Genomic DNA, 107,558 nt, shown 5'->3' with positions numbered 1-107,558 from the left:
TACAGACCAATCTGTCTGATCGACACGACTGGCAAACTGCTTGAGAGGATCATCCTCAACAGGCTAACCCCGTACGCGGAAGGTACGGACGGTCTGTCAAGCAACCAGTTTGGCTTTCGGAAGTGTAAGTCCACAGTGGACGCTCTCAACTCAGTGATAAATACTGCCGAGATAGCGATCCAACGGAAAAGGCGAGGTATTCGATACTGTGCGTTAGTGACACTTGACGTGAAGAACGCATTCAACAGCGCAAGCTGGGATGCAATCGCGCTCTCGTTACACCGGCTTAGCCTACCGGTGGGTCTGTACCGGATCCTGGAAAGTTACTTCCAGAACCGCGTACTGCTATACGAGACCGATGCCGGTCAGAAAAGGGTTCCGATTACCGCCGGAGTCCCGCAGGGCTCGATCCTAGGCCCGGTGCTATGGAACCTCATGTATGACGGGGTTCTGAGACTGAAGTTCCCTCCTGGGGTCAAGATCGTCGGCTTTGCTGACGACGTAACCTTGGAGGTCTACGGGGAGTCAATTCCTGAGGTAGAACTAACCGCAGAACACGCGATCAGCACGGTGGAGGAATGGATGAGCGCGAGCGGACTGGAGCTCGCTCATCATAAGACGGAGGTAGTTATCGTCAACAACCGCAAGTCGGCACAACATGCAGTTATTCATGTGGGAGAAGTCGCGATCACTTCACAGCGAAGTCTGAAGTCTCTCGGAGTCATTATAGACGACAAGCCGACCTTCGGCAGCCATGTCGAATATACATGCAAGAGAGCGTCGACTGCTGTTGCAGCTCTATAGAGAATGATGTCCAACAGCTCAAAGGTGTGCGCCAGTAGACGTAGGTTACTGGCAGGCGTTGCCGTATCTATCCTCAGGTATGGAGGCCCGTCATGGTCAAGAGCACTGAGGGTAACCAGTTACCTACAAAAACTGGAGAGCACCTACCGCGTGATGTGCCTCAGAGTGATATCTGCCTACCACACGTTATCACACGATGCATGCTGCGTGGTAGCGAGCATGATGCCAGTCGGGCTGGTCATTCGGGAAGATGAAGAGTGCTTCGAGCTACGTGGAAATAGGGGAGCCCGCGAGCGCACCAGAGTGACCTCGGTCGCCAGATGGCAGCGTGAGTGGGACAACTCCTCGAAAGGTAGGCGGACCCACCGGCTGATACCTAGCATATCGAGCTGGGTGGGAAGACCCCATGGGGAAGTTCACAATTCCTGTCAGGCCATGGCTGTTTCCGACAGTACCTCCACAGGTTCGGGCACGCGGAGGTCCCAGTCTGCCCGGACTGCCCAGATGTAGACGAAACTGCCGAACACATACTGTTCGTATGTCATCGGTTCGACATCGAAAGAAGAGCAATGCTTGACGTCTGTGGCTGGGACACAACCCCTGATACCCTAATTCAGCGGATGTGTCAATCGGTGGAGAAGTGGAACGCAGTCTCGGCTCCTACCATCCAGATTGCCAGTAGGCTACAGGTAATCTGGCGAACCGAGCAATAGACGACGGGCACGGCTAACTAGTGATTGGTTAGCTGGAGCGAAAAAGGCCAAGCGCAAAAAAGAGAGTGAATGGTCTGTTCATGCCGAGGCAGGTTGGCGCAGCGAATGGCAACCGCGTAAGGGGTAAACCCAGCCACCCCGAAGCAAGACAGAAGAGTGAGTGTATAGGCATATAAGTGAACTGCCTCATGCCAAGACGGGAGGGTCGTTGCGTAGTATGTTGGGACTATAGCTATCGATGCCTCATGGCGTGGCAGAGGAGTGAAAGGGTGAGCATCCAAGTCAGCCTCACATGGTATGAGTGGGGCGAGCACAAAAGTAAGCCTAGCAAGGAATGAGTAAGGTGAGCACACAAGTCACCTCGCAAGGATCGAAAAAGGTGAGTACAAAAGTCAGCCTCATGTGGGAGTGTTTGAGAGTGAATCAAGGTGCGATAGATAGAGCACCCAAGTAAGCCTCATACAGGACGTATGAACGCGTGAATGAGAGTGAATGAGTACACTAAGTACAGCCATCCCTCCAGAAGTAATACCGAGAGGTAGTTCCTGGGAGGAACGATGGCGGAGCCCAATGGAGTTTAGTCGGTATTAATGGCAGCGTAACCATTCGAGCCCGACACGCCCCCAGTGCACCCGGTGCGGTAGATTGGACCCTACCAATAGCACGTGTACTGGGCTAGGACGTAAAGGTCTTCTCCATTGTAAAAAAGGGGGCAAAACTAAACCGATTTTGAATATCGGGGTATGAAAACACATCTACTTGATTCAAGAAATTCGATATTGAAAAAAAATTGTGAATTACCTCTATAATAAATCAATTATTTCTCAAAAATTAATATGTAAGTTTATTTCAAAAACAAAATAATGCGTTCATAGTGAAATTTTTCTAGAGTTCATGTAATTATCCCTTGGATTAGGCGTTGCATTCAATCGTGTGGTAAATGTTGATGATATATTAATACATAAAACATCAAGTAATTCACCTAGTAGTGAGATAAAAGATTTCTCATTTAATTATACTCGCGGCATCACCAAAAGCAATCGTATTTTTGAATCCCAAAGCTCTAGCGAAATTTTAGCTCTTTTGCAAGATTTAAGTTGTTTATACTGGTCCTGGCGTAAAAATTACTACTTACATTATTTATAATAAGGATGTAAGGATTCAATATATCGCATAATATACCTTTAAATATAAGGTCACGGCACTAAACATAATTTTCCAATTCTCACGCGCGTCTCTCCCTTTCTCACTCTCACTCATTCTCTCACTCTCTCTCTCCCTTCATTCGTGTTCCTGGTAACTGTCACGACTCACATATTTCTTGCTGTTTCTCAATCCATTTCTAAGTTGTGTGATAAGATCTTCTGCTAGTCTACTTTCTACTTCTGCCCAAGTCAGACGTACAATAGAACCAAGTGAACAACAACTAGCAACCTCTCGATCTAGTGTGCATTGTCTCGAGAACAAAGAAAACATTTAATTTATTCTTGCCGTCATGAGTAAAATTGACGAAAAAACTCTGCTCCGACCCAACACAGCGGTCGTTGACTTTAAATTCTGTTCAATAAGATTGAGTTTTCGTGAAATGGAATACCTGCTGAAGGTGAAGATGCAGCTTAAGCTCAAGGAGGTTATGTATCTCCAGTATCATCATCTTCGCAATGTAGTACTGATATCATTCAACACGTTAGCCAAAGCTGAACGTTTCGTTTCGCAGAACAACTTGAAGCACGTGGCTGAAAGTGATAAAGTTGGAATTAAGATTCCCGTGTATATAGAAAAAGACTATGTAGATGTAAAGCTACATGACCTATCACCATGTACCCCTCCTGATCTAGTTGCAGAATACATGTCGCAATACGGAGAAGTAGAATTTGTTACACCTGATACGTGGAGAAATTTCTTCCCTGGTACACTTAACGGTGTTCTTGTGGTGAGGATGCGGATTGAAAGACCTATCCCCTCCCACTTGACTATAAAACTTAAAACCCGCGAAGCTACTATTAATTAAACTACGTTATGCACCCATGAGGGGCAAACTCCTACGTGCAAGTATTATAATCAGACAGCACACCACGGACAACCTTGCGCGGAAGATACAGAGGAGAATGCATCTCAACCGATTGCCAACGAATCCACGGAAAACCAACCCAAAAAAGAGTTTTCAATACCAATACCCGAACCACAAACGGTTGCAAAATTTGTGGCAACTGTTCAGTCCATACTGACAACTGCAAAAGCAGCATCCAGCACCCCAAAAACCACTGTAAGCAATATCGGCGAAGAAGATAAAAACAATGCTGACGGATTTACACTGGTCACCCGTAGGGGTAATAAGCAGGAAAGAACATCTGATCGCGAGCACCAAGACACCTTTAACGATAGAAGAGAATTAAATGATCACCATGACGCAGCAGGCGAGCCGCGAAAGAAGGTCTCCGCTCGCAATAAAAAGTTGCGCGCACGAGATCCAACGGGTAATCAATAATATTTGCTCTTTTATTTTTATTTTTCACATATTGTAAACACATGAAAGATCCACGGCTCCGTTAAGCTACCGCAATAAGCCGTGTCAAATAAACGAAATAAAAAAAAAGATCTTCTGATAACCTGAAACATTTATTAATGCCCAATCATGTGTGCGATGTAATTGTGGAGGTTTGAGAAGACAATACTATTTTTTGTCTGCCGTTACTCTGTAAATAGATTTGTGCATTTTAGTGTATGAAAAAAAGCTTAATATTGCATCCTACTTGGTAAGTAAATTACCTTATAGTCCTGAGAAAATTTGCAAAATGGTTGTATTATGAGAAAACTATAACTATTTACAAATGTTCACACCCTCAAGATGAAAGGTGTATCCCTCCGAAACGTTGAACTATGAGTTGGTAGGCGACCAAAATTCATAAACTACATCAACTCCAATTTAATTCAGTTCTATTCAGAGCTTTTATATACACTATAATTAAGGAAATTCATGGTTCTCTACAAAAATATTTAATTTAACTGGGTAATATGGATGTTTGAAGATGAAAATTTTAATAAGAGACATTCCACATGCGTTATGTAATCTTTTCGTATCTGAATTGAATTTTAAATGAATCATATGCTCAAATATGTCATGTGAAAAGTAAGAACATCTTTTTTGTAAAGCTATTATTGAAAATATATATTCATTGTATTGGTATGAACTATTATGAAGAATAACGGATCAAAGCCCAAAAATATCCACGAATTAGATCCGGGAAAATAAGTCTCCTAAAGACCCCATTCTCGATGGAGGATACAAGTAGAATGTTTCTTCTAACTTATCGTTGTCCATTTTTGCTCTATACTAAGTAAATCAATTGATGTTTCAGTCGCAATTATTAGAGAGGCGTTGGATATACTGTGTACTGAAACATTTGATTTACATTTTTGTCATACACATTACTGTGTAACAACAAATGAACACTGAAAATTAGAACTATTTCTTTTTCGTAGTATTGGCTTGTATAGGACTCATTTATCCATATTTCCGGAACGAGAATTCCGAACGAAACAATATACACGCTATAAGGATGACTTCAAAGAGAGTACATTATTATCTACTGAATGCACGGCTTTTGTGCTATCGACATAGCCTAGAAACTTCACACTATTTACATCAATATAAATGAAAATTTTGAAAATTCTACCTGTCTCGTTCACGAATTGCATTCTTTCCCTGTCGCTCTCAGTTTAAGAGGTTTGAAAGCTTACCTTGTCTTACTTTACTATTTCCAATTGCGGATATTTACGTATTCTGCAGAAAAATCTTTTTTTTGGGAATATGTAACCAAAATGACAACTTTGAATTCCAAAACAAATTGAACGTTTTAGGTTCCTGAAAACTAATTAAGGTTCATCGATAAAGTAGAAACACCAGATAATCGTAAACGACGCCGCCAAGAAAAGAACAACAAAAACAAAAAGGTTAAAACAAAAAAGAATGAATTTTTAGAAAGTTGATTGCATATTAATTTGCCATTTTTCAGATGATGGGATTATCAAAAACAATTTATAACTTTCTGATACAATAGTTCTGAAATTCTTACAATCCGGTTTATTCATTTACTTTATTCAAAAATGGTTTTTAATTTCATTTTAAATAGTCAATTTTTCAGTTTCTTCATTTCATGGATTTTATTCGTCTTGTTTATTTTATTCATTTTTAATATTTGACTAGTTTTAAGTATATGATTTTTGCATTTTAATTATTTATTTCATTCAGCATTCTTTTTATTCATTTTGTTTATTTATTCATTACATTCTTTGGATTTACTCTGATCAGTTTATTTTTTTTGTACATTTTATTCATATCATTCATTTAACTTATTTTATTCATTGTTTTTCTTCTATGCATTCTCTTTGCTTTTTTCAGTTCATTCATGTTTTTAGTTTCTCCATTTTAATAATTTGACTATTTTTCAGATTTATTCATTTCATTCAAATTATGTATTTGACACAATTTATTTTTTTCAATTTATTTAGAACTTTTTAACATCGCCTTATTTTTCATTTTAATCAATTCATTTTCTTCTTCTTTTTATTCATTTAATCAATTCTATTCGTTTCGGTTGTTCGATTCGTTTGTTTTTTTTTTCATTTTATTCAATTCATTTACTCTTTTATTAGTTTTATTTTTTCATTCATTCCAAATATTTTATTCATTTTATACATTTCATTCATTTGATTCATTGTTTTCACTGGATTCATTAAATTCGTTCTATCCATTTGATTTGTTTCATAGGATTCATTTGATTTAACTGATTCGTTTGATTCATTTTGTTCATTTCTTTAATTTTAATATTTCATAATCAGTCATTCCACCTTTTTATTTTATTCAATTTGTAAGTTTGAGTCAATTTAATTTATTTAATTAATTTTATAAATATTTTTATATAATGACTAATTTTTCATTGAATGAGCTAATCCAATTTGATTTATGTATTTTATTAATTTGATTTATGCAAATCAAATGATATGATTTATACAAATGTACTCATTTTATGAATTTGAAAACATATTGTTTTGCATTTTTTGCTTTTTTTATTTGGTTCGTTTTATTGATTTTCTATATTCTATTCAGTTTATTTGAGGTTTTATTTGTGCAGGACCAGAAACTGCAAACTAATAAAAGAGTTCTGCATGTGTAAGAAATGTCTCATCTCACTGCTAGGTGGATTAGGTTGGTTTTTTTTAGTGAATTCTGCCTAAATCAAAAGTTTTAGCAGTTTAAAAACGTTGTTGATTATAATTATGGGCATGTAGGGCAACCCCTACATGCCCATAATTATAATCAACATGTGCGCTACTCATGCCTTAATAAAAATAGACCGATTTTAAACAAGCCTATTTTGGAGATGTGCAATTTGTTTATTCGTTCATTCGATGTGCATTCGTTCTGCATCTTTTATTTGAGATAAGTTTTTTTTAGGTATTTACAATAGACTAAAATGTTGATCGAGTTCTATCAGCTTCCAGAGTAATTCTACAACATCAAAAAATTCAAACATTTGCTCTCTTACCACCTGAGGCTGTCACCACCAAAAAGTTATTTTCGTAAAGGATACTTTAGCATGATAATTTATGCCCAACGTTCATTATGCCAAACGAATATTATGCCTAACGTTCATTATGCCAAGCGTCTTTATGCCTAACGTCTATTATGCCTAACGTACGTATGCCAAACGTCCGTATGCCTGACGTATTTATGCCTATTGAGATACACCCCTGCTCGCTGTATAATTTCATCCCTGAACAGGAAGTTACTAAATTTTTAAAAGTAGGTAATTCAAAACCCTCAAGGCTTTGAACCCCTAAAACCATCCCTTGCGCACGGGTCTGGTTCGGTTTATGAATCTGTATGATTTTCTCTGGCTATCGCAATATTTTAATACATCGTCGCTGTTGTGCTATCTTATGACAAGCGCCATTTTGCACATTTCGAGAAAAACGATTTTTAAAGTTTGAGATTGAATATCTTGAAACTTATAAATGGTATAAACAATTCAAAGAAAACAAATGATGCTTCTATCTATTCTGCATTAATCTCTCAAATATTACGAAAATCGGTTAACTAAATTGCGAATTTTCTTTAAAAATGTAAACAAAAGTCGGTCTCACACGTATCATAGGTGTGTATTGATGACAAAATTTGTATGGCGTGTCATAATCGTGCATGGAAAATTTTCCATAGGAAAAAATCATCAATTTTTAACTTTTATTCATATCTTTGGCTTCATTTGGTCTATAAACAATCGGTGAGATGCATTTTGAAGGAAATGAGTCAGGGAATCTAGAAAAAATAGTTATTTTTGGTTACAGTGATGCCAAATATGCTATATTTCCAGTTTAAAACTTAAATTGCATTTTTCTCACAGTTCGTGCATTTTTGTTTCGAAAATGATTATGCCATTGTGTTTATCAGATAGTTTTACATATAAAAACATCTCATACATAAAGATAATTTGAGCGAATCCCCAGACACAGTCATTTGAAGCAAAAAATTAAAAATTTCTCATCACGTTTCTCGCTATATCTCAGTAACCAAGCAGAATATCAAAATTCTGTAAACGCCACTTTGTAGAGATTTTTTGGACAAGTAATGTGGCATATCTAACTCAGTTTACCCCAAAATGGCGTTTGTCATAAGATAGCACAACAGCGACGACATGTGCTATTTTTTTTGTTTGGTTACTGTATTTTAAACAGCAAAAATATCTGAGAACATTCTATACGAAAAGTACATACACTGAAAAAAATGTTGTGTCATTTTTCACAGATACAAAAATTTTTGTTAAAAATTTTAATTGCGAAAACCCATTTTTTTAGTTTATTGGTTTATTATATATTGTTAACAGAAACCTAAAGGGAAAAGAAACATTTAAATGTTGTTGCATAATGGAGAACTTATCGGTAAAAAGTTTTTCTAAAATTAACTATACATGTTATAAATTTCATACTAATTGACATGCAAAAGTGTAATTTTACTATTATGATTCTAAGTATCATTTAAAATTAAAATGCATTTAACAAAAATCTTTCAAAATGCTATAGTTTTCGAGATATTTGAAATTTTGCTACAACAAAAATTATTAATTCATGTTATAATATCCTTTTTAAAAGTTAGTCGCCTTTCCCTGTCATAAAATGTCAAAAATCTAATGTTTGTCATTTAAAAGATGTAAAAGAAACTTTTTCAGTGTAATTGGATCATCGAGCAGCTTCCAATGAAAAAGTTTTCCTAACAACAAATTTTGATATATTTTATAATTCATGCTATTCGCAGCCAACAATACAGCTTTCTTTTTGAATATGATTCAAATCACAATGCTCATAACAAAAATTTTCTGGAATGTGGTAGTTCTCGAGATATTTTAAATTTTGTTTTAACAACACAATTATTTTGTTTTAGTACGACCTTTTCATGAGCTATTCGAATTTTCCATCAACAAAAATTGGGTTTTCAAAAGACCCATAAAATATCCTGTAACTTACCTTGTGATATCATGGCGATATTGTAAACCTACACTACGCATTGCAGGTTTACATCTCGAAAACAATCGCATTTTGGAAGATTTTTATTTAATTTATTTTGATTTGAAATGATACATAGAATCGATTAGGCGGAGCAAAATTTTTCGCTAGGGTAATCGAGTCTGGCATCTATATTTGTTATTTTTTTGGAGATCATAAAAACCTAATTTGACATTTTTTAGTATTTTAGTCTCAAAGAGCTTTGCTGCAAAATAAAGAGTGTCAAATTATAAACACAATAATTGTTTTAAAAAATGTCGATACCATGTTTCTGGCGCTTTTTGGAACACGCATACTTAAGGGGGGCGTCTGGTGTAGAGGACAAAATAATCTCGACTTCGTTTTTATCCTCTTAATTGTTAGTATTGAACCTCTAGAAAGGTCTCCCGCGATCTCGGTGGCCACGCTGAACTTCTTTTGTTTTAAATAGCCATGCATTCCACGAGCGTATTTACTACAACACACGCAGATTTCAATCTATCGGCAACAATTTTCGAACAACTGACAGCTATAAAAATACAGTGTAAACATTACACTCTAAACTACTTCTACCCAAATTTTCAAGATACCCAAAGGGTCATTTTCTACAGCATTTTTTCTGTGATACAATTTGATGTGGGACACCATTAGTAGTGTTTTTTCTCGAAACCTCGTTTTTCAAATTGGCGATCACGATAACTCAAAAACTAATAAAGGAATTGACTTGATTTTTTTATGAACATGCCCAATATATGTAGCTTGTCGATGAACCACAGAAAATTGAATTTTTTTTTCTCCCTATTATTTTGAAGAAAAATGAGCGAGTTTTACAGTAAAATATAAGATTTTCGGTTTTCATGAAGCCATTTTCCGAAACTCGAAACTCTAAATAATTCGAAATAATTTAGTTATATTCCGTCTGTGGAACAAATAAATTTCAGCATCATTCTGATTAGTTGGCTGAAGAAATATCTGGAAATTCGATCTATTTTTGTTGAACAGTTTAGATAACTCACTATTCCTAACGATTGATTAGAACAAATTCTATCATTTCACCAGCACCAATCGAGATGTCCAAAGCGCATAAGCAAAAACAGCCGAATTACGTATTCGGTACGCTAATGGTTGCAAAACTCTCCAAACAAGCTACAAATTATCCAACCACAAAACTTCCACCATCCCATCACTTACCTTTCGACCAGCCCGCTCGACCAGTATCGTGGAAAAATAGGACCCAAACATCTGTATCGTGCCGATCACAATGGCAGACATATTGGCCGACAGCGACGATCCGGACTCGGCGAATACGGTCGCAGTGTAGTTCAGCATGGCGAAGCAACCGCAAAACTGATTGAATGCCATCAGGCAAATACCAATCAGAAGCGCTTTCCTAGCGTGAGGCGTCACTGAAAACAGAGCCCACGGAATACAGAATCGATTTGTACAGCTTGGTAAGTCAGTGCCACTTACCAAAGTCATCCCATGTAACGACGTCCTGCTTAATGGTTTGTTTTTCATCATTGAATGTGTCCTTTAGTTTGACCAATTCGAGTTTAAACTCGTTGGACACCTGCTGCGTTCCGGTTTGGTATCCGCGAAAAAAGCGGAGAGCCTTTTCTGATTGCTGAAATTATTGTCACGCTGGATGAAAAGCGCCACTCTACGATTACACGTCTCACCACATAGTCATTTTTCCTCATCAGATAGAACGGCGTATCCGGAATGAAAGCAAAGCTTGCCAGAAAAGCGATTGGGAACAGCATAACCACCCACGGAATGGTTGCGTAGGGAAGATAGTTACCCAGAATGTACATTATTAGAATGCCTAGATTACACGATAGAACCAGGGTGGAAGCCAACATGCCACGAATGCTGAAAACAACGCGTGTTATCCATAGGACTTATTAGTTTTCAGTAATAGTAACCTGTCCTCAGATATTTCTGCTATGAACATGGGAATAACTATGAAACAAACCCCGCCAGAAAATCCTCCAAAAAATCGCATCGCCATCAGATAGTAAGCATTATCCGCCACAATGACCATAGTCCAGCAAATCTGAAAATATGAAAATGTTTTCTATCTACAAACAAGTGTTTCATTCTAAAATTAGTAACAATTTGCGGAATTGATGCCAAACAGGCGGTTATCTTTCGACCACAACGATCTGCCATCCAGCCCGACACGAGCGTCCCAAGAAGCCCTCCAACGCACATTGCAGATCCGATCCATGATCCTTCTTCGGTTGTGATTGGTCCACTGGCAAGTGGCGTATCCTGAGACTGTAGGATAGGGAAGAAAGGCGATGTCCAGCCACATACAAATCCATAGTTAACCGACAACAGATTTACTAGCAGAAGAAAAAACTTCGTTGGTAATGATTCTGGTATAAGCTTCAGCTATACCTACAGCAAAATGTCGCCAAATACTGGTTTTGAGCACTGCTTACACTTTTCATTCTTCGTTCGTTTGTTAAAAAACTATTAAAACTGGACCCTAGCGTACTTGTTCCGATCACTGCGAACGTCAACTGCGGTTTCTCTCTAGTGGTCTACAAGCATTATCTTAAGTTAGCGGCACGAGTAAACAGGATTTAAAATGCACAAAAGCTTCGCAGGCAAACTTTAATGATTTATTCCCTTTAATCCGAGTAGGATGGATACTGAAAGCGACGCTAACATGACGGTCCCACCTTATCAGTTAAGTCGTCAACTTGCTACCGACTATTACACTTGAACCAGGGAGCAGGAGAACGTTTGAAATGGACACCATGTGGGTGATGGAAGATGACGGGGTATATTTAGAAAATTTAGCGGGTGTGAAATATTGCTGGAAATTTTCTGTCTGGCAAAAATAAACTTATTTGGAAAGTGAAGCGTTTACAAAGAGCACAATAATCTGTAGCGACAGTACACTGATAATATAAATTCGTAAATATAATTAAATCGATCATGCGATGTACGAATTCATTCGTTGTTTTCTGCAACGAAGTATTTTCGTGCATTGCAAATAATAGGTTTCGTTCATTTCATGAATAAGAATAGCCGCTTGCTGAACGAAAGCTTTCGTAAATTTTACACATTTAATGTATACTGCAGGAATGTTATCGTTGGTAACGACATTATTTTTCATGAATGAAACGAAATGTTTTGTTTATTTTTATAAACATTTGTGTATATTACGAACAATCTCGTTGGTCGCACGAATTCATTTCGATCATCTAAGAGAATTTTTCGTATTTAATAGCATATTATTTTGACATTGCTCCGGCAGAGAAAATATCAAACTTATTCATACAAAACCAACGAGCAGTTCGCGACGGCTCAACTGAATCCGTACTGCTTCGGATTCTGGATCAAATGGAAGCGAAAGAGGTTTAGGAAATCTTCCTGAAACCGGTGGACATGGATACGGCTACTAAATAGTCAGACCGAGACCGTCGTGAAGATCAACAATTATCTGACGTATATCAACAATGACTCCATATTCTACCTCTATTGAAACTCCTTTGACGTTGACGGTTTGACGAATGGTGTTCGTAAATATAATAAAGACTTTCGTATATAGCAGCGAACAATTCGTTTGCCGAATGAAGCCATTTCGTAATAAGCCAACGAAAGTCGTTTCGAGGATTTCACTAAAAACTCGTAATGAAAAATAAAAGTATTTCAATAGAACTACGAACGATTAATTATATGTACGAAAAATTCGTATATTTTATGAAAATTAATTAGTCACGATGTCACACTATTTCGCTGATAACTCGCCTTACACCGATTGGATTGTAGGTATCAACATCTTTGCTTCGTTCTTAAAAAGCAGATCAGTAAAATATCTGACTTGGAAAATGTAAAATACTCGCGTTAGAGCGAAGCGAAAAGTCGAATACAACGCACCCTTATTCACCCAACCATTTGAGCTAATGCGTTGAATAGAGATAGCAGACACTGCTCTAACTAATCTCGACAAACATATCAAATGATGCTTAGTGCAAATGAGAGCCTCTATTTGTTTACTTTCTCTTTCGATTATTGCAGCGACATCCTAAAACTTTTCTATATTGTTTCAGGATATCGGAAAATTTTGATTTCGGTTATATTAGCATAGCATATTATGCTAAGAGTTAAAGAACAAACTTATAAACGGTCGAGTTATTAGCGAAAGAGAAAGTAAACAAAGATAAACTGTCATTGGCGCTTAGGACCATTCGACATGTTTGGCTAGGAATGTGTTCAAATGGGTGGGATGCATAGAGGTGCTAAGATGAACTGGGCACAGTAACTCTACATTTTATTCAAACTGATTGTAGCAGGCTATAGAAAATTCAACTTTTTAACATAGTTGTAGAAGAGAGTATTTTTATAAATTTTGTAAAAGACATGTTGTCTCTATTACTCACAGAAGTTAAGTTATGAGATGTTTTCTATGATGAAGTCATTAAATTCTTATTTTTACTTATAAGATTTTTGTTCCTAATTTTTGCTTTCACAATTGGCGAAGGTATTTTCCGAAGGGACTATATTGCTGTGAATAGGGGAGCCCGGGATTAGTTGGCGGTTGGGGTAAGTTGGCGGAATCCCTTTTTCTCTGTTTCTATTAGACATATAGCGCTGCCTCTTCTTGTGTACCTCAAGTTATGTGAAACCCGTTATCCAATGTGTTTTTGTTGCAAAACGATTTGTTTGGTGGAAGTTGTGGGTGATATTGTGTTTTCGACCATACCAAGTAAATTTTCTAAATTTTAAATACTTTGCGTTATTTAGCGTGATTTTCAATCTATTTCCTGAATGATTATATTTTTCGATACCGCGTGAAACGAGCTTTCAGTATCCGTATAGATATTACAACTATTCACAAACAAAAGTTATTTTTTAAAAAGTTTTAAAATATGCGGTTGGGGTAAGTTGGCGGTGCTGTACGTGGGGCAAGTTGGCGGCACTATTTACAGTGCAAAAAAGTCATCAAAAAATTTTATTTCTAAAAAAAAAAATTAAAAAAAAATCTTTTTCTTGTGTATCTCGCCAATGTAGGAGACATTTATTCCGGCCAATTGCATGAAGAATTTCGAAAATTTGCTTTTGAATAGGGAGTATGCGTCAAAGTCAAAATGCCGGGGTATTGAAACTGAAATATAATAGCAAATGTCGGTTAATATACAGTTTTCTCGAAAAGACATTCAACATGTTCCAAAAGGACCCTTGAAGTAATTGAATCTCCATTTGATTGCTTAGTTTTTGGCGTATCATCACATACCGCCAACTTACCCCGGGGCCGAGGTAAATTGGCGAGTTTCCCGCGTCACATATTTTTGTCTATAAAATTGGAGTCAATACATCAAACACTTTAAAAAAATCAGCGATGTTGCCAAAAGTCTGCTCTTTCAAGCCCCGTGTTCTATTTTGCAAGATCTACTTAGTAAAGAGTGTTATGGCTAATTTTGATTTGATTTTAGCCTGTTTTTGAACCCGTAAAACTGCACTATGGGCAAAACATAATAATTATGTTATGAATTATTATGACAGGACTGTGTTTTACGTATAAAACGAAGGTAAAACCGTTTCTCTGTAATTACCCCTTCAAAAGCTATACAATGTTGAAATTTGTTTGGCTGGCCCTCCTGAAGTCGCGTGAATGGCTTACTGAACGAGTAGGCGCTTGTGTTCACAGACGCTTTCGCTCGATTTTCTAAGTGGCGCGCACTCTGTGAAGTAGCTCGGCTGCCGGAAGGTTCACACTAGGGTTTCTAGTACCAACCCTTTCTGACAAAAGCCGGTTCCACGGTACTGACGCCCTCAGATTAGTAGTACTGGTGAAATACCTATACTCGAATATTTTCTTCAAAAACAGCGACAAATACTCCAGTGTGAAATTAAACGTTCAAAATCTTGATTTTATTGATGCACTTCTATGTGCTTAACAAATACTCTGATCAACAATAGGACTAACAAGTATTCTAATCAAGAAAGCACTCTCACTTACTTTGGAATAGTATCTCGCCAATTGGTAGAAGATTTTTACATTTCTTACAAAAGAAATGTATAGAATTCGCTCCAGCTTTGAAAAGTTTTTCCGAGGCTCGGAGATCCGAGTATCATATACCACTCGACTCAGCTCGACAAATCGAGAAGAATGTTAGCACTCAGCATCATTTTCTCAGACCCTCTCTCTCCATTCATGTTCGTGGCCACTGTCACGACTCACATCTACCCTACTTTTTCTCTAGTCATTTCTAAGTTGTGTCACAAGATCCTCAACTAATCTGAAATAATTGGAAATGCCTAAGCAAATTTGATACTTGAGATATAATTGTGTAGGTTTAGGAACAATTTTTATCGGCTGTTTTCCTATAAATAGTTTGGTTTTCATTTTAGTGTAGAGCAGAACCACCCGCGGTAACAAACTTAATATTACATTCCACTTAAGGGATTATATACAAAGTTGGAACGAAAAAAATCGAAAAATTTTTTATTCAATATTCTGAAAGTACAAAACATACTTTTGAAAATATCTGTTTTTTTTTGTAAATTTTGAACACCATAAAACTAATTTTTTTGGTGAACATGTTTTTTTTTGCAGGAAATAAAATTATTGGGAAACCAATCTGTTCAAGTACACCGCAATACATTTTTCTTCAATAATCATTTTATTTTTTTGATTTCTGTTGAGTGGTTCGGCTTGGAGAGCGTTCACCGCAAAACTCTGCCAAAAAACACGCTTGGGGGGATAGGCCATAACTCCACCAAACTTGAATATTTTTTTCAATTCAACCTGTTTTTTATAACTTCGATTGTACTACTAACGAACTGTCTTTCGCTTTTTCAAATAAAATGTGCATAAGACATTTTTAAAAAATCTCGCGCATAGCTCACTTTTTCGCCACAACTTAAAAAAGACAATCTCTCTAGTTCTGACAACATCTGAAAATATTTGTTTTATATGAAAACTATAACTTATATGAAAACTATAACTTATTTATGGAGAGTACAAAAATCGAAAACTACATTAACGCCAATTTAATTAAATTCTATACTGAGTGTTTATATATATAGGGGAGACTGAGAATACTTGATCCTCTTTCTCTTTTTTAATCTAACTCCGTGAAATGGCAAAAAATAAAGTATTGTTTGAACTTTTATGTTATTTCTAGGGAGGACTAATAATCATAAAAAATACATGGAAATCTTAGTTCTTTAATTTGAGGACACTCAATTACTCGTTGAAAACATGTTTAAACGAGCATGTAGGGTAATGAGCCTATTTTTGCCTTGTTTCTATTATCACCTGAAGCTTTTCGTTAGACTAGCGTCATCTTCGCTCAACGCATTGGCTCAAATGATAGCGCGATGATTTAGGCACCCGATTCGAGTTTTCGCTGTGATCAAACAGAAGAATTTCGCTGTTATCATACCACTTTTGTTATTATTTTGGAACATAACAAAAGCTCTGAATTAATGATGTGAATTTTGTTCTGTTCATTGGTGTATGTATATGTGTATGGGGAAGGGGATAAAATGCCAGCGAATTTGTGGGATCAAATGAACCCATCCCGGATCAGAAGAGCGTGACAAAACAATAACACTATTATAACTATGGTTGATATATATAACAACTGGAGTTATATTCAGATAACGGATTTGAAGGTGGATTGCGGACAGTTTACTATACTATCAATATTATAACATAATCTATTATGAGACCATCAATTTATGAATTGATCGTTTGTTACTAGGTCACTGTCATTAGATGGTTATATCTAATACAGTTGTCTCACAGAATACCTATATACTTTTGGAAAAACTTATATCTCATTTAATTTTAACTTTGATAAAATCATATCAAATTTTGTTACAATTTTGTTATAATAAGCCCGGTGTTTGTTTTATTTTTTGTTATTTTAACAACTAACCAGCCGGCTTTATAACAGGTTCTGTTCCAAAATATTATTGAAATAAATAACTCCAGGTGTTATAAATCAGTTATGTCCTTCTGATCGGGTCCCATCTACTTCATCAAACTTAAATAAAAATATAGTTGAACAATAGATCAGCTCAATCATAACGTGTTCATATACTTGACCTTCTCCTGGAATGCTCTGTGTAAAAGTATAGCATGTAGTGGGTAATTTTAACAATTCTGTAAAAGTTTGAAAATTTATGATTAGATAGATCTATTCTTCTTTCTAGTGTATGCGATTAAAGTTTTCTGATCCGCTTTTGAGTTACGATGAGGGGGTTAAGTCTTCTCGGAGATCAACTCTTCTCAGTCGCTCCTACAATAAGCAAGGAAACTGGGTCATATGGATGTTTAAAGGTGAAAATTTTTGAAAAGTGACATTTCACGATCGTTTTTTCAACTTTTCGTATCTCTACTGAATTTTGAATGAAAAATATGTTTAAATGTATCATTTGGAAATTCAGAACCTTTTTTGGAATGCAATTATTGAAAAAGCATATTCTATTGGAGTAATGAAATATTGGAGCGAACTTTTATGAAAAATTACGGATCTTTGTCCAAAAACTATCCATAAATTAGATCCGAGAAAAAAGCCACACAAAGATGTCTTGAGCTCTCGATGGGAGATGCAATGAGGGATTCCATGAGAAACTGGCCGACCACAAAATATGACCATATTCGATACGAACGCAACTTTGAAATTGTGTTCGGTTTATGAATTATTTTTCCTGACAATTGCAATATTTTGATACAAGAACAATTTTTAAGAAGTTAAATTCAAATTTTATTTGTTCGATTACTGTAGGGAATGAATATTTATGTACGAAAAATATATACACTGAAAAAAATGTTGTGTCATTTTTCACAAAAACAAAAGTTTGTGTTAAAAATTTTAATTGCAAAAAGACCAATTTTTCCTATTTTTTATATCTTTGAAACAAAAAGCTAAAGAGAAAAGAAATATTTTGTATGTGATTGTATAATGGAGAACTTGTCGGTAAAAAAGTTTTTCGAACAATAACTTCATACATGTTTTAAATTTCATACTAATTGACATACAAAACTGCAATTTTATTACAGAAAATAATTTCTAGTATTATTCTAAATCTAAATAGGTTTAACAAAAATCTTCCAAAATGCGATATGCCCTTTTTAAAAGTCATTCGCGTTACCCCATCATAAAATGTCAAAAATCTAATGTTTATCATTTCAAAGACGCAAAAGAAACTTTTTCAGTGTATTTGGATCATGGAGAAGCTTTCAATAAACAAGTTTTCCTAACAACAACTTTTGACATATTTTTATAATTCATACTATTTGCAGTCAAAAATAAAATTTTCTTTTTGAATGTCGCTAAAATTTCTAAATGCTATTTCAAATCAAAATGCTAATAATAAAAATTGTCTGAAATGTAGTAGTTCTCGATATATTTCAAATTTCGTTTTAACAACACAATTCCGTTTTCTTACGACCTTTCCAGAAGTTATTCGCGTTTCTCCATCAACAATAATAAGTTTTTTCGAAAGGCACATAACATTTTCTGTAACTTTCTCTTTGACATCAAGGTGATATTGTAAACCATTTGAAAGCTATACGAAAACAACTCAAATATGATCGAACTATTTAGTTCAATCATAAGACCCTATGGTTGAATAGCACATTTTGATTTAAAATTAGACTTAGAATTATATTCTGTAATAAAATTAGAGTTTTATATTAGTATGAAATTTAAAAACATGTATAAAGTTATTGTTAGAAAAACTTTTTTATCGATAAGTTCTCCTTCATACAACCACATTCAAAACATTTATTTTCTCTTGAGGTTTTTAGTGACAAAATATAAAAAATTATAAAAATGGGGTTTTTACAATTTAAATTTTAAACAAAAAATTTTGTTTTTGTGAAAATTGACACAACATTTTTTTCAGTGTATATTTTTTCGTACATATACATTCTATGAAACTCGTTCTCAGAAAGTTTTGCTGTATAAAATACAGTAATCGAGCAAAAAAAAATGAAATTAATGCACGTGGAAATGTTTGCGCCCTTTTAAAAAATTACTCTTGAGTCAAAATAATCTTACTGATTGTGGAAAATGTTTAGTCTTCCATGCCGATGAAATGTGTAAAATTTCATAGGAATCTGAGATGGTCGGTTAGTATTTTAATTATTTTCGGACGGATCTTCGTGGAATTCCTCAACTATATTTATTTCATCCAGAATAATAATTTTTTAATATCGTTTACGTTTCATTTTGATAATTTCATTTAATTTATTTTTCCTATTATTCACTTGATAATTTTTTTCATTTTGTTTATTTTAAAAATTCTATTCGTTTAATTGATTTTAATAACCCCTGCATGTCCATGTTCTTTATAAAAAAAACAACGTTTTCACATAGCTACAACTTTGGCGTTAGGCAAGATTTCCTAACAAAAACAAGTAATACTAATTACTGTCATTAATACCTTTTTATTGAGCATTAACATCTGAAAGAATCATCCGTGGAACTGATGTTATTCCACTGGAGCAGTGTTGCCAGAGCCATTTGAAGTTATCATTGAAAACATAATTTTTGATATATATTCGTTGTCTAAAAATATTTATGAAAACTGATAAGTCTCATCAATTTAGACTGTCTTTGACTACCTTTGAACTATTGAAGACTTTGCAGGAGATGTGTACTGATGATCAGAAGGTAAAAATTGAGCAGCTCATGGCACTGCCAGAGAAGCACTTATTATTTCGCGTTTCCTTACTCCAACACTTTTAAGGAGCTGTATATGAGCTATAAAAAAGTTGGGCATGAAAGAGTAGATTTCCTTCATATTATTTGTTTTGTTTGCTTTGATGATTTTATTATTTTAAATTTTGTTAATTGTTTTGTTTTATTCATATTATTTATTTTGTTGATTTTGTTAGTTTTGTTTATTTTACTTATTTTTTTTATTTTTTCAGTTCGTAAGTTTTCTTCAGTTTTTTTCATTTTATTAATTCTCTTCAGTCATTCTTTTTATTCATTTCATCCAATTTGTTAGCTTGAAACAATTTAATTTATTTTAGTGATTTTATAACTTTTAGTATTGCCCAATTTTCATTTCAGTTGAACTAATTTCATTAATTTATTTTATGAATTTGATTTATATTAATCATTTTACCCATTTCATGAATTTGATAACTTTTTTACTAGAACTTACTGTTTTCTAGAATTTAACAGCGGCGTAGCTAGGGGTATAAGGCCAGGAGTCATTCATACCCCCTCAGCTCACAAAAATTGCTGGTGGTTCTGATTTTACCAGAAAGTGAAAGTAACGTTTCATTAGTAATAAATAGAAAGTTACTATCTTCAACAAAGTTGTAAAGTATTAGGCATTTGATTAAGGCACTTCAATGTAAAATTCGTTTCAATCACATGTAAAATGGTAACTTTAAGGCAGGAATCGGAATATATTGGCTTTAATGGCACGTTCCCCGTATGTAGTCGGGGATTTGTGCCTTGATTCCTGAACTTCAAGGCAACTTTCGACAAACCAAACTGACAGAGGCGATATTTTACTAAATCTTGCAATATTGATTATTTCGTTTAACATTGTTATTTAATACCGGAACTGTATCTGTTTTATTTTCCTAAAACAAAAAATAATAATTTTTGCAGGTTTTGATTTTTGTCAATTTAAATGTCCGAATAATTGGTCAAAAGTACTAAACATCTAACATCATATCCTGCTGAAGTGCATTTAACCCTGTTGAAGCAACACAGTGCGCGTCGTGCAAAACGTTTTCAAATTCAGATGAAATTGTCTTAGAGCTTCAGGCGGTTTCTTATATGTAGTTAAAATGGTCATCAGTTTAATTGACTCCAAAAATAGATAATGATATATGAAAACGACATATTTTAGAATTAAAAATACATTACTTATAAAAGAAAAATACTAAAGACTCTGTACCTGCAAGTAATGTTGGTTTTCGAACTCGTTAAAGATCTGGCATGCTGCCTTACCGGGGTTCTGTCGCCTAGGTCCATTACATTTTTTTCTTTCGTAAAATCATGTTACGTAACCCTAGCTTACTTCCCTTCCTCTACATGTTAAAACATGTACCGGTCATGAAGATAACGAAATTCTGTGCATCTTATACCTAAAATTAGCATAAACAATTATTTATTTATAAATACGTTTTACGTCGTTGAAATGACAAAAGGTACTTCATTACTTTCAAAAGTTTATAATAATTTTTTATTTCAGTTCACAACAAAGGGCTGTATGGTCGTAATTATTAGAAAAACTCTAGTAAGAGAACTGCGGAGAGAAAAACAGCATTTTTGGCAAGGTATGCCCCGGCATTGTATGGCAACACGTCCAATGTTATAAGGATAGGCAATGTTCGATTGGATTCGTTTTTTGACAGCTAAACGCGAATCCAATCGATCCAAAATGGAGTCTCCGCAGTTCTCTTTCTAGAGTTTTTCTAGTAATTATGAACTATGTTTCGCACACACAAAATTAACAAAGTTTGTCTTATTCTCATCCACAAGAAATAGAACGTCCCCTTAAAGCCGGACTGACACCTCTTTCTCTTCGTTTTATTATTTCAAATCATTTTCCAAAATGGGTTAGTAGCCAGTAGTCACCTCGTATACGAATTCGATTGACTGCACTTCAAAATCCGACATGGTGGTTCCCTCTGGAGATCACTAGCAACTATCGCCGAGCGTCAAACGCACAAGCGTATGCTTCAGTATAGTTTCACTTTGCTCCACACGCTTAGAAATTGCACGAAAGATAAATACTATGAACGATCCTCTCATCATAGTGGATATTCAACTTCACATCCAATAAGTATGTAGGGTGATCGTACCAATTTGTGGTTATACGCATGTTACATCGGACTAAAGACTCAAACGTTTCCATTATTTCTTAGGATCGATGCCATTTAGACTTGTTTTGAGCAATGTCGAATTGAAGCAAAATTAGAATATAAGTTGTAACGGATCCGACTATCTGCAAATATACAAACCAGTTGGAAAGTTTGTTCATCCTTACCCGTTTGTAACTTACATTGAACATCAATCCATGATCGATGCTGAATAATCCACACGCAGTAAAATCCACCTGTTGCTGTAATAGTTGCAACGAGAATATCTTAACCTGAAACAACATTCAAAATACCCACGTTTTGATTACAGCTTTTATCGGTGCCAATTTTGTTGAAATCGACCAAACCAGTCAAGGAAGATACTTACAATTGTTTTGGTTGTAGTGCAATTTGTGTTCATTCCTAGGCCATGTATTAAGGAACCAATGCGTGAGGCCTTTGATTAAAGATATATGTATGATAAGATACAATAGATAAAAAGTTAGAAATCTTTCATTACAATCTAGAAGCTGAATTTAGAATTTTTTTATTGTATAAAAAAGTGTCGAACGAGTTGTGGGAGTACACTATGTAGGTAAAAGAGCCCGGCTGTGAAGTACGGTAAATGATATTAAGTGGGACTATTGAGAAACTGATTCAGATCGGGGGACTATTTGAAAAATATGCAATAAGACATATTATTAAGAAGTGTCATTTACTGCACAATTTAACATATTTCAATCAATCTTCCATGGTTACAGATAACTAGAAATTTTTCTAAAACTCCAAATTTTACGAAACCCAATTTTTTTTCTTGTACATTATGACGTCTTGAGTTAGCTTTATTGAACAACCGTAATCCAATAGCTACTCCGTTATCGACCTGGACTAGCTGAAGTTGCAGCGAAACATCTTTCAATGTGCAGCTCCTGGCAATTCTAAAGTGTTATTGATCAATACCGGTGCTGGCCAGGCCCGAACGTAGATCGCGGAAGGAAAGGAATGTTAGTCCGATACTTGCTTTTACCGGAGGCTGTATATACTACTGCGCACTCCACAAGCATCACGGGAGAAGGATATTTGTTAGAAAGTATAGAAGTTGGATTCTACTTCTTCATTATCGATGCCAGAGAGGTGAGACTCCACTATCTGGACTGTAGATATCGATCCATCAACTCATGGACCAGGGACGAACGGCTTTACTTCCCTTCCGAAGGAAGACGTGACCACAGATTTTTTCACTTCAGAAAAATCTCAACGATCTCGGCTGGGATTGAGCCCAGACCAACTGTAATGAGTGGCGGTCACGCTTACCACTCAACCACCGACGCCATCATGACGACTTACATGACGTCGCACAGTGGGACGGAATAAAAAAAAATCGGACATTGATATTTGCGACGAAACTATTGGTTATGGCACTTAGATGTCTTCGGAAAGGTATCTTTATTTTTTAAGTAGTTTTATATAATGTTGGAAAATTTTGATTTAAGGGGCATATACGCAGATAAAAAAAACTTTGCAAGTCGTTGCCAAAGTTGATTGTCATGTATGGAAAGTTTGTAGACGAAATGATTTTATGAAACATTGTTGAAGTAGCAAAATCGCTATCTGTTAAGCGAAAAAAGTTATTGGGTGAAATTGAAGTACATGTCGGAATATCCCCTTAAAAAGTGTTTATTACTGTAACTTTTTTATTTGAATTTTTTACAGTTTTTCAATGTTCTAGAAAGTTGTAGATGCTTTTAAAACACACCTTTTTGCGGAATGGACCAATTCGCTAGCTCTTCGTTTTTAGGATGCATACCTGTTTTTTTGTTGTTTTGGGATAACTTTAAGGGGTTATGGTTTGTAGAGTAGCTGGTAGTAGCAGCTAAATTTATTTATTTGTTGTTCAGCAAGAAATGCCCTATTGATAGGGGGATTTAAACGGATCCTTGGAATAATGTGGGGTGAAATTGACTAGTTTTTCAATAAATTATTTGTATTTTGAAGCATGAAAAATAAACTATTATGCCAAATAATAAACATTTGAAATATTATAGTCTATTCAATATATTCCAACATTCAAAGTTTTTGTTTTTGTTATTAACATGCTCATAAGCCATCAGTGTCCTGCCAATAATCTTCTTTTTGCTCAACCGGGAGAGCAAAATAACCATATCATTACTGTATCTATCCCTATATATCTACTATATAACTAACCCATTCCGAATTTACGTATATCGGTGAGGTTATAGAGAATTTATCTAAAACGGAAGTCGCCATCTTAATCCTCAAAACGGCTTCGATTTTTGGCGCTAAATCGTATTCAAAGTTGGCAGCAAGCTCTCAGATTTTAATGAAACTTTCTGTACATGAAGACTCTGTCACAAAAAGCCACTTTGCATATTTTATTTTCCCAAAAATAATCTGGACTGTCTTTTTTGTCTTTATTTAGGACCCTTTAACTATTGTCATTCGGGTCCTTCGAGTATTCGGTTTGAAATGTATTTACATGCCATTGAATCTAAATTTTTCCGTAGATATTTGCTTCTTTAAGGAATTGTATCACTTTCTTTGTTCTCTCGTAGTCGTCTGCTAGTGCTTCTCTTATGTTGGGTTCCATTCCAACTTTTCTGCGTTCCTCGTCTAGTCCTGGACATTTTGCGATGATGTGTTTGACCGTTAATATTTCGTTGCAGAAACCACACAGGGGTTTCTCCTTCTTCTCCAATAAGTGTCCATGCGTTAGGACGGTATGTCCTATTCGTAGTCTTGTCATAATCACGCTTTCCTTTCTCGTTCTGCCAATGGTTGCTTCGTACGGTTGTATGCTATTTTTCACTTCTCTGAGTTTGTTGTTCGTTGCAGCGTTCTATTGATTCCATTGACTTGGCCTTTCACAAGTGCTTTGATCTCCTTCATATCAACCCTCTTGTCGAATACATCTTCCTCCTCCAGTGCCTATTTCGCTTCTCGGTCAGCCTGTTCATTTCCAGGGATGCCCTTTTGTCCAGGGACCCAGAAAATTACCACCTCTGTGGTAATTTTCTGGTCTTTTTGGTAGCTTCAATGTATAGCTGATCTATTTCATCCCTCCATCTGCTCTGAACTTTCAGCCTTTTTAGATTTGATATTACGCTTAATGAGTCTGTATATATTAAATAGGCCCCCACTTTATTTTGCTTTGCCGCCCAAGAGAGCGCCTTTTGAACTGCGTAACTTTCTGCGCTGTAAATACTGCATACGTTGTTTAATCTTCTTCTAATCACTGTATCACCACTAATTACACTAAACCCACATCTGTTGTCTTTTTTGGAACCATCGGTATATATTTCACTGTGTACACTGTATTTCAAACTTTTCTTAACGACGAATAACTTTTTTATCTCTGTAGCACTAGCACCACGCTGCGCTGCTGCTAGTAGGCTTGTATCGGTAGGAATTGCTTTCCTCTCTCATAGGGGACTTGTTGGACGAACATACATTACAAGCGGTGGTAGTCTGAAATCTAATACTGCTAATATTCTGCTTTCTCGTTCTCTTGCTGTACATTGTACTGAATGTTCGTTTCCAGCCCAGAGTTCTCCTGAGCTGGGTTCGCTGCTGCCCGCTGAAGATTCTGTGTAGTCGTTATCAGTAATGGTGTTGTTTGTTTGCTCTTTGCTCTACATTGCTGCTTTCCTAGCTGCGTACAAAGCAGTTCTTTGATCGATGAACGTTCTCAAACTAGCAATCCCAGTTTCTGCCTGTAAGCTTGCAATAGGACTTGTATGAAATGCACCGCATATGGCTCTTAATCCTCGATTATGAACTGTTTCCAGTCGTTTTAGTTTACGATCATCAGCTGCTGAACTGATAGGGGCTGCATATAACAGTTTTTCTAGAACTGTTGATCGATATAGCTTTATCAGAGTTGTTCTGTCTCCTCCCATTCTCTGGCTGCCACGCTTCGAATGAATTGAACACTTTGTAGACATACGGCTCGCAGTTCTTCGATGTTCTTACTTCAGCCACTCGTCGAAGATGACACCGAGGCATTTGTGTGTAGTTTTTCTGGTGATGTTTTTACATTTCTTATAAAAGAAATGTATAGAATTCGCTCAAACTTTCAAGATTTTTTCCGAGGCCCGGAGGGCCGAGTCTTATATACCAATCGACTCAGCTCGACGATTTGGGACAATGTCTGTGTGTGTGTGTGTGTGTCTGTGTGTGTGTGTATGTAACGGACAAATTCTCATTCGTGTTTCTCAGCAATGGCTGAACCGATCTTATCCAAACCAATTTTAAATTAAAGAACTAAAAAACAGTATGAACGCTATTAATTTGTTTTTGATTCTGATGTTTAGTTTCCGAGATATGAATGTTTGAATGCGTAAAAATGGCGTTTTTTGCAGTTTTTTTGAATTATCTGCCGAAATTGACAATATAGATTAACAGTTTATATGTTTTTAGACAGCTTTAACGAATACCTTTCGATCAAGCTATAGATTGTTGAAATCGGACTATTATCAAAAGAGATATTTAACATTAAACGCGGACCAAAGATTTTTTATCATTTACCATTTCCAGAAATATGACCAAAACATGTAATCTATTATTAACGCCAAAACGGCTTATTTTAGGTCAATAGTATCTTCGGAGAATTTAATGGAGGCAATATGCTCTTTCTTTTGGTATTGTGCTTTTGCTGATTAATCCCCCTATAAGTGAGATATTTTCACACTTTTTCGTGGAAGTGATTATATCGAAATGATGTCTTCAGCAAATTTGTAGCTCTTACTTTTGCGAGTAACTTTACTGAAGACTTCAAATATTTATTTTGAATACTTTAAAAGTTATGGCTTGTTGTTTGTGGATTACTCTTTGTCGCCTATTTATTTTTCAATATAGTAATAATCCATTGAAATAAGCCAAACATTATTTCGAAACACGAATTTTGTATTTCATTTTTCTATCTACAACCGCTAGAAATAATCACCGAACACTTCCAAGTTGTCTGGAAGGAACTTTATAACTTATCAGTGCAAAAATGTTCATTTGTGCGAACCTTCTGACTGCAATTTTTCTAACTTATAACCATCGGATCGATCTGAAACATATCGGAAAATGAAAAACGAAATAAATAACTCCAAGCAACGGCGTAGCCAAGAGAAGGTTTTGGGGTTTTACACCATACAACCCCACACCTCCCCCACCCAAAAAAAATATTGGATTGAAGTTGAAAATTTATTGATGCAGACTGATTTAATTCAATATTACAATAACAATTATCTGATCCGTAGATTGATAATCTGTTGTTGTAAACATCATGAGGACTTTTGATAAATTGTCGGAATGGGGTCCTGATCTGTAACTGATCTATTGGTCTTGATTTCACAGTTGTCTAATAGCATCAATATCAAATTCCTGCCTGAAAACATCCCAATAGAAAATTCCAGAGTTCTGTAATCAATCATAATCCTCAGATTTATTTTCAAATTGAGCTCGTTTTTGTAGAGATGTACTGTAATAAGGGTCTTTATTTAATAGGAAGCGAAGTTAAAATTGATTTAATTTCTATGAAACATAGAACTGCTCACCAAAAAAATGCATAACTTTCAATATTTGCTAAAAATGTTTTTGCCTTTCTCATTCACTTTAAAATTCGTCAATCTAATCCCGACCTGGAGGGCCGAGTGTCATATGCCAATCGACTGAGTTCATCGAGATCGGAAAATGTCTGTGTGTGTATGCACGTGTGTGTATATGTGTATGTGGAAAAAATGTGACCTCTGTTTCTCAGAGATGGCTGGACCGATTTGCACAAAGTTAGTCTCAAATGAAAGGTACAACCTTCCCATCGGCTGCCATTGAATTTTTTTATTGATTGGACTTCCGGTTCCGGAGTTACGAGTTGAAGAGTGCAATCACACAGCAAATTCCCATATAAACTGAAATGAAAAATTTTCAAAATCAAATTTGTATTTTTGATGCCAAATGACTTTAAAATGCATGAAACATTGAGATGTTTGACAAAAATTGACTTTTTTGGACTTTGGTACATTTTTGCCTTTCTCATATAGAAAGGTTATGCAATCACTCTAAAAATCGTCAATCATACCGGCCCGGAGGGAGTATGCAGTGAGGAGTTGCTACTTTAAAATTAAAACTAGTTTAAAATTTCTTATCAAGTTGAAAATTTTCGGCAGGACCCGGATCTCCCGGATCTTTCTCCTTGATCCGCCGCTGGTTTCAAGCGATGTTTCAGTATCACATGGTATCTCAAGATCGTGGCTGTTGATCCGTTGTACGTATGTGCAAATCGTACTGAACATGTAATATTCATTTCCACCATTGTATTGAACATATCCAGCCATGGAATCGTAGTCTGGACAACTGAGAAAAGCACAATTGCACCACTAGGTGGATTAAAACAGGTTTTTATTTTGGGAATGCGTCGAGTTGAGACGAAAACGTATTATGATTAATAACGAGGATAACATTTTCCGAATGTAGAGAAAAATTTATGAAAAATGACGATTTCCATTCGATTCTAGCAGGTTCTGATCGATTTTGATGAGCATTTGATTTTTGTTGTATGACTAATTATATGTATAGGTCAAATGTTTAAAAACAGTAATTTAAGGTCAAGATAGCATCATTTTGAAACCGCCAATCTCGGAGGTTTAGTATCTTCGATGAGTTTTACAAACGTTAAACAGCGCATCATTTGATAAAATAATTTTGACGGTATATCGTCCAAGAAGTATTTATGGTGAATTTTCTCAGGTTAATATTCATGACTTCAATAAAGTCTCAACAAATTCGCTAAACACACGAACTCTGTTACTATTTTCTGAAAAATTAATTCTGCATAATTTCAAAACTTCAAAAATTGCGGTTGCGGAATTATGCCGTTTGGACAGTATGATCGATTTTCACCAAAACGAATTTCTGGCTACGCCGCTGATTTAAAGTAAGTAGAAACAAAGTCATTCTACACTCGTTCACAAGAAACTTCTTCGAATGCTGAATATCTATTATAATACATTGAAACCCCGATTTTATCAGCCAAATATGAACATATGTTTGATGGGCTCTAGCAGACGAACAAGACTGAATTCGAGTAAATCCTTTCTTGAGCATGTTTTCCTTATCATGAAGATGGAAATATGCAAAAATAAAAAGTTCATCACAATCAGAAATAGTTATCAGACTACATCAAGGGACGGGAAGAATATTTTAACAGCTTCAGTTTATTATAATGAAAAAAATTGCCCGATTTAGTCAATGTCCCCATATTGTCAGCCTAAAATACACCATGAGACTGATAAAAATGGTTTTTTTTGTATGTATTATTCACTGTGTTTCACATTAATAGGTACATTTCATTTTTGGGGATTTTTTATTGCATCGAACTACAACAATTTTTAGGTAGTTTTCAAGGGGTTATTTAATAGACTTCTTCCAAAATTTGGCGAACCTATTCCAATTCGTATACCAATTAATTGGTATACTTAAGGGTTTATATGTTGCAGATAGAGAAAATACTGAAATTTTCAGCTTTTTTCCTACACAATATTACGAAAGCTTATTAAACAATTTCTTAGTTCTCAGTCGCGTGGAAATTTGAGTAAAGTACTTCAAATCGATTCAAAAAAAAAAATTCGATTTTTTTGGCTCAGTACAATATTTAATCCCTTTAGGAAAATTCTTTATTATTTTATTAACAGAGCATTAGCAATAATTCGTTTGTATGTCTATTTTATGGGCCATTTTTTCGATTTCCCATTGATTTGGTTTGAATTTTTCTAGCACTGATGTTGTCCTATGCTGATTTGAGCGATTCTCTGAGTCCTGCCACTATCCCATGTAGTATGTGTTATCAAAAACATCGCGAAGCATCAAGTTCTAAATGTTCTCAAACGATATATTATCCAAAGAGAGTGACAAGAGTTATAAGAAATGTGTCATCACACTGATAGGTGGATTAAAAGCGTTTTTCCATTTAAATTTAGTGTGTTGTTTACCAGAGGTTTCCGAGATTTAGCACCTCTAAAATTTATCGTGGCGCATTTTTCGGCTGATATCGTAAACCCAGTTTTTTCTTCCCAAACTTTGATCCTGTCCATAGCTGCCTGCAGTTGTGCTTCAACTTGTTTTGCATCCTCTCCACTTGCGATCAAGACGACATCGTCTGCGTAGATCAGGCATGTTACATTCGTTGGAAGGAACTTTGTAATGGTGTCGATCGCTATTAGGAAAAGTGTAACACTCAGTACTGACCCTTGACATAAACCAGTTTCCATTTGCTTCTCTGAGGATAGTTTACCATTAACTGATACTTTGAACAATCTTTTTTAGCATCTTGTCTAGGAATCGTTGCATATTTCCCCCTATCCCGAAGTTCGACAGGCGATTCAAAATCAATCTCCTCCAAGTAGTATCGTATGCCTTATGTATGTCCAAGAATACCGCTTGTACACTGTGTTTCCTTTTGAGTGCATCTCGAATTATGTCCTTGAACGTCGCTAGGTGAGCTGTTGTGTGCAAAATTCCCAAGTGGGAAAAATTTTGGACAAGACCAATTTCTTTGTGCATGAGGACACATGCCTTACATGAAGTATGGTTTTTTTTTGTTTTAGTGTTTCGGATTCTCCTCGTCAGTAACTAGCACCATCTGGGTGTCCAGTTAGACTATGTATCTGAACTAGTACCCAAATTAGCACTAGTTAGACACTTAATTCCAAAAAGTCACACGTCTTGCGTGAACACTAAACCACTGGCTTATACCGAGTGATGTCTCGATAGTTAGCACAGAGGTTCTGTTTGCCGACGAGGAATATGAACCGAAACTGTCTTTTGGTATGAGTACCAAACGCCTGGAATTATGCAAAATTCCCAAGTGGGAAAAATTTTGGACAAGACCAATTTCTTTGTGCATGAGGGCATATTATCTGTTGTGGTTTTCCTTTCCTAAAGGCATATTGGTGTTTGTATAGGAGATTTCTCGATTCAATTATGTGAATCAGCCTGTTGTTGATCCTCTCAAAAATTTTACCCAAACAGCTGTTCAAATAGATCGGTCTGTAATTATTCGGGTTAGATCTTGGCCCCTTTCCCTTGTAAATCGGGATCACTACTGATTTCATCCAGTCAGCAGGATAGATGGATTCTGCCCATAGTTGGTTAAACGCTTCCAGCAGTATTTTTTGCAGTCGTGGGGAAGATGGGTTAGTAGCATAGCATAATGTATGTCATCATGTCCGGGAGATGTCCCTCTGAGTCCCTCAAGTGCTTCTCCCAGTTCGTATAACTGGAATTCCAAATTGTGATCTGCATTATCTTCGGGGTTTTCAAGGGGGGGTAGCTTCGCTTTTTGCTTTCTGTGTTTGGAATTCTAAGTTGTACGCGGCGTTGCTGGATGTTTTCTGGAATGCCTTCCCCAGAGCCTCAGCGATTTCTTGGTCATCTGTTGTTATTGTGCCTTCTGCGCTGATTGCACTGACTCGAATGTTTGTTCTTTTCCCTTGGATCTGCCGGTATCTATTCCACATTTCCTTGACTGGGGTCTGCACGTTGAAACTGTTTGCAATCTCACTCCATCCTTCCTTCTTTGATCTGTTCACTGTGTTCCTAGCTAGTATTCTCGCCTTCCTGAACTCATCTAACAGTTGTTCTTTATCGTCTGGGGCTGCAGTTGTCGATCTCAATTTCCTGAGTGCTTTTCTCCGCGACTTGATGGCTGCGCAACTTCCTCGTTCCACCAAGGTACCGATTTTCTTCCAGGCTGACCGTTGGTTTTGGGTATCGCAATTTCAGCAGATTTAAGTATTTGCTGTGAGATATGCTCTATTTGGTTCGTTACATCTGATTTTCTGTTGAAGCTAACAAGCTTGGTACAATTGCCAGTCAGCCTTTTCTATCTTCCACCTAGTTCTGCATTGTTGCGGTTGAAATGAACCCGGGAATGTGATCCACATATGCATGTGGTCACTTCCGTGGGTATACTGTGATACAGACCAGTCTAGATAACCGGCTAGCTCCTCAGAGCAGCAGGATAAATCTATCGCGGAAAAGGATCCTGTTGCATGGTGGATGTGGGTGCTTTCTCCATTATTCAGCACTACTAGCTCACATTTATCAATCACTTCTTCTATTACCTGACCACGAGGACTAACACTATTCGAGCCCCACAAAGGGTGGTGGGCGTTTATGTCTCCGACAATCAGAAGGGGTTTAGGGATCTGTTCTATCAAGTTGATTAGTTCTGTTTCACTTATATCGCGTCTGGGTGGCAAATAAATATTGAAAATGTTGCAATTTGGTGGGGGACCTACCTTTATCACTACTGCTTCGAGTTGGGATGCCACTACTATCTCGTCACTATCAATTCCAGTCTTCACTGCTGTGTTTACACCACCTGCTGCTCTTCTGCCACCAACACGCTGACGATGGTATATCGAATATCCGTTGATTTTTGCTTGATGGTCCGTCGAACACATGCTTTCTTGAAGACATATGACAAGAGGGTTCTTCTCGCTAATGATGATCTCTAGTTCTGCTTTTCCGGTTCTGAGGCCTTGGATATTCAAAGACATCATGGTGTGGTTTATTTCTTCACTCATTTTGTCAGTTCTATGCATAGTTGTAGGATACATTTTTACTCGTCCTCCATTTCCTCTCCTCTGCTCTGCTGTGCAACCTTTCTCGGACGACCACGGCCTCTTTTTGTAATTCTGGTACCAGATTTTGCTCGTAAGCTTAGTTGAGATGTTAGGTTTGGTTCAGAACAGTCGCTGCTAATAATGTCCTCGCAGAATTTTTTTGTTTTCTTCGCCTGTGGGGATGAGTTACTTTCTGCTATTTGTGTAGCTTTCCCCGGTAGGTCCAATACGCTGGATTGTATAGACGTTGTTGCTATGGGTTCGGGTGTTTTTTCTCTCGACTCGTGTGTAGTTTTATCGCAAGTACATTTGCATTTGCAGTTACTGGTATTGACGCTAGCTGCAGTTTTCGCGGCTATATCTGCGTATTTTTCTTGGGGCGGTTCAATTTGCTCTACTAATCTTCTTGCTTCGTAAAAGGGTATGTTTTGATCTATTCTCAATCGGACTATCTTGGTTTCTTTTATCCATACAGGACATTGCGGGCTGATGGACTCGTGTGCGCCCTCACAGTTCACGCATTTTTGGGTTTTCCTACAATCGTCGCCATGGTGCTTGTCTCCACAGTTTGCACAAGTTTTCTCTCGTTTGCAATGCTTTCCGAGGTGTCCAAAGGCGAGGCACTGGAAGCATCTCATCGGACGGGGGTAGTACGGTCTCGTTGCTACCACAATGAACCCTATCTTTATCTCTGGTGGTGGTATTGATATGGACAAGGTTAATATTATTGACGAAGTTTCCACTAGTTCGCCATCTACCTTTTATTAATTCGATCTAGCTTGATAACTTTTTGGGGACGCAATTCTTCCAAAATTTCATTATCCTTCATGTAGAGGAGATCTTTGCATGAGATGACAATTCGGCTGAAGTTCAGCGTATTGTGTTCAGTGACCGATACATTTATTTCTTCCGTAAGCTTGTTTACCAGTCTTAGTTTGCACCAATATTTTGCCGTCCCTAATACGTTTGATACTGGCAACGTCTCCACAACAATTCTTGATGGCTTTATCAATCAGAAAAGGGGAAAGCTTTTCCAATGTTTGTCCTTGGTCCGTACGCTCAACTACGAGGTACCGTCCGTCTTTGCACTGAGGAAGTAACCCTAGTGCCGGGAAGCTTCTCCCGTTGAACATCGGGCCGCCGCTACTGCCGCCGCCGTGGGGCGACATTTTCTACCTAAAACACTCGCTTGTTGTTATTTAGTATCCATTTTTACTGGGAATATATCTTTCCGCGTGTATTAGTATGTTTCTCTTGCACTGTTATCAATCGGTATTAAACAATCTGTTCTTCGCGAAAAACTAACAATTCGACCGATACTTTTACTATATTCCACTTTCCCGGTGTAATTTCAGATCAAACTAATCTGACACTGTTTGCACTGCTATTTTGCCAGGTTTACTACCGAAAAACGGTAATTTTATACGGAGCTAATTGCGCGCGATAATTGATAACAATAACCCGAACACTCGAATGGGACTGTCATTTGAAAAGCGTCAAACTTTTTTTGACATTAAAAATGTCTTACTCCACTATCTGGGGCTAGGTGTCATTCTAAAATCTAAACTATCTCCCATGTAACGAAACTATGTAAGGTTTGCACGCTTATAACTCCGATATTACTAGATGGATTTTAATCATTCATACACCAACCGATTCAGAAACACCTAACTTAAATATTGGTAATAATTTAATATCTCCCCAATAAAAGTAGACTTTTGGAAATTGGTAAAATTAAAAAGTTCACGAAAAACGGGAAAAATACCATTCGTGAGGCAGATTTCTCAGACACAGCCGTCAAAAGAGGGCAGCTTAGTTGCTCAATGAAACACGAAAAGTCATAAATAGAAGCAACGCATGTCCGTTTAAATCAGTTGTTGCTCTTATCAGCGATGTCAGATCTACGGAAATCTCCGTAGATCTACGGATTTGGAGGTTTTCTACGGATCTACGGATCCGTAGATAAAATCTACGGAAATTAAATTTTTTCTGCGGAAATCTACGGATTTATCTCAGTGTATTTTTGAAGAAGGTTGCCAATAATCGACAGTTATTTTTTCTATTGGAAAATCATCTTAACAAAATGGAGAATCCGCAAAAACCACGTTGTGCGATAATAAATACCAGCGATCGAAAATTCAACTCGAGAATATACCCTGCTTTTGGCTTCCAAAAGTTATAGTAAAAGTCGTATTGAATAGAATTTAATTTATTGTCTCATCTGCAAATGATAAATTGTTTATTTCATAGAATTCAAGCAACGTTTTCTCCTCTCTGTTGATGAATCGATATCTTAGATCCTGTTTAAACTGTTATAACTGTTTTAATTCGTATATTTGATTCGTGCACGTAGCCTGACAGCTGATTTGTCGATTGATTGGCACTGGTTCAGGTAAAAGCGAAAAGGACACTGAGTATCGTGACAGTTGTCTTTGATAGTTGGAAATATTGGTTGACCAACCTCGGCGCGGCCCGATGTAAATATGAATATCTGTACCACTTTTTAAGACGAAATGCTATTAAGAAGCACAACTGGAAATCCCGAATGGCAAAACGCGATCCAAAATCAGCTGGGTATTTCTCCGATGTCATTGATGTCAGGACCTTCTGAGAAACGAACGTCGCCTCTGACCATGTTCTGGTGGTGTGAGGGATTTGTGCTTGACCAAACTAGAAGGCGAATGCTTACAGCGGTTATACGTCAAAAAGGAGCGATATGGTCGTTCACATCGTACGAATGAGGGTACAACAAAAATGAGGAAAACTTTGCCATGAATGACACGTGAAAGCGATCAACAACACGAGAAGGAAAACTTTTATTACTAAAGCAATTAGAGTTATCTAAATCTGTCCAGCAACCAACGTCACGTTAAAAGGGAATATGTGTATTGCCAGATATTACATTAATCTCATTCAGCTTCAACATGTTCGAAATTTGGCTCTGGTGTGCATAGCTCGTACCTCACTAGATCAATTTATCTACAGTAACAGCATGACACATCTTTGTGAACAGGATTAAGTTAAGATTAAGGTCCCCGTCTACAAGGAGGGTGGTGCGATCGACGGAAGACTACATGATTTGTCTCCTGGTAACCTGATGGCGTTATCCGTAGATTCATGTCGCAAGACGACGTAATTTGTCGCCGATAAAGACGTGTTCAGGAATTTGTTCCCCATTTCCTACGCTGTCTGGGTTGTGAGAATGCGGATAGAACACTCCATTCCTTTCTTCGTGACCCTGGAAAATGTAACCAACTGGCACACATGGTCGGTGTTAAGTCAGACCGGACTAAGTGACAAAATATTGATTTCGAGAAAAACGAGCTTAAAGTTTGAATCGTAGGATCCTTTACATTATAATTGAAAATTAATTTTTGTCATAATTCTTGATTATTGTTACATATTCCAAATCTGGGAAAAGTCGAATGTAGCTGACGAAATTTCCTATCCAGTGACATCATTATCTCATTTTTTTATGTTTGCGACTTAGTCCGGTCTGACTTAACACCGACCATATAACCAACAAACTGTTACGTTTCAATTCTACGAACAACTATGGAAAACAGTGCTATAAAATCTCTCTTTTGTTGCCCATTTCTGATGCATTAACAGCAACCAGGATTCAGTTTCAACACCTTATTCATTCTTTAATCTGCATCTTGACTGAAGTTTAAAGCAGAGTCTAAAGCCTTCAGCTCGGAGGCAATATTAATGCATTCACCCACCAAAACATTCATATGTTATATATGAGCTCTGTGGAATTAAACGCAGAAGGTAGCATCTGTTTCATTTTCGAGAAAAAGTGAATTGTGTAATCTATGAAGTTGAATTTGAAGCGAAAATAACTGAATGAACGCGCTGCCTCAAACGAACTAAGGACGAGGCAAACAACTGCAATATTCCCTCCAGCGCGGCTGGCATACATTGAATTTTGCCATAACCAAAAAAAATCTCGACTTCAACGCCGAAAGCTGAAACGCAAGCAGTGGTCCAACCAGCAACAACAGCTAAACCAGAATCTTATATTGAATCATCAACGATTACATCCAGTACTTTTATAGCAACAAATAGCACCGCCAAACAAGATGCAAATGGTAGATAAAGATTCATCAAATTGCATCATGAAAAAAAACGCTGCACAAAACAACACATCGGGATGTTTTCTCTTGAAAATGTGGGAAGAAGTAGTTTAGAAAGTATTTGTTACATTGTGTTTTTATCGCTGTCAGAACGACGCTGAATCTCTCTGGATAAAGACTCGTCACGTCAATCGTTTGTTTACCATTTATCTGTCAGTGTCATTCCAATCGAGCACGAAACCTGTCAGTGTCATGCCAATCGAGCAGAAGACTTGTCAAATGTTGCAATCTGACTAATGAATTTTGGAATCTATTGTGATAGTGAGTTAAAGTATTTGGAATAAATTTCTGAACCGAATCCCTAAGGCAAGATAAAACATATAACTTTTATCATTACGGTGCCTACTAAAAGCTGCTTTAACCATTGCAGCTATCCGTTATGTTGTAATTTTCTGGTAAACCACAGAACCGAACCCATTCCGCATGAATGTTGTAGTTTACCGGAAAGCGAAAAAAAGCCAATATTTTTAAATTATCGACGTTGAAACTTTGCGGTAACTGTAGTATATGAGTCAACTAAAGCTAACGCTGTGACAGTGGTGCTAGTTTGCAGAAAACCATTTTATTTAGTTGGGATAAGATGGCGAGGCTTTATTCAGTAATTCAGCGTCTTTAGCTGTCAGTTTGTCGAAAATTGGAACGAAAAGCAACGTCGCGAATTCATTTTGCGACACTCATCGGGACATCGGAAAACAATTGGGAATCGTGCAATCAACCGTGAGTCGTATGATTAAAATATACTACTAAACTGTGAGCATCGAATGGAAGGAGAAATGCAGGCAGAATGGATGTTCTATTAGTGGTCAGGATCACAAGCGTGTAGTGAAAGAGTTTAAGCGTAATCCAATGCTTCGGTCAGGGGTGTGCCTAAAAAGTTGAATCTGTCCAAGTCTTTGGTTCAGAGAGCCAAAGGCCGGGAGGAACAAAGTACAAAGTGCAGAAGGCTCCAAATCGCGACGAACGGAAAAATATGGTGGGAAAGTCATGGACGTGAAAACTGTACACCCAGATGCTGACGAAGCCTCATTATCTCATCATGGATAATAAGACTTGCGTCAAGGCGGACATTCTGTAGCTTCTGGGGCAACTATTCTTCACCACCCAGCACAAATTTGATGTTCCGGAGGAAGTAAGGAAGCAGAAACTTTCAAAGTTTGCCAATAAATACATGATTTGTCAATCGATTTGCTTTTGTGGCAAACGGAGTAAGCCTTTCCTGACTACCGAGACTGTAAGCAGGGAGATCTATCTCGAGGAGTGTATTCAGAAGCCACTGTTTCCTCTGTTGAAATAACCCGAGGGTCATAGGATCTTCTGGCCGGATCTAGCTTCGAGCCACTATTCAAAAGTTGTCCTGGAATGGTAGGAAGCCTACGGGGCGAAAGTTCGTACCCAAGGAAATGAACCGGAACTAAGGTACATCGAAAAATTCAGCAGGCACTACGGAAGCATCCCAAGGAGGTCAAATCTGAGGAAGACATGAAGAAAAAATGGGTTTCCGTACAGGATAAGCTGGAGCTAGATGTTGTACAGAAACTAATGAGGGGAGCTAAGCGTAATGTGCGAGCGTAAGGTTGTGGTGTTGTAGTTGAATAAAATAAATATGCCAAAAACTTACTAATGGGTTATATTGCATTGTCTGAAAGTTTGAAAAGAATCGGACAAACTTGGTAATTTTTTACAGCGTTTTTCCGTGGTTCAATTTGATGTGGGACATTTCGGAAGGTTTCACGACCGTAGTCAGCAAATCGAAGAAGTATACAAAGCCAACTGACCGTTAAATTCAAGGCAACTGCTGCGTTGTTAGCATGGACGAAGTGACGACCAAAGAAGCAGACTGAATGACCGTCAGGCATTGCTACAAATACCCCCCACAAAAAAGCTCCACGCGCAATAGTTAATTGCGCGACGGAAATACTACTAGCCTATTGAAAAAATCTTTATCTTTATTTGTTGTAAATATATAAAAGGCAATGGCTCCGCATTGAATAGCGTCATATAAACGAACAATATAACAAAAATTTGGGATAGCACAATCACCAATAAGTATTAAGAATAAGTGACCAGATGGCAATAACAGAATCCCGTTCGAACATCTAAAAATCGGGAGTGACAAGCAGGACGAAGCAATCCACTGCATGATCCTCAATATCGCATAACAATCCTCAATATCGCCTATGAACACCCTGTTCTGTTTAAAAGACTGCGCCCCGTGGCTGAATCGGGTGACGGTGAATACCAAAACAGACGATTTACGACGGACCAGACGTTTACTCTGCGATATATCTTAGACAAATTTCGAAAATACGACAAGCTGACTCACCATCCGATTGTGAATTTCCAGGCAGCGTACGATTAAGTGAAACGAAACGAAAAGGGCAGATAACGATGGTTAAAAAAGAATAACCAGAGAGATATCTCACGTTAAATCGGTTGAAACCAAGCGATGGGATTTCAAATATTTGTTGTTCCATATAACGCTCAAAGGTGCGATACAAATTTGTTGTGCAAAGGAACGAAACTAATATCACGATATCTCACAATTACTGACATAAAAAATATTTTGAAAACTTGTATTCTTACTGTAGAACTAACAAGAATGGTTCCTGAACGAACAACATGAGCGACGTTAGAACCCTCGACTAGACTGAACAATTCTATAGATATTGTCATATAAAATTTGAAGCTTTACAAGGACAATATGGACTAAAAAATACTTTTCATCCATTGTGTGATATAATTTTAAGAAATTTTTCAGCATTGCTAATTTTTAGGTTACAAATAGGCCTTAACAGTGCGTCTTGAATAAGTCGGTTGGATTGCTATTTTAAAATGCTTTTTACTGCTGTTGTGTATTGAAAATGCTGCCTACTAGTAAGAAGCATTTGTAGAGTATTAAATATCAATTCATTAATGAATATAACTTTAACTTGGAATTGAGTTTGGGCACACAATCCCTAAATGGGGTGAAAAACACTATTGAGTTCTGCAAGATGACGACACGAATGAACTCTTGCTGAATGAAGTTCACGTTTGACAATTATCGGTGGTTTGGTTACTTTGTCAGTTGCGTGAGTTCGAGTGCAACGGGTGCTCATCTGTCACATTCGAACTCACGTAACTCCTATGTAAACAAACCACCGAGAATTGTGAAACGAAGTTCATCATTTTGTGGGGTTATGCCGGTTGGTGTAAAACCTAATTTGGAATACTTTTGTTTCTTTGCAGAGCAAATCTACAGATTTAATATCGCGAGAATCTGGCATCGCTGGCTCTTATCCCACACGAGCAACGTCGTCTCCGGGCGATGCAATAAGCGCTATCGATTTTCGGTAACGTTGGCATTTGCACACACTCGCACCTAAGTGACTAAACCATATACGGTTAGTTTATAAATAGAGGTGACGCGTACCCGTTTGAATCAGTTTTTGTTCTTATGTCGAACGGGTAAGATCATGGCTGCAGTGTCTGGGCACTACAATAAGCGGTAGACGCTATGCATTTTCGGCAGCGGTGGCCGTGTGCGGATTTGTCGGGTACCAGCATGGTGTCACAGAATGATTTTCAAAGTGGGTGGGCGGGGTGGTTTGGATTTAATTCAATACGGTGTGTGCTGCTTAAGAGTGTTGCGTTTGAAAAAAAATATATTTTTATGCATACGTGTGCGTTGTAACTTGTTAATCCATGTTTACGGCGCTTTGTAGCTGCGTAGGGTAAAGAGCCTTTTGGTTTTCATGTTTCATATTTCGGTTATATGTTTTTTATCAGTAAGGCATCTGACAACGTGCTTCTGTAGTTATTGCACTGTTCAGCAGCGTAGTATTATATATAGGAGAGTACACTCAGGTTTTTTACGCGGATTTTGAAATTTACGCGGTTTTCATTAACGCGTTTTTTTTTAAATTTATGCGGTTTTCATTTACACGGCCTGTATCCCCTGCGTGAAAAATCTGAGTGTAATTGCATCGGAAACAATCACATTCCTAGCAGAACTTTTTGTTTTCTAATTTCAAACACTTTTGTTTCGTACTGCACACAACGGAAAATTTTAAAACAGAACTTACCGTCCCAGCAGCAGTTGAAGCGGGTGTTCTTTTTCGATTCAAATTCAAGCCATGTCTTAAGCGTTACTGGACTTAAAATTGTTTTCCCAGTTTAACCAGTCAGAATATCTGCCCTACCCTATGTATTTAAAACACAGTTCTAATTGCGTTTTAAGGTATACAACAAATACGGTTGCGTATACTAATTTAAATTTTAAAATAAATCTGTTTTAAATTTTGAAACAAACCGCTGTACTGAAGATATAATTATGTCAGTCCTATTACCACATAAAACACCTATATAACATAAAACGCTGCAGAATTGGTTTAATAATACAATGTTTACACTACAGAGTTATAACACGTTTTAATAATTAGCAACAAGAAAAATGTCACCAAGATAGCATAAAAACCCGTTTTAACTGGTAGTGCGAACGTTGCATAACAATGTAATTTATCAAATAATTTCATTTTTCCACCACTAATCGATCAAGAAATACTTAAACTTAAGATTGTTTACTTAAGTTCATTAGTACATTATTGAAAATTTAAATGGAAAATGAAATTTCATATTTTCTGGAGAATCTGTATATTTCCGTTGGCGGGCGTGGGTTTCCTCATCACAGCTTTCAATATGGAACTTTTCCTTTGAATATATTTTCTGGACAGACCAGCCTATTTTTACTAGATGGATCAGCCAAATAATGCCAATCACCTAGTAAGATACTTGATTAATTAATAGATTACCGTTAAAAGACCTTCAATAAATTATCTTTTAATGGGGAGGGTATATAGCAAATTGTAACATACGAAAACAGGCGAGTGAACAAGAACGTGTGTCGATATGTGTGATAGATAAAATTCATTTGCACGCTCTTGAAAAAAGCTATATTTTTAATGTCCCCGTGGTCGTGTCCTGTACACAACCCTTTAATTTTTATCAATTTTTTCAAATAGCTATAGTCCAAAAATGACAAATCCTTCAAAAAATATAGTAGGAGTGGTTTTCATAAAATTTGTCAAATTTTTGAATAAAAATATTGAAAAAATTCTTTATCGACTTCCGAGTTCAGAGTTCAGATACCAGAGCCCAGAGTCCCAAACCTAGACTTCAGAGCCCAAAGACCAGAAACCAGAATCTAGAGTTCTTATCCCAAAATACTGAGTCCAGATTTCTCAGCACATAATCCAAAGCCTGGAGCCCCCAACCCAAAATAGTGAGGCCAGCGTTTAGAGTCCAGATTCCAGAGCTCAGAGTCCAGAATCCTGAGTTCAGATTCGATAATCCAGAGTTTAGATTCCATAGCCCAGCCACCAGAACTCAAGGTCCCGAGGAGAGAGACCAGAGTCAGAGACCACAGTCTACAGTCCAGAGTCCATAGCACACAATCTCAAGGCGAGAGCTCAGCATCCAGAGTTAAGAATGCAGAGTCCATAGTTCAGAGTACAGAGAACAAAGTCGAGAATCCTGGGTCCAGAGCACAGAGTCCTTAACCTAAATTATTGTGGCCAAAGCCCAGAGCTCTGAGACCAGAATCCAGAGTCCGAAGTACTCAAGGCAAGAGTTCAGACTCCAGAGCACAGAGCCCAGAACCCAGATACCAGAATCCAGAGTCCATAACACAGAATCTCCAGGCGAGAGTCCAGAACCCAGCGTGAAGGGTGCAGCGTCCAGAGTTCAAAGTCCATAATCTAGACCTCAGAGTCCTGGAACGAGAATCCTGAGACCAGAGTTCAGAGTCCAGAGAGCAGAGTCCTCAACCCAAAATACTGAGCCCTGTGTCGCGAGTTCAGAGCCCAGAGTCCAGAGCACAGAGCACAGATACAAGGATCCAGAGTCCCGAGACCAGAGACAACAGTCCTCAACTCAAAATACTGAGCCCAGTGTTCCGAGCTCAGAGCCCAGAGTCCAGAGCACAGAGCCCAGAAACCAGAATCCAGAGTCCAGTGTCCCGAGAAAAGAGCCAACAGTCCAGAATCTAGAGACCCGAGTGCAGAGCCTAAAGTTCAGAGTCCAGAGTCTAGAGTTCAGATTCCAGAGTGAAGAATCAATACCCAGATACCAGAGCTCATGGTTTAAAGTCCAGAGTGCATAGCACAGAAATTCGAGGCCAGCGCCAAGAGTTCATCATCCAGCGATGAGAGTAAAGAATCCAGAATCTAAAATCCCGATTGCAGATTCCACTGTTCAGAGTCCAGACTTCAGAGTCTAGAGTCTAGAGGTTGGAGTCCAGAATCAAGACCTCAGAGACCATAGTTCAGAGTCCAGAGTCCAGAACACAGAATATCGAGGCCAGAACCATGTATCCTGAATCCAGCGTGAAGAGTGCAGAGTCACAGTCTAGAGTCTAGACTGACTGGGTATATTACTGTTATTTGGTAAAATGAGTATAGATGCAGGTAAGGAGCAGGTAACCAGGGTAATATTCCAAACGAATACCAAATTCGTTAGTGATACTTTTTGCATCTATCAGGCAACTAGAAATGGGTAAATTGGATTCTGAGATGATTATGACTTTCATTGGTTTAGTTTTCGATAAAAATACACTGAAAAAAGGAAAAGTTTTTTTTCAAGTAACTTTTTTTTCTTCAAAGTGCCCAACTTGAATTTTTGACGGTAGGTAGGAAACATAATTATTTATTTTGAAACGAAATTTCATCCAAATCAAAGAAAGGTTTTTTTTAAAAAAATCGACTTTGAATATTTAAAATCGATTTTTTTCAGTCTAGGAGTCGATGAAAATTTTGTTCGATATTTTTATTCGAAAATTTGACTAATTTTGTGAAAACACTCCTAAAACTTTTTTTTGTAGGATTTGTCATTTTTAGACTACAGCCATTTTAAAAAAAAAATAGAAAACAAGTTTAACCCTTTTCAAAAGACAGTTTCAATAAACTCTGAACGGATGCTACCAACATTTGTTCGTGTTGGCATGAACAATGTTCTAGAGAATTTGTCTAAGAGGAAAGTCGCCATCGTGGATTTCAAAATGACTTTAGGTATAGATTTTCATCATACACTCGTCAACCTCATTCCGAAAATATCCAACCTTTATTAGTGATGGTTAGCTAAGAATATATTAAATTGTATACAACTTCATACTGTACTGTACGTTATTTCAACTTTAGTTCGTGAAAAAGTTACGTAAAATAAATATTACGTAAAAAAGAGTTCGTAACTCCATTTTAGTGTTTATGAAATCGGTTATCATCCGGAATCTAACACGAAATGATGTGATGCGACCGAACCGTAAGTTTATCATCATATTTTAGCATAAATTGTATCAATTTCAACGGTTCACACGCACAGTTGGAACAACGAATGCAGGTCATCCTCTGCTGTCGACCGGAATATGCAGAGCAAGCTCGGGCAAACATGTCATCCCGACACTTTTAGGGCCTATTTCTGTGGAAAATTGCTGGTCGCAGGAGTAGGAAGGATGAGTGAACACTGGAATGCCTCTTGATGCGAACTGGATCTATTCAACCGTACGGGGATACGGGAGTACCAACCCACTCTAAGTCCCCGGAACAGTCCGGGTGATGTTTTTACGATTAGACAGCTGGAACATACATACCTCGTTTTTTGCCGAATTACAAATGTTGCAGATTCGAAATATACGAAAGATGCAAACAGCGGCCCAGAACAGGGTGCTCAGCACTTCCCAGCAGCGTTCAATTAATGCCTCGTACGATGCCGGCCGTTGTAGTAGAATCCTGTGGGAATGTGTATGTTTGTGATGTGGGTTGGAAAATTTGATGTTTATTTTCGTATTGCTGGGTATGACATGTGAACTCGTGCGTGTGGGTAGTGCAACGCAAAAAAGGACCATTCTTTGGGGTGATCCAAAGTATGCAATTTCCGCAGCACATCCCGGAATTTGCAGTTAATTTATATTTACGGATTCAATACTCCTTAATCAGGATCCTGTCGGAAGTATCGGAAATTATGCTATGTAGATACTAGTGGGTAAGCAGCAAAATGCTTGGATGGAAGAAGGAAATTATTTTAAATTTGACGAAAAGCAAAAAAAACTTGCGGGATTGAGAAAATTTAGGCTTCAAAATATAATTTAGCTGATAAGATCACTTGAAACCATCAAACAATAACAATAAACAAAACAACAAAAATTGACATACGAAATTAACACATACGAATTAACTAACATAGATCTACACAAAATAAAGCCCAAAGAGTGGGAGGATCGAATCCTGTCACAGTTTTTTTTCACATAATTGCTTCCAATTAACTCTTTCGGTCTGTTTTCGATTGGATGCTACGAAAATTTAAAATTTTGTTTAACTGTGCACATGCCAACAAAAAGATCGTAAGGATTTGGACTTTCTGAGAAAAAACACTGAACTGGAGTTGGTGAATGATAATCGAGTGATTGGTGCTATTTAGGGTTGCCAGCTCCAGTGAGGCTTTCACCTAGAGATTTTTACTAACCTGGGATAACTTTTCATAAAAAACAAGTATACGTTGAAACCAGACCTACCTGCTGAGTTTAAATGCAACAAGAATAAACTCTACCATTCTTTTTGTAACTAGTCGAGGTATCAATAACTTTATTTTGGCAAAGCATAATCCACACCACTGTTCTGAACTTTTCTCATTAGACTCAAATCCGCGTTTGAAAACCGTTTTGTCGATTTAGATAAGTGTGGAATTTTACTTCCCTGGCTAACGACAAAAATTCAAAAACACCAGTCATTCTCGCTGTGGAGGTTTGCCGTCCGCCCCAGTTAAAGGCGAGTAGAACTAGAGTAGACAACGTTTTTGAAGCACACTGCGGCTCAAACCAGTCGGTTACGCCATCGCCATCACAGTCGATCGGGAGGATCCAGAAAAGGAGCAAAGCTTTTCTCCCTAGCCAACAATTAGGGAACGCTGCAGGAGCAGCCAACTTTAACTCCGGAAGACTACTTTTGAAACAAACAAATTCCGTTAAAATTTTTCATCGTCTCCCTAGACCCAAAGAAATTAAAGTAAAACCCAGACGGCTGAAGATCGTCTCCAAAAACCGGAGTTCCCCGATCAAACCCGGAGGAGTGGCAACCCTACTGCTGTTGATTTTGACTAGCCTAAAGGGCGAGCATTAAATTATTGCTACACTAAACAACTGACTATAACCTTTGTCTAACTGCACAGATTATAACTAAGTTTTCCACTTTCTCTTTGAAGTGTATTGTTTCTCTATCCTGTGAACTTAGAAGTAGTGTATTTTGTTTTGGTCAAAATGAAAGAGAGTTAGTTTGCTAACATGGAAAATCCGGAGTTGTATATTACGGATTTTCAGCATTGTTCCAACAGTGAAAAATGAACAAAATCAGTAATTTGAAAGCCTGGAGTAACAATGAAAGGAAATTTTGCAAGAAATTCCAACAATGCAATACTTGATATTGGAAAAAAAATTGGTGGAAATATTGACCAAACAGAGTTGTGCACAAAACTAGACATACGGCAAAGTTAATTTTTAACAAATACCGGAATTGATCTGTTAACGATCGTGTCAACTTGAAAATATTCTCTTCGAATCATTTTATTTGACAGCAATCTGCCACTGCGGAAAGCGAAGTAAAAATTTCGCCACAAAGTTCTCCACAAACGGTGAAAGGTAAACAAAAAGAAATGTACACGGAAACGTTGGTTTATAATTTTTTTTTCGTACAGCACAATCAAATATCATGTGTAATATGTAATTCCAGCTTTGTAACCGATTGTTTAGACGTCCAAGAAAAAGTTCTGTAGTATTTTTCATTATTTCTGGAATTCATTGCAGGAAGTTGGTCACTTTGAGTACTGTGATTGCGAACAAATTGAAGAATCAAATTTGAAACTAAAAGCCACTTATTTCCATAGAAGCACATAATTTTGAAAATACGAATGGTTTCTCTCCTGGGAACTCTTACGTATAATGTTCTTCTATTTATGTCAAGCCTTACCAGCTATCAAAGTGGTTCTAAATACTGGTCGCAGTGTTTGGTCTTCTACAAAAAAATGTCAAGTCCTAATTTGTTGCCTTATTTAACACTCCTTAGAATTATTATTAAAACACATAATGGATAAATGGACTTAAAATTAAATGTATAGCTTTTTTCAGTGCGTTCTTTGTAAATTTTTTTATATACTAGTAATTGTACTTCACATTTTTTTAACAAAAGAGGGAAAAATACTTTTGTGGATTCGGAAGAGGCTTTCTCAATTTAACATGATTACACTGTAGCAAAAAAAAAACAAACCGTTAATGAACTTTTCAAGTAGCCTAAGATAATTAGTAGGTTTAGTCGAATGCAACCCAAAACCACGTTTAATATGCCCTGAAAAACTTGACCCAAAAAACCTTTTTCGTGGAATTCGGCACAAAAAAATTATTCTTTTGGAAAAATGTGGAACCATTTACATATTTTTATGAAAAAATCACAAAAAATGCAAAGGAGAATGTACTAGCATACCGTTGGAAAAGGTCAATTTTGCTGCTTCTTAATTTAAAAAAATCGAGCATGGCTTCACTTGGTTCATGGAGTGGCTCGACATATGAGCTTTGATTTTACTTACGACTCTTCTCTTATTTCTTATCTTCATCTATTACTTCACCATTTAACTCTCGTCCCGGTGAGCCATTGAACTGCTGATTCCAAGTGCCCTTTAGCTCCTGTTTTCATAAGTCAGTCAGCACCCCACCTCGTCACAATTTACTTGGATAGTCCCCGACGATGAAATAACGTTACTTTGACTGGTAGTTCCCCGACGAATAAATTTCTCCCCATACCCTCTTCCTTGAGCCATTTAGCTCCAAGCTTTATCCAGATCTACTCGGATATTATCCGGCGGGGAACTACCCTACTCCAGCTAAGAGTTTCCTGGCGGCAGAATTGCTTTCCGTAGCGATGCCTGTTTCGTGAGCCAATTAGCTCCCACTTTTATCACTACATAATCGGATAGTTCACGGTGGTGAATCTACCATACCGTTAGATTTCTCACGATTCCATGAGCCATTTGAATCCCCGCTATGTATGTAAGTGTGTTGTGTGTGTATATCTGTATGTCTGTATGTGGCAAATAATGTCACCTCTCACAAACAACCTTACCATCGGAAGCTATTGATTTTTTTTATTTATCGGACTTCCGGTTCCGGAGTTACGGGTTGAAGAGTGCGGTCACAAAGGAAATTCCCAATAAACTGGTCTCCCCATGATGTCCAAATGATACATTATATTATAATTTGTATAACATTACTTAAATATGTGAGTCTAGATCACTAATAACCAATAGAAGTAGCTTTGATCACGTTGGCCAGTTGTGACGGTTCTTGAAGCCCCGAAAAACTTTCTAACTTCAAAGTTCATGTCACACTTGTTTCTCAGTTAACATTAGAACGTTGCACTGGGGTACAAATGTGAAGACGATAATTCGGTATTTATCGACCCTAACCACAATTCAATTTAGAGTTCCTAGTAGGAGTAGGAAAAGGTGGTATAGCAAGTTTGCTTATAGACTTCGTGGAAGCAGGTGTCAAAGTTTGCACCCCAGTATACGGTTGCGGTTAGTGTTTCGTCAGGTTTCGTGCTGTCAGTGGAAATGTGATTCGTGGCAATACCAGTTTAAACACTGGTTGTTTCACTATGTAAGTAACAATTAGTATTATATAATCGTTTTTAATCATTTATTCCATTAATTTAATTTGATTTTGAAGTAGAAAAAAATCATTCTCATTTTTGATGATTTCTATTGTTTTATTATTTATTTTTTATAGTTTTTCAAGACAATGGCTCGCAAGTATAATTTGCGCACAGTAACTGTTGTAACAGTAACGTTGTGTGCTACCAATGTATTACTGGTCATTAATATTTTTTTGATTTGAATTCCCCCCCACCCCCCCCCATTTCGTGGTATTTTCCAAATCTCGATTTTTAAACTTTCACTCTTCCAGATAATTGCACTTTTTCAAAAAAATAGCGAATTTCTTTTTTAGAAAAACTTTTTGCTGATAATTTCTCCATCATGAAACTACATTCAAAATGTTTCCTTTCTCTTTATATTTTTGTTGACAAAATATAAAAAAATTAGAAAAAATGGTTTTTTTTGTAATTTAAATTTTTATCATAAACTTTTGTTTTTGCGAAAACAACATTTTTTTCAGTGTATATTTTTTCGTGCAGAAATATTCATTACCTGTAACTCGTTCTCAGATAGTTTTACTGTATAAAATTGTGTAATCGAATAAAAAAAATTGAAATTATTGCACGTGGAAACGTTTACGCCCTTTTAAAAAATTACGCTTGAGTCAAAATAATCTTATTGACTGTGAAAATGTTTAGTCTTCCATGCCGGTTGAACCTGTAAAGTTTTATCGGAATCTAATGGCGATTTCGCTTGAACCTGAAACTGAGTCAGGTTCTAACCCCAACTGCTGTCAGTTCATACATTTTGACAGCAGTTGGGGTTAGGAACTGACTCAGTTTCGCCTCAAACAAAAACCACATAAGATGGCCGGTCACGATTTTAGAGACGGACCTTCGTAGAATTCCTCTATAGTAATTTTTTTGAAAAGTCAGATTTTTTCATCTTTTTTGTTCAAGCAAATTTATGTATCATTGATTCAATAAATTTTGTACTTTCACTTACACAGCTGTTTTTGCAATAAAAAAACAAAGAAAATGATGTATATACATTTATTTTGTTTGTATTTTTACCTGCGAAAATTGCGATCAAACGCGTGGGGTACATTTGTACCCCTGTGCAACGTTCTAGGGTGGAAAATGCAAGTGAAACATTCTAGTTAACTCTTATGACCGATTTTTACAAACTCAATTTCAAATGAAAAACTCTTCCAGCTTTTGAATTTCATTCAGATCTGACTTTTGGTTCCGAAGTTATAGATTGGTTAGTAAGGTCACACAGGAATTTCCCATAGAAACTTTCATAATACCTCTGGTTCAAAATATATTGAAATGGATATCAAATTACTTCGATTCGTTGATCGAGATCAGTGATGGTTAATCAAAGATTCTTTGAAGTCATTGTCCACTATCGACAATTTCGGAAGTCCCGGATTTCGGGTATATTTCAAAATTAAAGTCACACCGGTTATTTGATGATGACAAAACCGATTTTCACAAACCAAGTATGAAATAGAAGGTATAAAATGCGGTTGGTTGCTCCTCCCGCTCAACCCCCTCCCACGCTTCAGTTCACCCTCTCGAGGTAACGTTCGTCACATTGGTTCCTGGCGTTCACATCAGTTTCTTGAAGATAGTTAAGCCGATGAAAAGGATATTCTTCCCGTAGATATAAAATAAAATAAAATTTCGTATCGGTTATATGTTTCCGGAAAGATTTCCGGAAATATAGACAGAATCGCACATAGAATTTCGTGGAACGTCCAGTTTTTATGCACTCTCGATTTATTTTTGGACGAATATCGATTTTTTGGACTTCGCACCTAATTACATTTCTTACAAATAAAAAGTATAGGATTTACTCAAACTTTGAAAGCTTTTTCCGAGGCCCGAAAGGCCGAATTTAATATACCAATTAACTCAACCCGACAAATTGGGCCAATGTCTTTGTATGCCTATATGTGAGAATGCTAATGTCATGTAATTATCTCAGCAATGGCTTCTTTATGTTCATTTTGTGTATTTGAGTTAATTTTATTCAGTTCATCTTTTTATTCGTTCCATTCTTTGAACGTATTCCGATCATTTTATTCATTATTCATTTATTCATTTATTCATTATATTTAATCATTAAACTTATTTTATTCGCTGTTTTCTTTAATATATTTCATCCATGTTCTCCAGTTAATATATTTTATTTAGTTTCTTCGTTTTTATATTTTTACTAATTTTTTCAATCATTTATTTAAATCATGTCAGCAGAATTATCAGTTTGACGCAATTCTATTAATCTTTTAACTTTTTTAACTGTTTAATTTTTCATTTCAATGATTTAATTCATTTTATTCTGTTATTTTTTTTTCGTTCGATTCGTTGTATAAATTATACTCATTTTGTTATTTTATTTGTTTTATTCATTTTATTAATGTTATTAATTTTATACTTAATATCCTTCATCAAGAAATTTAAAGGCTACGAATAGTGTTTTTGTGCCCAACAGCCGATGATATCCCAAAGTTATTATTTATTTATTTTATTTATATAATTTATTTTATTTATTTTATTTATGAATTTCATTTATATTATTTATAATATTTATTAAATTTATTTTACCTATTCTGTTTATTTTATTTATACTATTTATCCATTTTATGTTATTGATTTATTTTAATTGTTTGAGTCATTTTTCATTTACTTTACTTTTTTGTTTTATTGATTTAATTCATGTCATCCAATTAACTCATTTCGCTTGTTTCATTCATTTTTTTTCTTTTTATTCATTTATTTAATAATGTCCATATTATAATTTTTATTAATTTCATTCATTATAATTAAAGAAATTAATAAAATGAGCAATTAATTTGATTGATTTTATTGATTTGAAAAAAAATCTGAATTTTATTACGCTCATATCTTTTTTACTTCAAGTGTTCCAGCATCGACACGAAGCTTATCAGGTTCGTGACTAGAGAGCCGTTGTATATAGGTGCAAGGCGTACTAAGAATGTAATAAACATTTCCACAATTATATTGTACATAACCAGCCATGTAATCATAGTTTGAAGATATAAGAAAGGCGCGATTGCACCACTAGGTGAATTAAAATAGTTTTTTCCAATTGGCCTAACTATTAGCACGGAGCCGAGCAGACAAAATATTGTAGTCAGTCCATGAAGGCGGCCGCATCCATAATAATCGCCTTCTTACCCTGTGTTAAAATGTTCAATTTAATCCAATTGGCGTTGCCCCTAGTTAACCCACCAAACCCACGAATTAACCCTCGGATGAGTCGCATATCAGTAGGCGAAGACCCAACCAAGCCTGCCAGTAGGACTTTAAAAATATCTCGTGACCGCAGAACAACACACATTTCACACATGAGTGCAAATAAAACAAGCAGCTGCATATGTAGTTAACTAATTAATTAATTAATTAACTATATAATTAATTGCTTGCTTACTAATTTGTTATTAACGTGTTTTTACATTTCTTACAAAAGAAATGTATAGGATTCGCTCAAACTTTGAAAACTTTTTTGTTATTTGATTGGGTCTCTTACACGCCCCGTATTGACGGCTCTTTCTGAAATAGGCAGAGTGTTATTTTTCCCCTGTTTTACACATAATTTCCATTATTTAAAAAATCATGTATACTTCAAAGGCTAATCCAAAATTGATGCCCACTTTCCAACTGATTATTTCAAAACAGAGTGAAATTCCATTCTGTACAATGAAAGTTACTAGCATTCACCGGTTATTTTTTTCCAAAATACTGGAAAAGAGTCCCAGTATTGAAAGGCAAGTCGTAGTTACGACAAATGTAAAGCACGAAACGATAAGATTAAGGCAGTGGTAGATCCAGGTGGAGAGTCCTGGGGGTTCGGACCCCCTCCGAAATTATTTTACTTGTTGGGAAATTTTAAATGAGCTTCAATTTTATATTAGTTTCAAACTCAAAATCATTCCAAACCAAATTTGACCAGCAAACCTGATATTCATTATATAAGATCATTACGTATTACGAATTGTACAATGTTCAGTTTAAAATCGAAATTTCGGACCCCTCCAGAATTTTTTTTTCTGGATCCGCCCCTGGATTAAGGGCATAATTTATTATTGGTTCCTTGGTGGATATTAAATATATCCGAGCATTAAATTTAGCCTTCAAAATCGGTTTAATTGTATTGCGTTCCACTTGATTGGATTAGTTTTTCACCATTCTGCATTCCTTCGTTGTATGGAATTCAACGGCGACTTTACTCGAAATCAGTGAAATGTGCTTACGCTCGAAATGACATAGTTTTTACAACGTTGCAGTGCAGGATGAAAATTCGTGTCTTGTGCTAGCTTTGACGGCGAAGGTATTTACAACGAATGCGGGATGCTCATAAATACTTAATACACATCGAAAAAGCGGTGCATAGCCTCCAAAACGGTGGTGCTCAATCACGACCAGTGGGCACACATTTGACAAACCGAGACACGTACCTGATTGCCTTCATAACGCAGTAGTAGAGCAAAGTGGTTAATGTAACGAACAGCGTCATAAGGATGAACACCAGCTGCACCCCATATGCATTATTAATATTCAGCGATAATAAATGCAAATGTGCATATAAATTTTTAATATCGTTAATAATTTCCATCCTGATGTGATCTGGCGTAACCGATTCGGCTTTAATTAAACTTTCGGGTATCTGTGGGTGGCATTTCCTGGTTCCCGGCGGCCGCAGAGTTCGTTCGTTTGGTGACACTTTGGTTTGCAATTCATCGACCGCGAGAGTCAGAGTGATATGTCTGTTGAACGGCTTAGTGAATTCAGTATCAGTGGCAATATTATCGTTCGGTAGCTGTGGCCGCCTTGGCGTTGTTGACACGTTGGACTTAGACCTAAGCGAGAGAAGTGTTGGATAATTTTCGTGAAATATGAAATTAAATGAAAAATAGGTTTCTTCTGTTACTATATAGGTACGTCTATATAACTCCGATTTTCTTATGTAAAAATATTTTTTTCCAACCGTTGAAACTTCAGATCCCTGTATAAATTAACCTGTTGAAGAGTTATCGACTATTGGTAAAGTTGGAGGTTATCCTTTGGTTTTCAAATACAAGGCATAATTTGATATGAACATGTGAGATTTTTTGACAATATCTTGACCTCATTTGATAGGCTTCAGCGAAATGGACTTATGAGAAAATGTCAAGTAGATGTTTTGATTCGAAGCTTAAAATCGAAAAAGCCTCGTAAAATTTGGCATACGACATCAAACCATGAAACTATTTCTTTGCTCACGAATTTTACGTCAGACGTATTACGTTGGAGTCATTGTTTTTTGCTTCGTCTACTCGGATAGTCCTCGGTGGTGAATCTACCCTACTCCGTCAGAGAGAGCCACACCGCCATACCTATTTCTTTGTTTCATTTAGATCCCAGTTTACTTGCCATCTACTCGAGTAGTCTTCGAGGGTAAATCAACCCTAATCCGACGGAGAGGTCCTCGACATTTGATTTTCTCCAGACACCGATTTCCTGACGTAAAATTCGTGAGCAAAGAAATAGTTTCATGGTTTGATGTCGTATGCCAAATTTTACGAGGCTTTTTCAATTTTAAGCTTCGAATCAAAACATCTACTTGACATTTTGTCATAAGTCCATGTCGCTGAAGCCTATCAAATGAGGTCAAGATATTGTCAAAAAATCTCACATGTTCATATCAAATTATGCCTTGTATTTGAAAACCAAAGGATAACCTCCAGCTTTACCAATAGTCGATAACTCTTCAACAGGTTAATTTATACAGGGACCTGAAGTTTCAACGGTCGGAAAAAAAATTTACATAAGAAAATCTGAGTTCTATCGACGTACCTATGTAATAAAAAAACCTATTTTTCATTTAATTTATTTTTTTCTCTAATTGCTCGTTTTTGTTGTTTTTCTCATTAGCTAGCTTTGCTAGCACGCTGTTCGATCCCTGCAAGTACCGATTGTCACGTATATCAAAACCTGCCTTGACATGAACCGATCCGGAGATGGATACCAACTCGACTTGCATCCCTTGACAGTCTCCATCGTACAGAGTTTTCAAACGTTGTTTTCGTGCTCAAAATCAATAGCGTCTAAACCGTTAACATTAGGAGTATACTTTTTTCGGAGAAGTTCTTGACTTTATGACTGCGCATTTACAGGAATATATTGTTCAGTGATTGATTCACCCATAAGGAATTTTTTCTTATTCGTTTATTTGACAAGGCTCATTGTGGTAACTTAATGGAGCCGTGGGTCTATTAAATAGTTACAATATGTAGAAATTTAAATAAATGAAAACAAATATTATTGAGTGTTCTTCGGTACGCATCCACGCAATTTTCTATTGCGCAGGGAGACCTTCTTTCGTGACTGGGAAACGTTTGTCTGCTCGCCTAGTGCATCTTGTGGGTCGATTGCTTTTCTCTTGTTTACGTCAATGTCATTATCGTGTATGGTTTCTTAATGTTCAGGATCAAGTGTTTCTCCTATATCCCTAACGGGTTACGAGCGTATAGCCGTTATGATTGGTGTTAGCTTCATAGCCGATGATGCTAGCAGTGTATTCCGACGCATTGGATGCTGCTTTTACAGTTGTTATTATGACCTTAACAACTGCCACAAAATTGGCAAGCGCTTCTGTCTCAGCTGATTATATTGATGCTTGTGTTTCGGGTTGGTTTACCGAAGTTGTATCGGGTAGTGGTTCTGATGCGTTCTCCTTAGTATCTTCCGCAAAAGATGTTCCATTATGTACCGTCTGGTTGTAGTACTTGCACGTAGGAGTCTGCCCTTCGTGGGGCCTATAAGTGATATACGCAATTTATTTCCTGAACTAATTAAGGCGTTATATACAAAGTTAAAACTCAAAAAATCTAAAAAAAAACTATTGAATATTCTGAAAGTACATACTTTTGAAAATATCTGTGCGAAATTTCATCTAGATCGGAGCACTAGATTTCAAACCACAGCCGTTCGCAGCTTGCTGGTTCTTCCGCGTATGATGTTAAGACAAAACTTCAAACGCAGTTATCTCGGAACTAAGCTGTTTGAAAAGTACCGTTGCGGTGAACGTGATATCGCAAAAACTATTCATCCGATTTTCATAATTTTTTTTTTGAATTATTTGTTTTTACATTCTCGTGTACTTGAACGGTTCCTTTTTCATCCAACATTTTTTTATTCTTTGCCATGGATTATTGTTTAAAATTTTGAACACCACAAAATTCAATTTTTTGGCTAACACGTCTTGTTTTTATTGGGATACCGATCTGTTCAAGTACACCACAATACATTTTTCTTCAATATTTTTTTTTTACTTTTTTAATTTCAGTTGAGCGGTTCGGTTTGGAGAGCGTTCACCGCAAACTTCTGCCAAAAAATTTGTTACGGGGGATGGGCCATAACTCCGTCAACCTTCAATATATTTTTTAATTCAATTTGTTTTTTTTTCGAACTTCTATAGCACTATAAACGAGCTGTCTTTTGCTTTTTCAAAAAAAAAATGCATAAAACGCTTTAACAAAGTCACGATCTTAGCTTACTTTTTCGCCACAACTTTGTATATAACCCCTTAAGACATAAACGTTATGTCTTCGGCAAAGTTGTAGAAAAAAAATATACTTTAACTTTAATAGCTTTCGAGTTAAGGAACATGTTATATGGAAGACCCCTTAAAATTAGTATTTTAATGTTAACTTTTTTCCATTCTCCTACGTTCTTGGAATATTTTTCAAAGTTGTTTGCGAAGGTAATATTGATTGGAAAAGCTGCGTCAAGTATTTCAAAATTAACAGCCAGCACCATCATTGAGGTAGTCCACACTCGTGACCCGTAAGGGTATGAAACAAGGATAAAATTGGATGTTCGCGAACATAACCATGGCAAGACCCACAGCTCCGTTTAGCTAATGCATTGAACCGAATCGAATAAACGAATTATTTAATAAAATTTAGAAAAAACTGAGCACAAAAACTCAAAAATGAGTACTTTATCGCTAGTGATTGCCACGTTCAACAAAACTCAGATGCTAGATATTAGCCAGAATAAGGCTAGTTAAATTATACGCAAATTGTATGTCTGTAATGGGTTAGTGCACTGTATGCTCAGTATAAACACTGGGCATCTCACTCAAGCGTGGTAGGCAAAATATTTCAATTTGTTGATAACAATATAGCCAAGAAGACAGTTTTTGTTTCATGCCATTTTAATGCCATTTCTATTGACACTCAATTTCATGTTTATGCAGGGAATTCCTTCCGCACTAAAACACTGTTAATCCGGAAAACCAGGGGCCCGCGGATTTTAGGGGCCTCGTGATGAAGATAGGCCGATAAAATTATACTAGCTATCTGCACTGGTGGTGCCATGAAAACTTAAAAAGAAAAGAGCGGCCCAATCTTTATTTGGTTTCCGTTATCTAAGAAGAATATATATTAAGAAATGAAATGTGACTTTTCTGAAACCACATTTTATTACTTGGTTTTCGTAGATTGCCTAGTGTTATGACAGCTTTATTATAATGCGTGGTCAAATGGAACTTATAAACGAACCTTCGGAACAGGCACTTCTGATTTCAATTAGCTCAGACCAAAATTGAAAAAGCATGAAACTGAGCGGTATTGATATAGTTTATATCATGGGTACTTCTAATATACATTTTTTAGCTTTAGCTACGTTGAAACCGTGGCCAAAAATTAATTTCTTATCCAAATCAAGAAAAAGATTCAATATGTGAAATGTAGGGAAGAGTTATGAACCAGATTGGGTTGTGAACCATCTAAACTTTTTTTTCCTGATTGACCGCGATATTGGCGATCTGTGTAAGTTTTTATTTTATCATGAGCCAATTTGCTTTCACTGATAAAATAATTTTCTGTTTGATGTCATATTGCAATTTTTCTGCTTTCGATTTTGGTCTTTTAACCGTTAAAACGACCAAAATGATAACAACCTGAGCAATCATTCCCTACTAAATCACATCAAGTTTAGTTCTCAATTTGTTATCAGACTCTGCTCGGGAATCCAGTCATGAACCAATAAAGATATAAGTCTATATTTCCATAAGACCTGAAGGTTGGCAAGGTTGGAATGATCAAAAGTCTGCTGAATTATGTGGCTTCTACTATTGTCTCTTGACACCAAGGTGATTGAGAGTTTGGGTATCGAAGTTGAAACTGATCTTGGTATCATTTTTATTGCTGCAGTCTATTTGCCTTTTCAGTGCACTGGCGAGCAAATTAATTTCTTGAAAGGAGACTTACAAAAACTTTCAAGAAATCGGTCGAAATTCTTCATAATCGGTGATTTTTACCATAATTCATAATTTTAATCTCAATGTTGTGAGTCCTGTTGAAACCGAAGCATTACAAAAATATGAAAACGTTTCAAATCAAGTATTGTCTCTAGACGATATTGTTGAAACAAACTATGATGAGATCAAATCCATCATAAAAAAGTTAAAAAATATGAAAGCTCCAGGTTATGATGGAATTTTCAACATTCTTCTTAAAAACCTTCCCGAAATCACCATGAGATACTTGGTCAAAATATTCAACAAATGTTTTGAATTAGAGTACTTCCCTGAAAGATGGAAAAATGCAAAGATTATTCCTATTTTGAAGCCAGATAAAAACCCAGCAGAAGCATCTAGCTATCGACCAAATAGCTTACTCTCTTCTATTAGTAAATTATTTGAAAAAATCATCCTAACTAGAATGATGTCACATATCAATGAGAATTCCATTTTTCTTCCTGAGCAGTTTGGATTTCGTATTGGACATTCAACTACCCATCAACTTGTGAGAGTAACTAACATGATAAAGGCAAATATCTCAGAGGGCTATTCCACTGGAGTTGCTCTTCTAGACATCGAAAAAGCTTTCGCCAGTGTTTGGCACAAAGGTTTAATTGCCAAAACGTGGGATTTCAATTTTCCAATTTACATAATAAAGATAATTAAAAATTATCTTACTAACCGTACCCTACAGGTTTCTTATCAGAATTGTAAATCTAATAAGCTACCCGTTAAAGCAGGCGTCCCTCAAGGATCAAGCGTCGCACCAATACTTTACAATATTTTTACCTCCGATCTTCCAAATCTACCTACAGGCTGTAAAAAGTCACTTTTCTGTGATGATACTAGCATCTCAGCCACTGGGAGAAGTCTTCGTATTATCTGCAGTCGACTGCAACGAAGCTTGAATATTTTCAATGATTACCTGAAAAAATAGAAAATTTCCACTAATGCGGCAAAACACAATTGATTGTGTTTCCGCATAAGCCAAGAGCTTCTTCTCTTAAACCAAATAATAACCATATTATTAAATTTAATGGTTTGAATTTAACGTGGACAGATCAAGTTAAATACTTGGGTTTGATTTACGATAAAAAAAATTCACTTTTAAGGATCACATTGAAGAAATCCAAACAAAATGCAACAAATATATAAAATGTTTATACCCTCTTATAAATAGGAATTCTAGGCTCTGCCTAAAGAACAAACTATTAATTTATAAACAAATATTTAGACCGGCAATGCTATATGCAGTGCCAATCTGGGCAAGTTGTTGTGCTACTAGAAAGAAAACGCTTCAAAGGATTCAGAATAAAATTCTGAAAATGATTTTGAAGCGTCCTCCCTGGTTTAGCACAAATGAGTTGCACAGACTTGCAAACATAGAAACATTAGAAATTATGATGAACAGTATTATAAGCAACTTCCGACGAAAATCGTTGCAATCTACAATTGTCTTTATAGTTTATAAGTTAGTTTATAAGATTTGTTCAGCTCCTTATTCAGAAGACAAGTAGGTTTAAAACATCCTACTGAAAAAAAATACTCAACTGCGAAAGCATATTATAATTTAATAATAATTAACTGAATCATGTAAACAATAGGGATTAAAAGTCACTACTTGTGGCTGAACACCCAATATACTAAATTAGAAATGTAATGCAAACAAAACAATATAATCAAATAGAAAATAATATATATAAAAAAAAAACTTATATAAAACTTCATAAGTGATTGTGAAGTAGACCATATACAAACTCAAAATTAAAATCAAGATGCGGTCAAAATACGTCATAAATCTCATAGTTCTACTCAATGGCGTAGCCAGAAATTTGATTTGGGGGGGATTAGATGTAAATCGTAATTTTTTTGGAAAATGCTGAAACTTAATATAAGTTTGATAAATTATTGAAAATTCAGAAGCATACGTAGTCTAACAGATGTCGCTTGTGGCTACAAACAAGGAGAATCAATATGGAACAGTTTTCAAACCTCTATAGATTATTTTCTTGCAAAATATGCCAATGATGTCAAAGAATGTGATAAAAGTGGGATAAATATTTAAAAATCCTTAACTTTGAAGGTTTGACACGTGCGAGAAGTTTTCCAAATTTACTTTGATATAAAAATTAAGCGATTAATTCGCATAGAGGTAGTTATGGAGAAGTAACTCTTCAAAAATAGTAAGAGACTTGGCGTTATTGATAATGTCATTTTAAACAATTTCATTGAAAATATGAAGGATACATGAATGCAGCAAATCGAGATATGAAACAACATGCTACATTTCTAGTTAGTGAAGTAAACTATTTTTTATGAACTTAGAAGAAAATTGTTTGAAACCATCATTGCGGGTTGAGAACACAAAACCTATAACTAAATTAGTAATGGAATTTGCGTTTGGACAGACTTCTCATCAAAAACCTAGCTAGCTTAGTGATAGGACTAAGCAAGCGCAGAATTGATGCTATCTCCAAAAAACGGAAACACTCTTTGTGTTTCTGGGCAAACCCCTAGTCCTTCTAATATTCGGGATTTTTTTTAAAGCTTGTTCACTTAAATATATTTTTTGCAAGCTTCAGAGACTCATACCTTGAATGCAATGTGAATTTTATTGTTTATAAATCGCGGAAGAGATTTTTCAAACACAGTAATAACAGAATATCTTGCTGTAAAGGTTTTCTACCAATATATTTCGATACTCTGAATGTATTTGATATTTATGTCTTCCAAAAAGTTGTTTGAAATGGCATTTTCGAAAACTTTGCTGAAGACATAAAGCAGAGGTGGGTAAGAAAACCAACCGGTACGTACATTCACTGGTATGGTTACCAAAATCGCAACACGTGTAAACGAGTGATGCACATTGTATTCGGTTTGGATTTCGTTCACACGGTAAACGAAAGAAAACCCTCCTCCGAGTCTTAGTTTCTAAAACCAAACCGTTTACATGTGTGTGTACGAATATCAACTTGTGTTGATGTATTCTCAGTAAAGGTTTCGGTTTGGCTTTAGACAACCGAGCCTGGTTTTTTCTGTACACGGTGCTTCGGTTGAAAGAAGAAGCAGTAAATTCTTCTGCAGTGCTGCCGAATAGACAACTGAATTGAGTTCAATTAGTTGTTGAGAGTCAATGGGGTAATATTGAAATGGCTGGTACTGAGCAGTTGTTAAAAGTTTAACAATTGTTGTTTGTTTCAACGCTGAACCATGAAATGTAGATATGTTTGATTTGGCAAAGTTGTCTAGAGCATACAAATTGATGTTAATGTCAAAATGTTTAAATTGAAATTAAAGAAAACAATGAAATCAGGGATGTCACACAATAACAAAAACAATAAAATCAATTAAATTAATGAAATCAATGAAATTAATTAAATCAATTAAACATGACTTGAATCACATGAAACTTCACATTAACACTCAATGCATTCAAAGTGGCCTGTATTTATATCGCCAATAGTCATATCAATGAGATCTAATCCACGTCTGGTTGCGCTGGTTAGGCGGTTCTCGAATAAACTCGAGCACACACTCGTATTTTGTATACATATATCTTTATTATTACTTACGGCGCATTGTATTGATACATCTATCCTTGCACAGAGGCAATTTCGTGTAAGTGTGCGTTAGGGTTCGTCGCGGTTGCAATTACCGCAACCGCGCGGTTTTTACCGCACCCGCACCGCGAAAACTGCGGTGCGGTGACACACTTTTCCTCGCGGATGCGGTGCGGGAAATGAGCTTTTCCCGCGCGGTATTACCGCAACCGCACTTAAAAATAATTGATTGATAATTGACTTGACAATTATTTGAAAAGAAATCCGAATATAATCTGTATTCGACCTATCGTTACTTGATTTTTTACAATTTGTTTATTCTAATATGATAAAACAATCTGTTACTAAGAAATAAAATCTATAAGCTGTGTCCAATATAATTTGGCATCATTATTTTTACGACATATTTTGAACACTTTGAAAAATTTACAAGCGAACCTTCTCAAATATATAAAATGCACAATTGATTAATTGAAAAATAATTGAATTGTACTGTCAAATCCAATTTAAAAATGCATCATTTCTCCCGATTCCTCTTGGAAATCGTGAAATTATGAATCGTTTGCGATGACATTTTCTCAACTGTGAATTGTGATTAATTTGGAGAAATTAAAAATGAACTTAAAAAGTCTTAAGACTTAAAAAGAACCCAAAGAATGAAATCATCATCATCAAACCAAACGAATTTGGAGGAATCAGCAGTAAGGGAGACAAATGTTTGAAAAGAGTCCAAAATAAGGAGGGGTCCAAATTAGGCTGATAACCTTATCAGTCGTTCTTTAACATCGTATTTCTATCTCTTTTGGTTTCTGTGTAAATTTGCAATGAATTTTCCTGCAGTTTGTTTTTAAGACTCCTTATACATAACTTTTTTTTCACATACGTCCATTGTTCGTCCAACTGTGAATATTTTCTACCAAATTAACAACTAATATTTTTCAGTTAAGAGTATTTTGTAACTTTTTGAAATTAAAGCTTTCGAAGTTAGTGTAGGGTATTTCGATTTTTTTTTTGTGTTTCTCAAAGCCTCCCTTCATATTGTGACAAGTGTCAAAGTTAGCCCCGATACTAAATTTTGCACAGGACAATTTTTGACCCCTACCAACTGCAATTGAAGTTTTTACCATTGGCATTATGGAAAAATATTAGAAAAAGAATACATAAAAAGGTAGAACTTTCGAACTAGCTATTAGAAAATTACAACTTATACAATTTTAAGGAAGCAATCTTAGTATTTGAATAAGAATACATCCATTTCTTGAAAAATACGAAGTAAGTGTTTTGACGTATTTTGTTCCTAAAATCCCCTATTTGTAAAAACATTTCTGCTGTATGCTGTAAATCATACATCTTTTGCAGTTTTTCAAATGTCCTTCAACAACCCTGTTATGTTATGTGTAGAACGATTTCTGATAATTAAATTAAAAGTTTTCCTATTAATTGTAGCGGAAGAACGTTTTGGTATGTATAATGATGAAATACAGCTACATTTCATAGGACTTCAGTGCTATGCTAATATTTAGCTTGTTTCGAAAGTATTTATCTCAAGATGTACGGCATTTTATTAATAAACCTTGCAAAGTTGACATTTTTTTTAATAAATGTTATATTCTTAGGAGTCCGTCAAAGTTAATATTCGTGTAAATAGGAAATAGTTTTTACGTATATATAGTTATAAAAATAAATTAATAATTTTTCAACACACTTTTCAAAAATACAGAATTTTACCGCATTTACCGCATTACCGCGTGGTGCGGTGCGGTAAATGCAGTGCGGTTGCGGTAAGCGGTGCGGTTTTATTATTTTTTTGCGGTTGCGGTGCGGACTATCCATTTACCGCCCACATCCGCACCGCGACGAACCCTAGTGTGCGTTATTCACATATGGTAAGCAACTCAGACGCAAGTGGGGGGAAACTCACGATTAGGTCCTTATTTACTGAGTGCTGGTAATACGTATTTCTGTATTTTTGCTGTAACTGTACATCGTTTTGAAACATCTCGAAGGTTTGGTCGCGAACTTTCGAGTTTAGAGAAAACTACCACTAAATTATTCAATTACTAAAAAAACTTAATTCATTGAGAACAGCAACCAACTAACGAATAGCAAAAACACTTTCATTTTATAGACCGCCGTTAAAAACTAATTTTCTTTAAGGAATAAATATTTCCGGCGATACCAGTCGATGTGTGTATTAAATTTTTAAAAATTTGAATAAAAAAAAATTTTCTCATTGTGTCCAATCACGAAGTTGTCTGTCTCATTACAACAAAACATGTAAAACTACTTTCAATCAATAATGTGGATATTGGTCCACAATGTAACCATGCCAATTGTTAAATCATCATGCCGCCATTTTGAATTTCTAATTTACGACGCAATTCAAGTTTCGTTTCCTTGGAAATATATGCCTATTTAAATATGCATGCTTTTAAATGCTAAATCGTCGTGAAAATAACATCATATTGGGATGCAAAATAACGACGAATAACAATTTTTAATCTCTACACAACTTTTCGATATCAAAAATACCCTTGTTTCATGATATTTTTACCATTAAAGCGTTATTGAATGCCAGTCCCTAATAAAAAAAATTATACACGAACTTTAACCCATATAGTCCAACGATTCCACATATTGTTTGGATGATACCCTGAACAGGTCGTTAGGCTCTTGAATGATAAGATGTTTATTAGAGGTAGTATTGAATATAGCTCGCCATTTCAGATTTTAAATGACGGCATGCATCAATTTGCGATCTATGGACATATTTCATATTAAAAATGTCCACGTCGTGTGACTCTAGATGACAGAATATCTTGAATATACCGTCATCTTAAATTTTGATCTGCTATCATAGGTATAACAATAGCGGAGCCTATTAAATTTCCTTTTACTTTCGATTTTTGGGTAGTTTCCCATACGAAACATACCCATATTGCAAACTTTCTGATGATAAATCATTATAAAAATGTCGCAATATTGAGTTAAGGAACGCCATTTATGACCACGAACATAATTTATTTGAACAGAAATATGTCTGAAGACATTTTTTCAATTACCGAAAAAATACCTTATTTTATACCCAAAAGAAATTTGTTGGAATTCTTAATAAACATACTAGCAGCACTACCATAGCCGATAAACATCAACCCGAATACACAACCGCAACACAACCGAAGTTTGATTTCGTTATTCTCGTGTTTTCTTCCCATACTCGTGCACCGGTAAACGAAAATCAAAACCAAACCGCGGTGCTGTGTAAACGAAACTCGGTTTGGTTTTCGTGTCTCGTATAAACACAACCAGCGATAAGACCGCACACAATGTAAAGGAAACATAAACACTTGTGGAAATTTGGTTTAACGTACCGGTACTCAACCGGTATTTTCCCACCTCTGACATAAAGTGTCGACCTAAATTATCTTGAAGAGTGAATTCTATTTAATTACTTCCAGGAAAATTAACCGCCAAAATTATTTTCTTAGAGAAAGGGCAGTTTTACGTTTTGAAGTTCTCCAATGTAACTTAACATCGAAATTTAACAGTTTCGAATGAATGTGATCGTGACCGTTCAAAATTTATCGAGCATTTAATTTACTTTTCCTTATTATTCAAGCTCACAACTTGACGACGAGTCCTAGTACTTAATTCATATAACTGATAATACAACAACAATCCAACTAGTTTCCGAAATGTTATTCTTGTTATTAACCATATTAAATTTTTGTCTGAACTCTACTCAATCTTAAAAAACACATTTTCAAAAATGAGCTCATAATAATTCATACAGTTATTTTAATTTACATTGAAGTAAATTGACAATTATGGGATTTCGGCTAAATGATAAGTTACATGATCCCCTTCCCACAATTTTCCAAAAGTCCTCATGATGCTTAAAACACGGTTCTCAATGTAGTGATCAGAGAATATTCTTTCAAAAATGTTTGGTAGAATATTAAATTAATTTTTTTTCAATCCAATTAATTTTGGTTTGGAGGCTACGCCACTGGTTCAACTATACCCATTTGTACGTATATGGCCTCCACTTTTGTTTACATAGAAGAAATCTGTGCATTTTATACAATCAATTTGTATCGTTTAAGAGTACATTTAATTAAATTGAAACTTATTACAGTGAATGAAAATATTGGCTGGGACATTTGTGAATTTCAACATATTCAATCTAAAACCTTTAAAATCGTTTTTCTCCGAAAGTGCTGGATGGCGCTTGTCATAGTATAGCATAACAGCGACGATTTGTAGTTACTAGTTATTTTGATGGTGTCATCAATGAAACATATGACAAATTTTACGTAAATTAGAAGATAGTAGTAATCAGTGTTATGTGATTTCCTTTCGATTTATGGATATTTTTTCCTAATAAATTAAATCCAGGGCAGTTTTCTTTAGTGGACTATACCATTGAAATGTATATTTTTTTAAATCCCATTGATCACTAAGAATCTTCCATGAAAGGGGCTCTGATTTGCCAGGCCAGGGTCAACCTTGAAAACAGTATCATTTAAATAGAATTATCAAAAAATTGTGTTTGAATGATCCCATAGAACTGCTAATAGTGGCAAGATGCCAGATCAAGAAAATAGAAGTTGAACCGTTTCTGCGCATCTACAAATCGCCTGTTAAATCAGAAATTTTGGGGCGAATTCCGTCAGTCTCTTCGTTAGAACATTCTAACAGTATTTTTCTACTTATTTCGATTTAGCGTCTTCTACACCTTGCAAACGTGTAGTTTAGATTACCTTGTATTTTCTAGGTCCGTCAAGGATTGTCATATTCCGTTGGCATATAAATACTTTGAATTCTTGAATATCCGTTGTTGGCAGCGTTGTCACTATTTTCCAAAGAAAATCTGGCAGTTCAAATAAAAATGTCTGGCAAAATCTGTCACTTGGCAGCGACCTCACAGTCATTGAAACATGGCATACATTTTAGTCTTCATAGAACATTGATCGATTTGTGTCTAGGAAAATGTGACCCAGATTTCCTAAATTTGTGTGTAACAGCCTCTATAATTTAAAATCTGGTAGAATGAGAGGTTTGTCTTTTTGCTAGAAGCTTTAACAACTCTAGCTGTACCAGATAAATCTGGCATAATGGGAAAAATCTGGAAGATTCCAGATAAATCAGGAACAGTGGCAACGCTGGTTGTTGGAACGAGAGTAAATTCTAACCAATTAAGCCTGTCGACTGTTTTGATGCATTTTGCAATGGATTTTCGGCTATTTCAGTCATGTACTGCAGCACAAACGATGTATGTTTATGTTATCCCAGGATAACCGTTTGTGCTGCAGTACATGACTGAAATAGACGAAAATCCATTGAAAAGTAAATTGTAACTTGTAAATAAATACTAAAAATCAATATCAATAATCCGTCGATGTATTATAGCTTTTCTTGTGACAAAGAACATGTCTTTTAATATTTTTAGATGCTATTGTTTTACATTTGGAATTGTTTTCATAAGATTCTTCTCAAAATTTCGTCAGGTCAGAATTAACTATTTTTGCAATAATTTAAAAGCCCCTCCCGAAATAAAATCCTGTGTACAGGCATGTATGGCGGCTGACTTGTTTGTCGACTCGATTCTACCCGCCATCGCAGGTGTATAAAATAAAACATTTAACATTTAAGCGCACTGCGACAAGCAGTTTCATCTCCTCATAGTAAATTACATAGAACACAATCATCGGGATCAAAATACTGAACGTTGCCAATCGGGTGTTTGAGAAACGTGCATAGTAAAATTTAATCTATGAGTGGATACTGAGAAGCGTGAAGAAATGACGGAAATTCCACCATCAGGTTTGCAACAATTTTAATTAGTATTTACGTATTTATGTTCTTCGTGACATTTATAGTGGAACTTGATAAAAGTCACCTAATAAGATATGTTAGTAAAAAATCGAGCACTTTACGCGCACGTTATCGAAGCGCACATAATGTTGATATTTAGATGCACATTTTCGTTCTGAAGCGTTAAAAGTTACGTCGGAATGCCGACAACCAACCAGTGCCGACCAGATTCCCCTACTACTCGTTACGTAAATAACAATTTGCAAAACCTAAAAAAGTGCCTAGAATAGAATAATAAAATCTCCTTACCATGCATTCGCGACCAGTTTTCGTATTCCCCCGATACGCTTTGAACAGAATCGGCGTCTAACCGCATCCTTTGGGTAGGCCGCTCGAAAGTTTCGGTTGGATGTCAACGGTAACGATCCCCTCGAAGGAACCATTTCCTTAACGAACATATTATTAGCATCGGTTTGGTGTGAAAACAGCTGGAAAATGCGATCTCGTTTCTTCTTCTCATTTGCAACAGCAGCAGCAGCATCAGCAGGGTGGTGTATTTTCATTCCACGCCACCGCAGCTCATTAAGTTCGAACTTTGAATCTCTCGGCACGGAAGATAAACCAACAACCGCTCCCGAATCCAGCTCATTTAGTCGATCCAGCAGCTGGTTGATGAGCTGAAAGCGCATTTGCAGCAATTTGACGTAACCAACGAATTGGGACTCGACGGTGACGGTCGTTAGCAGAGTGAGATAGCACTCGGTTAAACAGTACTGGGACGTGGGCGCGTAATCGCTCAGATACATTAAGCAGTTGAGCCACTCGAATACAAGAATGGCGACGGCGACGAACATCATTTGAATGCAAATTAGTCTGCAGGAAAAAGAGGGAAAAGGAAACAATTGTGAAATTCGATTGTTGCATTTGCATTTATTGTTGCGCTACGGAAAGTTTGTTCTTCGTGTAGGTAATTAGTTATAGGTTCTAACTGGAATTGGTTTCTGTTCGTTAGGGAACCGTTTCGATATAGTAGCCTCCTCTTCTTGCTTCACCTCGTTATCTACAGGGATACGAGATACCAGGAATCTCAGCAAGGATCGGATAACAAGTAGCAATGGAAAACTGGGAACGAACATAGAAGTACATGTTTTTCGCTCGAGTGCGGGAAAAGGTATCTAGTTTTTCAATTAAGGGACTGCTCATTTTGACATCTGTGCAGGTTTGGTTAGGCAATGAGTATGAGAATTGAGCATGTCCGACCACTCATGCCTGAGGCAACGTTACTGATTCAAATCAAACGGAATGCTATGCCAATCAATATGTGTTTTTGTTTGTAAGTAGCAAATCATCTATCAATGTACATATCTTGTGCCGGCCGAGGCCGAACGTTGATCGCGAATGTATATGTATTATTTACTACAATTCATCTGAACATGCTATTGAGCTAAACCTAACTATTGTTTCACAAAAATGATTAGTTCGTTGGAATCGAGTAGTGATACACAGCTATTCACTGCTTAGCCCTATGCAAAACTGATTCCGACATCACTTCGTTCAAAGTTTAATAACTTCTATAAGCATAAGCATAAGAAAGAGATCGCCCGTAGTTGCTACTCCGTTATTGACCAGAACCAAATTAGGTTGCAAAATGTCCATTGGAACAACATGCTTGGGATTAACCCCATTGTACAATCAAATCGGCATCACTGTTTGCTATATTCCGGTCGTCAGTAGAGCTGATAGTTTTTTTTTGATATTTTTAGTGTTTTACACTCGCGATTCTTTTTATTCTTGTTTTATCCGTTTATCGTGTTATTCGGTAGTACGTGAAATTTCGTGACTTCAAGCACGATTATATCTGCTAGTGTTGATTCGTGAAAGTGATAGTTTTTGTTTGTGATTTTTGTTTTCACTTGACATTATCACTGCACAGTACGTTACGCTCAATTTTTTCGCCAAAAGCGACATCTGCTGGTGGGTAACTGAGTTGTCGCACGTTGCGTGCAAGTTTGCTTTCATTGACGCACGTTACCCGTTAGCGTTTTCCTGCGCATATTGCATACCCGCTATGCGTTATTTCTACATCAAAAGCATGGCTTGTAACAACTGCTCGAAAGTGGTTAATGATTCTGATCGAATCACATGTCGTGGATACTGCGGAAATTCGTTCCACATGATATGCGTCAAGATGGATTATGATGTTCGTGACGTCCTGGGAACCCACCCACGGAACCTATTCTGGATGTGCAACGACTGCGCTGACTTATTCTCAAATGATAATTTCCGTAGAATGGCTTCGCGTTGTAGCGACATAGTGCCTGACGACAATTCTCTGAAATCTATAAAGAATGACATAGCTGATTTGAAAGATGTCGTCAAAGCTCTCTCGGTTAAAGTTGACTCAAAACCGCTATCCCCAACTATAACGCCTTGGAAACGAATTGCTGAATATAATCCTGTTTCAAACACACCTACGCAAACACGAAGATGTTTCGCTCAAAACAAAAATTCCTAATATTCGTTGATCCAAAGCTGCGTTTGAAACAATAAAAACAATTTCACCACCTGAGGAGCTGTTATGGGTTTACTTGTCAGCATTTGATCCCAGCACGATGGATGATGAAGTTTCTACCCTTGTGAAAGATTGTCTGGGGGAGAATCTGCAACCGAGAATAGTTCGTCTAGTTCCTAAGGACAAGGATCTTTCCTCTCTGAGCTTCATTACTTTCAAAGTTGGCGTTAGCAAATCATACAGGGATAAGGCTCTGTCCAAAAACTCTTGGCCGGAGAACATCTACTTCCGTGAATTTGTGACCAATTAAAAAATCCAACGACCTATCATCAGGATTGCGGCGGAGAAGAATCCATCTGGTGGTGGACAGTAGCGCCAAGCTATTCTGGATAAACTCGTCTGTCCAACTTCTTGTACCCCGGCGAGCGATCTCGGTCTACCTGACAAATCGGCGACTTCTTCTGTGTCAGGTAAAGCCAAGAAGGGTATATGTCCTTCCGAAGAAATACAAGATGCTGCACGCCCTCAATGTAAATTTCACTTACAGTCTGCTAATGAACACAACTCTACCGCCGCTGTGAATCTTCAATGTTAAAAAAAAAGATGGGTGGGTAATGTCTGCGACATAACCGGAGAGATGTAGAATACATAAGGAACACGTTCTTCAAATATGTTGATACTCATTGGAATTTTCGGACAAAAGGTGATTTGGGCGAGGAATATTTCAAATAATTCTTTACAAAAATGATGGTGGTCCTGAAAAGGTACCAGTTTTGTTGGCGTTGTTGGCCTTGATGAGGGAGATGGCTAACGATGAAATTAATTGTTAGCATGAGGAAGTCGCGTAGTACTGGCCAATGGAAGAACAGATAATAATTGATTCCTGAAAATCAATTTTTCTTTATTCATGTAAATTATACATACTTACAAATCTAACAGAAGATTCCTGATCATATTTCTGAATCATTAGTGCGAACATTGTGTAATTTGGTTAAGTACAATGAAAGTTACAAACTTTCCAAACTCGACCTTCTGTTCCTTCAGAAATATTGAAATGGGGTGTCTATATTAAACCGTTAGTCGTGGTCACAATAAAAAAAGATGGGTGGGTAATGTCTGTCACATAACCAGAGCGTCGTGATTTCAATTCGAGACGTTAATTTAAATCTAATAATATTCAACAGAATCACGTTTGAATGGGAAATTTTCAAATAATTCTCTATGGTAATAATGGTGGTTCTGAAAAGAACCTTTGGTATCGGCGTTGGTGTTGATGGTGATGCACTGGATCGTTGGATATTTTTGGCATGATAGTTACGTGCCTGGCGAACTGTTTTGTAGCCTCGAACAAAACGACAAGACTGGCTTCTTCGGGTACCATTACGGCTGAACTTTATAAACTTAGCTCGACTTTGAAATCCTGCACAATCTCACGAATCAGACACTAGTAGAGCCATTTTGTTTGCTACTAGCACGGAGCTGCACAAAAAAATCATATGCAGTTAGTTCACGGGGGCTGCCAAAAAGCTTGAATAGAAGCATGCGACTTCAACGTTTCTCTTAAACACATGCAACAACACATTCGTTTTGGTAATACTGATAATAACAGTAGAAAGGAATGGAAAAGCAGTGCACGAAACGAGTGAGAGGATAATTTAATTTTTTTTTCCATGTGCAAGCTACTTCTTTCCACACAACGTATTATGTTGCTTGTTGAAAATTTGCTACACACCTTAAAATGAAAGTTTCAGTTTAACTCTCGCTAGAACACAATTGATTGGTCCTGAAAAGAACCGTTGCTTTTATTGTAATTTACGCCCACTCCCACAAACCGACCAAGTAGGCATCACTGGCTTCATTACGGCTGAGTTTTGTAAGCGTAGCTCGACTTTGAAGTAATACACAACCTTACGAACCAGACGCTGGAATGTTAGCCAGCGGATTAGTTGCTCCGTTGCCCTTTAGTTGGGGCGAAATACTAGCATGGCGATAGTTCCTGATCGGTAGTTGGTTGCGATGGGCCACCAGTAGCTGGGGCACTTTTGCGGACCGTAATCATCGCCAACTGCTTTCCTCCGGTGGACTGGCTGCTTGCTAGTGCTTGAACGAATACGAATGATGAGAAAAACCGACCGACCAATATTCATATATGAACACACGAGAAAGCACTACTATCGCTCTCTCGCTCGTTTTCGTGCCATTCCTGTGCCTTTCCTTTCCGTTCGGCTACCAATACTAGCATAACCAAAACGAATATTCTGTCTTTCCATCGCCTTCAATCAGTGGCCAGTGCTAGCAAACTTGCATGTTCAGTTTTTCAATAACAACATTCCAACAATATTTTCAAAGAATGTTGCAGATTTGAAAAGAAGGAAGGAGAAGATTTTCACAAATTTAAATTCTTTTGTCTTATTTGTTAGCGCTGATAAAGGCTATTTAGTTTGCTACTAGCAAGGAGCTGCACAAACAAATCGATTTATGCAGTTAATCAACGGAGGCTGCCAAAAAGTTCGAATAAAAGCATGCGACTAGTGTACTTTGCACGTTCTATATTTTATCAATACTAGAGAGGATCAATAAAATAATTCAAATTGTAATAGCGACATCCAATTGTGGCAACACTGGCCAAGAGATTGTGGGGGAACACGCACATTCGTTTTAGTTATGATGGTAGTAGCAGCAGAAAGGTATGGAAAAGCAGTGCACGAAAACGAGCGAGAGAGGATAATTTAAATTCTCTTTCTTTCTTTCCACACATCGTATTTCTTATATAGCTTTCTGAAAATTATTTGTTATACACCATAAAATGTAAATTTCAGTTTAACTCTTATTAGAACACAATTAATTGGTCCTGTAAAGAACCGTTTATTGTTTTATTGCGGGAGCATAATTCAGACGCACTCCCCGCGGACACGGTGAGCCACTTTAACTCTTATTAGAACACAGATTAGTTTCTCTGTTGCCCTTTAGTTGGGGCGAAATTCTTGCAGGGCGACAGTTCCTGATCGGGTTGCGATGAGTCACCAGTAGCTGGGGCACTTTTTCCGACCGTCGTCATCGCCAACTTCTTTCCTTCGGTGGACTGGCTGCTTGCTAGTGCTTGAACGAATACGAATGATGAGAAAAACCGACCGACCAATATTCATATATGAACACACGAGAAAGCACTACTATCGCTCTCTCGCTCGTTTTCGTGCCATTCCTGTGCCTTTCCTTTCCGTTCGGCTACCAATACTAGCATAACCAAAACGAATATTCTGTCTTTCCATCGCCTTCAATCAGTGGCCAGTGCTAGCAAACTTGCATGTTCAGTTTTTCAATAACAACATTCCAACAATATTTTCAAAGAATGTTGCAGATTTGAAAAGAAGGAAGGAGAAGATTTTCACAAATTTAAATTCTTTTGTCTTATTTGTTAGCGCTGATAAAGGCTATTTAGTTTGCTACTAGCAAGGAGCTGCACAAACAAATCGATTTATGCAGTTAATCAACGGAGGCTGCCAAAAAGTTCGAATAAAAGCATGCGACTAGTGTACTTTGCACGTTCTATATTTTATCAATACTAGAGAGGATCAATAAAATAATTCAAATTGTAATAGCGACATGCAATTGTGGCAACACTGGCCAAGAGATTGTGGGGGAACACGCACATTCGTTTTAGTTATGATGGTAGTAGCAGCAGAAAGGTATGGAAAAGCAGTGCACGAAAACGAGCGAGAGAGGATAATTTAAATTCTCTTTCTTTCTTTCCACACATCGTATTTCTTATATAGCTTTCTGAAAATTATTTGTTATACACCATAAAATGTAAATTTCAGTTTAACTCTTATTAGAACACAATTAATTGGTCCTGTAAAGAACCGTTTATTGTTTTATTGCGGGAGCATAATTCAGACGCACTCCCCGCGGACACGGTGAGCCACTTTAACTCTTATTAGAACACAGATTAGTTTCTCTGTTGCCCTTTAGTTGGGGCGAAATTCTTGCAGGGCGACAGTTCCTGATCGGGTTGCGATGAGTCACCAGTAGCTGGGGCACTTTTTCCGACCGTCGTCATCGCCAACTTCTTTCCTTCGGTGGACTGGCTGCTTGCTAGTGCTTGAACGAATACGAATGATGAGAAAAACCGACCGACCAATATTCATATATGAACACACGAGAAAGCACTACTATCGCTCTCTCGCTCGTTTTCGTGCCATTCCTGTGCCTTTCCTTTCCGTTCGGCTACCAATACTAGCATAACCAAAACGAATATTCTGTCTTTCCATCGCCTTCAATCAGTGGCCAGTGCTAGCAAACTTGCATGTTCAGTTTTTCAATAACAACATTCCAACAATATTTTCAAAGAATGTTGCAGATTTGAAAAGAAGGAAGGAGAAGATTTTCACAAATTTAAATTCTTTTGTCTTATTTGTTAGCGCTGATAAAGGCTATTTAGTTTGCTACTAGCAAGGAGCTGCACAAACAAATCGATTTATGCAGTTAATCAACGGAGGCTGCCAAAAAGTTCGAATAAAAGCATGCGACTAGTGTACTTTGCACGTTCTATATTTTATCAATACTAGAGAGGATCAATAAAATAATTCAAATTGTAATAGCGACATGCAATTGTGGCAACACTGGCCAAGAGATTGTGGGGGAACACGCACATTCGTTTTAGTTATGATGGTAGTAGCAGCAGAAAGGTATGGAAAAGCAGTGCACGAAAACGAGCGAGAGAGGATAATTTAAATTCTCTTTCTTTCTTTCCACACATCGTATTTCTTATATAGCTTTCTGAAAATTATTTGTTATACACCATAAAATGTAAATTTCAGTTTAACTCTTATTAGAACACAATTAATTGGTCCTGTAAAGAACCGTTTATTGTTTTATTGCGGGAGCATAATTCAGACGCACTCCCCGCGGACACGGTGAGCCACTTTAACTCTTATTAGAACACAGATTAGTTTCTCTGTTGCCCTTTAGTTGGGGCGAAATTCTTGCAGGGCGACAGTTCCTGATCGGGTTGCGATGAGTCACCAGTAGCTGGGGCACTTTTTCCGACCGTCGTCATCGCCAACTTCTTTCCTTCGGTGGACTGGCTGCTTGCTAGTGCTTGAACGAATACGAATGATGAGAAAAACCGACCGACCAATATTCATATATGAACACACGAGAAAGCACTACTATCGCTCTCTCGCTCGTTTTCGTGCCATTCCTGTGCCTTTCCTTTCCGTTCGGCTACCAATACTAGCATAACCAAAACGAATATTCTGTCTTTCCATCGCCTTCAATCAGTGGCCAGTGCTAGCAAACTTGCATGTTCAGTTTTTCAATAACAACATTCCAACAATATTTTCAAAGAATGTTGCAGATTTGAAAAGAAGGAAGGAGAAGATTTTCACAAATTTAAATTCTTTTGTCTTATTTGTTAGCGCTGATAAAGGCTATTTAGTTTGCTACTAGCAAGGAGCTGCACAAACAAATCGATTTATGCAGTTAATCAACGGAGGCTGCCAAAAAGTTCGAATAAAAGCATGCGACTAGTGTACTTTGCACGTTCTATATTTTATCAATACTAGAGAGGATCAATAAAATAATTCAAATTGTAATAGCGACATGCAATTGTGGCAACACTGGCCAAGAGATTGTGGGGGAACACGCACATTCGTTTTAGTTATGATGGTAGTAGCAGCAGAAAGGAATGGAAAAGCAGTGCACGAAAACGAGCGAGAGAGGATAATTTAAATTCTCTTTCTTTCTTTCCACACATCATATTTCTTATATAGCTTTCTGAAAATTATTTGTTATGCACCATAAAATGTAAATTTCAGTTTAACTCTTATTACAACACAATTAATTGGTCCTGTAAAGAACCGTTTATTGTTTTATTGCGGGAGCATAATTCAGACGCACTCCCCGCGGACACGGTGAGCTAGAAAGCACTATTTTGCATTCTCGAACAAACCGACCAAGTAGGCATCGTTGGCTTCTCGGGGCATCATTACGACTGAGCTTTGTAAGCGTAGCTCGACTTTGCAGTCCTGCACAATCTCACGACCCAGACGCTGGAACGATAGCCTACTCTGTTGCCCTTTAGTTGGGGCGAAATTCTTGCAGGGCGACAGTTCCTGATCGGGTTGCGATGAGTCACCAGTAGCTGGGGCACTTTTTCCGCCGTCGTCATCGCCGACTGCTTTTCTTCGGTGGACTGGCTGCTTGCTAGTGCTTGAACGAATACGAATGATGAGAAAAACCGACCGACAGATATTTATATAATCGCGCTAATATGCACTACTATCGCTTTCTCGCTCGTTCTCGTGCCGTGCATGAGCCTTTCCTTTCCGTCCGGCTTCTAATGGCCTAACCAAAGGAATATGCCGTCTTTCCCCCACCAACTGCTCTCGTCAAGCAACCCAATGCGAATAATCATAAAACAAACATGTAGTGGACCTATATATAAACTTTTCATTATTTTATTGCTCGGTTGGTCCACCATTTTGACGGCTCTGTGCGGGATGGGCTGAAAAATTTCACTTTTCCGAGTCGTTTTCGAAAGATTTTTCAAAACACATTTTTTTGTTATTAGTGCATGTTATACATACTTCAAATTTTAATACAGCATAGAGGAACATATTTGCAACAAATTGGCCTAAAAATCAAATCATTCTGTTTAGTATGATAAAAGTTATTAACGTTCAAAATCTGACGCGGCGCCGCAGCCGATATTTTGAAACGGGACCCCTATATTGAAACCTTAAATGTATTCTACATTAACAAAATTTTGATCCCATCGTAACGAGCACGTCTCTTCATAGCACATTCGGCTCTACAACGATCACGGAAGGCCTAAGCACTCTATGCTATGCTGGTATGACTCATCGCACCCTGGGACGCACTGCAGCTAGCACTATGGAAGCCCTTGATCCCCCTGCCACAGTCGAGCCATTGCAGCCAGCGTTCACCAGTCGTCCCGGTCCTGTGTGCAGGAATGGTGAAGGGGTCTTCCAAATCGATACAAACGGCAAGTACGAACCTGATTTTGTTAATGCAAGCATTGATCAGCTCCTCGCTTCCAGTCAATCGCGGCATTCAAACCTACAAATATATTACCAGAATGCCGGTGGTATGAATTCAGTAATCGAAGATTATTTGGTAGCAAGTTCGGATGAATGCTTCGACATAATCGCCCTCACAGAGACGTGGCTTAGCGATAGCACTCTGTCAGTGCAAGCATTTGGTGCCAACTACGATGTTTTCCGAACTGATCGCAGCTCACGCAACAGTCTCAAGGTTACCGGCGGCGGCGTACTTGTGGCTGTCCATCGTCGATTGAAAGCGCAACTGATTGACGATACTTTGGGGGTCTGTGTCGAGCAGGTGTGGGTGCGAATCAAACTGGCTGGCTACGCACTTTTTCTTTGCGTGGTTTATCTTCCACCGGACCACACTCGCGATTCGACATTGATTGATTCACATACTGAGTCACTGGAACGGATTTCCGCTCAAGCAAGCCCGGTTGATGAGATCCTGATTGTTGGCGATTTCAATTTCTCCGGATTAAAATGGCGCTCTGCTTCTGACGGATTTATGTTCGCTGATCCCGAACTGTCATCTTTTCATGCTGGTATCACCAGTTTGCTTGACTGCTACAGTCTAAATCTGCTGCGCCAAACGAATAATGTGGTGAACGAGAACAACAGAATCCTTGATCTCTGTTTTTCGAGCAAATCTGACTACGCGCCAAATGTTACCGCAGCACCATTCCCCCTGGTAACTACTGTTACACACCACCTTTCCTCTGCATATAGTGCTTGAAGCGATTCGAGTGAAGCATGACTGCAATGCTTCTAACACCGTCAGCTATAATTTTAGAAAAGCCAACTATAATAGCATTATTGACTTCCTGTCGAATATCCACTGGACTGAAATTCTCGACAATGATGATGTCAACGTTGCAGTGCAGACCTTCTCCAATGTTATGAGCAATGCTATCGATCGCTATGTACCCAAAAGAAGTGGCCTTCAATCTAAGCATCCAGCGTGGCACACTACCAAGCTGAGTCGGTTTAAAGCGACTAAAAGAGCCGCTCTGAAGAAATAATCCATGTTTGGGGGCTACGTGCTGCGACAACACTACGTTCATGTTAACCAAGTCTATAAAAAGGCATCGAAGCGTTGCCATGCCGATTACTTGCGAAACGTGCAACGTAAGTTGAAGTCCGAACCTAAAACATTCTGGAAGCATATAAACGAGCAAAGAAAGGAATCCGGGTTGCCTTCAACGATGAGCTATGGAGGACGTATGAGCTCTAGTTTACAGGAGATTTACCAACTATTCTCTGAAAAGTTCGCGAGTGTTTTCTCCAACGAGAAACCGACACCGACTCAGGTTTCACGCGCGGCTCTTAATGTACCTCAATCATACCAGTCTTTGAACTCTATCAATATCGATAATAATATGGTACAACTGACGATTGGCAAAATGAAGGCTTCAACTTCGGCAGGCCCAGATGGTATACCAACTATTGTTCTAAAAAAATGCTCTGCTGGTCTAATTGAACCTCTTTGTCATCTGTTTCAATTGTAGCTAACAACCGGAGTATTTCCCGAACTCTGAAAATCCTCCCTCATGTTTCCAGTTCACAAAAAAAGGTGATAAAAAGGTAGTTGACAACTACCGTGGTATTACAACGCTAAGCGCAGTTCCTAAGCTGTTTGAAATGGTTGTGTTGGAACCCATCTCCAGCCACTGCAAACAGTATATCTCCGAGACTCAGCATGGATTTATGCCGAAACGTTCAACATCTACGAATCTTCTGTCGGACGGCCTTCAAACTGACGTTATCTATACGGACCTTTCAGCTGCTTTTGACAAGATTAATCACGCTATTGCATTGGCAAAGTTGGATAGACTTGGCTTTGGTACTAATATTCTCCGTTGGATGAAATCGTATCTCAGTGATCGTCGTCTAGCAGTCAAGATAGGTGATTGTGTATCCGAAGAGTTCTTTGCTTCATCTGGTATTCCACAAGGCAGCCATCTCGGTCCATTGATTTTTCTTCTGTATTTCAACGACGTCAACTTTTGTTTAGAAGGACCACGATTGTCTTTCGCCGAAGACCTCAAGTTATACCATAGAATCCGGAATACTGATGATGCAGCTTTCCTTCAACGCCAACTGGTAACTGGGATTGGCTTATTGGACTCGATACATTGCAAGTGCGGCGGGATCTATTCCGTGCTATGACGATTTCGGATATTTTGCAAGATCGAATTGACTGCCCCGAGCTTCTCAGTACGATAAATATGAACGTTCGTCCCCGCGCCCTTCGCAATAATTTATTCCTCCGATTACCTCTTCGCCGGACTAATTATGGAGTAAACAGTGCCATCATTGGTTAGCAGCGGACCTTCAACAGAGTGTCATCCGAGTTCGATCTCGCATTCCACGTAGCAGATTACAATTTGACTTTTTAAATAGATTAAGAAATTATCATTAGGACCACACTGTGTCTGTTGATATCAATTATAAATAAATAAATATTCTGATCCCTGCATGCTGATCAATACCGACGCCGGCCACGTCCGAATGCAGATCTTCTGGGAAAGGAACATTCGTCCGATGCATGTTGCTACTAGAGACCGAGGAATCCTCTGCACCTCCACATGTATCACGGTAAGGGGAGAGTTGTTAGTAAGTGTGTCAATAGCGTTATCATGTAATAATTGCTCTGGGCAGCCGGCTGCCGAGAATTTGAGAAAATTAATTATTTGTTGTATTAATACGATTAGCAAAATAAGCAACTTGAACTCCGGATAGCCAGACTCTTCCATAAGTGTCGCGGAGTTGGTGGTTTGGAAGGGAATTGGATCTAGGATTCGCTCCACGCAAACGATGAGACCTGTAAAGCATAGTCTATTAGGTAGTAGTTCAGTTAGTTTTCGAGAACACGATCGCTCGAAAAAGATCTTGTTTAGTTTTTGGTTCTTTTTAAACTGTGGGCAAAAAGCAAAAACAATTTCAACTCTACACAACCGATCGTGGGAGTATTTTATAGAAAAGCTAATCTTATCTGCGTAATGGGCCGGATCACTATTGCGACATTATTTAGACTAATTTCGCTATACCTTCTCTACGATATATTGTTGGGTTGCAAACTACCGAGTGATAACACGTTATACAGACAAAGAATTATGATAGCTCGAGATGTTATAAATCAACGAAAGTATTTCCTATTTCTAATATGGATTGTTTGTGAAATACACGTATTCGAACGATTATATCGAACATTAAAGGGAAATACAGAGAATCGTTAATCTGATGCACGGGCTTGTTATCAATAACGGAACTTGAAATTAGATTCATCAAAACAGACGCGGCGAATTTTCAGTATGTATTGGCCCGCGATCTTCGATTCAAGTCAAATTAAAGTCTTATTGGAGCTGATTTCCGAACAACTTTTCATTTTAACGGTATTGTTTTCTCGGCTAGATCTGTTCGCACCCTCTCATTCTGCTATTATCAGCTGATAGCACCCAGTCATCGCCGGTCTAAGGACCAAATGTCATCAATAGACTTAGATTCGCGTGGAGGCATGAGATAGAATTGAAAGCAAAACACTTATTCTACGTGCTGACATAACTGAAGGTAATTTTTAACGGGTCCACGATCCCTCTCGCGAATAGTCAATTCTCAAACCTTATACATGATTGAAGTTATCATTCCACTCAAACAAGGCCATGGGTTTTCCCTAAACACATTGAATGCTCTTTGGATCAGTTCCTCCGTTTGTAAAGCCCTGAGCAAACATAAAAATTAGTTCGCTCAGTCCAAAGAAAAGTTTGCCGACCGGCAGATACGTATACCCTTACAGTGCCATCACATCAACAAACGCCCAAAATTTACATGCGACAACATATCTGCAATCCCGAATATAAAAGAATCAAAACCTGAGGGGTGGGCGTAGCGTAGTTGGTAAATCGATTGCCTTGTACGCAGCGCACCTGGGTTCGAGTCCCGACCCCGCACATAGGGTTAGAAATTTTTCATAAGAGACTTTTCTAACCCGAAGAGGCGAATGACCTTAAGGTTAAAACCTCTATAATCGAAATAAAAAAAATCAAAACCTCTACTCATTTGCAATAAAATAAGAAAGTAAAAAAAACAGTTGAATATCCAAGGCGGCTCATTTTGAAAGATAGCACCGCGAGCGTGTATTCCTAGATATTGAGGGTGCTTTTGACAATGTGTCCTTCCAGTCTATTCTGGAAGCGACGCGCGGTCATGGGATACCTGCATGTATCTCAGGTTGGATAAACGCAATGCTTAGTAACCGCATACTTTGCTCGTCACTGCGACAGGCTGAGATACGGAAGTTGAGTATTTGCGGTTGTCCTCAGGGCGGCGTACTGTCACCTTTGTTATGGAACTTAGTAGCTGACGGCTTGTTGAAGAAACTCAATGAGCTTGGATTTCCAACCTACGGGTTTGCTGACGATTACCAAATACTAATTACTGGATTTTGCATCGGAACAATCTTTGACTTAATGCAACAGGCATTAAGAGCCGTCGAACAGTGGTGTCGACAAGTTAAACTATCAGTTAACCCAAGCAAAACTTCAATGGTTCTTTTCACGAAGAAGCGAATAACAACCGGGGTTCGTACCTTGCAGTTCTTTGATTCTGAGCTACTGTGTGCAGATCAAGTCAAATACGTTGGAGTCATATTGGATTCCAAACTGAACTGGTCTACTCACATTGAGTTCAGAGTCAAGAAAGCGTGCATGGCTTTCGGGCAGTTCAGACGAACTTTTGGAAAGACCTGGGGTCTCAAACCTAAATACATCTATTGGATTTACACGACAATTGTACGTCCAATACTGTCATACGGATGCCTTGTGAGGTGGCAGAGGGGAGAGTTGGTGACAGTCCAGTCAAAGCTAAACCATCTGCAAAGAATGGCGCTCATGGCGTTGACTGGTGCTTTCACCACGACTCCGACTGCTGCTCTTGAGGCACTTTTAAATATCAAACCATTACACATACACTTAAAACAAGAAGCACTATCATGTGCATACAGACTGCAGGTTACTGGGCTTTGGAAAAGTAATCATGTTGATCTTGCTACCAGTCATACACGATTGTGGTCACAAATGGTTACATGGGGTGACGATATTCTTGCTCCCAGCGATATTACACTCACTTGTAGTTTTCCTTACAGGACATTCCATGTGAAGATTCCCTCTCGAGAGGAGTGGTTGTCTGGCTTTATGGAAAGACAACAACAAACGCAAGTGGTCTGTTACACTGACGGTTCTCTGATGGAGGGACGTGCTGGTGCTGGTGTCTACTGTCGTGAAATGAGATTGGAACAATCTCACTCACTAGGTAGATACTGTACTGTATTCCAAGCAGAAATCTATGCGATTATGTGCGGGGTACAATCGGCCCTTCTACTGAGTTTGTCCGGCAGAGTTATACACTTCTGCTCCGATAGTCAGGCTGCAATCAAGGCCCTTAGCTCAGACAAATCCCGGTCCAAGCTAGTGATCGCAGGCCGAACCCAAATCGAAGAACTAAGCATTGTCAACACTATCTACCTTGTCTCGGTGCCCGGACATTGCGGTATTACTGGAAATGAAAGGACTGACGAATTGGCCAGGGCAGGTTCAGCGATTGACTTCGTTGGTCCTGAGCCCGCGCTGCCAATTTCGACAAGTTGGATACGGGAAAAAATACAGTCCTGGGCTTCGTCCGAGCACCGCAATTATTGGAGAAATCTACAAACGTGTCGCCAAACAAAGGCGTTTCTAGAACAACCATGCCCAGTGGTTTCGAAAAATCTCTTACATTTTTCGAAGCTCCACTGCGGCATGCTGACCAGGGCTTTAACCGGCCACTGCAAACTCAATTATCACATGGCAACTATTCAGCGCGCTGAGTCTTTTTCATGTGATCTTTGTGAATCCGACTACGGAACCTCATATCATCTGATATGCAACTGTCCAGCGGTAGCGCAATTGCGATTTCGAGTCTTCAGTCGTCCTTATATAGACGAAACCATGTTTGGTCGACTGAAACTCAGAGACATACTAAAGTTTCTTATCCAATGTGGTAAAGAGCTTTAGGCTTATTCGCAGGCAAGTTGAATTACTTGTGAGTTTAACTTACCTGTTGTTTATTTTTGTTTTGTGCTGTTATTTTTCCCACCCTTCCAATTCTACTTCCCCACACCTCCTTGTCCTTTCCTTCCGCTCAGGAAATGATGAAAACACACGGCAAGGCACAAATCCCCGACTATGTACGGGGAACGTGCCATTTGAGCCAATATATTCTGATTCCTGATTCCTGATTCCATGTAAATTGTCGAAAAATCCCTCACAAACTTCAGGCACGTTAGTCCGATAACTAGACTTGCCCGATTTACTTCAAATTTGGAGCAAGCACTCCTGGTGGGACTAAGAATCAACTCAGAGTCGGGCCGATAGGGGTCACACTTCTCAATCAGTAAATTCAATAGAAACCTATGCCTTTCATTTGAGATTAAGTTTGAGAAAATCGGTTGGGTCACCTCCGAGTAATCAATGAGCTATTGCTGGTCACATACATACACACATGCGCACACACATTAACCCAACTAAACAAAGTGAATCGAATGGTATAAGAGTTCCGATCCTCCGAGCCTCTGTTAAGCGGTCGACTTTCAGGGTGATTGCATAGCAATTGTAATGCGAGAAATATACGAGAAACTGGTGTGAATCTAATTTCGGAACTATAACTTCGAATTTCCGGAATCCTCAACAGTTCTGAATGTGGCCAAAGAGACTTTGATTTGCAATAAGTGATCTAGTTCAAAAATTTTAACCAATTCAAAACTCATTTCAATTGGTTTTCCATTATTTAGATATAAACATTATACCGGTTTATATGGGAATTTCGAATGTGATCGCAAACTTCAACTTGTTACACAGGAACCAGAATTCCGATTCCAATGGAATTTTATAAATGAAATTTGTAATGGAATGGAAATTTGAGACTAAATTTGAAAAATTCTAGTCAGCTATTCCCAAGAATTAGATGTGATTTCAATTCATGAACATAGCTACATTCCGGAAGCTTCCGGTTCCGCCAAAAATGTCCAAAGTGGTCAATGTGGGTTTGATTGGGCATCAGTAAGCCGAAACTATAAATCGAAGTAATTTGGAACACATTTTATGAAGGTTTGCATCTCTTAGATAACATGCTGATTCTGATTTATATGGGCGTTTCATGCGTGGCCGCACTCTTCAGTCCCTAACTCCGGAACCGAAGATCTGAATTGAATGAAATTCGATAGCTGTCTATGGGAACGTTGCACCTTTCATTTGAGACGTGATAAAATCGGTTCAGCCATCTCCGAGTAACCGATGTGCATTTTTTGGTCACATACATACATACATACATACATACATAAACACGCGCATACACACACAGACATTTGTCGAGCTCGAAGAACTGAGGCAAATGGTATAAGAGACTCAGACCTCCGGGCCTCGGTTAAAAAGTCGTATAGCGTTTCTATCGGAGAAAGGCAAAACTATGGTGGGAAAAGTTTTGCTCCCAAGACAAGAATTTAACTAATGATTATGGTCGATCTGCATAGGGATTATGTATGTCAGCAGAGACATCTGTTAGCTTACTATAATCTTGTTGGCTTCAATTTGCATTTGATACTGGGATTGCTTTCAAAACAATTTAGGCCACTCTAAAACACAGAAAGTGCTCCTATTCTTATTCCCTCATCAATTCAATAGGCATGGATCATGTTACATTGTTTGAATTCATTTTTCTTACCGCTTCCATCTTGAGTTCTGCACTATAATTCCCAGCTTTGTCAGAAATATTTCATCCACTTGACCAAACAAACCTAAGCACCTAATCAGAATACGTTGATTAGCAATGGCACCTGCGATCAGTATCCAGTACAATCCCAGTCCTGAATACCGACTGTAGATGTCAATCATGACGGAGACGACATTTCCTTCACCTGTCCCATTTCCGCCGCCCGCCTTATCCGGTTCGGGTGCTGATTCGTTCCGGTTACTTTTTGCAGTGCCCATAAAATCATCATTATAATTGGTGTAGAGATGAAAAGCACCGTACAGTACGATAGCCACCAGGGACTGGACGATTCCTGGAACAGAAATCTGTGCACCTTTATTGTGGCCATAAATTAGCCTGAACGGGCTCAGGGAAAACAGCTTTGACACAAAGTACAGCGGCTTCAGGTGTTTTATGAGGCTCTCATCGGGTTTCGTTCGTCCAACTGCAGCTGGTTTCCGAAGTTGTACACCGTCAACCCGCATGGCCGGCCAGCGGATCTTCATTTCGTCCAACACAAAGGTTCAGATGTTTTCAGTCCCCCGAAAAAATATGAGAGGAAATTTCAACACTACCGAAATATGAATCACACGCACGTTGGCTCGGGTGGAAATGAAAATTCTGAATGGCAACGGGTAGCCGATGCTGGACCTAGCCACTCACTCTGGGGACGTACGCCGAGAAAATTTAATTTATGGACCGCGTCTATTTTTTATGAACGACCTGAACTAATCCAATTTAGCTCTCGTGCGGGCTGGGGGCACGAGTGGCCGCGAAGGGAGAAGCGTGTTGGTGTAAATCTGGATTAATATTCATTTGGAAATGGGCTAGCCCATTTCTCATTTGATATTATGCCGTACCGGCGGTGGTGGTGGTGATGATGAAGCGAAGGTGTTTGTTGTTGGGTTTCGTTTGTGCACAGGGTTAGAGGAAATACGAGAAGGGTTAAATTCATCATTAGCTAAAATGGGCGAATTCATTCTCAGCACGTAATTAAATTTGGCGTGCATAATTATAGATAAACGGGAATAAGCCTGAATTAACGAAATGCCAATCAACGGTGCCTCGCTGATGATGAGTAGTTTTAATTTAATGTTTTAATGCATTTAGGGGAAAGTGTTTTTCTTATGTCGAAATTACGGTTTTCATTACAAAGGTTTTTACAGACATTTTGAAGTTATACATTGTGCCAATCAATTGGAATATGTCACCTTAACCACTTAACTACTACATTACGATTTTCATAAGCTATTTTGAAATTTATTTAAAATTTAAAGCTATTAATGCTCCTAATGAAACGGACTACACTTGTCTGTCAATGATAGTTGTCCAGTTACCCCAGTATTCGCTAAATGTCAACAATTAAACCAAATATTTGTGTTCTCGTGCAGTTTATTCAAGCAGACATCGATTTCACGATGATTATATTATCTAAAAATTTAGATCAATACTGTAGTGATACGGCTTTAAAACATACAACACGGCATTGGAAGGTGGTGGGATCGGACATCGTACAGTCTCGGTTTCACGGAAACAGAGGGCACCTGAGTAATTTTGTCATGACTACGAGTTACCGGGGGTGTGATGTAAAGATAATTTGAATTTTTCGAACTTTAATAAGTCGTAATTGAAGTAGGGGATTCAAATCAATTCAGAGTAGCGATAATAAATTTTAGAACCGAAATAAATATATTTGTCGTTAATTTGAAACCGTGGACTTGTCAGATTTTGTAAAAAATACTAATGCATTTTGGGTCGTTTGGATATCCAATTAGCACAAGGAATTCCTGAACGAGAATATTGATTGCTAACAGATTAACTCTTGCTGCGTTTCAATGCTTACTGGGCAATCTACATGCAAATAAAAAACTTGATTTACAAAAACACAGTGAGACATCAGACGATACACAAAAATTTAGCATGTAGTGTCCAGCGTGAAATTAAAAAGAAATACTATGTTGCAGGGCCGGCGGAAAGCGTGGGTAGTATGGGTAGTACTACCCACTCGAAAATAACCGAGTGGGTAATTACCCACTCGAAATTTTGAACCATTTCAAAACATTTAGATGTGCAACGCATGTATCTCGCACTACACACATTTCAAAACATCGATGTATCACAATTCCATTTGCATAAACGAACGTGATTTAATGTGAATGTAATGTAAGCGTGTGCATTGCGAAAAGGGAAAAAATCCTTACTAATGGACCCCTCACCCTATGCTTTCTACCCACGCGGGCGTAAAGTGTTTCGCCGCCTCTTTGAAATTGCTTATTTTCATCATATGAAATTCAATATATGACCTACATTTCCAAAGTAAAATTGAATTGTAGTAACAAATAGAGCCGTTTTACAGAAATCGTAAAAAATCTATCTAAAGGGTGTACGGAAGCAAATTGCATCACTTTCAAATTGTTCATCTTTCCATTACATATTTCCTATCAAAATATGAGATGAAATTAGCTCAATGTGTATTCAGTACCGTCTCTACGCATCGGTATAGCTAGCCTGGTCCAGGCGCCTTCGGGGTTTTGGGAGTTCCGCACTGAGGATCAATATAAATCCATACTACGTCTGTGTTCGACAAAAGGTACACTTGAATATTTGTAACTCTTCAGCACGTGGCAGAAATTTGAACTGAAAGTGGTTTACAGTTTAAAGATTATACTGGTGTTGCTTTATCAATATCCTAATGTATCATTTAAAGGATGCATTGGGATATCGGTAGCGAAGTACAGAAGGATTCCGTTTTCGGCACCAATTTTATTTTTTCAGTTGCCAAAACCGGAACCGTGCCAAAAATGGAACCTTTTTTTAAAACTTTAGATTTTCAATTTACGATTTCAAAAATGTTTCAAAGATTTTTAATCATATGTTATATGGAATGAGATGAACGAAAAAATAAGAAAATTCAATTTCATTCATGTTTTTATCAAATTCAGACGTCGTACGGTGGGGTAGAATGCTACTTTCGACGCTCAAAACCTCTAGAACCTTGGGTATATATCCTGGAGGATTAGTGTCTTTAGAAAAGTATCTTAAATGGAAATGATAATTATTTTGACAACTTTGGTTTTGATCTAGATAAGTAGAAACTGATCTAGATCAGTTCTATCTTTTAACAGAGGTGTTCTATAAAAAAAACTTTCTTCGGCAAAGTTGTTTGTTTGATATTTTTAACACATGTCCTGAAGACATTTATACTTTATAACTTATGTAGATGCGCTACATGACATTTAAAAAATTACTTGAGAAAATGAATTTTAACATTTTTTATGAAAAATATATCTAGAAATAAATGTTTTATTCCTAAATCTTCGCAAAAAATACAATAATAAAAAAAGCTTCAAAGTGTGATGAATATTATCATGACATTCGCTCCTAGGATTTTTATCTTTTCTTTCGTGAATATTAATGAACAATTTTGTTAAAAAACCTGTTTTAATCCACCTAGCGGTGCAATTGTGCCTTTCTCGTTTCTCTAAACTATGGCACGGAGGCTTTTTATGTTCAACATAATTGTGGAAATGTCCATTACATTCTTAGTACACTATGCACTTATACACAATGGCATGCCAGCCACGAACTTGATGAGCTACGTGTCGATGGTGAAACACTTGCAACAAAAAAATATCATACTCCATTAGCCTAATCAGCATTAGATCAATGTTATCTGCTTGCTAACTCATTTTGTCATGCGGGGTGACTATGTGAGGAGGACGAAAGTCCCATGAACGAACGACTCTCCAGCTTAAATTGGTATGCTTTGTGATATAGTGGTGGTTTAAAGATGATGGGGTTGAAAGGGAGGGGTATGAGGGCTGGATGGGGTGGTGGTCTGAGGGGTGATTTAAGGAGATTTTTAAGGGAGGGGAGTGAACAGTAGATGGGGGGTGTAACCCCTCTCCGTAAATCATCAACTACGCCCCTGTTAAAATCCAGAAACCTTATGCGAGTCAAAAAAAAAATTGGCCGGGATTAGGTTGACGTTTTTCAGAGCGATTGCATAACCTTTCTATATGAGAAAGGCAAAACATAGCTCTTTTAAAAATACATAAATTTTGTTCTCTATAACTAACCAATCGTCGATCTTCCAATTGGAATTGATAGATTGAAAATCAAATTGCAATGTTTGAAGAAAGTTAGGTTTAAAGAAAACCTGTATAAATCACTTGCAACTATCCAAATAAAAGGGATTGAAACATCAGTGCTACTGTGAAAATGTGCTCCAAAAAAAATTTCCAGAAATCTCTAGAACAATGTATTTGCGAGAAATTAACACATCAAAAGATAATATAAGCAATCCTATTTTTCAAGAGCCACCCTACCTTATATCTTTGAAAAAATCATAACAGATTAACCATTATAGATAGCCTTGTTTATTTAGCAAACTTGCTTCAATTAATTTGTGTTATTATATTGTAGGGCATTTCGCAGGTAAAATTCACACATCTAAACAGTCGATACTTTGAACACCTCAACCACTAGGACCATCCTAATTCCATTCATTTGAAAAAAATCGCCAAAAAAACTAACAAATGTTCCAAAGCTAAACCAAACTATTTGGGGGCCATCAGTTTTGTATTCCCAAATACGTCTTTGGGACGCACCATGGTCAGCTTTCGATATGTACTGAAAATTTAGTGCCAAGTTTTGTATTGACGTCGTTGTAATCCAAATAGAAAGAGGCTCGCAATGTTACTAAGGTTCTATTGAAAATTTTCTCCAGAACTGGTCTTATTATGCAGTGTAGCGCATTCCTCTTTACTTGACTCTTAAAGTGTTCTGGGTCTTACTATAAAAATTGATTCCGCCAGACACTAGTTACACTGTTACCAGTTATATTATACATAAATAATATATTTCTATACTTATTGTGATCATTAAACACAACACGCATAGTGTACAATATAGTTAACCCTTAAATGCATAATACTGTTTCAAAACAACATTGCGAAAAACATCTCAAAATTATCACAGTAATGAATTGAAATTATGAGACAATTTTAACAAAATAAAAAAAAATGATTTGCCCCTTTGAGGGTTAATATGACTTCCATGTTTGGAAATAAAATCAAATGTGATGTCAATTGATATAAAAAAATATTTATTGCACAGTTTTAAAAGACTTATTATGTACAACAAGAATGTTGCCAAAAACGGAGTGTGCCAAAATGGGAGCATGCCAAAAACGGAACGTGCCAAAAACGGAATCTTACTGTAGTTCGGTATCTCACATTGATTCGCATCCCACGTGATTGTGCCTTTCTCATTTATCCAAACTATGATTTAATGGCTGGTTATGTTCAATATAACATTGTGGAAGTGTCTTTTACATTCTTATTACACATGATGAGCAGTTATAACTGCACGACTGTCACGAACCTGCTAAGCAACATGTCGATACTGACACACAAAATATAATATTTATATAGCTTAATCAGCGTGAGTTCAATGTTGTCTTCATGTTAACTTCATGAAGGAGAAGGGAAGGGATATAATTAGTAGGAGAGGGATATGTCGGGAATCATCTAACTTATTATAGTATAAACGAATTTCGCGCCAAATCGTATTCAGAGTTGGCAGCACCCTCTCAAATTTTAATGAAACTTTCTGTACGTAAAGACTTTGTCACAAAAATCCACTTTGCATACTTGCAACTTTTTTACCAATTTTTTTCAAGTGGCTGTAGTCTAAAAATGACACAAAATTAGTCAAATTTTCGAATAAAAATATTGAAAAAATTCTTCATTGACTCTTACATTGAAAAAAGTCAATTTTTCAATGTAGGAATTTTTTCTTCAATGTAACTTTCGATCTATTTCTCGGATCTCTATAAACATTTGGGGAAATATTTTCAAGGAGTTGTAGTATTTTCAGATAAAGTAAAAAAAATAATAAAAATACACTGAAAAAAAAACAGTTTGGAGAAATAATTTTTTTTTTTTAAATAACTTTTTTTCCTTGAACTTTTGACTGTAGGTGAGGAACATAATTACCTACCTTGGAACAAAATTTCATCCAAATCAAAAATGGTTTATTTTGTAAATCGACTTTAATTTTTTTTAAATCAATTTTTTTCAGTGTAGGAGTCAATGAACAATTTTTTCAATATTTTTATTCAAAAATTTGACAAATTTTGTGAAAATCACTCCTACAACATTTTTTGTAGGATTTGTCATTTTTAGACTATAGCCATTTAAAAAAAATTGTCATTTTTTGAAAAAAACAAAGTATGCAAAGTATCTTCAACAATTCTATCACCGCTTCATTCAAGCTCAATGATCCCGCTTCAGTTTACGTCGCAGAGTTAGCTGCAATTCAGTACACCCTTGGGATCATTGACACTCTGCCCACAGATCACTACTTCATCATTTCGGACAGCCTCAGCTCTATCGAGGCTCTTCGTGCGATGAAGCCTAAAAAACAATTCCCGTATTTTCTGGGGAAGATACGGAAGTCCTTGTGTATGTTATCTGAAAAGTGTTATCAGATTACCTTTGTTTGGGTCCCCTCTCATTGCTCTATCGCGGGCAATGAAAAGACCGACCCATTAGCAAAGGTGGGTGCATTAAATGGTGACATATACGAAAGACCAATCTGCTTCAACGAAGTTTTTAGTATTTGTCGTCAGAGGACACTCAACAGTTGGCAAACCTCGTGGAGCAATGGTGAACTTGGACGATGGCTACATTCCATTATCCCAAAGGTATCAACTTGGTTCAGGGGGATGTATGTGGGTCGGGATTTTATTATACTTATGTCCAACCACTACAGCTTAGATGCGCATTTGCGGCGTATTGAGCTTGCGGAGAGTAGTCTGTGCGCTTGTGACGAGGGCTATCACGACATCGAGCACGTTGTCTGGGTATGCGCCAGGTATTTGGAGGCCAGGTCTCAGTTAAAGGATTTCCTTCGGGCCCGAGGTAGACCACCCAATGTCCCAGTCCGAGATATGCTGGCAAATCGTGATTTCCCCTATATGTCCCTTATTTATACTTTCATAAAAACGATAAATATCCCAATTTAGCCCCTCTCTTTTTATTTCTCGTTTTTAGAAGTTTTCTCCTGCCTTGTGGAACCGATCAGCTCCAGACTGCCACTATGTAACCGCCGTCGTCCTTACCACTACGGAAACTGAAGCGAGAGTGACTCGAGGTCCGATGACTTTTGAAGGATTCCCCGCGGGTCCGAAGAATACCATCCGCCAATCCGACCTACTAGACTGAGGTACTAATTTGTTTCGTTGATCTCCCGTTTGCCCGAAAGTTGCAAGTTTTGCTCTTCTCTCCCGGTCACCATCTACGCCTTCTCTCCCCTGTCCTTGATACAACTGCTTCTACACCGATTTTGGAAATAAGCCCCCCTCTGAATAGCTTGACCAAGCATAAGTCTCCGGTAAAAAAGTTTAAATTTGTATTCCGTATTCCTAGTTTTAAGATAGTTGTAATTTTACCTCTTTGTTAAAATTATTGTCCCCCATTTTGTGAGTAGAATTGTATCCCTAGTTTTAAAACACCTGTGAAATTTTTCATAAATATTTGTTTCCCCTTTTATGTACCAAACTATATTGTTAGTTTTAAGATAACTGTAAATATTTCCTAAAAAACTATTACTATTGAATTCCTTGTTTTAAAATTTTTCATAAAAAAAAATCTTTTGCCGCCTCTTTTGTATATAGAATCTTATTTCTAGTCTTAAGATAGCTGTAAAAATTTTCTCTTTAAAAAAAAATATTTCAACATTGTAACCTCCTAGTTTTAAAATATCCAAAATGTAAAAACAAAAGAATTTGGCACCGCCAAGCTAACGCATTTGTGCCTATCAAATAAACGAAATGAATAAAAAAAAGTATGCAAAGTGGCTTTTTGTGACATGTACAGAAAGTTTCATTAAAATCTGAGACGGTGCTGCCAACAATTGTTCTAGTTGGCGCGAAATTCGACAATGGCAAAAACTTCAATTGAAGTGGACGTGATTCAAACAACGTGATATTAGTACTTAACTTGGTAGAAATTTATCGTAAATTTGAATGAAAGCACGCGGAAAAAAGTTATGTAGCATACTTTTTGAGAAAGAGTCCAATAAAATTGACTGCAGAAAAATTCAGTTTAAATTCAATCACAACAATAAAAGAAGATAGAAATACGATGTTGATGAACGAATGGTAGAATAGTCAGCCTAATATAAATTCTTAGAATCTAATGTGATATATAATCTATGTACAAAAATTTTAGGCCAATGGTCACAAAAATCGGATGAAAAATACAGATGATACGAAATACTGAGTAGAAAATGTAACTTTGTATTTTTCGCACAATCACACTTGCGGCTGGAATAATCTTCTACACTTGATAGTTATCGTTTGTATTGGGTACAATCTTCTCGAACTTTTACCCAGCAGTAGTCACCTACCATGTCGTCCCCGTCCCAAAAACCCTGATATCGCAATTCATTAACTGCTGGACCCTAATGGAATTTACTTTTTACAATAAACACACACAGATTTCTCGTGATGTTGTAACAAGTGGCTCTCAAATGAGGTATCATTACACGTTGCTACCCTGTATAGCGTTTGTTAACTGCGGCATTTGAATTATTTCGGTTTTTTTCATTGTACAACTAAGTGCTCTTTTTAAAATGTGCAAATATTCGTTAGATAAGTTTTGTTTTGTCTGGTGAGTACATATTTAACAATCGTTCCAGAAACCAGTTGACCGAAAAAAAATCTTACTGCTTGTAAACATTAGTTTGGATTCGTAGCTAAACTCGTAAATGAGCTTTGGACTCCTAAGTCGCTATGCGTATCGTCTTTGGTGAAATATTCCATCAGGACATTGCAGCAATTCAAAAGCGATTTAAGAGCTTCTGAGACAAAGGCATGATTGGTGACTATTGCTGGATGCAAACTCGAGAAGATACACATTTCATCAACGTCTTGTTATTATAAAGCCTTGGCAGCATAATCCCTTAGAGGAATTTTCGCCTTCTGCTTCAACAGACTTCGCAGCGGATTCTTAGTTTACAGAACAAAAAATGAATATTGTTTTCGTGTTCAGCGACCCAAAATTAGTCTAGAAAATACCTTTTCTCGCAGCTTCATTTTTCTTCTAAACTAGCGATATCGCATACCCTCTTGAAAATTTACAGTATCATCCTGAGGTTCAGAAGTTCATTTACTACTCGTCAAATAGCCCAACTCTCTTGTAGAATGTAGAAATTTTCTGAAATTCGCTAATATTTCGCAAAACTGTTCTGAAGTGCAAAACGATTACTTAAACTCTCTGGATGATCGAGGATGTTCCCTAAACTTTGCAAAAGTCCGCAGAAATACTTCAAGATTGCAGAACTTCCGAAAAAATTCCCTGCAACTGACAGACCTTTTCTAAAGTTCGCAGTGCAGCCTCACCGTTAACAAGATTCCGTTGTAGTATGTAACTCTTCACTAAAGTTCGAAAGCTAGCTTAGACGTGCAAGTATATTGACTACATGGATGTTCTGTGAATTACTCGGAAAATTATGCGAAGTCTACCACAATTTAGAAAGTACTGTATATTTCGGAAAGTTATGCGTAATACAGAAAAGTTTTCAAACTTCTGCGTACCACAGAGAAGATCTGTGTACTTCAAAAATGTTTTTTTTTTAATTTAATACAAAAAATACGAAATATACGAAAGTTACACTAACTAACAAATGTGCACGACCAATGTTCTGAAACTTTTGAAAACCATAGCGTGAATATAGATTCGGATCGCGACCTGTTAGCGGAATACGGAAGAGCATCTTGATGCAGCTACTCTTGATAAAAACTGAAGTAATAAACAAATCGCCATGGGCTGACCTGCTAAGGACCTTTCCTAATAACGGCGTTTGAGGTGGCACTCTTCTTCACCCTTTCTAGCTCCACCACCGTTCATCAATCATCATTAAGTCTTGCTAGTACAAAGAATCAAAGATAAGTGAAGTGCAAGTGTAGTTATATTATGTAAGTTCCAACCACAGACTTAGAGTCGAAAGAATCCCAAATGAGTAAATATTAAATCCCGAAATCTTTTCGCATGAAAAACGAGGAAAATAAATGTCCAAAGCGATATGTGAGCGGATGCAATTCCAGACCATACGTTAGTACCCATAGTCCTGCTATTGCTGCAAATGTTCTGTTACAAACCAGCCCTGCAAAAAGCAATCAGTAGAGACACATTTTTCAAATTTATGCAACCCCTCGTCTCAGTGAGTCCGACTGAGTAACCATTCGTTTTGGTGTGCAAAATTTGATGCTGAACCCATTTTAGTTTGAGTAGCCGACTGGACGGTCGGTACTAGGTACAGTTTGCGATGTGTTCTGAAAGGCGATGGTGTGGGAAATACGATTTAAATTGGTTTCGAATCGGTTTGATTCATTACAAATTCTATTACATTCACTGCTCGGTGGGAAGATCAATGGTTCAGTAAGCGTTTCCTTCTTGACTGAGCCGTATACTAGATTTGTTGTAAAAAGCACTCAATATCTGAACCAGACTTCATTGAACAATTATAAAGCAATTACAAATGACTTTAAAACAAAATGTAAAAAGGCTATTTTTGTGAAAAAATAATGTGTGTTGAATGTACATACACAAAGACAGGTTCAAAATGTTACATCACCTATGTTACTTATACTCAATCAAAACTCTTCATGCGAATGAATGCATGCCGTTCAAAACATATTACAGCCATGTGGAACATTGATCAAATGGATTCAAAACACAAAACAAAGGAAAAAAATCTTGAGTACGCTAATTCCGCACTTAGTTTTTCGTGAATTAAAAACGAAATTATAAAAATAACTAAAAATATAAAAATCAATAATTTTCCATGAAAAAGTAATTTTCAGAATTTGTTTCGATTAATAAGCTGGACTCTGTGTAATTACTCCATAATGGTAATTCTGTGATTCGTATGGTTTGGTTGGCGGGAAATTTTTTTAATCAGTTAATGAAATTCTCCAGCTTTCCCTGACAAATAGTTTGTCACGATTCAACACATGCTGATACGTAAATTAATATGCCTCATTAATCGGTATCGAAATGTGTCCTTCCGGAACACATGATTAAGGTAAGCCTCTGACAGCCAATCTGAACCAACCGGTCATGATAATAAGCGACATCAACGAGTTTCGTGTGCAATTGACTAACAACCAATATAATAAGTGAATCCGCCAATCGAACAGCCGATCCAAACGCTGTTCGCAACCGCATGGCATAGTAAGTCGAATTAACTTTGTTAATTTGTTTTTAACCACATACCATCCCTGTAGAAAAGTGGGTTTGATTTATAAAATAAGTTACGGTAAGTCATAAGGTTCACACTAAATTACGATTCATCTGAAAAAAACCTGGGGAAGGGGGATGTCAACTAGGATTATCTGCAGAACAGATTGCGTTTAGTATTGTTAGTATCATCTGAAACAGTACATAGTTTCTGCTGATGTCAAAAGAAAATAAAATTATATAAAGGGTAGTGCCGATTTTGGCCCTATTCAGTGGGTGTCCGACAGATCACGCACACGCAACCCGCTATTTTGCGTGGAGATCTTTCATCTGGGAGAAACATGGGCTTTAAATCACTCTCGATGCCGTTATTAGCATCTTTAATGATGTGATGGTGTTTTTGTTCAGATCTTCTTCCTTGTTTCAACTCCTGGATCACAAGCCGTCTGTGATATTGGCATCCTGCTGGCAGTTTATTCGAGGGTACCGGACGCAGCTTTTGACTACTATGTTTGTCTTGGATATGAGCACCGCTGGTTTTAGACTGATTACGTTTTGGCGTCTCTGCTGTTTCATAATACATTTACAATCATGTAAAGCGACTAAAATGTTGCTACTGATAGCCACATTAGGTTCCTCATGATAAAATTATCTAAGAGCGAATGATGGAAGCAAAAATTGATACATATTGACGTGACTAATAAATCTATATGTGATCGGCATCCGACCAAAAGAGACGACTGAATCACGTAGCTTACTTTAAGGGGAGGTTTTCATTCAACTAACCAAAAAGTCAGCAAAATTTGGATTTTTTTGTAGGCCAATGAAAAATTTTAGAAGGAAATAATTTTAGGATTCAAAATTATAGAAGGAACTAGTATTAGGATTCGCTCATATTTTCGTCTTCATTTACAATTTTTTTCAAGACGAAAATGGCGCCCCTGGCAACGTTCTGTCTAAGGTTAGGTGCGCGTGAAATACCAAAGCTGCATAGAGACTGCTGCTTCAGGATCGATCTAGAACACCATTATTATAATGCTCTAAAGTAAACTAAATTTATTGGAGGAATGACCTAAGAATGAGTAAAAAACTTCAGATTTGACGTAATGGTGCGAACGCAAACTTTGAGATTGATTTTTAGCCCTTTTTCCACTTTAAGGATTTACTAGAAACGGTGAATACCAAGAATTTGTAGATTTTATGGGTCATTCCTCCAAATAAAAAGGTTTTCTTTCGAGAGGTCAAAAAATGAAGGCTTTAAATTGAACCGTTTTCAAATGAAATTGAACACGGTTTCGAAAAATGATGTTTTGAGATAATCACGTTTAAAATATTGAGCACACTTTCGATTATTCGTGGTAGAATGTCAATACTACTTAGAATTATGTGTTTTGGACATCGCTGATCACGAATCTGAAGTCAGTTTTTCATAATTCAAAATGACCAGTCCAATATAGCGGACCCCTCCTAAAAAAAAGTGGTATTTCATCCAAAATCAAAAGAAGAATTTGTGGTTTAAAAACAAGAATTTGAACCTAACCTTAATATGCATTAAAATTTAAAAACCTATTTTAATCCACCTAGCGGTGCAATTGTGCCTTTCTCAATCATGAATCACGAGAATGTGTGCGTTGTTTATATTCATTAAAAGAGTTCGAGTTCTAAAATTTTGAAAAAAAACAGCCACGGTAATATTGAACTGAAAAAAGGTGCGAAATCGGCAAAGTCCCAAAAAGTCGATTTTTACAAAAAAAAATTTTTTTCGAGATAACATAAAATCTCGACGTTTCATGCATTTTAAAGATGTTTGGCATCAAAAATACGAATTCGATTTCTGAAATTTCCTGGGGTCCCCCCTTTTAAAAAAAATCTTGAGTTCTGGCTTATATGGGAATTTCATATGTGACCGGACGATTTAGTCTATATTTCCGGACCCATATAAGCGATCCGTACGAAATTTTATAGACATCTGATGGGATATTATAGCTATCATAGGAACTAAGTTTGTGAAAATCGGCCCAACCATTTCAGGGAAACTGATGTGAGTTCGTAAATTTTGAAAGATGGCCGCTTTTCCCGGGCACTTCCGGAACCGTCTATGGTGGTCAATGTAGTCAACGAAAGTTTGGTTGGCCGTCGGTGACCTAGAACAACAAATTTAAGTTGTTTGAGAGACATTTTAGCGAAATTTTTACCTTTTTTGCTTTCAACGGAGTATCGGTTTGAATCACAATTTGCTATGTGATCGCACGCCACAACCTGTAACTCCGGAACCGGAAGTCGGATCGGGATGAAATTAAATAGCCATTTACGGGGACGCAATACCTTTCATTTGAGGCCAAGTTTAGTCGAATCGGTCTAGCCATCTCCGAGAAACCGATGTGACTGTTATTCTGAATTTAGATACTTCCGCCGGGGCTTCCGGAACCGAGGATGGTGGCCAATGTGGCCAAATAGACTTTGAATGGATGTTAGTGACCTAATACTACAAATCGAAGCAGTTGTGGTCATATTTTGGAAAAATTTTCACCTTTATACATTCATTGCAGAATTTATTAAAATCGACATTTTCTGCGTGTTCGTACTTATCACCCTGTAATTCCGGAACCGGAAGTCGGATCCATTAGAAATTCAATAGCAGCCTATGGGAATGTTGCACCTTTCATTTGAGACTAAGTTTGTCAAAACGGTTCAGCCATCTCTGAGAAAAATGAGTGACATTTTTGGTCACATACACACACACACATACATACATACACACATACATACACACACAGACATTTGCCGAACTCGACGAACTGAATCGAATGGTATATGTCACTCGGCCCTCCGGGCCTCCGTTAAAAAGTCGGTTTTCAGAGCAATTGCAATACCTTTCTATTGAGAAAGGCAAAAAATGAAAATGGTGATTCCAATATGGCCAACTAAAACGTTATTTTAAAAATTTTGACCAACATTTTTCGTTTTTCACCGTTTTCTGTGGTTGTTTGAAAACTCACGTTTACTCTGCGATGATCAAGCCGTCAATACGTTCGCGAGACCTGTACACTACTCTTCTACCTGATGAACGCGTATCGAGCCAAGAGCGTTCCATGACGGTCAGTACGCTGCTTCGAACAATGGCCTGTAGGAAATTTGTTGATGCGCCATTTAATACAATATAGTAGACACTAATACCTTTCCAAAAATGGGAAATAGTCAAATTTTTGCAAATTTTAAATGAGAACCTCCCCTTAAACATTTTGTCTTATACTACTATATACGTACGCAATTCTTGCTAACATGAAAACACCATAGGCTCTCATGACTAGATTCGCAAACCGCTTAAGTTTTATTGAATACCTGCATAAATAATAATCTGTTGATTATGATTGTAGCAATCAATTTTATCGCAAAGTCTTCTATATAATATCTTCTACAACATTTTCACGTTAAGATGTTTAAACCAGTTCTTGAGTATTCAAATTGTTTAGGATTACTCGAAATTTTGCAAAAAAATATTTTTTTCAGAAAAGTTTCTGTAGGGATTGACACAGACAGAAAGAGAAATACTGAAATAAACCAGCAGAGCAGAGAGACTATATTAAAGAGAAGCGTACAATTAAACGAACAGAAGAAAGCTCGTCAGTTGTGTGATTGACTTTGAAGGAAGAAGTTCGGCGTCTCGCTCATCCGGACACGACAGTTTCGAGAGGGGCTTTAGCCCCCTAGCCCCCCCCTCTGGCTACGTGCCTGATTCAGACCGTACTATAAATCGTGTACACTTTGCATAAGCTCTTGAAGGAGCGTGTTTCAATATTGTATAGATATAAAAGTCAAAGTTTGTTTGTATATGATTTATAGACTCGCAAACGGCTTAACCGATTTCCGTAAAAAATTATACACAGTAGGTATTTGTTATGGGGCGTGTGTATGTGCTATTAGTTGGAGATTATCTGCCCGCCAGATGGCGCTTTGGAATAAATTGTGTTTTCCTCCTATTTCGTTGAAAATCGCAGCATCGCGCGATGGGTAATAGCTAGTATTGTTTTTTTTATTCAATTTGTTTATTTGATAAGGCAGGTTTGCGTTAGCTTAAAGGTGCCAATCTTGGTTTGTTTTACATGTCAAATTACTTAAAATTAGGGGATTACATATTGATTTTTTTTAAATTAATCTAAGGAGAATTTATAGCTATACATATACACAATGGGGTAATATAATTTTCGTAAGATTAGAGGGGTCATTTAGTTTTTATGGAAATATGGTTTGACATTTTTAGCAGGAAGATTATTGAAGCAAATAAGTTTTAACTAAGGCGGACAATTTTTATAACTATCTTAAAACTTGGAATAACTAGAGAGCGTGATTTAATTTTGTAAAGATTCGGGGAGATTAATTAGAGTTATTTTTTGTGGTAGTAGAGTTGGGCATTTTCAATGAGATTATATAATATAAAAGTTAGAACTAGAAGAGACAGAATGGGGGGGGGGGGGGGGTAAGGGGTGATACTTCTGGGTATAAGAGTCAGAGGAGGGAGGGTGGACAAAGATGGCAGGGAAGAAAGTTATTAACTTTCAGTTTCAGGCATCGGGAGATCAACGGCATAGGATGTAGACTCGGATGGCCTTCAACAAGAAGAATTATGTACAGGAAGGCCGGGTGTTCTTCCTCGAGTCGGCAGGGGTTCCTCCAGACGGCTCAGATGCAGATCGGAAAGAGTTCGAGTTGCGCGTGTGATGTTCGTACTGTAGGTCCCGTGTTTGTTGGCTCATTCGACAGAGATTTTTTGTGTCGCCTTGCAGTCCCATCAAACCTACGTAGGTGTATGGTACAGGTGGAAGAGAGCGTTTCTGAGAATGATAGGAAATAAGAAGGGGTAGTTAAATTGATGGTTTTTATGAAGGTGTATATAAGGGACATATAGAGGACATCGCGACTTGCCGGCACATCTCGAACCGGGACGTTGGGTGGTCTTTCTCGGGCCCGGAGGGTGTCCATAAACCGAGATCTGGCGGAACTTTACTCGGTGCACGCCCAGACAATGTGCTCAATATCGTGATAGCCGTCGCCACAAGCGCAGATATCACTCTCCACGAGCTCAATACTCCGGAGATGTGCATCTAGCGTGTAATGGTTTGCCATGAGTCGGGACATCACACGAATAAAGTCACGACCCACATCCATCCCCTTGAACCAAGGTTTCGTCGATACCTTCGGGACTATCGAATGTAGCCACCTTCCTAGCTCCCCATTGCTCCACGAGGTTTGCCAACTTTCGAGAGTTCTCTGATGAGTAATACTGAAAAATTCGTGGAAGCAAATTGGTCTTTCAAAAACGTCACCTTCTAGGGCACCCGCCTTAGCTAAGGAGTCCGCCTTCTCATTACCCGGAATGGAGCAATGAGAAGGGACCCACACCAAGGTAATCTGGAAAAATTTGTCAGATAAAACACTCAGTAGCTCCCGTATTTTCCCCAAAAAATACGAGGAGTGCTTTCCATGTTTCATCGAGCGAATACCGTCAATAGAACTCAGACTATCCGAGACGATGAAGTAATGGTCTGCGGGTAATGTGTCAATAACTCCAAGGGTATACTGAATAGCAGCTAGTTCTGCGGCGTAAACTGAAGCGGGGTCACTGAGTTTGTAGGAGGCGGTGAACTTGTGATTGAAAATACCGAAGCCAGAGGACCCTTCGAGGTTTGATCCGTCAGTATAAAACATCTTAGAACAGTCGACTTCTCGGAATTTATTATAAAAAATGTTTGGAACCACTCGTGGGCGTATGTGGTCCGGAATTCCACTAGTCTCGTCTTTCATGGATGTGTCGAAGAAAACAGTAGATTCAGAAGTATTTATGAAATGCACACGGTTGGGATTGTAAGAAGAAGGGTTAATATTCTGCGCCATGTAGTCAAAGTACAGGGACATGAAACGGGTCTGAGAATTGAGCTCAACAAGCCTTTCGAAATTTTCAATCACGACCGGGTTCAAAATATCGCATCGAATGAGCAATCGATATGAGAGTTCCCAAAATCGATTTTTCAACGGGAGGACGCCCGACAGCACTTCGAGACTCATCGTAGGGGTCGACTGCATGCATCCTAAGGTGATACGCAAACAGTGATACTGAATTCTTTCGAGTTTGATTAAATGTATGTTCGCGGCAGAGCGAAAGCAGAAGCATCCGTATTCCATTACCGACAGTATCGTTGTTTGATACAACCTAATTAGGTCTCCTGGGTGGGCATCCCACCATGTTCCGGTTATTGTACGAAGAAAGTTGATCCTTTGCTGGCATTTCTGTTTCAAATACCGAATATGGCATCCCCAAGTACCTTTCGAGTCGAACCAGACCCCTAGATATTTTACTGTGAAGACCTGAGCGATAGTTTGACCCATTAATAGAAGCTGTAGTTGTAACGTGCAGGAATTGTCAAGATATTCATCAATGTCGTTGACATAGAAATTGTATAAAAGGGGGCTTAGACATCAGTCCTGGGGAAGGCCCATGTAGCTAAATCGTGATGTCGATAAGTCACCATGCGAAAAATGCATGTGCTTTTCCGACAACAGGTTTAGTAAAAAGTTGTTTAATGTCGCTGAAAGACCATGCTGGTGCAGCTTCTCTGAAAGAATGTTGATCGAAACTGAATCAAAAGCCCCCTTAATATCTAGGAACACTGATGCCATCTGCTCTTTGCTAGCGTAGGCCATTTGAATTTCGGTTGAGAGCAACGCAAGACAATCGTTCGTCCCTTTGCCTTTGCGAAAGCTAAATTGTGTATCTGACAGTAAGCCATTTGCTTCGACCCAATTGTCGAGGCGGGATAGGATCATTTTCTCGAACAACTTCCGAATACAGGATAGCATTGCGATCGGTCGATACGAATTGTGGTCGGAGGCTGGTTTTCCTGGTTTTTGGATGGCGATGACCTTCACTTGCCTCCATTCATAAGGGACAATGTTACCCTCAAGAAACTTGTTAAATAAATTCAACAAGCGCCTTTTTGCAGTGTCTGGCAGATTCTTCAGCTTTGAAATTTGAAGTTGAATTTGATTCTGTCTAACCCTGGGGCGTTATTGTTGCACGATAAGAGAGCAAGTGAGAACTCCACCATCGAAAACGGTGTTTCGTTCGCGGTATCGTGAGGGGACGCGGCGCGGTAGATCTTCTGTGCCGGGGCGGAATCCGGACAAACCTTCTTGGCGAAATCGAATATCCAACGGTTTGAATATTCCACGCTCTCATTAGTACTGTTTCGGTTTCGCATACGTCAGGCTGTTTCCCAAAGAGTGCTCATCGATGTTTCCCTCGTTAATCCGTCGACGAACCGGCGCCAATAACCGCGTTTCTTGGCTTTCATCAAACTCTTCATTCGCTTGTCTAACGTCGCGTACTGTCGAAAACTAGCGGGTGAACGACGGGTTAAGGAAGGTCTTAAACGCGGCGGCCTTCTCCGCGTACACGTTTAAGCACTCTTTATCCCACCAAGGATTGGGAGAACGTTTTTGTATGTTCGCGCTGGGTACTGGCTTAGTCTGAGCTTGATTCGCACTGTCGAGAATCAAGCCAGCCAACAAGCTGTACTCTTCCTCCGGAGGAAGTCCTTGGGTAGATTCGATGTTGTCGGATATCGCGGCCGCATAACTTTTCCAATCGAAATTTCGTGTGAGGTCATACGAAATATTGATTTATTCCAATGGTCTTGAGCTGTTGGTGATCGAGACTACGATCGGCAGATGGTCGCTACTGTGGGGATCAGGGATTACCTTCCACGCGCAATCTAACTGTAGCGAGGTCGAGCAAAGGGATAAATCTAATGCACTTGGGCGCGCTGGTGGGGGAGGGATCCGTGTCATTTCACCCGTGTTTAGAATTGTCATATTGAAGTTGTCGCAAATATATATGGAAGCTATGCAAAGATCTTTGCCTTTGATTGTTACATGACAAGCGACAATTTCAATGCCTGGTATTGAGGGAAGGTTAATTCTGTAGAAGAAATAGCACTTTTTGATCCCCAAAAGTACTCCTCCGTAGGGAGTATCTCAATCCAAGCGAATAGTATTAAAATCGTGGAAGTTAAGGTTTATATCGGAAGTTAACCAAGTTTCACATAAAGCGAATGCATCGCATCTCAAGCTATTTATTAAAAATTTGAAAGAATCTATTTTTGGGATGATACTTCTGCAATTCCACTGTAGAACAGTGATCAAATCCGTGACCTCGTTCGATGAGTTAGCAATCGAAGGATACTATCACTGAAAGGAGGGGCCATTTCGCAGTCAACTGCTTTAAAAATGTTTTTACTGTAGATAGAAGAGCTAACAACAGACTTTTAATAGGATCAGTTATATTGAAAGTTTTTATTATCCAGTCCACAATGCCCGAGAGTTTGATAATTCCAGTGCCGCGATTATTCTCGAACTGAAACAGAGGAACACTTGGGATTTTTGATGTTCCGGGAAGTGCTGGGAACTCCTTCTCTGAGTTTAATCCTCCGAGACCAGGAGCTAATTGCTTCGGTTTGGTTGCAACACTTTCAAGAGATGTCACTTTCGGAGCCCCGTCTAAGGACACCTTCTGGCCTTTACAAGGAACTTTAGGAGAGGAAATGATCCTCCTCTTCCTATAACTTCTAGGCCTAGTAGATGTTCCCTCTTGTGGGTCATCAGTCTCGCCCTCGTTAGGAGGCAAGTGAGCATAGATGTTTGTTGAGGTTGGTGGCGTAGCATTCATTAGCATTTCTGCGAAAGTTTGTACGCGGGACATGCCGAGATATCATGCAGAATCTCTGCACAGTAAGGACACTACTCAGCATTTTTACTGCACGAATCATCCACATGATTCTCACCGCATTTTCCATAGCGGGCCTTATTGCTACAATGGGTGGCTGTGTGATTCAATTGTTTACACTTTATGCAATTCATGACCCGCGGCACAATCAGACGCACAGGCAGACGAACCTTGTGCAAGAGGACGTAATTTGGCAAAGCGGTACCAGCGAAGGTCACCCGATAAGAGTTTGATTGGGGGTACGTTTTTGAACCATCCCCCGCAACTACTACTGAGTGCAAACGCTTGCACTCAAGTATTTTCACTGGCTAAAGTAAGCGGTCTCTAAAACGGCCAACCCCATACTCCAGCAGATCCTCGCATGTCAAACTCTCATCGGTGACAACGCCTTCAGACTGTACTTTTACAGCTGGAATATACACGTAATAGCCCTTCGTAAAGTGCTCGCAGCAAGCAATATCGTTTGCCTGCTTTGAATTAGCCAACACGACCCTGATCCTGTCTGAGCGGACCTTTCTTATTTCGGTCACAGCCGAGAACCGTTCCGTCAGGTCTTTTGAAATCTGTAATAGATTCAGCGATTTTGTTTTGGGCCGAAAGAAGACCACAAAGGGACCGGTCGAGAGCTCTGGATATTGTTTGGGTCGGGGGAGAACCTTGGGAGTCGATTCGACCTCCATTTGGCCGTCCGGGGAGGGAGCCATCGACACCGTCGACGCACGGGGTTAGCACCCGCGCAGACGGGAATAAGCCGTAAATGTGTCAAAAGAGGTAGATTTTACTTATCTGTAAATTTGTTTCCCACGACGCACCAGTCCAGCTTATATTGCTGGCTATTGTTCAATCCTCACTACGTGAACAAAAGGCTGAGGACGGCCTAACGGTTAACACACGCACAAAAGAAGAAAGAAGTCCAAAACCTCGAGAGGTAGAGAATGTGCAAGATAACCTTGAACGGGGATTAGTACGATTTCTTATCTAACAATGACGGACTGGAAAAAAACACTTGCTTCTCGATAGACCGCTCGTAAACGAATGAGCTAGTATTGTATAGAAGATTTATTACTAACGTTGCACAATACAATGACCGGTTTGGCAGCATTTATTGACAGTTTGTTTGGCTTCTACGAAAAACTCTACAAGTCTCTAGGTCAAATGTGTGTATTTTGCATTATTATTTCCTTCATTTCTACAAAACAATTTTGAGAATAATTTCATGTGGATTTTTTTTCTAATGTTTCCACCTTGTACTATTGAACCGTGGGCAACTACCGATGAAGATCTGTCATTTGCATATATAACAAAAATTGTAGTGTTCTAGTGATCTTTTGTGTCACCGCGACGCTAGCGTAATGTCTGTTGTGAAACAGAGGAGTGGACCATATTGTTAATTTAAAATATTTGCTATCAATGTGTTTACTTCGTTCCTAAGAGATAGTATAATGAAAAAAGAAGTGGCCGAAAATGATAAAATGCTCATGTTTAGGCGAATCGAAACTCGAATTGAGTACCCCCATTTTCATCAAACCATTTGAGACAATGCGTTGAACAAAGTTGGTAGAAGCTGCTCTAATTGTCGATTCCAAATAGGAGGGGTGATAGTAGGAATAGGGTGAAAATAGACTCATTTCCTTATAATATCGTAGTTTTAAAATATTAATTCAAATCGATGAAATTATTATCAAAACTGATATCCACAATAGTTCCTATGCAACTGGGCTACATAAATATTCCAGGAAAATTTTAATACTCATCGGATGGCTGAAAATTCTCTAGATTTTTGCATTGCAATGGAAGCATCCGCTTCGGGTGTTGATTCGATTAAAGTTATTTCCTGAATCGATCCCATATTGTGACTGTGCTAAGTACACTGATGATAGCTGTAAAATATGCCACAGTCTGTCGGTAAAGAAACTAGGCTGGTGCATGCTTGTCCAGATGTGATAATTTATGTTCGCACAACTGTTGCACGTTTTCTGACTCGCCTCGTGCAACAACGCAGTAGGGTAACCAACTAATTTTGGGCGCCTAGAGGAAGTGAAATTACTTTAACGTCAATAATATTTGCTTGCCTACGTTTTTAAATACAATCTAGTCTGCTCCAAAATTACTGTTCTTGAAAGAAAACTGTCAATGGATGATTTATACATTGACATGAACTCGAAAATGACCTTCCACAACAATTTAGATAAAACATTACAAAGAAACCTTTTCATACACGTAACATGCATAATACAAAGTCAGACAAACTAATTGAATCATTAAAAAAGATTACAATTGTATATTTAAATCCAATTTGACAATGTTCACCGGTTCCTCTTGGCTAGCGTTGAAATATGAAACGTTTTCGGTGATATTTTTTAAAACTGTGGATTCTGTTTAATTTTAAAACAAATGGGGATGAACTAATGATACTGAAGCATAATAGACAACCCAATGTGAATGAAATTGTTGCATCACACCAAACAAATGCAGAGAAACCTGGCAGAGGTAAATGCATTAGCTGGGTCCAAAATATGTAGGGGTTCAAATTAGATTGGTTACCCTAGATGTTCTCGAATTCGCTCTGAGCTGTTGGTAATTTTGTTCCAATTTGTGATTTCGCGATTTACATTGACTACCCAGCATATTATCCATTTAAGCGAACAATCCGATGCATTATATTGCTGACATCGTCGAGGGAGAATATGTTAACAGGAAACCGTTTCTATTTTCATTGTTTCCATCGTGATACATATCGATCCATGGTCCGCTTTGATCTGTACGCCGCAGTATTTTCGTCGGCGGCGGCGGTGACACAACTTCATATCTACAAAACTGAGATGTATCCAACAATCTGTTCATTTACATAATTCTTCAATAGCGTTTTTCATCATTTTGACTTTAACTTAAGTAGAGAAATGTTCAAATTGAAAATAGGTTTAAGTTAGTATAGTATTTCAGTCTGTACGAAAATTTATTAATTCGAAGACAATATATAATAATAATAATATGCGCGAGCTACCTAAACTAAAAAAATATGAAATGAAAAACTCTGAACATCACTTACAGTAATAACACTGCGAAACGAAATTAAAAAAACTGTTTTAATCCACCTATCGGTGCAATTGTGCCTTTCTCAGTCATAAATACAAGAATTTTTGCGTTGTTTATATTCATTAAAAGCTTTCAAATGTATA

At 37.6% G+C, this 107,558-nt stretch overlaps 2 protein-coding genes across 2 annotated transcripts in view; both read right to left on the bottom strand.

The window, feature by feature from the left end:
• Positions 1-11,594, bottom strand: part of LOC131678497 (facilitated trehalose transporter Tret1-2 homolog) — a 16,183-nt gene extending 4,589 nt beyond the window's left edge. The window contains exons 1-6 of the mRNA XM_058958688.1: positions 11,464-11,594; positions 11,172-11,404; positions 10,982-11,112; positions 10,736-10,928; positions 10,527-10,680; positions 10,248-10,462 (exon numbers count right to left, since the gene is read on the bottom strand). Coding sequence (XP_058814671.1) covers positions 10,248-10,462; positions 10,527-10,680; positions 10,736-10,928; positions 10,982-11,112; positions 11,172-11,404; positions 11,464-11,512 — 975 coding nt within the window. The 5' untranslated portion in view covers positions 11,513-11,594. The remainder of the gene's footprint in view (positions 1-10,247; positions 10,463-10,526; positions 10,681-10,735; positions 10,929-10,981; positions 11,113-11,171; positions 11,405-11,463) is intronic.
• Positions 11,595-21,787: 10,193 nt separating this feature from the next.
• LOC131679890 (putative gustatory receptor 28b) lies at positions 21,788-84,857 on the bottom strand. Its single transcript, XM_058960641.1, has 8 exons — positions 84,325-84,857; positions 67,639-67,866; positions 65,994-66,001; positions 52,785-52,953; positions 44,253-44,391; positions 22,250-22,318; positions 22,065-22,154; positions 21,788-22,007 (listed from the first exon to the last, which is right to left on the bottom strand). The coding sequence occupies exons 1-8, from the start codon at positions 84,855-84,857 to the stop codon at positions 21,924-21,926; spliced, it is 1,320 nt and encodes a 439-aa protein (XP_058816624.1). The 3' UTR covers positions 21,788-21,923.
• Between the last annotated feature and the right edge of the window lie 22,701 nt (positions 84,858-107,558).

This window comes from Topomyia yanbarensis, chromosome 2 (genome assembly GCF_030247195.1).
Source record: "Topomyia yanbarensis strain Yona2022 chromosome 2, ASM3024719v1, whole genome shotgun sequence".
Lineage (NCBI taxonomy): Eukaryota > Metazoa > Arthropoda > Insecta > Diptera > Culicidae > Topomyia > Topomyia yanbarensis.
This window is presented reverse-complemented; position numbering and strand designations above follow the sequence as displayed.

What these genes read in the sequence shown, in the direction of transcription:
- LOC131679890 (XM_058960641.1), bottom strand. Translation starts at nt 84,857, where the DNA reads ATGAAGATCCGCTGGCCGGCCATGCGGGTTGACGGTGTACAACTTCGG. An exon ending in TGCGTTATGAAGGCAATCAG is followed by an intron (nt 44,392 to 52,784) that starts GTACGTGTCTCG and finishes ACATTCCCACAG; the next exon opens with GATTCTACTACAACGGCCGG. An exon ending in GTAATTCGGCAAAAAACGAG is followed by an intron (nt 22,319 to 44,252) that starts GTATGTATGTTC and finishes CTTTAATCAAAG; the next exon opens with GCCTCACGCATTGGTTCCTT.